General features: G+C 43.7%; 6 protein-coding genes across 17 annotated transcripts; 2 read left to right on the forward strand and 4 right to left on the reverse strand.

Moving 5' to 3' along the window:
• Positions 1-5223: 5223 nt before the first annotated feature.
• Positions 5224-77055, reverse strand: PSMD1 (proteasome 26S subunit, non-ATPase 1). The gene is made up of 25 exons (XM_051781621.1): positions 76907-77055; positions 74747-74790; positions 73656-73729; positions 73231-73400; positions 72196-72401; positions 70759-70902; positions 69713-69939; positions 68984-69047; positions 67119-67247; positions 65886-65974; positions 65198-65276; positions 64238-64411; positions 63149-63260; positions 62311-62507; positions 61686-61781; positions 61056-61120; positions 29988-30102; positions 27864-27980; positions 19366-19468; positions 14027-14196; positions 12310-12402; positions 11232-11324; positions 8247-8393; positions 6261-6415; positions 5224-5443 (listed from the first exon to the last, which is right to left on the reverse strand). The coding sequence occupies exons 1-24, from the start codon at positions 76920-76922 to the stop codon at positions 6269-6271; spliced, it is 2871 nt and encodes a 956-aa protein (XP_051637581.1). The 5' UTR covers positions 76923-77055; the 3' UTR covers positions 5224-5443; positions 6261-6268.
• On the forward strand, positions 35920-50865 carry HTR2B (5-hydroxytryptamine receptor 2B). Its single transcript, XM_051781653.1, has 3 exons — positions 35920-40228; positions 46961-47161; positions 49082-50865. The coding sequence occupies exons 1-3, from the start codon at positions 39919-39921 to the stop codon at positions 49960-49962; spliced, it is 1392 nt and encodes a 463-aa protein (XP_051637613.1). The 5' UTR covers positions 35920-39918; the 3' UTR covers positions 49963-50865.
• A 3219-nt stretch (positions 77056-80274) lies between the features above and the next one.
• CUNH2orf72 (chromosome unknown C2orf72 homolog) lies at positions 80275-85017 on the reverse strand. Its single transcript, XM_051781679.1, has 3 exons — positions 84477-85017; positions 82022-82138; positions 80275-80844 (listed from the first exon to the last, which is right to left on the reverse strand). The coding sequence occupies exons 1-3, from the start codon at positions 84997-84999 to the stop codon at positions 80753-80755; spliced, it is 732 nt and encodes a 243-aa protein (XP_051637639.1). The 5' UTR covers positions 85000-85017; the 3' UTR covers positions 80275-80752.
• Positions 85018-91005: 5988 nt separating this feature from the next.
• On the reverse strand, positions 91006-94719 carry LOC127468473 (uncharacterized). 10 transcript variants are annotated; one of them, XM_051781667.1, is made up of 4 exons: positions 94158-94719; positions 92422-93009; positions 91823-91956; positions 91006-91102 (listed from the first exon to the last, which is right to left on the reverse strand). In XM_051781667.1, the coding sequence occupies exons 2-3, from the start codon at positions 92978-92980 to the stop codon at positions 91850-91852; spliced, it is 666 nt and encodes a 221-aa protein (XP_051637627.1). In that variant the 5' UTR covers positions 92981-93009; positions 94158-94719; the 3' UTR covers positions 91006-91102; positions 91823-91849. The 10 variants fall into 10 exon arrangements, with proteins under 10 accessions (XP_051637627.1, XP_051637628.1, XP_051637621.1 ...); XM_051781668.1 differs by having other exon boundaries at positions 92422-93012; XM_051781661.1 differs by lacking the exon at positions 94158-94719 and adding an exon at positions 93927-94109 and having other exon boundaries at positions 92422-93012.
• Positions 94720-94829: 110 nt separating this feature from the next.
• RPL35A (ribosomal protein L35a) lies at positions 94830-98773 on the reverse strand. The gene is made up of 5 exons (XM_051781678.1): positions 98667-98773; positions 98339-98381; positions 96940-97092; positions 95725-95869; positions 94830-94888 (listed from the first exon to the last, which is right to left on the reverse strand). The coding sequence occupies exons 2-5, from the start codon at positions 98347-98349 to the stop codon at positions 94865-94867; spliced, it is 333 nt and encodes a 110-aa protein (XP_051637638.1). The 5' UTR covers positions 98350-98381; positions 98667-98773; the 3' UTR covers positions 94830-94864.
• A 159-nt stretch (positions 98774-98932) lies between these two features.
• IQCG (IQ motif containing G) lies at positions 98933-121118 on the forward strand. Of its 3 annotated transcripts, none has more exons than XM_051781658.1 (11): positions 98933-98996; positions 101557-101645; positions 103471-103614; positions 106991-107235; positions 108222-108350; positions 110253-110334; positions 116509-116670; positions 117268-117342; positions 118877-119008; positions 120250-120351; positions 120843-121118. In XM_051781658.1, exons 3-11 carry the CDS (start codon positions 103489-103491, stop codon positions 120963-120965), a joined length of 1176 nt encoding a protein of 391 aa, XP_051637618.1. In that variant the 5' UTR covers positions 98933-98996; positions 101557-101645; positions 103471-103488; the 3' UTR covers positions 120966-121118. The 3 variants fall into 3 exon arrangements, with proteins under 3 accessions (XP_051637618.1, XP_051637617.1, XP_051637619.1); XM_051781657.1 differs by having other exon boundaries at positions 98944-99034; XM_051781659.1 differs by lacking the exon at positions 98933-98996 and adding an exon at positions 99054-99176.
• Positions 121119-121896: the final 778 nt, after the last annotated feature.

Below are 121896 nucleotides of genomic sequence, written 5' to 3' on the forward strand. Positions count from 1 at the left end.
CAGTAATTTCCTGTAAGCAAAGTCCCAACCAGGAGAAGCACAACAGAGACTTTCATTTTGTGTCATGAGATGGGTGAAGGAGATGACAGGATGAACTCAGCTCTCCTTGAGATCTTGAAAACTCTTGGCCTGCTCAATCCACAGCAGGGAGGGAGAAAGGACTGGCTGGTGGGTCCCCGAAAAGCTCCTTTCAGCTGCATTGCAAGATGGTGAAGGAGTGTCTCAGGCACCTGGCAGTCCAGTGTTGAAGGAGCCAAAGCTTTCTTCTCCCAGCAGGACTTTACAGATGAGGACAAGAGCATCCAGGACTCAACCTATTCCTCTGCAATGTCAGCCCCTCACATCCCTCACATCTCCCACCTGGAGAGGAGGTGCTGCTTTCTCCAACCTCCACAAAACCTTCTTGCTGTTGCCACCAACCTGGTGTGGGTTGGCCAAAGCCCAGCCCAGGCTGGAGGAAGAAAGGAGTCCTCCAGCATTTTCTCTGCTCCTCCATCCCAATAGATCAGCCTGTAGTACCTTTCCAGCTGTGGCAGAGATCGCATTTCAGAGATCCTTACAGGAATGGAGCTGACAACTAGGAAAGATGGACTGCTTTTGTGGAGCTGGGATGTCTCCATGTGTGATGACAGCAGCTCAGTGCCCCAGCCCCACCTGGGCTTTCTGGCATGTCCTCACCAAACACGAGTCATTAAGCCCCCAGCCAAGGCAAATACCAATGTGTGAGAGGGCTGGCTTGCAGTAACAGTAAGGTTGTCCAGCCAAAAATGGCAAGGAGCTGGGAGAAGGAAAGAGCTAGAGATGCTCCATTAAAAAACAATAAGGTGGAGAAAATAGTCTGGAAACCGGGTGCACAGAAACAGCAGGACAGAGAGCTTCATCATCAGGAGAAACATCCCCATTCCCAACAAACCTCACTGTCCTCATCGCATCGACACAGTGTTGGTGCTGCCACCAACACAGGCCAATGGCCACCTGTCCCATGCCACTGACACAGCCCAACTGCCACCTGCCCAATCATGCAGGCACAAATCGAAAAACCTCAAGGCCCACAAGAACAGCAAGCAGCAAGTTTCATCTGCGAACAAGCCCACGAACTCTGCTGTCCAGTGCAGATGCTTCCAGCTAATTATTTTCAGCACCAGGTTTCAGGCTTAAGCTAAAAATAAAAAAGATTTCAGTGTGAAGTTAAAGTAAACAGAGAATTTGTCCAGCCCTGCAGGAGCTATCTCAGCTCCTCCTTTAGGAGGACATAGTGGGGAAACAAAAAGTTAATCCATCTTAGTTCTCATTGACACGGAATGGAGAAAAACAATTAAATGGGAAAGCCAGCCTAAAGCTGAGAACAAAGACAAGGCACCAATATTTCAGGTCTTTTTCCTCCACTCTGAAGGGGAAAAATTTGCTCCACACTTCATCCCTTGCAGGTTATCTTGGGAGGAACAATGTCTCCATAATTTCTGCTGACAATTAACCTCACCCATGCAGCTATTCTTCCCTGGGTCACCAGAGCTGCTATTTATACCCTTGGACGGGGATGCTGTTGCCACCAAACAACTGCCCTTCCCCTTGGCTAGGCCTGCACCAAGGCAGTGAGCCCCAGGGTGCCCCTCCAAGCATCCTGCCCTGCTCACCAGGACCTGCTTCGCTTGGACCCTTAAAGTACAGACCCTCCACTGTCCATTTTCTGCTCGTGCTTTGCAAACACAAAGAAAAACCCCAGACACACATGTTGCTTAACCATGCACTTGGACATGGTATCAGGCAGCAGGGCCCACCAGACCAAGTGCACAGGGTTGGGATGTCTGGAGTTATGGTCTGCAGGACCTTTGATTAGCTGATCTCCAAAGGGCTTGGGCAGAAAGAAAATCTGCCTTGAGTCACTTCTCTGCAATACATAGGTAACACTGATTTCCCCCATTGCTGGCAGAGACACCAGTGACTCACCTGAGTATCTGCACAGTATTTTTTCTGAGCAAAACCCAGAGTTTTACCTGTGTAGCCAATGCCAGGAACTGGAGTACAGACCTCAAAACAAAACTCCAGACCTGGGCTGCTGCCAGCTGGAACATTTGCCCACACAGAGCAGGATTTCAGAGGCCAAGTCAAGCCAGTCCCAGCAGCTGGAGCAGCATCTCCTCCAAAAGCACAGAGCATGGGCCAGCCTAATCCCACCAGCTGGAGAAATGCAGTGAACCAGGTCTGCCAAACCAGTTATCTTCACTGAGGGAGCAAGAGCAAAGACTCTTACTTCTATGTGAAACCATCCTGGGGAAAGATTGGCACTCTTGGGCGCCCACTGATCCCATCAGAGGTTGCAAGCAAATACCACAAGCCTTGCACAGTCCTGCAACGTCTGCACTCCTCAAATCTCCCATCCTGCCACTCCTGCAGGGTCAAGGGGGGCCTGGAGCTGGGCTGAAAACCCAACCCCTCATCAACACTGAGGGCAGCAAGCAAGGGAAGAGCTTGGGGTGGGTTGGCACATGGCAGGGGTGAGGGTGGAGGAGGCTCCAGCCGCCAGGATGCAGGGAGATAAATGGCCAATGTCATCAGCATTATCAGTGGCGCCCAAATTTCGTGCTGAATGGTGAGGAGGAAGAGCTTTGCATGGCCCTGGAAGGGAGGGGAGAGATAGGGAGGGCAGCACTGCTGTCATGGGGAGAGGTGAGAGGACAAGACCTACTGAGTGCCTGCCAGGGTTGAGTAGCAATGCCAGGGGGTTTTTGGCCACCTCCTTGAAGACCCCTTGCCTTGGGAGCTTTACTTCCAGTATCTCCACCCCCACTTTGGTGCCCAGCATGGTGCCAAGCAGGGGGCTTGCACCGAGTTAACCAGTAGAAAGGAGAGGCTAAGGATACCCATGACCTCCTGGAGGGACTCTGGGATCTGTCAGAAGCAGCGTGCTTTAGAACTGATTTATTTCTCACCAGGGTTAAGGGGGTTGAAGCCCATTAGTCAGGAGGGACAGAAGCATGCTTCCTGTCATCCGGGCCTCTCCCTCTGACAAACCCACGAGCATCAGGGCCCAATTAGCCCCTGGCAAACAACCAGGGTGGGTCCCTCAGCAGCATCCCCAGACAGGCCCAGGAGAGCAGCACTTCCTCAGAAATCAGTGCTAATGAGTCACAAATGAAGGTATTTAAAGCACTGAGTACTTTCTCCAGGGAAACTGGTCACTGCCTTAGCATGGGGGCAGGATCCCACAGCTTTCCAGAGCCTTCTCAGAGGTTTTCAAGCACCTTTCCAGAAGATTTCTGGAAGTTTCCTTGATGTTTTTCTAATCATTCTAGCAGTTTCCTGCTGTATCTCCAGAACATTTCCAGGCTTTGCCTACAGGTTTATTTGAACTCTCCTGGGGCTATATTGCCTCTTCACATGTTTTTTTTGCAACATCACAGGTTGGCCATTTCCAAATTTCCCTAGTGATACTCTGGCAATTGAGCAAAGCTCAGCACCTCATTCAGGTGCCACATGACACCTCAAGTGGTCACACAGCAGCATCCTCAGCAGCCTGATTAGTAAACTGAAGAACTATGTAGAGATTAGGAAAAAAAAAATCACATGTATGAGATCATTCTGCAGTCAAGACATGTTGTTTCATAGCACAAGCTCTCAAAAGCACCCCATAGGAGGATTTCTTGTCCTTGAGCTGTCTGGAGTTTCTTAAGCAGTGCCCCTGAACAAAACCAGCCTGAGCTAGACATGTTTCACTGAGGCACAGGACCAGCATCTTCCTTAGCTGTGGTGTGGGTGGAAGAGGTTTATCTTTTACGTACTTACAGGGAGCATAAGCACACATAGGTGAGGGGCTGCTCGCTGTGGGGGAAGCTGGGAAGGACCTGGGTGCTCTGCAGTCCACAGCCTCGACAACATGGCCTTTTTCTTCCACACTCACTAAAATCTCCTCTAAAAATCTGTCTGTGTTTAACCTCACCACGTGGCCCCAGAGCAGCAGCTCAGCAATCAGTTTGGGGCTATCTGAGGTTTTTACATTTGCTTGTGCCAAGGGAGCTCCAGGGACACATCGGTGCCAGTGGCAGGAGGGATTTTACAGGCACAAGAGAATCATTTAGCACAAGAATCAAGAGTCCTCCATGGTGCCCCAGGCAGTACATGGCTCAGTGGGAACTGTTCTGCACTTACAGAGTTCCACAGACACACTGACAATCTGTAGCAAGTGCCAGGAATATATTGGTTACCTTGAAACATCTGTTACAATAAGAAAAACTCAGGAAAAAGTCCTGTGAAAAGCAGAAGACTGTTCACAGCTTAGCCAAGGCACCAGTACAGGACTTTAGGTCTTTCTGAGCTGGCTATTCCCAGCATTTCTACTTGGACTCTAAAAATCTCCCAGCAGTATCTGGCCAATCTGGCAGGTTGCTGAATGACCGGAGTTTTTTCTCCTCCCAGTGTCCTTCCCTCTCTACAGTATTTTATGACATGAGGCATTACTAACAAATTACCTGAAAAGCACCACACTGGTTGGCATCAGCAGAACATGTAAGGGATACAGGTGTCCATTCAAAGGGAAGGGATTACAGCACCAGAAGAGCTGGATGATGTACATTTGTCCAGCTTCTGTTTCTTGCACCACAACAGCAGGTCTTGCTTTGAAATACCGTGGAATTGGAGCAGCAATTCCCTCTTTGTTTCCAGTTTTACTGACAGGAACACTGTCTGTAGCCATTTCAGGTTCATTCTTGGCTCTGCTCCATGGGAAAACAGATCTGGATCACTCTGAGAACTACAAGCTATGACCACCCCCTTACAGAGACATTTCAACTAGAGGGACTTCTGGCTGCAGCCTAGGACTCAAAATTGGCTTTCAGTCCCATACCTCTGCTCTATTCCTTAGGTTTGCAGAGAACCAAGGCAGACTGTCCTATTGCTATAGTAACATTCACCAAAATAAACCATCTGCTGGAAAACCTCCCAGGCCCTATATGCAAGATTTGTCTTCCATTATTACCAATGCACATGAGATTGTGGTATGTTCACGTGGAGCAAAATAGTCCCCACACACATACAGTAAAAATCTCATTCCAGGAGGAATGGGGAGTGGGGAGAACAATGGAGCTTTGTCCAGTGTCTGGCTGAGAGCAGACCAGGACTGCAATCTCTTGTGTGGTGTTCTCATACCCTTTGAAGTGTTACAGCCCAACAGGTGAAGGGCCAGTTGGCTTCCTTTTTTTTTTCCTTTTTTTTTTTTTAAGTAGCAAGTTTTCTGTCAAGAGTTTTTAATATATTTATTTGAAAACAAGGTTTTGTGAAAGAGTACACTAAATAGCATATATCTGTTCTTCAGCCATAAAACACGGACTATCAGCTTTAGCTCAGCACAGATTGGGGTTGCATGCACTGAACAGCAGATCTTGATAGGAAGGTCTTCATGTCTGTCTTTCTGATATCAAGTATAGTGTCTTCTTTAGAGGACATGACCCTGGAGGAGGGAGAGAGATAAACCAGAAAATTAAATGTATTTAACTAAAGCTTCTTGTGGTTGGCTCCACACACTCATCCAAGCCTGTCACTGATGTGACATTTATAGTTTTTAGCAAGCAGTTTGTTTTCCTGCCCTTCCACCAATTCAAGTGGATAATCTTTGCTCGTGGGAGCCCTTGGACATGCCAGCCCATATTTGGAAATAAAGCCTCTCAGTGAGAAACTTGTACATCAGTTCAGGCACTTTAACCAAGGAACCTGAGAACTCATTGCCTGGAGCAGATCTATCAGTATTGTTATGTTGGGCTCAGACAGCACCACGGAGCCCATGACTGGAGTGTCTTCAAATTCTGCTAAGAACTGCTGGGAAGACAAGACAACCCCAGAAAGCAGAGCAGTAGTTCTCTTTTGACCAATCCTGAGGTCAAGTAGATGACAGCTTTGTTACATAATCTACTTGCTTCTCTAGGGCCATCTTTCAGGACCTGACTAGTCCCAGCTCAGCTGTTGCCTGTGACTCCATGAGCTGCTCTAAGTCTGCCCAGCCAGACTCCACTCAAGAGTAGCCAAGCCTGCCAGATTAGAGACCATATCCAGTACAACTGGGTCAGGCCTGACCCAGAAGATGGACTTGTGGACTTCTCTTTAATTGCTGCCAAACTCTTGGGACTGGGACAGAGAGTGTTTCAGAATCTGACACAGAAGCTGTCAAAGAGCTAAAACAAGAGTGCTGGGTGCTGATAACTGCTTCAGTTGATCCAAAGAGGCTTTTTCTTCCTTGGGATTAATAAAGGTGACTGCACACTACACTGTACCTCATGTCTTAATCATCAATGTACTCAAAGGGCTCTGGTGGTTCAGGTTCCTGCTCCTCTTCCTCGATCTTCGGACCATGAGCTGCCACAGGTTCAACCAGCTCCTCCATATCCTCACTGGTGTCCTTCAGAATTATGATACCTCCAATGGAAAGCTGCAAGACAAGTGCAATGAGCATTTAGAGCTGCTTGTTTCTGCTTCATGGTGGAGTGTTTCTGGCCACAGAGTCTATCCTAGGCCATATGAGATGCCTCAGCAGGAATGAGTTTCAGAGAGTGAAGCATCTGACACTCACCTGGATCTCTGCCTGATAAGGAGATGGAACAGAGAGAGTCTATCCAGGCTACCTTCCACCATCTAGGTCTTGGTTTGATAGAAAGTGGCACCTGGATTCACACCTTTACCCCAGTCCCAGTCTGGGGCTTTCCACATGAAAACTAATTGAACTGCAATTGCTTTAAAAGGCTCCTCTTTTCAGGTTAACAGAGCTTAGTGAAGCCTCTGTGTGCCTGCCTCCCAGGAGGCTCTGTGAAACAGAGACTAATCTGATCACCAGCTTCCACCAAACGAGGAATCCTATTAGCAGAACCTTGCAAAACCAAAGAGGAATTAATTACAAAGATCACAACCAAACACCTTGGCAGGCTGAAGCAAATCTGTGTGCCTCCAGGACTGGAACACAAGGTGCGAAAAGGCAGTGCTGTGTCACGCCTGGCTGGGATCAGGGCTTTGGCCACACAGGCCACAAACAGCATTTCAAAGAGGCCTTTTACTCTGGCATTCCCCAAAGCAGATCAAAGGTCCAGAACAGCTCCATTCCAAGAGCCTCCTTGGTTACACACCCTAATCCCAGCAAAAACTGCACTGTTCTGTTCTCTTCAAAACCTGTTTATGGGACTTTAAGGCAGGAAACTGCACCCCCCCACTGAGGACTCTGCTTCTTTTGAAACTGAAGCCAACAACTGTGTACGTCCACATTTCAGTGAGTGGACACTTACTGGAATGCACAGCAGATCCTTCCAATCCAAACAGCAATTGGGTCACCTCCACATTTTAAAGGGTAGAGACTAAAAAACCCCTCCACAGCTTTCCTAAAGGAGACATTTCGGAAGGGGATGGCGCACAGAGAATTCCAATGTGCTGATGGAATTCCAGGAAATCAATTTATTAAAAATATCACTGTTTTCCTGGGAAAAAATATTACTTCTTCAGAACACCATTTCCCCATGCATAATCCTGCAAAAGGGCTAAGTCAAGGGTGGGTGTTATTTCTTGAACAAAAATAAAGGGCAGAAGAATTTGACTGAGGAGATTTAGAGTTCATGAGCGAGCTTATCAGCTTTGCAATGTATCTGAGCATCTCACAGAAAAGTTAGTTACCCCTTGGGCTTAGGGCTAAAAGACCTTTTTCATTTTCCATCTTACATGCTCTCTCTTCTCTATGTTAACATGAGCTGAAGGCACTTCTCTAAGGCCAGATGTAACTGAATAGGAAATCTGTTCAATGAAAACAACCCTCCATTTAGGTATAAATCACACTGCAGGATAATAAAGCTCCAGTACAAGTCCTAATATATTTCACTGTTTTGATAAGGAACCTGTACAACTTCTCAATCTAGTTGTAAAGATCATGGCTCAGTCTTTATGTTTCCAGCAATGTCATTAATACACAAAGTTTCCATGTTGACTGGTTTCCACGTTGCAGCATTTGACAAGATGAAAGAAAAATAAAGCAGCACTAGCATGGTGAAAAGGTTTGCAGCAGCTCTGGCTTTCCCCCAGCTAGAACTGCACGTGATCATTTGGAGAGAGGGACATTAAAAAGCAAATGACAACAGCAAAGCTGCAAATCTCTGCAACACATTCCAGTGCTAACCAGCTGTGAGTGGTGTTCTCCTGTACGCAGAGAACCTCTGGGTCCTCATGCACAAGCCCAGCACTGGGAGTGCTCTGTCAAGCACACGGACTGGGAAGGTGACACTTACTGGTTTGAAAGGTTGATACCGGCAGCTCTCTGTCATAGTGAGAACTTTGAGCTGAGCAGGCATGACTCTGGCTGGGTTGTCCAAAAGCTGAAAGTTGGGTTCAGGCTCTTTTTTCTTTTCTTTTTCATCCTTCTTTTCAGTCTCATCCTGGGGAAGGGGAGGAGAACATCAGCATGATTTTGGCAGTAACCTCTAACCCTTTCATAGCTCAGGAGGGTAAGGAACAACCAGGCAGCTATTCCAAAGTGTGGTGAGAAACCATTCTTCTGCTGAGGAACATACTAACACTTATTATATGCTGGCACAGGCAATGCCAGAGTGGGTCTAAGTGCTCTCAACAAGGCAATGCTTCACTCCCAACTGCAGACAAAAGCAAGGTCAGTGAGAGGTTGGCAGAGGAACTGTTTACCACTGCCTTCCTTTTCTCAGACTTTTTCTGTAAACTCACTCACCACTTTCTGACACAACTGAAGAGTCCTTCATATCATTACTGAGCACATAAAAATTGCCAAAGCTACCCTTGTATTTTCCCAGCTATAGAGCTGTCACTTACATTTCATAGCAGCTCACCCAAAATGACTTGACCTCAGTGACTCCCTAGGGAACTGCAGTGCAGCCCTCCTTTACCAATGACTCAGCAGCTAGAGGCAAAAGCTCAGAAGGAAAAAAACCAGCATCCTTTACATACTTAAGAACGTGGGTCATGTTTTCCCTCTTGCTCAGGAACATCTGAGTTGCAAACAAAAAAGACCACAGAAAAGATGGGAACAACCAATAAGGAATGATCAGGAACATCACTGAATGCATGGCACGCCCTGTAATAGCAGACAGGACTTTCTTGGGCACAGTGGCTGCTCGTTGCTGTGCAGATCCCCTGGAAGCTATGGATTACTAGTCATGTAACAGGTATAAGAGAAAAACAGGAAAGCAATGACACCTCTAAAACATTAGGACAATGGCAAAACATTCAAACACAGCAGGTGGCAGCAAGCTCCCTTTTTACTATCCTTGTTTTTCTGCTTGATTCAGCCAAGAAAATTTTTCACACATCTGGACACGTACACAGACACAATATGTGAATCCCTTCTAATATATTACTTCCTCTTCACACCTGCACTTAACTGTAGGTTGTAGAAATTTTAGAAGAAACATGCATTTGTTCAGCAAGTTTTACTTAGTACATAGAATTCTAAGAATAATTCAAAGAAAAGATAATGTTTGGTGACAAGGAAACTTAAAAAAGAGCAAAAAGCCCAGAGATTCTACCTTGCACGCATTAGATGATTAATTTTCTGGGCCAACTGAATAGGGTTTGGTGCCTACAACATGGCCACATTTATGTAGGTCTAGGAAGGTTATTTTATACATACACCTTTGTTCTTATGCCACATGAGTGGGTTTTCTTAAGCTAAAGAGGCCAAAAATTTTATGACCACGCTGCTTTTCTCACACAAATGTTAAAGTGGAATCAGAAAGATTTGTACTGAGCTTGTCAGCTTTAGTAAAGGTTTCCCACAGCATTCTCCATGAAAAACTGTCTGCTCATGGCTTGGCCAGGTCCAATGTTCACTGGGTAGAAAACTGGTTGCATGGTTGGGCCCAGAGAGTGCTGGGGAATGGAGCTACACCCAGTTGTCAGCTGGTCACAGTGGTGTTCTCCAGGGCTCAGTACTGGGGCCAGTCCTGTTTAATATCTTTATCTATTATCTGGATGAGGGGATCAAGTGCATCCCCAACAAGTTTGCAGGCAACACCAAGTTAAGTGGGCGTGTTCATGTGCTGGAGGGTAGGAGGGCTCTGCAGAAAGATCTGGACAAGAGGAAATGGCCTTAAGTTGTGCCAGGGGAGGGCTGGATTGGATATTAGAAAAAACTTCTTCACCAAAAAGGTTGTCAAGCACTTGAACAGGCTGCCTGGTGGAGTGCTGGAGTCACCATCCCTGGAGGTATTTAAAAGATGCAGATGTGGCACTTGGGGACATGGTTTAGTGGTGAGCTTGGCATTGCTGGGGTAACAGTTAGACTCAATGATCTTAGAAGTCTTTCCAACCTAAACAATTCTATGAGTCTATAATGCATTTTCAACTTATAGTTGTTCCTGGAATATTTGCATCTGTTACCAGAACACAAAAGAAAGGGTCTTTTGTCAGTACAGCAAGAATTTTAGCTGCCATATGTTTTCCAAACTACAGCAACCACCATGCATTCATTTGTCCATTATTCATCTTGCTCCAGGATGACACATTACTCACAGATGAGAATGACAAGTTCCAGTGTCAGGTCTATGAGCTGAAAGAAATCATCAGAGGACTAAAGGAATCACCATAACTACTGAGCAACATATGGATCCTGTACTCAAACCTCAGCTGGTTCTGAGCTGTGTGTGGATAAATGTTTGGCATTTTGATAGATGGGCAAAGCACATAAGAGACTGCTGAACATTTCAGAATAAGAGGTTAAGCATGTAGAAACCCAGAAAGCTTAAACTCTTCAGTGTTCTCAACTGAATTAGACACCACAAAGCAACTGTTGCAACACTGACCTCTTTTTAAAAGGTCAGAGCTACCAAGGCATGAAATTACTAAGACTATTCTACATTAATAAGAAAAGTATACAGATAAGAGATAAAATTTCCGTGGGTCTAGAAACAGTAAGCAATGAAATAATACTCATAAGGTTCATGCTGTTAAAGGCACATAAATTCGTCAAAACAAGCTTCTGCCTTTAAGGAAGTCAGTTACTTAATACTGAGGAAGATTTATTTCTCAGAAGTAATGGATTCACAAGCAATAGCACCTCTTGCTTTTAACAGTGCACACACACACATACACAGAGTAAAGGTGCTGACCAGTGTCTGCAGAACACTGCAATGTGTGTCAGTGCTTTGCTCAGAACTAGCACAGGTGATGGGGTGCCAGCTTTCCTGACACACCTTCCACGTTTATGGGGGGGAAGAAGACATTTAAGTTTCAATGTTTCCACCCACCACTTCCATCTTTTCCTCTTCCTTCTTCTCTTTCTCCTTTTCCTTTTCCTTCTTCTTGGCTTTTGCAGTGATGGACAGCACAGCAGTGGAAACCTGGATATGGCAACAGAGGAGGCATTCAGTGTGACCACAGCACTGTACACTGAGCTTCAGCTCCCCAGGCCAGGGAACAAATGGCAGTAACTTTCTGAGAGGGACAAGGAGCAACAGTGTTTGTCATGTTGCTAGCGAGGCTAAATGTGGGCTCTTGGCACATGTTACCTTTTGACCAGGGAAGAGCCAAAAGAGAAAGGCAAGAAAGCAGCTGTGACCAGTGAGCTTTGCCTTTCAACAGACTTAGTTTCTGGGTTCTTTGGTGGCTTGGAATTCTGTCCTGCCCAGCATTCAATTCTGCTAAAATGTTTTACAGTTTTCACACCGTGTCATTCATCAGCATGATGTGCCTGAGGTCTCCACTGCTGCCATTGCTCCCTAAGGGTTGCTCTGTCTGCTGCCATGGTTTGTTCAACAGCTTTTACCATCCTGCACCAGCACACAAATTGCTTCCACTATTGTCCCGCTTGTCATCCCACAGGTTTCATCTCTTCCTCGATATTCTCAGTTCCACACTTAACCTTTTTGCAGTCCATGGACCTGACAGCTATTATTCTAGCACATGGGCCCACCACCCCTTTGATAACAGACTATTTGAGAAGTGTCCCACCCAATATTCTCAACAGCTGTACTGCAGCAGCACTTTGGAGCCCAAGTCACAGACAAGGGCCCTGCTGTGCCAGATGCTGCACAACACTGACACACACATACAAACCAGTAGGGCATGGAAAGCAGTTTTTTTAGTCAATGCTTCTGGCTTGACCACTTCAGAAAAGGGAGGTTCCAGCAATTTAGTAGCACAGCATTTGTATGCCACAATCAGCAACAGTCCCAGGCACAGCAGGAAAAATTACCTAGAATTCTCCTTCAGAGACTACAGCGCCTGCCAATTTTTCCTTTGCCCTGTTAGTACCACCAAAGTCAATGTTTATACTAGGAGGGAGAAGGGGTTAGTCTTTGCAACACAGAAAGCCAGCCCAAATACCTTTTCTTTCTCCTTTTCCTTTGGTACCTCAAGAGGTGGGGGGTAGGCAAATGTGGACGGCTTACAGTTGGACTTGTACTGGACTTTTGGCATCTAAGACAAAGAGTTTAAAAACATGTTAGAAGCAAGGAAGACAGGGAAAAAAATCCACAGCAGAATAATTACTTTAGCTTCATTTTCCTTCCAGCAGAGACAAACACAGATTCTCTAAAGAATACAAGCTTCCCCTTTTCCCCCTCCGGAAGCTGAGAAACTGTTATCAGTGGCAACAGTTCAACTAGAACAATGTTATTTAATTATTCTATAATTCGACTCTGGCAAGCTCTCCTAGCCCTCTCCATACCCTCCATGCTATTCACACCATGCTTTGTTTTCATTGTTTCGAAGGTTTTGTGGTTTTGATGTTGTTGCTGGGTCTGTGTGTATTAACACAAAATTGGTTTAAGATTTTAGTGAAGATCTGCTCTGTCAGTGCACGCAAGGGCAAACCAAGCACTGCCTGACATTCCCCTCTTGCCAAAGCACATTTAGGGGTGAGCTACCAGTGTCACATATTCTTACTCTTGGCTACTGAAGCAAGGGCAGAAAGCATCTTTTGACAGCCAATCTAAATTCTTAAATTGATTTAATTTCTGCAGTATCTCAACTCTCGTCTCTCATGACATATCATGGAGCAACAATAGAACCAGGACTGTTCTGAGGAAGCAAGGTGGGTGTGGTGCAGCCCATAACATACAGCCAGCTCCTTGCTAGCTTTGGTATGCTGCCTGGGAACTAAGGGATGAGGAGAGGGAGTCAAAATGGCAGTACAGCCAAGCAGGCAAAAAGGTGCTGAGCCAATCACCACTGGGAAGGCACAGAGACAAGCAGCAATGCAACCCCCGTAAAGTTTTCAGGGCAGAGGGGAAAAAAAAATTAATGCAAACCTCTGTCTTCAAACAGAGTGAGAATTCTGTGCTGTGTGTACATGGACTTGATGCTCAGTCCGAGACAGGTGAAGAAAAGCAACTTAGAGCCCTAAGGCTTTGGTCCAGGGGCTGCAATCCAGCCAGCTGGCTGAGGCCAAGAGGGACTCTGGGAGCAGCCAGCCCTATGCATGCTCTGTGCATCCCAGAATAAGGCAATGATGGGAGGGATCTGCACACCCCTGCAGTGCCACATCCAGAAGCTTTTTGTGGAAGTTATGACCTCAGTTCTCCAGCACAGGAGACCCAGCATGGTACACAGCTTACAGGGGCCATACCACAGCTGATCGGCTGGAAGAACAGATGCATAAGTAAAGCGCAGTACTGACTGCTCGGTTTAATGTTTACTCCCCAAGGAATCCAAACAAATCCTCTTTTCCCACTGCTAGCTTTCCTAGGGGAGAACATCACATCATTTATTTGGGAGGCCAGGGGGGCAACACGCTTTTTTAAAAAATAACCCTGACCTTCAAGAGTGATAATGGGGCGGTCTCTCCCCACATGTACTCAATAAAGTTCCTTTCTTTTTAAGCTATTTTGAAGTAAAGTGTTCCAAGTCTGCTTTCCACATTTTTCTTGTCCCTATCTCCACCACCAGCTCTGCAATTTAAGCCTGCTTTTCAGATTTCTCCCAGTTAGAAACTTTTTTGGCACAAACAAGCTGGAAACAGGCAAAGAAAACCAATAAATCCATGCACAAGCCTTGCAGACCACTCAAGCCTTCCAAGCAGCTATCACTGCTCGTTACGTACCTTAAGATCCTTGTTAAGGCCAATGACACATGTTGGGGTGAAAGCCAGTGACAAGAAGTGTGACAGGGGAAACCAGAACCAAAACTGGGTGAAGACCAGAACCCCCACCACAGAAGGCATGTGAGTATGTCCTGTCCTCGACTGCAGTGAGATAGTTACGTTATGGCCCCCTGTAAGGAATCAAAAATGGAGGAAGTTAATGAATGCACTCCTGGGTACTCCAGAGACACCTGAGCAATGCATCTCAAACAGCTGCTGTGAAGGGGCTGCACAGCACAGTCCAGGCCACAGTGCTGCCAGTTTTCTCCCCTGGAACACACCTCCCTCCCTTACTGCGAGCTCAGCTTACTCAGTGAAACAGATGTGCAGTGTAAGGACCAAACTGCTCTACAGTACCCAAATATCATCAGTGAATATAGCCCTTCCACACTCATTTTACCAGGATACAGGTTAAACAGAAGTACAATGCAGAAGGCAAAGAGAGGGGGAGAAAAAGGCAAACCTTTGCCATATGCAGTTCTAAAACACAGCATACAGATGATCCCCAAGACAATGCTCACGAGGACACTGCATATAAAGCAGTGCACACAGAAACTTTTCTTTCTGTGGCTGCCTCTTTGAACTATCAGTTATTCAGAAGAAATATGCCGAGGTTTTTATCCTACACCATCTCAGTAGAAAAAAATGTAAACAGCAGCAACTTCAGAAGTTGCTTCTAGAGGTTATCAATCTAAGCTGCACAGAGACAAGCTCCTGCAGTCTTTGCAGCAAAATTACATCTCTGCCAGACAACCAAGTCTTAGATTTGTACTTGCAAAGCAGAGACCAAAACAACTCCATATGTTGATGTAGTGCAGAAACATCCAGCTAGAAACCAAATTGAAAGATTGGGCTTGCAGACAGAGTGAGAAAGTGTTAATCTGATCTTCTGTCCTCTGATGAACACAGTGAATTGAGTTGAAGAGGGCACCAGGCAAGTCCATTACCGCTGACAAGACCAGGTGCAGGGAGGTTAACTTCGTTAAAATACAAACACCCACTCATCGCAAACTCAGGGCACTTTGTAGCTGAAAATCCCAAACTGGAGTAGCATTCTCCTGTCTCACACAAACAGCCACCTCAGTAGGGCCAGGCAGCAATGGAACTGCCTGAGTTTTAAAGAAAAACAAAATTATTTTCTTGCTGCCAAAACTAATGAAAGCCCTGACTGAAGCAGTAATCTCATCTTGAGTATCTGTCAGTGTTAGTCCCAGGAGAAGCACTGGAAGATGGAGGATTTTGATGCCCTACTGTAGGATGCTCTGCATACATCCTATTTCCTTGCTTAGCAATAGATCTCCTGCTGTTTGACATGAGAACTTCCCGCTGCCTCTTTGGAGAAAGACAATTACATGGTCTTTTACTACTGCTAAGTCTGCTCTGCTTCTTATTATTTTCTCTGACACCAATCTCTTGCCCTTTCACCTGAATTTGCCACAGAACCATGGAAGGACTGCCTGAGGTCTTGTGCTACTCTTAAATATATCAAGCACTGCACACTCAAATTTCTGGTCTTCTCCCCCATCTTCACATTGAACTTTTCTTTACTGCACCACTGTATACAGGCCAGGCCCTGAATATCTGCAGATATTCTGGATCAAGCAGCCCAGTGAACGTTGCACAAGGAGCTTAACTGGACTTTATCAAACTTTTGCACTTTAATCTTCAGAATTCTAACCTTTATCCAATCTCTGGAATTTCCTGAATGAGTAACAGATTTCATATTCAAAAGATGCTGTCATGCTACTTCTTTCTGCTGTCTTATACCCACAAACAGCCCACCCTCATTCCTGGAGTTTTGCAGGGAGCAGGAAAGGTGGGGAGACATAATACTGCAACAATTGTGATTTATCTTCATGATTAAACAGCAGCCCTGACAGCCTGGAAGGGAACACGTTCCAGATATTCAGCTGACTGAAAGCTGTGACATGACGTCTGGAAAAAAATTTTCAAAAAACACAAAAGAAAAAAATTCAGGGATCCCGGGGTAGTACTGTAAGGTCCATCTCCCAGAATTCACACTGCCAATGTGGCAAGGTTTCCTGGAATTCAAGTGGCTGTTCTGAAGGCTCTGAGGGTTTGCTGGCCCAAGCTGAAAGTCAGTTAACCGGAGGGGGAGTGCAGCAAACAGACACTGGTGGTTTATATACTTTGGTATATAAACTCTATATAGTCATGGTGGCACTTGCTCATACTAGGGCAGTGTAGCCCAGGATGACACACCAGCAAAACAGTCATTAAATAAAGATGCTTTGTAGACTTTGGAAACTAGTTTCCAACCCTGGCCTAGGCAGCATCCCATTTTCAAGCAGCATCATACTGTTTCTTTCTCTATCAGCAAAGCCTTATAATCCACTTCATCTATGTAATGAGTGAAGACAGCCTGGACTGGGAACAGCAGCACTGGAATGTCAAAATCTCACAGGACAAACCATCAAAACCCCAGCAGAGTTGATTTCAGCATGTGCCAGTGACCTGATTCACATGGGCACTGAAACACAAAGTAGCTCTAATATAATGGACAAAAACATGAGCACAGGATAATGTCTTTTTTCTTAACTACCACAGAGTTAGTCCCAACTTTACATGGAGAGTTCATGAACAGGGACAGGCAGGAGAAAGGCGGGAAACAGTAACACCAAATTCAAGACATGGGAGAGCAGACTGCATGTTTATTTTTTGTACTAAAGTCTTTAACCTCCAAAATAGAAAACATCATGTGAGATGCTTCTTTGAAGAGATGGCAATGAAGAGATAAGCAACTCTTTGTTCTGTAATTTGAATGACACTTTCTTTTTCATCACTAATTAAAAATATCTCCAAACTGTGAGGAATCCATTACATTCACCACCAGGCTGTCAACAGCTTTTTTGTCTTCAGTCTGTACTGCCCAGTGCTGCTTTCTGTCCTCAAACCACTGTACTGACCACCCAAACCTTCCCTAAATATAAAGAAAAGGATTTTTCTGATAGGATAGGACTGGTTTTTTCCACACAGGACCGCTGCTCCTTCATTCTTCTCACTGATTGAGAAATGTGGCATTAAGAACCAAAGATGCCAAGACTCCAGAGGGTAAAATAGTTTTCAAGCAAGTAAAATGTTGACATCTGATTAGATCAGTACATCCCCTTTACAACTCACACTTCAGAATATAAAGCATAATGATTTTGCAAAGAACAGAAAACCTGGAACAAGAGAACATGTTTGTACCATGAAGGGGAGCATTATAAAAGTTCAGAGGGTTTTGGGGAAAAAAAACCCCAAACCCTAAGTTAAATTTAAAGCGTCTATATTTTCTTATTTTATTAAAGTAAAAATGCAGCTGCTGTGGCCTATCAATTAGACAATTGCCAAATTCTTCATTTCCACTTCAGTGTTTCCAAGGTACCCTGCTCCTTCCATTAAACCACCAGTCTAATGGCTGCCTCATTGCCAGAGCAAAAATCCCACCTGCAGTGCATCATTTCCCAGTTATGCACTGGAAATCTTGCACTTCTAATCAAAGCCTGTTGTTGGAAGAGAATTACGCTTTTCTCCTCCCCTCACAAAAAAAGACCCAACAAAAACCCTAAACTCAATTGCCCCAACTATGGCAGATAACACAAAGAACCTTTTCTTCCTGGCAGTGATAATTAAATTCTATAACTCATTGTTCCAGATAAGCACTTGCAGTTCTATGGGAAAGATAAAAAGAATTTGTTCTTTCAGGAGGCTCTAATGAAAGTGGCAATAGGTTAAGAAAGGGAGTTTACAGCCTTCCCCCAGCCACTCAGCAAGAAATAAAGAGGGTAAAGTTGGCATAAATTCACATGTAGTTTATTAGTATTGGATGTTTCTGGTTTCTAAGTCATTATACAATACATGAATGCCACAGGAAGCAAATCAGGTTTTAGTTGCATTTTTATGATTTTATGAATTCTTAGAGGTCAGAATTCAAAGCAGGTCTGTACTGCTGAGAGAAAAATCTCAGAGCCAGCTGGGCTCTGGCTTCCCAGCAACGGACTATGAGTATGGGAATGACCAAAATTATTCTAACAGTGTTGTGCCAAGAATGTTGCTCAGTCTGAGCTCCAGAAGGGGTACTCAGGAGGCAAAAAAAGATCAAGAAGGTGGTTCCTATTACTTTCCTCCCTAAGCAGCCCTAGTCACCCGTGATGACTAGGCCTGACTGCCACATGCCCACCAGGAACACTTTTTAACCATGCCTCCATGCAGACAGGTGCAGGCAGCCCCAAGTCTTTCTCCCCCCACCACCCAGCCTGGAGATGCAGCAATTTCATACACACACCACAGGGTGCTGTGCCCAAGCCACACCACAGACAAATTCTAAGATTCTCTTGGTTATGTGACTTCAGTACTAACCCTGATCTCAGAGTACAGGAAAAACCAGCTTGTTTCTGCCTATCACAGGGGATAAGGAGGCAAGAGAAGGCCACAGCACAAGGGACCAGGTGGGAGAAACTGCATTTGGAAACCTGGAAAAGGGGTGCCGTTGACAGACACAGCACTGTACAAGTCTTAACTCCATCAGAAGGAAAAATTCAAAAAATTGCCTGTCCTTGTTCCTTACAGAAACCTTCCTTAATTGGCCCTGCAACTCAGCTCTTGTGAAATGCTGATGCCTTTAGAGAATCCTATTCCTGACTCACCATTTAGTCATTAACATAATGTTTTCTTCGCTAGAAAATGATGTTTCCTTCACTAGAAAATTATGTTCCCTTCGCTAGAAGAAGGTAGTAGGATGCTGTGAAATAACTGGGTCTTCTGACGTAACACTGACGCAGTTAACTGTGCTGCCTTTGTACAACACCTCTTTAGCATTCGTGAAAGTAGCAAAACTTAGTTATTAAAAACATATACATAAAAAACTTTTATATATATTTTAAACTGGTTATGTAAAATTTAACAGAAAAGGCGAAATACAAGGGCTGGATACCACATGATTTCCAAATTTCTGGAGTAGGTGCTTAATGAGAAAAATAAAGAAGTAATCTATCATGCTATAATAAATTAACATACGGGGTGACAAAACACACTTAGACAAAAAATATTGTATTTTTCCAGATTTCTGGACGTGAATTCTGCCCCAATGACTGGGCTGAGTCTCTCCTGACAGAAACTACAAAACAGAGTTTATTTCTTCAGCTAGCTAAAATAACTTGAAATTTGAGATTTCTTGCTACTATTACATAACAGGCATAAACCCAACACCTCATCTCCCAAATGAAATTTGCTATTACAGCAATCGCAGCTAAACAAGTTTAAGAAATGTTGACAGCTTTAAATGTTTGGGGAATTACCTGCATCCAAAATGCCTTGTGCCAGGATTGCTCCAAACTTTGCCATAACGTCATCATGCTTATCATTGATCACTTTGGAATAGAGTTGTCTGAACTGGCTGACCTGGATAAAAATGATAAAAAGGAAAAAAAAGAGAGATTATAAAACTGACTGCACAAGTCAAATATTCCATCTTTAATGGAAGCATCCTGCATTTCTGCATCCTACGATGATTTTTATGTTTTCAATAGCTTTAGTCACTGGTATTACCAGTCATTCCACTAATAATTAATGACAGAGATTTTCCCCAGAAATCCTGGATTTCTGCATCCTACGATGACATTTATGTTTTCAACAGCTTTAGTCACTGGTAGTACAAGTCATCCCACTAATAATTAATGACAGAGATTTTCCCCACTTGAAGATACCCATATAGTGATTTTAAAATAGTCAGAATGGACATTCATTTCCAAACCACATTCTGCAGGCCTTACAGGAACACCCTGAGAATCCCTGAAGTGACACTGGAATAAAAGACCAATCGATGAGTTTGTAGCAAGAACTACTGTATGTTCTTAGGTGAGTGACACTGCACTTTAATAAATTGCCTCCAATTCCTACTGCTGAAAACCCCAAACTTATTCAAATTTTCCTTTACAATATTTCTGCTGTATCGATAATGCCCCTATGGTGCATCATCAGCAATTTGTTGCTGCACTCCTACCTTTTAAGTGAAAACCATTAATGAAAACATATAATAAAGTAACAGTTTATGCCATGATTAGGTTCACCACAGTATCTTAAGTGCACATTAGTAAGGGAAACTGCTAAACCTTCGCTTATATTATCATCATTGCCTTGAACAGCTTCACCTGTCACTGGTTCACTAAGGGTTGAAGAGAGAGAACAGTATCATATTCAGCAATGTCTAAAGTTTTACTGTAAATTAATAACTTGTCTTTTATTATATGCAGTGGAGCAGCAATATAGCTCAAGTATAATTTATATAGCTGAAAAAGCAGACCTGAAAATCCCAATCTGCAATCCAGCCAAAGCCTGGGAAGCTGCATTCCATTCACAGTATGTCTGGAAGAATTTTTTATACCTCTTCCTTAAATTAATTTTAATCCAGATACTCATGTGATGTTTCTTTTTCATTTTTTTCTGTTTATGTACTAAGCCTTCACTTGACATACTCAAAAGCAAAGGAGGTATTTTCAAAAGGTGCCCTTCCAAGATATCTTGAACAAGCTTCTCCTCACTACTGGTCCACTCTGTTGTGCTATTCAAAGTCCTCTACCTACATCTGCAGCCGCAGAGGAGAGGATAAACTCATACCTCATGGCAGTAGAGAGAGACTGACCAGTTCCTTGTATTGCAAATGTAGTTAAAGTTTCCAAATATAAAACCCTAATACCAGACAACCTGCAGACACTTTTCACATCCAAAGAGCTTGTGCTCTCCAGGGACACCAGTGACCTTTGCTCAGTGACGAACGCCTGAAGAAAGGTCCTTCCTTCCAGCTGTGAAACACATTGTCTGCTGCAGGCAAAGAGGCCAGGCTGCAACACCACCACTAAGAAGGTGCTTTTGCACAGCCTCTGATGCTCCCAGTGCCTAATTGTACCTGTAAAAGAGGCTTTAACACTGACTACGACACTCAGGACAGCACCCAGCAAACTGCCAGTCCCCATCCTTGCAGGACACTGCGAGTTCCAGAGCTGTGCCAAGGGTGGGCAGCACAGAGAACCAGGAGCAGTGTCCAAGCATCCCTCCTACCACACATGGCCTGTCTTAGGGTGCACTGGGGAATCTCAAAGCACTTTACAGAAAGTTTCCACACCTGTGAAAAAACATCCATTCATACAACTGAGTCAGTGACATGAGAACTGTGCTGGGAATAACATTTTATTAAACCAAAATTCCTCGAGGTAAAAAAAAAATAAAATATTAAAAGTGAATGAAGAGCTGTCTGAGGGGACAAATCAAACTGCCAGGGTTTCTCAGCATGGCACAAGATCAGATTCCCAGTAAAAGCACATCAGAGCCATGAGGTAATCCTGCAGCTGAGGTAATGATAGCAATGAATGTCACCACATTTCACGTGTGAATTTTTGACCAGAGGCAGCAAGAAGTTGAGACCAGACTTTTAAGAGATTATGCTCAATATTTGGGATGGAAAGAAGACAGAGGCAGATTAAGACTGCGTGTTTTCTGCATTTCTCAATGCAGGTTAACTCATCACACCACTTAAAACACAGGTATCCTAAAGGAACAGACACGCTCAGGTTGACATTTTTCCTGACTTCACTCTTTCAGGCACTAATCCAGTTGTACGACTTGTCACCTCAACTCCTTCCGCACTGATGGCATCTAACCTTAGATTTAAGCCACTTTGTGACAGCAGAAGACACTGATACTCATACAAGCAAGTCATAGCCTGCTAAATATGACTGCATTAAAATTACTTTATTTGTTTCATACCAATGGACAACCTCACCACCATGAAGCTCCAGAGTAACCAGCCACTTTCAAACAGGAGCAGTGAAGCTGAACAAAACAACACTTCTCTGGTGGAGCAGGATGCATTTATTAGAACTGGCAGGGAAAAAAAGCAGCTATTTCCATTTTTCAGTATAAGTAAATCCAACAATTTGTGTGCTAATATTAGTTCTCTATTCATTAATTCCCTTTTGCTTTAAAAAGTTTTTAGTTACTACTTCCTGTCCCCAAAAGGAGGTGACTTAAATTTCCTTGAAATTATTAAAACTAAAAAAAGGAGCAACGTACATTTTCAGGGCAGGCACACGGACAGATGTGTGGCAGAGAGATATTTCACACACAATGCAGGATTTATTCTGGATATGCAGACCAAACTCTGCTCTTGCTTCACTCCATTTATGCATTTTCACGCTCTCCTGATTTTTGTTTATAAAAGTTTACACTGAGGTTTACATGTTCAATATAAATGGTTTGGTTCCTACGCCTGACCTCTTGTACACTGTAAAAATATCTTAGTTTGCATTTGCAGCCTGGAATGGAGGCTCATGCAGTGTCAAAGACAGCCACATGCACACCAGGTGATCCAAAGCCTTCAGGTGTTATTTGGGACTGATTACACTGAAACACAGAAAGCAATGTGTGAAACTATTCCTGAGCTGAGCTGAGCTGAGCAGTAGATTCCAGTGCCTCTGTTTAGAGCACATCATTCCTGTGACTCTGGGCTCAGCTTCTGGGTTTGGAATATTTATAAAAGCAGGATGTTACAAAGCTCATTCGTTGGACTGTAATCCAGAATTTACACCGTAATCAAATCTTCACAGAGAGAAACCCTGGGTAGAGTGAGAAGATGTTCAGCAGAACTGCTGATGTTCATGCTGGCATCTGAAGTCTGATGGGGCAGCACCTCAGAACAGAGGGATGGAATGCCTCACTCAGGAAAGGCGAGGCAGGGCTAGCAGGGGAAGTCATCCACCTCCCTGGTCATGGTGCACTGCCCCTATGAGCACCCTTTCCCTCTATGCCTTCCACAGCTCCTACTCACATGGACATTAGTCCAGAGCACACAAACCCACCAGGAACCCACCTGCTTTGGCACCAGGACCTCGTGCAGGGCAGTGAGGTGACCGGGACACAGACAACTGCAAGGGACCAAGGAACTGAAATCTGGCTGCCAAACCTGAACAGATCAATTGCCATATCTCGAGGTGACAGGGACAGGTCACAGCAGGGGATCAGCTGCGAGCAGGCGTTCAGTGAACAAGCACTGAACAGCTACAGTAAGAAATAGTCCTTATACCATCTACTTACAAAAATACAAAATGTGTAGTGCCGTATCAAGAGCATTCTGTGTTCAGATAAATTCTGCATACCTGTGCATTGTGAGTTGTGGATCACTGCCAATCCTGCAAAATGCATTCAGCAACCATGCCCTTTCCACAGTTAAACATCAGTGGAAGCAAAATTGTTCTGTGAAAGGGTGGAAGACTACCCCACCCAGCCTAAAGGGCCAGGCAAACCCAGATCAAGGGATTGTCTCAACACTCAAATGCACAGTATGCCTGCATGCTTGTTCAGGCTATTTCTATAAAGCAAATGCTTCACAGGAATGGGATTTTTGACTGGGTCAGGTCCCAGCTGAAAACCTTCCTTGCTGTTGGGGAAAGTCTGGTTTGGCAGTTCTGGCTGTAGTGCTTCAGGAAGGTATTATCCTCATGTGGAGCCACTGCTCCACCTCCTTGGAAAAAGTGCTGGGGCACCAAAATCCTACAGAATGGAGTAAGATGTCAACAGACAGTTGTTGCTTAAGCTGTTGAAACAAAACTTGCCAGAGTTTGTCTAGCATAGCCCTTTAATCTGCTACTATTTTTCCTTCAAAGCACAGCAACAAGCACAACCCAAACTACTGCATAAGTTTATTTATATGCTATGAAACCCACAAGCTGTGTTTCTCCCTTGAAATCTTCAAGCACTTCAAAAATTTTATTGCATTTGGAAATGCTACCAAGAAATTTATTTGGGCAACTTCCAGGAGGAACACTAAAATGAAGGCAGTGACTCATTTCATCTTTACTAACAATACACAACCCCATTCTGCTGGCCAAAATGACATGGCAGTGAGTTCAAATGAAACCAAACACAGAACCTTGGAAACACCGAGGAAACAACACAGACTTTAAGATATAAGAATGATACAGCACCATTTGCTACAAACACGAAGAGCTGTCATTTATCAGGCTGATTACCACTTCTCCCTCTACCAGTCAACTTTCATGCACATCAAGCCCATGAGATTGTTAAAAACAAGACTTTATAAACAGTTAATTACAGGAAACAGTGGCAGGTGATGTGCAAAATGCTTTTGGTAAATGCAAGCTCTTAAGAACAAGAGCATTAATAAAATTTAATAAAACAGGTTTTAAACTGTTGCATGTTCTATCTTCAAAAGCTGAAGTTATTCTGCACACATTTGCTCTCTTGAAGGAGCAGACAATGTGCAGAATCATCTAACTGTAACAGGCTCACATAAAGGTTTTGCGAAGGTGCTCCTAGAATATTGCAAAAATCATTCTTGCACCCCAAAAAGACCTAGTGTTTCATCTAAATGGGCAAAAAAAATCCCAGCAGCAATATGGTCCTGGTTTCTTCATGAAATCTTAGAGATAACAGGCCAATATGATTCAAGGAGGATGGAGGAAAAAGCTTGAGCTTGTTTTTTATCTTCTCATTTTACCAAGATGACTATCCTACCACAAAACCAGGAATTGAATTTACTTTTTCAAGTTGTTAAGACATGCAGTTTGTTTCCAAAATTGCTGTCTTAATTGCCCTGCAGGTCACAAACACATAATGAAGTTGTCATTGATTTCGGTTACAATGACCTCATCACATATGTAATTTAGGATTCCATTTCACAAAATAAACTTCTTAATATTTTATATCCTACACTAATATGGTTCTTAAATGTATCAAGAGAGGTCAGGAAAAATCACGTTGGCTGCATACGGAGGAATTGTGTTTCAACTCCAAAGAGGCCAAACCAACTCTACTCAACACCTGCTACCCCTTTTGGCACTTAAGCAATCTGCAAGTTCAAGGGGCCTCCATATAATGGCAATTCTTTATTTAAACTCTTTATTTAAATATAAACTCTTTAAATTATTCATTTAAACAAAGAGTGAGCACAACAAAGAGGAGAATGAACACAAAGGAAAGGTTATAGCAAAGTTGATTCAAAGGCATACATCTACTTTCTCTCACAATAAAAATGGCTTCTTTTAAACCAAAATACTTTGCTTCTTAAATCTCTGTTTATTCCTGGCATTTCAGCATTGCAATGCTTAGCTCTCAAAACTCTGACAGTATTTTACATCTGGAAATATCTAAATAATAATATTTATATCTAAATCTATTCAAAGAAGATTGTTTGCTACCCTCTTCACCCCAAATTATCAACAGAGAATTTAAAGTATTTCTAACCCAAAGCTCACAGATAAGTTTACAAAAAAAAGTATAAAATCTCAGAACAGAAAAAACTGAACGGTAATGATGGGAAGCTGGTCAGAGCATATTCCACAATCTTTCTTAAAATCACCATTTCTCACATGCAAAGCACCATGAAGTATTTAGGAGCAGTGAGATGGTGATACATAAAATTTATCTTCTCTGTAACCCCATCAAGACCACTTGTACAGCTTCTGGGATATGAAAATCATCCCACTCCTCTTCCCAGCTGGTTTTTCAACACTGCAAATACCCACATCCATCAAGTTAGACCCTTTGGCACACAGTGCTTCAGAGTGTCACTTAGGAATCTAATCGGATCAAAATATGTCCCTGTAATCCAAAAATGGCTCCTTTTCTGAACTCCACCCTTTCACACTGGAGTAAAATAATTTTTTTTTTTCAGACTGGCAGAGAGCTCCAAAAAAGTTTCCCATGGATAATAAATAACTTAATTGGCAGCATGATCCTCAAAATATTCCTTTTACTTTTGGGCAAGAAACTACAATGGTTATAACTAACTTTTGGGGTATTTAAAACAAGTAAAATTTGTATATTCTGTACTTAGTTCCTAAATTGGCAGCATATTTCAGGGATAATTTATTATTTTATAATCTGTAATTTTTGGGTTTGTTTTTGTTTGGTTTTTAATACCTGCAGTGCTTCTATGACTGGGCAATGAATTGCCTTCTGTATCTATATCAGGTAACAACACACAAATTTTGGCACAAACAAGGCCCAGGCATAAAGCTGTTTCAGTTTTCTGTCCATTTTTAAACAAGCCACTGAGCCCTACACGATACATCTCATCCTGTATTGGCTGTCCAGCTATTTTAACCACCCATTTATCAAGTCCAGGTATCATGTACCTTGGAAGTCAAGGTTACCAGGCCTCTTTGGGGGAAGAGATCTGCCTTACTACACATCTCAAGTAATCTGTATTTTTCCTAGCCCTTTTTCTATCTACATTTTTCTTTAGGACAAACAGGCTCTTTCACCTATCATCTCAAAAAGCCTGAAACTCCAATAGTCAGACTCAGCCAGTGACCCACAGCAGTTTAAAAGTCTGACTGACTGAGAGCAGTCTGCAATTCCGACCCCAAGAGGATCAAGGTGCTTTGCAAATTAAAATTAATCTGTTCTCATAATGCCCTTTCATAGATGAACGAATCATCCTTAATTCTTTCAGGTGGGAAACTGAGGCACAGGAGAGCTATACAATTTGTGCAGCATTAGAGGAATACAGAATAATTAAACCTGATCTCCTATACTGAGGCCTGGCATTCCAATCACCTGAGCAAGGAAGAAAAAAATAAAACCAACAATTAATTTCTTTTTATAGAGAGATAATTCAACTTCACATTACAGATACTGTGTATCTTGGAAGATGAGGGAATCCAACAGAAGTCTAGTGTTTTCCACTGCCTCATTCAATGGAACTGCTCTTCTTGGCTTATTCAGTTGAACTACAATTCTGATAATATAAACAATGTTCCCAGATTCTGCTCAGTGAAAACTTTTTTCTTTCCTTTTTTTTTTTGGTAATAATTTAAAAAAAACAAACTGTCTGCCAGCAAATTTTCATGTTCCGTGACTTAGAAATACCCAAACACCTGTATTTGTAGATTTCCTTCATGGACTTTCCCAAGTAAAATTTTCCACTGGACAAAGAGGTTTTTTTCTTTCTCCTCATTCGAATGTAGTAAAAAAGGTGGCTGTTTTTATCACAGTTCAATTTCTAAAATGACATCAATAAAAGCAACCCATATAAAATAGACGAGTAGTGAAGCACCAGCTACTGCTCTGCCTCAGCACTCACCAGAGCAGGTGAAACGTGGAACCTTAGAGCTTCTCTTAATGTGGACTTTTAGTCTGTACAAATGTTTGCATATCATCATCTGTCACACATTCACAGGGCAACCTACTTTTAAAAGCTTAACACAGCATACACAATCCTTTTTGCTTTCTGAGCAGAAAACTCCATTAAAAAATATATTTGCTATAAAGCCACTAAGCCAGTTCTGACTGCACAAATTATTTTACCTGAAAAGTGTAAGACTAACTACAAAAAACCCAGTTATAACAAGACTTTCCTGCAGGGTGACTACATCCAAAACTAAGTTTACTATCATGAGAACCAATGTCTTTACTAAATAACAGTGATCACATAAATCATGAGCATACAGGCCTCAGTGCACGCTAATGGAAGACAGTCACTTTCACAGCATTGCAGGATGCTTTGAGACCTTTTAAGAAAGAGCATTTATTCTTGCAGTGTCCAGAGTTAAAATGCAGTCATCCATCAGGCATGTTTCCATCAGCAGGCATGGCTCCCCCATTCAGAGCACGTGCTCTGATCCATGCAGGAGCTTCCTGCTGCACATCCAGCTCTGGCTCTTTACAAGGCACGTGCACTCTCTTGCCAGTGCTTATGTGCAGTGCCAAGCACCAAAGTTTTGGCACCCAAGACCATTTTCCCACCTGATAAGCTGGTATGTAAGGTATGACATCCTACCTTTGGGCAGGTAATCTCAGTCTGCTGGATCATGATAAGAGCAGATGCAATCAGAGCTCCCTGACGCACATAGTTCACAGGATCATTTGTCATTGGCTCAAGCAAATTAATTGCTTCCTAAAACAAGTCAAGAAATAAGGAGTCACAAAGTTAATATTTTTATTTTTAGTACTGCAGTGGAAGGTTATCAGATTGACACTATCAGATATTCTTTTAAAATACTCTGCCTGTCCTTGGTAAGTGAAACAGAAATCTGTATTTCTCTAGATTTTAATCTAAAAACCAGGAAGAAAGAAACCCAAACACTAAAAAACAAGTGATGGATGGATGGAACAAGATCTACCTGCAGAAGATGGGCAACAGCTAAACAACAGGTATAAGCAACAAATGCATTCATCACATTAGAATCCAAATTCTTGGCCTCACACTTTGTTGTTAGAATCTGTAACATTTAGCATCACATGACAGCACACATTTCAAACCTACAACAAGTAAGGCTATCTCTGAGCACCCATATAGTAAATCTAGGTTTTTAGCACAGTTCAAAATGCTCTTCTGCTTCTTCAAATTCAGTAACTTCCCAGCTAAGTGCAACAGGAACATGATCCACAATGACCTATTAGTAACTATTCTTTTCAATGAAGTCACTGATTATGAAAATCTCTCCTGTCCATACAGTGCTCTTACTTACACTGAAGACACCAGCAAATGCAGTTGAGTGCATGAGACTCCCAGCAAAGACCCCTCTTGTTGTTACTTCTGTGAGGGTGAGGCTTTTAAAAAGAAGCTCATTTTATACAGAACCACTTCTAGAATAATATCAAGCCTTTGCTTTGACTGCTTTTGCCATCTGAGCTATGTTAGAGGCTGTGCTTCTCCACCTGAAGGTGACTCATTCACTCTTTGGCAAGCATTCAGTACCATGGATGGAACATCCACTATAACAAAGAGCTGAACTTTCCGATCTCCAAAGTTGAATATATTTGGGCCTTCAAAACCTAGTGATATAAGCTCTGGAAGACATGTAATCAAATGGTTTAGGTCATCACACAATGCATCTGGAAATAAAAAGACTTATTTTTGCGATTAAAAGCATTTCCACCTAAATTATCTTGTCAGATGCAGTGGGTTAAAAATAACTAGCTCCTTGATTCCACCTTCCACTCGAGAATAAAGCGACCTGGATAAAAATAGGACTTTCAGTTTGCTTTCAAGCCTGCATGCTTTAGATGCTGAAGCTGGCAGGCAGTGCACGTCAGCATTCTGTGCTTTTGGCAGCACCAGTGACACACTGGGGAGCGCTCACGCAAGAGCCACAGAGCAAGAGTTTAATGCAGGATGAGGAAGGGATGAGACACATAAGCAACAGATTTATCGAAGACTCTGAAGCATAAAATATCAATTTCATTTGGACAGTCTGTGCACCTGTTCTGAAGTGTGATTCTGTACCACTACAGATTACATACACATGTGGGTGAAGCAGAGGGAGCTTATTCCCAAGTTTACTTCCTGCTTGTTCCAATGAGTGCTCACTTCCCACAGCAGAAGTGGGAATCCTTCTACCATAAAAAGTCCCTGTTACCATCTGTGAGAATGAACCTCCACTGACACTTATAAAGTGAGAATAAAATTACTGGTTTTTAATTACACATGTGAAACAACAATACATTTAATTAAATTTCACCTGCACTTGTCTTTTCTACATGGATCTTCCATGAATGGTGTATCATAGGAAAGAAGAAAGGAGCTAGAAGTTATGCAAAACACCTGCTGTTTTCCTGTCACTGGCACTCCAAAGGCAAAAGAGTATTGATTTTGGAGTACTGAACACTCATTTAAAGTTCAGTGGCAACTTGACAGTAAGAAAACTCTAAGAAAAGTTTTGAAGACAAAATTCCAAGAATGTGGCAATAATGCATGAAAACTTGCTTCTACTTTTATCTATACTGAACAAGCAGGAAAAGAATGTCTATGCCCAGAATAGTTAAAGTACTGCTGTACTCTAGCTGGCTAGCAGTGTACATGTGTAGGAAATCTATCTGTGTGTGCAATGGTAACATACAAATGTGCCTGTGGCAGGAGAGAGCAGGAACAGTCTTGGCCATGGATGCTTCTGGCCCTCACCTTGTTTCCAGTGCCTGCACAGCAGATCCCCAAAGCCATGGCAGCCCCATAACGCACATGGGGATTGTAGCTCTCTGACAGCAAAGAAACCACGCTCGGACACTGCTCAGGAGTCCTAAAGAAAGGCAAAAAAAGAGTGTTGTTTATTATTATTGTTCTTCAAAATATGGTATGGTGCTTCAAAATACAGAGACTTCACTCTGTTCATACTGGAAAATTTCATATTGTCCTTTCATACATATCCTTTTGCATTTTTCAAAATGTAACCAGAGGGGAGGAACAAATGGGCTAAGAGAAGAACAGGGATGTGCACAGATTAATAAACTTCCCTATCACTGCAGATATCACACACAGTTCCCACTACTGAGGTCTTCCTTTTTATTGCTTATTTTACGCCTTTGAGAGATCACCAAGTAGAATGATATATTTATTGAGATTGAGGTCTTTATCTCTAGAAATCATGATGTTGTGACAGACTTTCCACTAGCAGAAGTTTACTCTTCATGAGAGACAGCACTTAATCTTCCATCAGGAGATACAAAACCCAACTCCAGTATTCAATCAGCCTTCAAGGTTAGTGGGTCTCAAACTCCCTTTTGCAATCACGGCTTCTGACGACTCCTCCTCACCCCCCCACTGCTGTAAATCAAACCACGAGAGGAGATGCTGACACAACACACACTTCCAATCAGTTTATGAGCAATGTCCCCCGTTGCCTCCTTCATGCTGTGATGTTGCTGCCTTTTAAGAGATCTGAAATGGGTGTATGTGCTCCATGGCTCACCAGATGGGAACAGTGTCCTCCTGGTCATTACAGGAACAGAACTTCCAGCCACACGCTGGGGGAGACGAGAGGGAATCTTAATTTCCTACAGCAAGAAGCACATGTTGCTAATGCAAACAGTTTTGTAAATATTGAGTATTTCAGAAGTAGGGCAGAACTCACAGGCGTGGATATACTAATTTCCTTCCTGTCTTCACAGTCATTTTAATCACTCCACTAAAATTGATGCCACACAAACCACTTGAAAATATCATACACTGCCAATTTCAGCATTTCCAGTTCCATGACACCATTAACACAAGAGCAATGTGGGAATGTGGTTGGCAAGTGCATGCTCATGAAAAAGAAAGATGGGAAACTATACACTGTGATTTAATTATATCTGTTTTCAAAGTGAATATCATCTGGCTATTCACTCCATTGTGTCTTGCAGCCCAGACTAGCATTTTAATTGTCACATTCACGATCCTAGAAGCAGTCTTGCAAGCCATTTATTTCAACTATAAACTGATTTCAGACTGAAATGTACACAGGAAGAAGCCAAGAGCACCTTAGTTTTAGCTTCCCTTCTTACATTTGCTACACTGAAAGATGGAAGCTGGAGGGTGGCAGCAGCACCTGTTTTACATAGGAATTATAGTGTCATGTAGGGCCATCAAGCGTCTATCAAAGCACTCAACAACTCAAGAGAGAGAAAAACCATTATAAAGTACATTTCAGCATGGGTTTTATTTAAATGAATAGCTGAATCATAGAAAACAGAAATAAAAAAGACTTTAAGCAACAATCTAGTTAATTTCTTCTTTTATTGTGACTGGGGACAGAAGACATGCCCATATAATGACACACTCATACTTCAGTTATACTCTACACACACAGTCAATTAATTTTTACTCTAGTTATTCCCATTTCAACACTGGGAAAGTGTCTCCTCTGATAACTAGTCCTAAACTCCTCTTACATTCCTCTCTCCTACTCCAGCTGATCACAGACAGGCAGCACCATCAACCACACAGGCTCCAGTCTTCTTCCAGAACTGCTGAATAGACCCAAAGGCACCCAGGCTTCAGAGGCTACTCAACCCCTCAACAGTAATGGCAGCAAGTGCCCAGATCTACCTCACCCCTGCTTCCAACAGTCTGGTTTTTTATGTTTTCCCAAAACATTCACCTGGGGAAAGAATCCCACCTACTGCCATCATCTTAAACACACCTCCCTCATTCCAAACAGCAGAAAAAAAATCCATATAAAAGAAGGAGGAGCAAACACAAAGTTGCAGGAAACTCTGCTCCCTCTAAGATGCAGCCAGGATGACAAATGTTAAGAAAGGGGGATGAGCTGAGCAACAGAACAACACTGTCCTGCAATCAAGCAGTATAAGTGAAGACTATAAACTAAAAGACACATTTAAAACTACCTGTCAGCCTCTTGCTCAAATAACAGCCTGGATGCTGACAATGTTTTTTTAAAAATGAGCTGATGCGGAGACCAGAAGACACAAATCCTATAATAAATGAGCCCAAGCATTCAGCTGCACAGACAACTTTGGCTCTTGCACAAAGACTCTTAACACCTTTGTGTTTACTTTACTACAGCAAATGTTAAACAGGCAGATTGTAAGTCAAAGAAGAGAAAAACAGTTTCTGGCAAAGATGTGATTATGCACTCTGAGGCATTAATCATTAAATTCTTGTTCAGAAAGCTGGATTTCATAGAATCATCAACTTGGACACATATTTGTGTCTGCAGGCTCAGTTTCAACACAGATTTTATTATAAAATCAGGATTAATGTACACTAGTTGATTTTAGAATTCTTAGTCAGATTTAAATTATTTGTTGCCATTATTTTAAATGACAGGGGGCCTTATGTAAATCCACTTTAGGAGTTATAGCTACTTAACGGGTCCCACCACTTTCCCCAGTAACACACCTTTTTAGAACCTTCAGCCTTCAAAAAGTGTCTTCCCAAATAACAGAGATCTAGAAGGCAGGTCCACAAGTGGGTCAAGGAAGCTAAAGAGTTTGCAAAAGTGCCTATCAGAGGAATAGGACTTTAGTGCACAAAAGCACTGTTGGCATCAATGTCTAAGCAGTAACATTTGCTCTTTTATTGCTGAGATGCTTTACAAAGTCTTACACACTGTTGCCAAAGGTCAGCCCATATAAACCCAAACCCATGCTTCATAAAATTCTATAAAATCCAAAACAATTCTGTGAAGTGATCAAAAGAAAAGCTGAATGCCCTCATAAGCAGTCACAGGCTGCAATTGTGCTCCTGTGGCATTACTTCCAACCGGTAAGCTAGTTGGGGAATACTTTTAAAACACGACCACATTATCCTTCCCCTGCCCCATCTTTCACCCTTCACTGAGAGCACAGCCCTCCAGCTGCTGACTTGACATTCAGTGCAATCCAGAGACACAGGTCCTCCTGCTGATGGAGAAAGTTTCCACTTCACTGGAACCAACCCCCTTGCAAGTTCCCAAACCAAGTCCACCCCTCTGGCTCCCTCCTGGAAACCTCCGCCTCTCTGCTGATGGCTCAGTCAATGTGGTTAAAGAGTAGAAACCTCTGATATGGGAGAGGGAGAGAGATAACAAAGGGTGTGAGAAAACTTAAAAACAGTTCTAAAAAACATAAATGGTTTGTCACAACCAACACTCAGTAACCCAACTATTCTTACTCACTCCTAATACGGGCATCTGTCATTACTGCGAGCTAAACACAGAAAGTAACATCACATGAAATACCAGGATAACATCTGGAGATTTTGTGGGCATAAGTTTTATCTCCAGAGCCAAACTTTTCCTCCCCTCTTAAAAGTAACAGTAAAAATTCTAAGCCTGGAGTATATTTAATATATTTTGAGGACAGAAGCAACGTATCATAGTCCTCTAGTCTGATCTTCCCATAACACAGTCCAGTAATTTCATCTAAAAATTCCTACATTAAACCCTAAGGCATGTCTCTAAACTGGGCTCTGCATCTAAGAAAGATAGGCCATGTCTATTTTTAAAAACCAAATTATCTTTAATGTACTGGTTCCTTCCTTTTTTCCTAACACTGGTTTTGCTCAAGCAGTTTGCTTTTGCAATTACATTTTACTACAACAGCAAAATGATGACAAAAGAATGGCCTGATTATTTCCTTCATTCTCATGTGAAAATTGCTCAGCTGCTCCTACCTAAGCCAGGAAACCACAGACGTCAGTGAACCCAGACCTGTCTACAAAAAAAAAAACCCTACCTCACAACCAGCTTTGACTTCGTTCTGTTACCAGGAAACTAAAGGAATCAAGAAGCCAAAAATGTCTAAAAGTTTATTCTATGGAACTTTAACACAGTAGTCAGCTACAGCTTTGTTTCCACCCTACACCAGGGTAAGTTTTACCATTGTGACAAATGGACTGCAGATGAAGGACTTCCTCCAAGATCCAGTTTGGTTTGTTTCAGAAGTCAAACAAAGCCATAAAAAAAAGATGCACCAAGACAGCAATAAGAGATTCTCAGCAAAACATAATCACTGGCATTTTATTAGTTTTATTCATCAACTGGTTGCTCTCGAAAGCTCCACAAGAAACAAACACCCTACGCTGCTAAGGATTTCAAATCTTCCTAGAAACCAGAACTAGAGAGAGAACATAAAGAAGCTGCCTAACTCCTGCCCAATTACCTTAACCTTAGCCTAAACTTTGAACTCATTCCTGTCAATGTTCATTCCTTGGATGTAATTAAATATAAGTGACATTTATATACATACAAATGTCATATTCTCTCTATGAAAGCTGATAGGGCACTTGTAAGTGCCCTAGAATTTCTGAGAAACTAAAGAGAGTTTTGAGATCTTCATTACTTCTAAAGAGAGAGGAAAGAAAATTTTTCTTAAGCCTCTAATGCAAAACTTAACAAAATGAAAACCAGGATGTTGATTCTTACTAAGAACAAACTCACCCAGGTCAGCAGGACACAGAAGACAGTTTCCCTTTCAATCCATGGTGTTGACCACAGAAGGTTCTCCATACTTTGCATAGAATTGTGAAATTGTATTTCCTTTTCACCAAGATACATTTCTTACTGTAGCATTATTAGGAGTCTATAATACTGTTTTGTTTTGTTTTTTAAAAAGTCATTACAACTGCAACATCTGCAGATATCAGAGTTCTTAGTAAGATTTGCCTACAAGAGCCTTATTGGGCTGCTGAAAGTTGAGGAACACTGTTGGGTGCGTCAACTCTGTTTAACAATCCACTTTAATCTTTTTTTCCCAAGAGGCATGCAACAGGACAAACTAAAAACTCAGACTCCCATATCCTGGAGCATATTCCACTGGGAAGTTTCTTATATCACAGCCCAGTCAGAATCACATCCAAATACCTTTGTGCAGTTTATCTCCAATTCTGTACATCTTGAAGGTTAAGGCATTATTGCATTTTTTCTTTATATTTCAGCAATATTTAAACATGAAACCCTGCATATATATAAGGTAGCATCAATAAGTAAATAAACAGAATACTGCAAAAATGTTATTACATCGGTCTTGTTACTGAGACTGAAAATTGAAGCATCATTAACACACATTTATTTTTTAGTCTAAATATTTAAGGACTATACAACTTATTGAAAAATGAAATGTCAGAGAATTGAAGAACAATGTCAAATATATCGTCTAAATTCCTCATTAAGTGTCCCCAGTTATAATTCAAAAGATTCTAAATATTTATGACTTTCTAAACTATTGGTCATGAATTAATTATTTTATACAGAACTATTTCCACAAGTTGCTTTATTAGTGTAGTGATAATTTAGAAAAAAAAAAAAGCTCAACAAAAGTATAATTTCATCCATGAATGAGTTAATAAAGGAGGAATGCAGATATCTAACTGCAGCCATTTCTGAAGGGGGTGTGCGTAGCAGAAGGGGGGATACAGAGAAGATTAAAACCCTGCAGATTAAAACACAACAAACCAATATATTTCAGTGTAGACTAAACACCCCATCTCCCTCTCTGGACAAAAATGACCCCAGTTATTCCCAAGCCAGGAATTTCCTACAGCTATCTCACGTGCAGCATAGCCTCCTTCTTCACAATGTTCTTCTCTGAAATGCCTCCTAGCTGTCTAAGCAAGAACTTCTAGGAGCCTCCCACTGCCAGGAGGCTGAAGCTGAGCACTGCCCACAGCTGGTGAACTGGAGGGATATGCACTGCCTGAACAACACTCACCAGGGACAGCTCACATCTAATGGAGAGATGGCTCCACTCCAATAAAATAGCACCGGCAATTTGAAAACAGAAGGAGCAGAAAGGAGTGGGAAACAAAAATAGTATCTATGCATGGTTCAATTATTCTGGTTACAGTGGACCAGGAGTGGGTCTAAGGTTTATCACCATTAAGACAGGAGAAGAGTTGGATATGGGGGTAGAGCAGCAGCCTGCACAAAAGCTTGGCCAGAAGCATGCAGTGAAAGACCTGCTGCAGATCTGTAATAGGTATAGAGGAGGATGTGTCTCTCAAAAATTATTCAAACCTAGGAAACCCCCAAAAACATCACGAAAGGCAGATAAGTTTTCTAGCTCTCTGAAATTAAACAATACACCAAGCAGGTATACGTGATATGCAAGCCTACATGCCACTAAAATGATATCATCTTCCTCTGCAAGGATAACTGATATCTTCCTAAGAGAACTGTTTTATTATCTGTATTTAAAGAAATCATTTCCTTTTCAATTAGATATGAATGCATTCAACAGCTTTCATCAGAACAATCTGCAAGCAATAGTGCAGCTGGTGCTTTGTCAAGATGCCTCCCTCTTCCCAATCTAATTTAGTCATTCTAGTGGCTAAAAGACGATTTTGCTATATAGGTGACATTATAACATCCACTGAGGCATTCCAGAGAAGCAGAAACACTTGATTTTCACTTAGACCAAAACAACCCTTTCCTGCTGTAGCCAACAGTGCTGTTCCTTGGATGGTAAGATCTGCGAAGAAAATTTATTAAGAGGTAATACAGAACTCAAGTTGACAAAATTACACTTCTATAACTCTGGTACTTCCTCCACTCTGAAGTGATGGAGGGATAGAGTCTGCTGCATTGTGAAAATGTTAAAATAAAAAACCATAAAACTCTTTCAATATAATGGTTCAGCTCTGACACAGATCTGCAGCAGTAACTGATGCTGATGATTAGCAGATAGTCCCGAGAGATGCATTATCTAATTTTTTTCTACAGAATTCTTGTGTTCTTTAAATTCAGAGATGTGACATGAAGATCTGCATGTGGCATACACCTACTGAAGATAAACAATTAATCTGTCTTTTACTATATTTTAGTGGTTTTACTCTGGAACATTGCTTTCCGTTTATGATGCAGATACACTGCCAATAGCTCCAGCTCCACAAACTGGCAATAATTCCAGCCACCTTTCAACAATGTAAAAAAACAGTTCAAGTGACAATGATGACTGAAACCAAGCTTCATCTGTACAATCAGAAAGAGTGAACATTGGCTGTGTTTAATCCAATGGAAATCTTGGTGAAGACTTCAAGTACAGTTAGATTAACATCAGGAGAGCCTTCAAGATTTATAAAATATAAACCAGAAGTTGATTAGACATAGTGGAGCTTAAGAAAAACTGAATCCAAATACTCATTAGCCAAATAAGGTATTTTCCTGTCTCAATTTTCACTTTTTACATGTTTTCATGTGCTCTACTCCCTCAGTACTGTCAGGGTGACAACAGGGAGGTGGCCAGATAAGAAAACAGAACTACCACAGCTGGATGAATCTTTATTTTTCTAATATATACTTTTCTGAAGAATAAAGATATCAACAGTCAATTGTAAATAAATACAGTATGTAATCTTATTGAAGGTTTCCTTTAAACACGAAAAATAAAGAAGTAAAAACTACTGAAAATTCTCTTGTATTATCTGAACACACTTCAAGTAAAGTATTTCTATTAATTTCTGGTAGCAGCTTTCTTTCTTTGGCCCCCCAGTAGCTGCATCCTAAAGATATGAATTTTTTGATTCACAGTTCACTGAGGAGCTGATTTCCAGCTCAAGGCTGCTGAGCACTAGCAATTCATGGAATGTAATGGCTGGTGTCATACAGGGGGGCAGACCATGATCTCATGGTCTCTTCTGGCCTTAAACTCAAGGAATTATTATCCAATTTTGCAGTTAATGTCCTTGGAAGTGAACTCTATTTCCATTTTAATGCAGAACTATAAGATGACGATAGAGACAATACACAGATCTGCCTGAAAGTTGAAAGGTAACAAAAGAGAACACTCCGGATAATAAAAAGCAGTTGCATGAAGGAAGTTTTAAAGTAACAGTGTACATGCTTAAAACAGTGTGCTAGACAATGCTTTTACAAAATTAGGCAAGAAAAAGCTTAGAGTGTTTACAGGGCAGCAGAACTTTTTAGGGTTAACTGTGCTTCTGTCCAAAAAGCAAGTGAGCAAGAGAGCCCAGAGAGCGAGCAGCACACACACAGACAGACACAGACACCCAGTGCGGTGCACAGAGATACAACACAGCCACAAGGAGCACACATTATAGCACTGGAGCACTGACTCAATCAACCCGCTCTGGCTTTTTTCCAGACAAACCCCCCACTCACTCACTTCCCTGCCTTTCAAGCTGGATATGCTGGAATGAGTCAATCAACAAACAAGGGCAGCAGCAAACTGCGAGCTTTGCTTATGAACAAAGATAAAACTGCACACAGACTCTGCTCATCACTTCAATAAAGTCAACAAAGGATGGAAGAGAAAGGACAGCAAAAAAGAACACAACCTTATTTCTATCTTTTTTAAAATGTGGTAAGAAAGATTCCTCTCGATTTCAGAGTTGGAGAAAATATCTTGGTGAGAAATATTATTTTCCCAAAATACAAATTCTTAATCTTGGTGATAGAAGAAATATAAGTGCTAAACAAAAACACATGAAGAAACAAGCTTCAGAAATATTATAACAGCAAAAAGCAAACGATCAATTTGTTTTCTAGAAAGTAGTAAAAAATCTCGAAATTCACCGTGTGATGAAAAAGAAAATTACAAAGGATCTTCCTGGATGCAAAGTGAACTCTACTAAAATGCAGAGAAAGAGGTAAGGCTTTCTTCACCTGAATATTGCAACACATCAAATCTTCTCAGTAACTGAGAATTTGCTCAGTTTAAAGCTGGAACAGCTGTTTGAGTCTCTGCTTGAAGGGGGAAATGCAAGTCTTAAGTCGTTAGCAGAGTCGAGAGAGACACAGAAGAGACAGAGAAAGAAAGAAAGAGAAAGGAAGAGAACAGGCTGTGCTTAATAAAAGCCCTGCTCAGATTACAAAAACAAGCGTTTTACTCACCCCCACCCCTTCAAGTAATGGGTAAATTTAGATGTCTCAGTTCGATAAATCTTTACGGTCCCCTTGAGACTGTCACCAGTGTTTTATTGTCTGCAGCTTCCTGACCCTCACCTGATAAATTAGGAACTGTAGAGATTAAAACGGAAATCTCATACATAATTTCTGAAGGTATTTTTGGGTTACCCTCTGTGGAGAAATAGGATTCTTAATAAGGGGAAATATGGGAACTGCTGCCTGCCTACGCACACGCTGCTGGAGACAAGACACTCGGGAGAGGAGGAGTTGCAAACACACAACTCGAGCATCTGCCTTTGCATCAGTTTGTACTCACAAAGAGCAAATCTACATACGCTGTATCTAAACGGAACTGTCTGGCATTGAGATTCATCTATCACTTTTTTACTGCTGTAGAAAGAAAGAAAAAGAAAAGGAAGCTAATGCACTGCTTACTTTTCACAGCTACTGAATTTTCCCCTGTAATCTTCTGAAACCTGAACCTCGCTACAAAGGGGAGACCAGACCACTGAACCCTACCAGAGATGGACACGAGACAGGACTTTCATTTTTAAGTCTATTTTGCACTCAGCAAGGCACAGGATAATAAAACTGGATACCAGCTTGGACATGGTCACAGTATCTCAAAATAGCAGATGACCAGCTCACTATACTGACCATGCTGGCCTTTCTTCAGGACCATCCTGGACCAGAGAGGAACAGTGAACTCTTGCACCGTACACGATTCCTGCGCAAAACAGAGCTCCTGAACACATTCTGCTGGACACAAAAATGTCCCATCCTTTACATTTCTTGAACGGGTTTGGAGCTGGCAATGGATCTTTGTCGGCTCTCTCAGTAACAGGAGCACCCAAGCAGGACGACCCAAGTGACGAACAAGGAAACAGAGTGCGCTGGGCAGCGCTGCTGATCCTCCTGCTGATAATCCCCACCATTGGGGGGAACATACTTGTCATACTGGCCGTGTCCCTGGAGAAAAAGTTGCAATATGCTACCAACTACTTTTTGACGTCCTTGGCAGTGGCAGATTTGCTCGTAGGTCTGTTTGTGATGCCCATTGCCCTCCTCATAATATTATTTGGTAAGTAGAGCATGTTTGTTTCATCAAGTTTGCCTATGGGGTACAATTTGGGGAGGTCTAATTTAAACAGAAAAACTGTTTGCTTTCCATCATTACAATTTTAAAAATCACTTGCATAACAGCTGCTAAATCTTTTCTCCCTCTCACCTTAACAGAGCTTAATGCTTTTATGAGAAGTATAACTACTGTGCATATTCCTTCCTTTGAAACAAACCATTCCAAAATCACCCGAGACTTAGAACTGATTTAAAGAGGAGCTGGACACAGGCAATTACATTCTGTACAGTGTAATATAATTTTTAACAACATCAACACAATGCTGGTATTTTTATATTGGATATCATACTAATTGTAGGCAGTCTTCTCTTAAAAAACTTGAAATTAAGACTAAGTATCTGTTCAGGACACTGAACAGGTTTTGAACTTTCTAGGAGTCAGGCACCTGATTTTACTTGGGTATTGACTCCAAGCTCCATGAGCAGAGATGGTCCCTGGCACCATCAGTGACAACAAACTTTACCAGTACCAGTTTCAGAGAAATCTATTTTCTCCCACCCTTGAGGCAGCGGGTCTGTAAAGCATCACAAAGAATTAACTCATCTGTCAAGCCAAGGAAGTCTCAATCCATGTACCTAATGTTTGTAATTCAGGTTTGTCATTTAGTCTGTTTCATATGAAATAAAACAGGGGTTTTTTTCTACCTGAATGCACACTGGGTGTGACATTTTCTTTCCCACTAGTCCTTACAGAATAAGTATGATTTTTCCAAAGTCTCTCATGCCCAGCTTTACTTCAGATATTGCTTCTGACAATTAATCAGAGGCAGCTCCATGGGAAAGTCTCTCTCTTTTACTCCTAAGGTTTCTTTTAGAATACATTTTAAATGGTTTATTTTCATATCATAAATGGAAAAAAACCCAATAAGGCAGGTTTTCCAATAAACTTACAGATTTACATAATTATCTTTAAGGTATAGACAAATACCACTGGGCCCTAGATAACGAACGGCTGCAGGAGTTCATTTTTCCTAGGCTAGGCTCTAAGAGTTGTCAGAGCAACAAGTAAACACATCATAAACTTTATTTCAGAAAGGCTGTCAGTAGCTTTTGTTTGCTGCAGAAAACTGGTATCACTTTATTAACAAATGTGTTTATTCACTAAATGCCTTGAGAATGAATTTCTGTATAATACAGACTGCTTCTCCCTAAACAGAAATGTAAATTGGAGCTCAGAATTCAGTGTTGAGATAATAAAATGGTTTTTTCAAGCAACAGTTTCTAAAAAGAAAACTGAATGTACATAACTAAGACAGTAACTTTTAACTCAAAAAACCCAGCTACTCATAGAAAACCTTGATATGTTAAGTATGTGTAAGGAGGCAAAGAGCAGATATGCATTTACATATATACACACAGATACTGTAACTGTTTAATTCCTGCTAAAGGTCTCGTTAATAATAAAACTACTAATCACAACCAGTATTAGTATGGACTTGCAATCAACATAAAGGGAAGGCAAATTCTGGATTTTGTGGAGTTCTTTTTTTGGTGGTGGAGGAGTTTTTATGATTTGGATTTTTTTTTAATTATTTTCTTCTGCTAGACTAACCAATCTTTTCTTTATAACTTTATAAAGAGACTATTGCTCCTTAATCTCTCAATTAATCCAGTGCTATGCCCTGGTTACAACAGTTTAAAGCATGCTAGGAATCTTAATTCAGAAGTCAAACAAAAACATCTTTCATGATGCAGGAAATTTACCAGAAGGTAGTAAAATCAGTTCTAATTAATGAAGACTGCAACCCACCTTCCACATAACAGTGGTTAAAACTCAAATTTCTCACACACAAGTCTCTCCTTGGCAGCCAACCAGAAAACTGCTTTGCCTCTTCACCGACTGGGAGAAGATGCTGAGGTGTTTATAGGAGTTCAAAGTGTGAGCAAAACACGAGGAGTTACTGGAATGAAGCTAGAACAGACATTTAAATACATGACAAGCCTAAATCTTGAAGGTACATTAACCAGATAACTACTTGAACAAAGAATAGTCATTGATAGCCAGACAGCAAACTAAATCCTGGCACTTCCACACAGGAATGTTTCCATAATAATGAAAGAGCCGGGTGCAGCTTCTAGATACCGAGTACAAATATTATGCTTCCGATTTGGGATTGATATCTAATTATGGGGAGAATATCTGAGGGAAAAGGTGTGAAATAAAGTGCAGTCACACTAAGATCCCGACTGCACAAATTAATGTGTCACAGGGTGTTCAAAACCTGCTACAGATATCGGTACACTTACAGAAAAATCATCAGAAATAGACTGTCTCTGTAACAAAGAGCTGACTCTCTTAAAAATAAGTAAATAAATGAACCTGTAACTCACTCCCAGGTGTAATGCCATGCTCAGCACATTATTTATTCTCAGCAGAGCAACCAAAATGTACTCTGGTACAAGCACACACAGCAATTTTAATTTAGGAGCGCAAGTGTCAGAATACATAAACATTTCATAGCTTTTATTCCTTTCTAAATTCTTCTCATTTCTTAAAAAAAAAAAAGGCGGGCCCACTAGGAGATAATTTCATTCTCTGAAATCCAGCTTTCAAAACAGTTACCCAAATTTCTAACACTCAGAACTACAGAAGGAAAGCAAAAATGTTGCTATTCACTGGATAGAGAAATTAGCAAATAAACTTGAGAGATCCTCCCATTTGCAAAGCCTGCACCAGGAAGAAGTCTGGCTTGATGGGCAATGGATTGATTGGAGATAGTACATGTACCATATTTTAAAATATATTCTGTACTCTTGATAGTCATCCATTTAAAATCAGAAGGTAATGCTGCTTGTCCTAGGCTGCAAACCATTATTTTAATCTATCACAAGCAATCATCTTCCCCCATTACTGATGATGAACCACAACAACAAATCTTCCCTTCTCGCTTGTGCAAACTACCAGAGGAAACTATTTAATCAAGGGCTACTTTCCGAAATCTCAAATCTAAAGATAAGTGACAGTAAGTAGGAAAACAAAGGTTTATTTCTCACAAAGCAAATATAATTAAAAAACCCAAACCATTACTTTACTTAAATAAAAAAAACTAGAGACCAGCCTGGAGACACAAAGCCTTGGCAGCCCACAGAGCCCAGTAGTGACATGACTGTGAACGCCACACACAGCTACAGACACACACCCCCCGATGTGAATGCTGAAGTTTACGATTAAAGGAGCTGGTGGCTGAAAGTATCCATTTCCGTCTCAGCAAAAGCATTATTATCTAACAGCAACACAGCCCCTTCTTTACAGGTAACACATTTCTGCAGCCCTTATAGCAGAAGAACAAACAGTATCTAAGTCTATTTAAAGAGCTCTCTTAATCATGCTTATACATGTACACAAGTAGTGCTTTCCCTCAAGCTTTCCGAAAACCTTTTGGCTTACAGCAAGAACAGCTCTTCTACACTGTACTTTGTTTTAAGGATTACACATTTCTAAGGTATTTCCTATAAATAAAGCTTTTCTTAAATAAAGATTAATCAAGGGTAGACAGTTGCAGTAAAAACTAATCTTATTTCTCTTAAGGTGCAAGACAAATCTTAGAGCATGTATTCTATCTTGTTTTGACTCAAAATAAGGAAAATCTGCAACAGCAGCACTGTTGAAGTACTTTGAGGATATGAGGCAAAGTTTATAGGAAAAAGGAATTTCTTTTTAACTTATACCACCTGACAGTTGGAGAAATCAGACAAGTTTTCAGGCAGGCACATATGTTGGGTAACCATGGCATTTAAAAGTAAATTTTAAAAAATCCAATCATACATCAGCATTTCAATTCCCAAGAGAATCTCAGGGACGGAGAATCCCAGTCAGCCCAGTAAATGCTCTGGTCTGCTCCGACAATGTGGATCTCTACCAGGAGAATCAGAACTCGTAACAGTCCAAACTAAGCATGACCTGCTAATGGCTTTGCATCACCTCTTGCAGGACATACTCATTTTACCTTCTGAGTTATAAAGCAGGACAACAACCAAGCACATCACTATCACATTCAAGGGTCAGAGATGCTTTCTGAGTCCTAAAGGGAAATTAATATTCCATCTTTTACCCATTCCTAAGCCAACTGTGATAGACACTGCCACTAGCACCAGGAAAGCACAATAACTCAACGCAGAGCAGTCCCTCAAACACCAGGCACAGAGTTTCTAACACAGGTGTAACCAACAAATCAAAGTAAGCTATAGCAAAATACACCACAGATTGAATCCTAGACAACTATGTGACTCTTCTGGACTTTGATGTATCAGTTTCATGATATTTGTTTCATTTAAATAATAACCATCATCTTCAGTCCTTATCAGAACTTATCAGTTCTTATCATTTAAAGTCTACTTTGATTTTGTTTGGAAAAGAAACATCATCTCATACATGCAAATATAGTAGGACATAATGCCATAATCATGAACATGATAACTTACTGCTTTGAGCACCCAGATCAAAACTAGACAAAAATAAAGAAAATATAAGGTCACTCTGTTTAGTTGCACTTGTCAACTCACAAAAGGTCTTACAACTTAAAAACATACAACGTTGCTTGCATCAGATCAGTGTTTATATGTAACTAGTTTAAATAAAGGAAAAGGGCCTTTTGTTGCAAGGCAATCAAGGGTTTTCTTCTTTAAACAGTAAATTAATTAAAAAATGAAAGAATTTATCACACTGTGATTCTCCAGAACACAAAGGAGTTATAATCAAGGGAGTGGCACCCAAGTACTCTTTAAAAGAAGTATCAGCTGCTCACTTGGAAGTCCAGCTGTGTTATCTGCCATCCTTCAAGTTGTAGACCACACTTCCCATTGTTCATGTTTTATCTGAACTAATCCTTCATCACAAACTCAGAAGAAGTTGTCTTAATTTTCTGGAGTGAGCAAAAACATTTCAAGCCCATCAAATCAGTTATTTCTTTTAACTGTTTTTTTATTATTATTATTAGAGCTGGTTACATGAGCCAGAATACTTTTGGCTTTCCTTTTTAAAGGAAATCCATTTCAGAAATGCACCACACCTTACTGCCAGCTAAAAGTGCAGACAGCAAAATTAAAGATGAGTAAGTGTTTCCTAATATACTAATTACCACTTTCTCATACCTGCCTGACAAGAAATTTTTCTGAAGCAGAATTTCAACAATGAAATTTATTTTTAGGAAATAGGTATGGTAGATACTAAAATCTACCTGGTTAATAAACTGAAAACAGACTGCCTCTTTACCTTCTGCCTCACTGCCTACATCATCCTCAGCTGAAGTCCTCTGCTTTGGGATGGCTGAGGATCAGTTCAGGGCTCCATCTGTCCATTCCCTTCTGTTTAACACAGAAGGTTTCCCAGCGTAGGTAACAGTGTAGACAAATACTTGTTATGTGTGTCTTTATAAAATTTTCAGTACTCTGGAGCTTATAATTCAAGCCAAGGCAACACCATTATAATTTCTATCAGTCATATTGTGAAAAATTGTTTTGTCTCAAACTACTGCAACGTTACCACATTGGTAAGGCTGGACATTACAAAAGTCCAGCTCATTTGGCACTCTCAGCACACAGATCTATTTATTCCAAGCAAGGAAATTAAAACCAATCTGATTTATTAGAAATGTCTTCTTTTTTTCTCCCTTTATGATCATTCAACAAAGAACTGATTTCTCTGGCAATATTATTAATGTGCCTACTGATTGAGCATGGCTGAATTTTATGAGGGAGGAGAATATATTTAGTAGATCAACTTCTACCATTAAAAACAGAAAAATCTTCCTTGTTCACACATTCTTCCTGAGGACTACAGAACATCCTCATAGACACACAGCACTGAAGTGCACATCAAAATGAACACTCCTAGCATTGGATTGCAATACTAACGAGTGAAAATAAACCAATTAAGGAAAAAATAATCAGAGTTTCATTTGGTATTGTAGATATTGATAGGGGAGACACAGCTCTCAAAAATATGAGCCTTTTGGAAAGCTGAACACTATGAAACCTTTACCTCGGGCACCATGCAGTTGACAGACCCTATGTTTGCTATAAAGATTAACATTAAAGATGGATAACTACTGTAAGAAACAGAATGTCAGACTTAAAATCCAAGCCATTGCTCTTGGGAGAAGAAAAAAAAAAAAAAGGACACTCATGAAAGCATTCAATTTTTATAAAATCATTACTGAAGCAGAACAGGCCTGCTTTGCCACTGTAGTGCTCAACTGTATCTGCTCAAGTGACACAGCAAATTCATTTTAAAACTGTGTGAACTAGACTCTTCAAAATCACCACTAAGGTTCAACCGTGATTTTACAATGACTGACTAATACACTGGTTATGACCCATTATCTTCTCCATTTAATAAAATCTTGAATCATAGGACTATCAAGAAGAAACAGCTGAATATAATCATTTAGCAGCAGGCTTGCAAGAACTCATTTTTCATAAACTTTTTAATCCAGAGTCCTTGCCACAAAGAACTTCTGATCTAAAAGGGACAGAAAGGCAGGGAAAGGCAATATGATGATCAATACGATGGCGGCAACCCTGGCAGTTAAGAGCTAACTAAAATCTAAGACAGAATCCAGCTGAGGCAGTGGCAAAGCTCAGTTCCTGTAGTACTATGAACTTCTCAAAGGCACTGATGCCACACTGAAAATTCTCAAAAAGCTCAGATTCTAATGAGTTTTCTGTTCTCTTTCAGACAATACCTGGCCTTTACCAACTGCCTTGTGTCCTATCTGGCTGTTCCTCGATGTCCTCTTTTCCACAGCTTCCATCATGCACCTCTGTGCCATCTCACTAGACCGTTATATTGCGATAAAAAAGCCAATCCAGGCTAGTCAGTACAATTCATGGGCTACAACAATCATCAAAATCATCGTGGTTTGGCTCATTTCAATAGGTATGTGAGACATGGAGACTGGAAAAGGAACACAGAAGCTTTTCATGTCTAAAACAATAGGTGAAAGCTGGGCAAAATGGAAAATTTAGTCAAGTATTATTGATTAGCAGACCCCAACACCCAGGCTGGCCTAAGTCCACCTCTTGGATCACATATAGATACATCACAGAAATCTGCCTGAACTGCTGCTCCTTATCAGGCTCACCAGAAAGGCCAAGGATTGAGTCAGGATAATCATCACTTTTCTTCATAGTCCTGAAAGTTCCAAAATCAGAAGACTATATCCATGTGCATAACAGGTCTCCCAGGAAAGCAAGATTCATGTTCCTGTGGTGGTATATTCTGTCCCAAACACAGTTTTAAGCCTTGATTAGATGCTGGTAAAATCTGTGCCTTACAATTGCCCCATGAAGCAAGTACAGAAAGGTTTTAGTTACTTATACCAAACACTGAAATCTAAATGAGTGGCTGGGAACATCCACACTGAAGACTAAGATGCACTGCCAATACAGCATATAGAAAGGTTATTATCTAACAAAAAAAACCCCCAAAACAACAAACCCTGAACAGGTTATATAAAGGATAACAATGTACAAACCTTTATGATATTAGCATCTCTGTGATGTGCATGCAACACTTCACCTGTCTTTGAAACAATAAATCTGCCAAATGTGGAAACATTTAATTCAAATAACTTAAGGCACACTGCAGGCAGCCATAGTGCTGTATGGTCTGTGCAAGAGAAAACAAAATTATTCTCTTTATTAAGGCATACGACACATAGGAGAATGGGTACATCCACCTTTGTGGATGAGGTAAATGTGCCTAAACCCAAAATTTCTGACTTTAAAAAAAAAGGAAAACTTAGTATGACAAGACACTTACAAGTTGACCTTTTAATGTCTGATTTATTGCCATTAACCACTGCTGTACTTTTCAATTTCTTTTTATCTAACACAAACCTACTCTGCAGCTGAGCCAGATTCTCCAAATCAAAGGTTAATTTGGTTCAATCCTTATATTAAATGTTTGCTGTATCTGAAGGTGCCTCTAATTGAGAAAGGGATCAAGTTGCTAGAGGGTAACCCATTTTTCTCACTGCCTTCAACCAACTTCAGTAAGCAGAGCAGCAGAGGAATACAGTAAATCCCTAGATCTCATTAAGTGGTATCAGAAAACAGCACAAATAACCTTCACCAGACAGCAAGGAACCTGTTGTTTTTGTTGTAATGTCAGACTGCTGGCAAATGAAGTGCTGACTGTAATTTAGTGGTTATAAAAAATTCATTTAAAAGACAAGACTGCTAACATTTTTTTAAACGAGTGGTGAATTACAGAGCTAGCCATCCTCATTTAAACACTCCTAAATATGCAGGAGACTTTAAACAACAAATCCATCTCAAACACATACTGCATAATTCTGGCAACTATTTAACTACTTGTATATATGAAAGAGTCAAGCAGAGTGAAAAAAATCAGCTGTCTGTGTCCAGTCACTTGGTTAATTTAAGAAGGAAAGACAAGATTTATGTATTTACAAAACTGCCCTTCAAAGTACAAAGGTTACTCTGGAGAAAAAAAAAGATGGCATTATGGAAATACATTTCACTGGAGGAGAAAGCCATACTAATTCCAACAACTAGAGTCAAAGCAATTCATGTGTTTTACACTTGAAAAGTTGGCCACTTTATACCACTTCCTCAATCACTAAGGGTTAGGCCCAATCTCCTTAGAAAGGGCACTCTTAAAGCTCAGCTTGCCAAGTCTTACAAGTACTGTTTGACTCACGTGGTGTCTGTCACCCTGTGCCTGCTCCAGAGCTCAGGAATTACCTTTCTTTAGAAACCCCAAGGCTTCAGACCCAATGAAGAGATCGCAAGCAATTACCATATGCTGAAGTACTTGTTTTTTCTCCTGTAGGCATTGCAATCCCGATCCCTATCAGAGGCATCGAAGACGGAAACGGCAACTCCACAAACATCACGTGTGTCCTGATGCCTGATCGTTTCCATGACTTCATTCTGTTCGGCTCAGTGGCTGCGTTCTTCATTCCCCTCGCTATCATGATTGTCACCTATTTTCTGACAATCCAAGTGCTGCGCAAGAAGGCCTATTTGATCCACAAACCGCCCCAGCGCTTCACTTGGTCAACAGTGTCCACAGTATTCCAGCGGGACACAACACCCGCCTCCTCACCGGAGAAGGTGGCCATGCTAAATGGCTCCAGGAAGGACCAGACTCTGTCCAGTGACATGCCTCTCTGCAGGACATCTACAATTGGGAGGAAGTCCATGCAAACCATAACCAATGAGCAAAGGGCATCAAAAGTTCTGGGGATTGTATTTTTTCTTTTCCTGCTGATGTGGTGCCCATTTTTCATAACAAACATAAGTTCAGTTCTGTGCAACTCCTGCAACAAGGAGGTTTTCCAAAAGCTTTTGGAGATATTTGTTTGGATAGGATATCTATCCTCAGGAGTGAACCCTCTTGTATATACACTCTTCAACAAAACATTTAGGGAGGCTTTCAGCAGGTATATCACTTGCAACTACCAGACCATAAAGCCTATCAAGGCCCTGCGGAAGCGCTCCAGCAGGATCTCTTTCAGAAGCTCTGTGGCAGAAAATTCCAAGCTCTTTGTCATGAACGGGATGAGAAACGGGATTAACCCCATTATGTACCAGAGCCCAATGAGGCTGAGGAGCTCACCCATGCAGGCATCATCAGCCATTCTGCTGGACACCTTGCTGCTCACTGAGAATGAAGCTGATAAAACAGAAGAACAAGTCAGCTATGTATAGTGGAACTGCAGCTGTGTCTGTATATAGCATTGCTGTATGTATTATTCTAGATAACTGTGCTATAAGAGGGTATAAATACTATTGTTTTCTGTTATTTATGCAAGCAATATCTTATAAATTTATATTAATTCCTCTCTTCCAAAGACTCCTCTACTTTAACCCCAACCCCATGGTTGCCATGGTGGCAACCACAACTTCATTCCATGAAAAATGACTCATGCAGAACTGTAGCCTAAGGAAGAGGGAAATAAATAAAACCTAAATCAGTTTGAGTATGTGACTTCAGTTCTCATCATCTTCAGTCTCTTCAAAGCACGTCTTTGTAAGAAAAGCATTTCTGTACAAACACTACTATAACACTCACTCTTGCAAGAAGACAAAACTCTGTAGGTTGATGGTCTACAATGCAAGTAGCAGGAGGATGCAAGATCGTTGGTTTTAATTTAAATCTCTGTCCACAGACCAGCCCACAAGCTCACTGCATTCCCTCCTACAGATACATTCCTCTGCTGAGACTGAGTATCCACATACAAGCTTTTCTTGTTCTCTCAGGGTATGTAAGCCACAGGAAGAATCACTTGCTCCCAGAGACCGTGACATGTGCTCCCAGACATGCACATTCCACAAGGCATGACTAAACATTCCGTGTGCAGAAATCATCTCTTTACTGTAGGGGCAGGCAGAATCTCTCACCCACCTGGATTCCATCTCCATTATACTCACACATGCCCAGTATTGTCAGATTTGTTGCAGAAAACTGCCCTTTTATCTTTTCATGCTAAGAAAATGAAATATTTAATAAAATCAGAATGATAGATGATCAATGATCATGAGTAAAACAGGACAGGCAGTGCCTGGAATATCCCTATAACTTATATGAACAAACTTCTTTTTTTATGACTACAGAAACTTCAGCAAAAGCTTTCCCTCATCCCATGTAGCTCACAGAAAGTACAAAAATCACAGACAGAATAGCTATTTCAAATGAAAATAAGAGCAAGTGTTTTAAGAGGCAGCAGAGACAAAAGTTCATTGTGGTTTATCTTAGCTCAAAAATATTTAATTGGACTAATTGGCATAAGATTGGAGCCATAGAATCATAGAATAAAATCACAGAATTACAGTTCCCAATCTGCATGCTCTCCAACGTGCTCTAGACTTCTATATGAGCACAAAATTCAAAGAAAGAATCGGTCCTTACAACCTATAAGGGCTACTGAAGTCTGTCATTTGGGAAATCAGAAGCTTCTGACAGTTCCAGACCATCCCTCTTTGGGAAAAGAAACCAGATTTCCCCAAAGTACTGGAGTTCTTACAGCAAACACCTAGATCACCGTTTTTTCAATAGTTTCCATTTCTAGTAAGATTTTCAGCTTGGGCTTTGTTTTCATTTTTCATGTTTTCAGCATTCTTTAGTTACACACTAAAATTATGTAGAGCAAAAGGCTTAGGTTTTCTTCATCTGCAGAACAGAAAGTGCTAAAGATAACATGTCCTTCTAACATCTATTTTTATATATTTAATTTAAAACATATGCAAGCTGAAAACAGAGCAACTGCCAGAGAGTTCCAGGAGAAAGCATTAAAAATACATTTGTGGTACTTACTGTAAAAGTTATCTTCTTCCTCTCCTTTTTGGTGATAGTCAGTAGCCATTTAAGTCAGAAAAAGCTCTAACTGCTCTCACTCCTCTTTAAGCAACCAAAATTTGTTTAGGAGGATTCTGTATTTAAAAACCAGAATTGATGGACTGCTATAGCTATGAAAGATACCTACTCTTAAAAATGTTTGAGAATCAAAAGCTTTTGATAAGACCTAGATTACTTTGAAGCTCAAACAGGGAGGGAGTAGCATCAAAAAATCACCAAACCCTCCAAAACTTCCAGCTACATAGCTGAAAATATCACAGACCAGTGCCTTATTTAACTTAGAGCAGGTGCTCTGAGACCAGGTAAAGGTGGGACCACATCCATGCACAGAGTGATCACAGCAAAAAAACTTAAAAGCATCATTTGCAATGCAGGAACCAGTCTTCCTGAGGAATAACACCAAGAGGCAAACAGGTACAGTACAGTTCTTGAGGGGTTATTGCCCAGCAGTCAGAGAGCAAGAAGTCATCTTTGAAAACTTCCTTGATACTTAAAAAAATCCACATTAATTAAACAAAAAATGTTCATATAGCAGGCAACAAACATCTAATTTCAGCAAAAACTTAATTTTTCCCTTTCCAGAAGAAACATGACAGCTGCCTCACAGCATCTGGAAAAAAGAAAGTGGTAACTTAGTTCTCTTCTGTTTGACCCTGTTCTTGTACAGCTGTCAGTCTGCAATCTGTCTTACATGAGGAGCAATTTGCCCTTAATGTCCCACAGAGAACAATTTCAAGGACCCTCTGTAATCAGTGCTTAGACTCCACAAACAGGAAATAAACCTTGAAGAAGTCTCACCCAACAAAGATGTATCTCCTCAAGCCATTATACTGACTTCTCAATTCTAGTAACTGTAAATAGAAGCTCAACATGTTCCAGTTACTGAATTTAGTCAGCAACAATAAACCTCAAGCAAAAGGACAAGTGACTAATCAAAAACCCAGTCTTCCTACAGAGAAAGGAAATTTCTCCATAGACAGAAACACATCAGCAAGAATGCAAGAACATTCCAATTAACACACTAAGTGTAAGAAGACATTGTCCACGGACAGAAGACATTGTCCACGGACAAAGCAAACAAGCTGAGACTTCAGGTAACAGCCTTAGAAAGCAGAAGGACAGAGCAAAAAGAAAGAGGAAGAGAGATGCACAACTATGAAACAAGAAAATAACGCATGGCAGAGATCTTGTTTTAGCAACTGTTTCTACAAGAACAGATCTGAACAGAGACGTCACCTTCATTAGCAAGACAAAATCAGAGTCACTGCAAGCTACTGTAAGAAAGCACAAGTTTGTTGTATGGTAACTAAGGACAACACTTTGTGTGGTATCGACAAGCGAGGCAAGAGGCTCAGGACTAAAGCACCATCTTTAGGTAACACAAATTTGTAAAATATATTTTTACATACTGGCTGTGAAGTGAGAGTATTCTTATAACTTCTAGCTTCTTTCATAAAGATAGCAGCCTAAATAATAACAGAAATAAGCTTTGCAGTCACTTGGTAGTAGAACACAAGGACATTTTTACAGGAGAAATTCCCATTTAACACAAAAGAAACAAAAAGGGATTCCTTTTCTGGGAGTAAAATGCTCCCAATTCTTTCAGAATCTGGCCCATGCCAAGTCAACCACTTAGCCAGCTCTGTGGCCTCTATACACTCCATAACTTACACAGTTACCTTGTTCAACTTTTCTCATTATCACAAAAACTTTTATCTGGCATATTTAATTTCTTTTTAAACTACAGAAAAGCCAGACAAACAAAAGTCAAAGCTGATCTGCAACATCCAAGCACTACGGGAAGGAACACAATTTAGAAGAACGGTGGACAAGTACTCTGTTTTTGTTGTTGTTTAATTATTTAAAATACATTAGGAGATACTTAGTCAATGTTCTGGCTGTCTATGTAATTAAAAATTACAGCACAGTCATGGACATAAGGACTCAGCAGTCTTGCAGAGAGGAAAATAATGGAGTTCAAAGACTAATAGAATAAGTGCCTTGAAATGCAAATGAAAGGATTATCTTAAAAAAACTAAACAAAACCAAAAATCAACAAAAAACCAAACACAAAACTCTCACCAAAGCAACCAATCAAAAAAAACCAAGCAAAGGCAACCAAACAAAATCCCAGCCTTTAAGTTACCCTGAGAAAGAGAGAAGCAAGAAATTCAGCTAATCTCAAAAGTGGTAGAAAATGCATTTCACGAAGCCAGTACTAAACCATCTTGGGTTCTGTACGCTGCAAGCCTTTAGTTCAGATTCTATCAGAAAACTTACAGGCATCTAGAAAAATGTATTAATCACTTATCTTATATCCTCCAAGGGTAAAACTCTTCCTAACCATATCACATTAGGCCATACTACTATCAATTTTCAAATGCAAACACAGTTAAAAAACCCCAGTGTCAAGCAGAAGTCAAGGCACTGAGAAGAGAGGCTGATGCCATAAAGCTGTTCACCAGCACACAAGAGGCACGTCTGATTTTTTTATAGTGCTTCACAGAAAGTGTTGTTTTTCTACACTGTTTTCCTATTGCGGAAAAATCCGTATCGGTGCAAGCTGGTATAAGAAAGCAAAGGTATTACTCTCCTAAATCTTTTTCTAGGCTGCTGTATGTAACATCAGACTTAAAAGCAAAGTAATGTAAGGACCATAAACCTCATAAAGGCACAACTAAACAACCTGGGGCACTGAAGCCCAAGGAACAGAACACTTGCCAGAGCTCTTCCGGCTTTCTGTCTTCCAAGCTGGAGCCAGGAGTCCCAGAGTTCTGGCCAATTCTCAGCACTGACTTAATATTACCATGGAGCATTAGATTTCTTTCTTCATATTGATAAAGATGCCTACATACAACTGCTAAGAAGCCTGCCTTTGTTTCACTACCCCTTTGCCTCTCTAGGCAACCATCAACATGGCAAAAACAATAGTCAGGAGAGAAGCAACTCCCATAATTTTGCTTGGGCATGACACCATGGTGTTTACTATCAGTGTCCATTCCCAGGAGATATGCTGTTTTCTCCAACGGAAAAAGAAGAGTTTTGCCCTGCAGAGAAGAAGAGGAAGCCTTTTCATTTTAAAATGGGAAGCTAGGTACAAAAATAGGAAAGACAGCTTGCTAAAGTGTCCGTTTTTACTCTTATTTTTCATCATTCATGTCAACACATGCCACAGCTCAGATTCCTTGCATCCAGGTATCAAGGTCCTTTCCAATCTCTGAAAAACAACGTCATGCTCTTAAAAATTAGGAGCTTCTTCCTCTTTACAAATGCCCTACACAGGTACTGACAACTCATTTTCAAATTCATTAAACCCCACACAACAAATGAGCCCTTTATTCTGCAAGACACATATCAGTATTCCCTAAAAATCCAACAGGAAGTTTTTGCCATAAAAAAATAATTAGTCAGCTTCATTTAAAGGCTCAAAGAATCTCAGCATTTTTGATTACTTAATTTGAAAGTTCAGTTACTGAACGGTAGTTTTAAAGCAAATTCAAGGACTTGGTCGAACAACCAAATTAGTTATAATTCTCACTGCTTAATATGTCCAGTTAGCCAGTTAGAAAACCTTTGTGTGTACAGTCCTAGAGAAGGAAAATATTTTTCTGCAATTAGAGTGGGAGAACATAGTAGATTGGTTTCTCTCTCTCTTCTCATGCACATTGTGATTCAGTGATCTGAAATCTTTATATAGAAGCTTATAGGTTTATTATAGGCACTATTTTAGGCCTTATGGAGCAAGCAACTTCCTGAAGGATTAACTTTGGAGTTTTCAGTAGGGTACGAGTTGAGCTGAAGGAACTATGTCAGGTTTGCACCAATCATTAATTTACTTATCTGTGTAGACATTCCAGTTTATAGGAGGAAGTTGAAACACTTCTAAGATTTTCAAAAGCTCTCAAGTGATAAAAGGCTCTGAGCCCTACATTCCAAAGTAAATAAAATCTCATGCATATAAGTAGTCTAGAACAAAGAGAAAACAATGACAGGGAAAGAACCAATGCAAGATGTCATACTGTATTCCTTGAAACAATGAATGTATTTGTGCAATCTGAATGTACAGTTATAATTCTCATTAGAAGTTGATTAATTTTGCCAGATGCCAAGAGACTTCTCCAAGATGTTCCAGTTTGGTCAGTAAAGACACACAGCTTTGTTTCCAGTTTCAGACCTGCAGCTAAAGGCTTTTTCAAACCAAAAAGACTTAATTGAAAGTCTGTGGCTTCTTCTGATTATAATAAGATTTCTGTTACTTCCCTTTCACTGAAAGGGACTCTCATTCTCCTCTCCCAGGAAGACTGAATAAGACAAAGATAAAATGGGTTGAAGAGTAAACAAAACCCTTTTAAGCTTTCCTATGCAAGAATTAACAAGCAGGTATGTTTCACTAAATTCCTCTTCTTCACAATTAAAACACTGAAGAAGTCACTGGTAGAGATCACATTAGAGTGACTGTCAGCCTCATACTCAGTTACCCAGATCATCTGCCTTCTGGATAAAGGCAGGTCAGAGGAGTTAAAGAAAACAAACTGTCCAAGTCTTCCTGGAATAAAATCCAAGTGTATCTGATCTGTTTGTCTTAAAACAAATATATAGTGTTAAAATACCAAAGGCTATGTAAACACAAAGAATACAAAAGCAGGAAACATTATTATTTCACTTGCATCATCCTAAAATGACAAACTGAACACGAGCCATGCAGAGTTCTCCATGTTTGGATAGTCTACACTTATCAGTTGAGACTACACCTTCCTTTTGGGAATCTCTAGGGGCTGCATTGTTCCCTCTCCTGCCCTTAGGCTTTTCCCAACAATACTGCACCATGGCAAAAGCAGCATCCTACAACTTAAGTCCTACTTCCCCATGACTCTCACTCCCCTGGACTTCACAACTCCTATGAGAGCATTAAACTTTTATAGTTCGTGCTTTGAAGCACTGGTGCATCCCACACTGAGGCTTTCTCGCAAATCAGATTTGTTCTATCCATAAAACATTTACCTCCTCATTTTGTATACAAACTAAAGTGTTTAGATACACTGCAGGACTGCTCTAACAACATAAAAATAAAGCTGACTACATGAACTAATCACATCTCACTCTGCCATATCAACAAAGATCAACTCATGATATAAAGTGGTAAAAATTAAGATAAAAATAATTGTTTCCATTTCTAAAAAGCAAAACACTTAAATTTATCATGTTTTCCATCTCATCATAATAGTCTTTAAAAAAAAGCTGACCACAAATCACGAGCACCTTAAATGCTGTTTTCCAATAGCCACAAATATTTTAAAACCACTTCAGCAGAAAAAAGGAACAATATATAAATATCAACAATAAGGTAAGTTTGCCATCTATGATCACTGGTAAAAGGATCAGGACTGGGAAAACTGAAACACATTACAGTAGCCAAGTCAACACATCACTTTTCTGCTTGCTGTTTCACAATACAGCTTCTTGTCCAGCCCTGCATCCACCCTGCAAGCTCCAAACATCTCAAGCTTTACTCATGCCTCTCTACCATTTTACAATAACATTTTACTTCGAAGTGTTTCCTGTAAGAAGTGGCTGTTTTTAAAAGAGGGAAGATGTAAAGTCAGAGGTCTTTATGCTGTACTATTTTGACTGTCTTGTTAGTTGGGAAGAGGAAGAAAGGAGGAGGAGACTTCGAAACAATTCCCTTGCACCAGAGTATTTTCTGATAATTTAATACAGCGGCATGAAAATGATCTGTTGCAAAATATATAACTAGTGCCTAATTTTTGTTTGGCACTAAGCCAAGGGGGGAAAAAGCCACACCAAATCCTATAGCCAGCAAGCTGTGCTTTCCATCCTCAGTCTGAACCCACAGACTGCTTCTAAACAATTAACACCAAGAATTGGCAGCAACACCACCGCTGGTCAAGGTTCATTTCTACCTACAGGGTCCCCTGGAAAGCTTTGGGGAGCCCAGGAAAAGGCCAAGGAAGGTAACTTTTGTACTATATGAACAGGACCCTGCAATGTATTCTGAAACTCAAGCAGTATGATTAATACTGCTCTGCTGTCTTGGGTGACCTGCCTGCAGACATTCCCACAGCCAGGCAAGTGTGCAGCCAACATCCCAGAGTGTAACTGGTACAGTAGCACTAACCCCTGCTTTCCTAAACTTTTCTTAAGTCTTGCAGCATAGTTCATGTTCTGAGCAATGCCCAGAGCACATCAAGTGTTCCTTACATGGCTGACCCTCAAAGTACCAGAGGAACTGCTGAGCAAACACAGCCACTGATGCTGTTGCAGAAGCAAGAATTTCACCAACTTTTCATGTTTACACCAAGCTGTAACTGGGTAATTTGGTATCTTTCATAACACACTAGAAAATTTAAGCTTGTAGTTTTTATGTAAAATTTAAGAACCTGGACTAGAACATCCAACCTAAACCTTGATTCATGAATTTTGAATAATGAAGAAGACACACATATTCTTTTGGGGATTTTTCCAGTAATTCAAAGTACGAGAAAAAAAAATTTCCATGCTTAAAAAATATCAAAAAGTTGGTCTTCAAGTTCAAGCAAAACCTTGTTGCTCCAAAAATTAAATGCCATGTTTTATTGTGTTATGTTCTACCACGTTTTACTCTGATATTGTGCTGTTTTCATTAACTGTAGCCATAAAAGTCAAGATGTGCTCTTGAATGTACACAGGGTTGTATGTATGTGCTAGCAAGGAAGACTCACAGAAGTAAACAAGGACAGCAAAGCCTTACAGAATGTTCTGCTATGCAAATGTATTACCTAAAAATAGCGGGTTTGTCATGCTTACAACACTTTTAGTTCAAATCCAAGAGGAAGAACATTTATTCACAGATAGTTGTAACTGCGGGAGAAAAAAACAACTAGGTACTTATTCCACAAAGTGAGTTTGTGGGCTGTAGTTCTGTCATGTTCAATCAATGGTGCTTTTAAGGAAATTACCACTCTCTGACTGGGTAACCTCCACCCTTACATGGATTTTATTATTCCTATAGGAGGAACAGACAGAAGGACAAGTCTGAGCTACTCCTGCTGCTGTAGTGTACAACCCAGCAGATGAACTCACAGCTCCAGCATGTTCAACCCTGCACTAATGCCATGAATTCCCAAAGAAAAACTTAGAATGCATTAAACAAATTTATTCTCTTATTTCAATCCTGACTTCACAGTTCCCTTTCTGTAACCACATACAAGGAATTCAATGAGAACTCTTCTCACAGGAGCTCCAGTCATGTTTCTTCATCTACAAGAAGATTAATTTCTGGGGCTTAGCCCACTGCGTCACAGACCTGCTCACCTCCCATCACAAACCACTTCATTCAAAAGCTTTGTATACCCAGCAGCTGACAAATAACTGACTGCTGACAGTATTCAATGCTGTATTAGTGGCCTTTAAGACAAGCAAATGCAGTTAGACTTCAACAAACAACAGTACTAAGAAAGAAGTGTCACTTCAGTAATGAAATCTGACTCACAATCACTTTATGTCTCTGCACACCTGCAGTGTTGAGCTGGACCAGAGCACAGTTAGTACCAACTTGCAGTTTCAGCAAACAGGAAAGGTGACTGTAAAACCAGCACCCAGATCCCTACGCAGACAGACACTTCTTTCCAGGAACTGAAATACAGTTTTTGGTTTACAACTAGAGAGAGTAATGCCAGGGGTGCTCTGAGTAGAAAATCCCTTCCATCATTGCATGGGAATGCAGGGGTCTGAGCTAGACAAGCCAAGGGCTCCCTCCAGAGCAGTGTCTTAAAGCAAACAACTCATCATGTATGCTGTGAAAGTCATCGAGTGAAAAGTGTTGGCAACTACAACAGCCTGACCCAAACCTTTTGCCAGTAATAATCAGCTAAAAAGTTTTAGTCCTTGGCTACCAAGTAAGGTGGGCACTGGAATTCACAAGGAAATGCTCCTCCCTACTGTACAGGTAGGTGTTGGACTGCACCTCTCCAGAAAGGGAAGGGAAGAGGTAGGATAATATCTTAACCACTGCAGAGCAGGTGAAAGAGTCAAAGATGATGGCACTCATTTTCCTCATTTTCTCATTGCTGGATATGGAGAGAATATGTCCTGAACTATGTTGCTCCAACCAGATGCCAGCACACGGTAAATGGTTTAGCTCAGAGCCTTGAAACCTTCTCATTTTGGTAGGAGTTACTGATGTCCAACTATGGTTTTCATTTGTTGAAAAGAAAAATTATACTGAAATCTGAGATCAAAAGGGCTTTGTCACAACCTGTTTGGAAAAAAGATGCCTGAAACTATGGAAGGCCTGCATGGAATTTTCATTCTGTACACAGATGCAGAAGTCAGTTAAACAGACCCCTTGGCTTCAGGAGAGGCAGAGGTTGCTGTGTAGCCCAGAACAAGCTGTGCTCATCGGAAACAACAGAGCAGAAGCGCTGGGGAGACGCCTGCTGCCCACAGAGAGAATCCATCCTGTTTGTAAACCACATCCCATTGCTGCCAGATTATCCTTCAGATAAAATGGGATGATACAGAGTCACTTCTACATGAGGAACAAATGGTAAATGACAAATTGACCTCTCACATCAGTAGCCCAGATTTTTAATCCCATCTTTAAGAACCTCTCATCCTGCTTTTAAGGACAGCCACTAACACAGAGATGTGAACACAGATTCTTAAATTACAAGTGTGGACCCAAGGATGCACCACCTCTTCTCAGACACCCTCAAAGGCTGCAGTTTGGCTCAGTGCTCGGATTACACAGATTACTGTATTAACAGATGAAGGTGTAGTCCTTGGGGAGCCTTCCAATTCCCCAACCTAATTAAAAAACCCAAAAAATCCACCTCAAATGCCCCTTAGCTAGGGAACTGTACAGCAGTACAAAATACTACTTCAGCAACAGATTTCACTTTAGAGAACCAAAGCAAACATTGTGACTGATTCATGATGGGCTCACATTCCAATGTAATCCCAGTAACCTGTCAGGGTTTACCAGTGGAAACTTAAAAACCAAAATCTATTTCAATGTCCTTCTTCAGGTTTTTTTACCTGAAGTCACAACCTCCAGGAACATTTTAGATGGCCATCAGGCAGATATATTTGTCTGAGTACTGCTGCCTTCAAGAGGCCTGGCACAAGCATGATATATTTAATTCTTCATTAACTCTCAATCCTATAAATATTAATTTTTCATTCTATTTGTCAGCTTCATCTAACTCTGTTCAGACAATTAAGCCATAAATCTGGAAACCAACAGAAAGACTCATTAAGCATCTGCTGAACATTAAGGAAGGCTTCTAATTCTGAACCAAGTTTTATTCTCTCTCAGTTTTTTAACTTTTCAACACTCAATCAGTTAGCAATTGAGTCATTTTATGAAAGCAGTAGCACACATTTCCTGAAGAAGTAACAGACACCAAACTGAAGGCTGTAGAAGTGACCAAGGAAGATACTGTACCTGAACAGAATGAAACCAAGTGACTCCACAGCTGCCCGCCTCACGTCATCATTCACATCACTCACCTACAAAAGGGAAAACAGGACATTCACAATATAGTTATAACACTTGAGGACTCTGCAACATTTCAGGTCAGGTGGCAGTTATTCGAGAAAAAAGGATTACAGAGAAAGTTAGTTAACAATCATGTACAGCCTTAGCTGCAACAGCCTCATTCTTGTTCACACACTGACTGTAAGCTGATCAAAGAGCAGACAGACCTCATCTTTTACAGATTAAATTGTATTTTTCTCCAGCCCATCATTACACAGACTATTCACCGCAAGCCTGTTACCAACTGCTTTAGGTTCATGTTTTATTATTTTAATAGGTTCCTTTTCTGTGATACTAGGCTGAATATTCTCTTGCTGAAAGTCTACTTGCCCTAATGTTGGAAGGCCCTGTTAGGTCTACTCATAGTACTATGAAAAGCTTTCTTTTAGTCATTGTACTATGAAAAGTTTTCATCACTTCCCAATCTCTGATCTAGACCAGAATATTAACACTGCAGACACAAAGCCTGTCAAAGTGACGTGCTTACTTTCTCACCACAAATTTCTCCCTATGTGCTCCTAAGCCCTCAGTACTTACAGCCACATGCAGTAGGCGTCTGATGGCCTTGTTGTTCCCCGAGCCACAGTATGCCATAGCTACAGTGTACATGCCAGAACGACGGAGAATCGGATCCTGGAAGAGAAAGCATCGATATTTAACATCCATCCAAACGGTGACAGTAATTCTGACCTTAAATCTGTTCTACTCTTGGGCCTGGAATCTGCAAACAGGTAGCATCACTGCTTAATTGTTTATCTGGGATGAGTAAAGGGACAGTCATCAAAGCAGAGTTGTCATCAGTTTCAGGGGTACTGTGCCACAGGCTGCCAAGGAGTATATGGCAGTTGTGTCATTCTGCTTTTTACTTGCTATCTGCTGTTGACCACTCCTAGAGCCACCCACAGCAACCCTCATCTGTTTTTAACCATTATGTCTCCTTGCTGCTGCTCACAGCACGATGAAGACCAAGCATGAGGCTAAAGAAATACACAAATAGGCTCCGTTGTTCTTGTATTTTTCATCAAAGTGAAGCAACTTGTGAAACAGCCCCACTTCAGACTTACGTATGAACTTCTAAAGCTCAAAACAGCCAACTCACTGTAGCTGGAGATTTCACAAATGGAGAGAAAGATGTAACAAAGATTCAGTGATTGAGTCCCACCTTATCTCTGCAGAGACTCTCAATGAGAGCATCTGCCTCCTCCATCCTCCCGTACATGACCAGAGCAATCCCAACGGCGAGGCCTCGCAGGATCTTTTCATGCTGGGTTTCCTGTGCATAGCCGACCATGTCCTCAATAGCCTGGGCATTTTTAGATCCCAACATAACCAACCCGAGTGCCAGGCCAGCTGCCTCACCTGCAAAGCACAGAAAAGCAAAAAAATCAAACCAACTCTGTTCCCAAAAGTAGCAAATTTTGGATCTAGAGAACCACAAGATGTAGGTCAACCAATTGCTTCTGGACACCACCTTGCCCAGTAACTCCATTATTCACAGCCAAATGTGCTTGTAATGACCTGCCAGCCACAATTTAGTGCTCTTCCCTACCGAGTTCAATTATCTCTTACTTGGGCCAAGAGATGCTGAGATCATTTTCCTGTGAGTCCCTACCAGTGCAATACTAGCTGCCACAAGCTTCTCCAAGCCTGTCTCTCAGCCCAAAAAAAGCACATGGCTCTGGAGATCAGGCACACTAAATAAAAAGCATGTGACAAAGGAAAGAATAGAGCAAAGTAATGGACCGCTTAAAGACCTAGCATGTCTTATCAATACTGGGCGTAGTGCCACAGACCAGTCCTGACAGGACCTCTGAACATGACTGACACATAACTAAAGAACCATGCTGATCAGGAAAAGGTTAGTAAATAAAACACAGCTAGAAACAATCTATGTTGCTAGCAGAAAACCAGGGTGGGGGGAGGAAAAAACCACCACCAAAAAGACCCAGATGCCTGATAAGGCCTCAGATGGTTATTTGCTTTGAAAGCAGAACATTTACCTGTCACTGCATCATCCTGGTATAGATTTGTTTTCAGCAAATCATACACATCTTGACGTGCTGTCCCCATGGCAGCCAGACCCAGACCCAGGCTGCCACCGTGTCGCACAATCTAGAGAAGCATATGCAAGTTCAGTCATCACACAACAGGGAGCAATATGGCTTCAGCTGAAGTAGACATCTTTCCATTTACTGCTGCAAACTTTCATCCCCACGCCACCCAAACTGATCTCTTGACCTGCTATAAATACCACTTTCACTGTTTTAAGCAGTAGGTCCCATGAAAGAGGCAGAAAATAGAATAGAAACAGAGGTTCAAAAGCCCATAAACGAGTATCACAAACTTTACACATAGCACTGGAGACCTTCTAGTAACTTCAAGGTCTTTTTTCCCACTGAGTGATTTATGTAAAGCCATAAATCTGTGCCATGTGTAAAAACAGCTGGCTAGTTATAGCTTTTAAGTAGAAAGGTAAATCAGCACCCACTTAAACAGTCTATAACCTCTTTTGTTCCAACAACGGATACAGGAAAGGCAGTACATTTGCAATAAGACAAGAGGGATTTGTTCACAGAATTTAAAAAAAAGTAATTCGAAATTCCACAAAGAGAAGAAGGGAACATGCTGGGACAATGATCTATTCCCAACTTAAAAAGATATTTTTTGCAGAAGTCTACAAACAGTCAAGTGGTGAAGTAAAACACTTATTGTACAAGATGCATTAAAACTGCAGGGCAGCAGAAACATTTTGTGGCTTATTTCCTGGACAGCTAAGCCTTAAGCAGTAAAAGCGCCCGAATACTGCAGGTCCACTAGCAAAACAAAGTACATATAATAAGTAGTAAATATGATGAAGTTACAGTCACTGTCAAATATATAAGAATTTCCTAGAAATCTTTCCTAAACATCAAGTAATAGGTTGTGAAAACCATCCTTTAATCCAATCCAATCTTTAAGGCTCAGAGAAGGTCTAAGTACCACATTACTAACACGGTCTTAATTACCTCTACTCCCCATTTCTAAACCAGCCAGCACCCTTGTGCACGTTCCCAACAAAACAAAGGCTCATTACTGAACCTGGTACATACATCATTACTGGCATTCTTCAGCTGGTTCAGCAAGTAGTCAATGATGTCCCCACCATGGTTAGCATGGATGAGACCCAAGGCATAGAGACCTCCACCTTCCTGGTAGGCTGACCCTGGAGAGGTGTCCTTGGGCAGGTAAGTTGCCATTAGCTGTAATGCTTCTTTCTCATGACCCTGTATGTCCAGTAGGAAGGAAAGACAATGGGAAGTGAAAGGTGAAAAAAACAGCTGAGGCAAACACTTCACGATAATATCTAAACACATCAGGAGAAAACGTGTTGTAGCCATTACTTTCTCCACAAGAATCAGTGTTTCAGTGCTGAACAATCAGCAAAGAATCCCTCTGTACTGGACTGCCAGTAACCACAGTACACGAGTATTCACCAATCACTTGGTCACTGGTCTAAACCAGGACACACTGGGCCTGAAGCTACACCAATTCATTCACTAGGGCACTTTAATGAGGGCTGAGGCACACAAAACAATTACAAAGACTTCTTATTATTTCAAAAATGCTTTAAATATACCCTCTCTGTGAATCATTTTGAAGCAAATGACCACTACTTGGGTCACCATTCAACCTTAGTGAAGCTTACTGCAGTAAAGACTTTGGTATGTCCCAAAATCCCCCAAAAAACTTAAGAAATACATAAATGCAATTTTAATAGCAAGAAACTACTGAATCTTTCAACTCACAAAAGAAGAGAAGAGCTAGGAATAAGACTCTCTCCTTGAGCCATGTTATCCTACACCTTTTTGATTCTCGACAAAACAAGCCATAAATTATATTTGGATATCAGATGAAATAATATAAGCACAGATTTTTAGTGCAAAGACTCAAAACATGTTATTGCTGTGCCACGTACACTGAAGGCACCGTTCAGAATCCCCATTTCCACATTTTCAGTGTTCACAAGTCAAGTATTTATACTGAGCAGAGAGAACTGAATGCAGGGTTACCTTGTGTATAACACCCAAGCTGGCAGTAGCAGTAAACTTAGCCCAGTTAGTGGCCCTGGCCAGCCACTCCAAATTGTCTCTAGAAGGTGAAAAGAGAAAGGTTATACAGAGTTTTTCACACAGCCTGTTCCTCATCCTGTAAGCAGGGTTTCAGAGCACTGATGCCTGCTTTCAAATCAGAAAGTAGCTCCAGAAGGAAAGTGGGTTAATCACATCCCCACTTTATACCTCTCTCCCCTTCATCAGCTCTGATTTTTGCCTGGTTTTAGTCAAGCTTCTAGATATGAGTGATATTGATGGCATGGAGAACAACTGCTCAATAGGCAGCCCAACTCTCTGAGAGAAACTGTAGCAGTTTCTGGAGCTTTCCTCAAGTCCCTTGTAAGGTCAGCCCCGATATTTCCCTTCCAAGAGTCATTCAGCACTGTCAGTCTCTACCAAAAAAAGACACATGATCTCAGAAATTCTCCAGTTGGTAAACAGAAAGAAGTTCCAGATCTCCACCCTCCAACTGTTCATATGGTTAGCAGTCCAATAAAGTCAGTTTGTGAGTACAGAGAAAAAGAAACAATTCTCTAAGAACATTAGACTTCTGCAGTCCCAGCTTTGGAAGCATCAAATTAAGCAGGGCAACAATGTTGTCCAAACACCTCTAAATGACACTGGAGCTTCCTTGCCATAGATTTACCTAAGGAACTGGTCACTGGTTGTCCCACAATGCATAAAGGAGTTTGCTATAACAGTTGCTGTATGACACACGGAATTCCGCACTGCATCCTGAAAGAACAAGAACAATCAGTATTACCAGTCAGCAAAAGATATGCTCCAGGTCGCTTAACATGCCTGCCAGTACACCAGAAAAATGGATTGCAATGACCCTCAATTTAACCAGCAATTTCCCTTTAATCAGTTAATAGATTGTTAATGCACTTTAATATATCCTCAACCCATCCTTCCCATGCAAAACAATCCTTTCTATGAGTTTCTGTCAGAGATGTGATTATTTCAATTGCAACTTAACCGGAGAACCCCCCCTTTCTGTTTCCCAGAACTGAGCACTGCAGAGTGTGCTGCTGATGTTTTCAAGCCATTCCCAGAACACTGTGTATGATCACTCCTGAGCACTTAACCAGTAGATGGAAAAGATTTTCCAATACGTTTGAAGTGCCTCCCGAAATAGATGAACACACTAACAAGCAACCCCCAACACTGTTACCGATGATGTGCATCTTATTTCACATATAAAAAACTTCTCCTATGGTTTCTAATAATCATTTAGATTAAGAGAATCTAATTTACCTGTAAGTTTTCATTATCCCACCCTTGAGTAACATCTTCCAAAACTAAATCAGTTACTCAATTCACTAGCACTGCCTACATTACAGTATCTGACCGGTTTTGTCTCCAACATGGAAAAATTGGTCTCTTAGCCCATACCAGAATTCTTTTAGCCAAGCTGTAGGTTTAAGCCCACGTAACACCTCAACCAAGATACCTGTAACTTACAGTCCTGGCTGACTCCCTCCCTTTCCTCCCAACCAGCAGCATTTGCAATGGATCAGACACGGAGTTGGAAAGTGAGTTTTGCCCATCTTACTGAACGGATGAAAAATGAACCCACCAAAAAAAGTGGTGAGGAAAAGATTAGTTTCTATCAGAAAAATAAATTTTAAAAAATCAACATGCTAATAGCAGCCTGTCATTAGGTCATACTAGCTGTAAGCTGAAACAATCTGATTATATGGCTTTCTTTGGGTGCAACCAGCTCTTCAGCCTCACAAATTCAAGTTTAAAATGACTAAAACACATATTTGTATCCACAAAACCCAAGGAGGTCGTGCTAAAACATAAGACAATGTTGTAAAATAACAGTAACATGGTCAAAACAAACACAGGATGAATGCAAGACAAAGCCTCTTACCTTTGTGTTTTTGAGGATCATGAGGTCTGTATTGTTGTTTCGTATTAAAAACTGCAGATGTAACTCAATGGCCATTTCCCCACTTAAAATTTTAATCATTTTTGAGATCTGGTCCTTAGGCTCTGGATTCTTCACATACAAGCAAAAAGAAGAAAAAAAAAATCCATGAGACCCAACTACAGGTCTTTTAAAAAACAATTCATGAGAGGTCAGTCTGGTATGTTCTCATCACCGTGTTCCAAAATCTGTCAGGTTTTAGGTCTAAAAAGATGTTTCTGTCCTTGAGGCATTAGCCCAAACCTCGTAGATAATCAAGTCCCTCTGTACACAACAGTGCAGGTGGGAAAAGAGACTCTCCAAAAAGAAATGTGTTCTGTCATTGGAAGCAAAAGGATATGAGTGACATCTGACATTCTCCAAGCTGCTGTTTGGCCTTACAGACACAATGAGTCTCCTGCAAAAGGCAACCTCTTTCACAAATGTGAACCTATATTTCCATGGAAGCTTTAGTGGAGAGGGCCACAAAGCTACAACACTTTGCATGACCCTTTAGTCAGGGTCTGCAAGGAGCTGCAGCATCATTCTTGTGAGCTACAGGCTTCATTTAGAACAATAGCTACTAGAATTAGGAGGAATCTCTAATACATCAATCTTCAACAGCTCTTAGAGAAAGTCTCCTCCTTCCTCATGATGGAACAGTTGGAAATTAATCTGTGGAAACTGAAGTTCCTGAGCAGGGTGAAAAGTACACCACAGCTCTTTGTACTGACATTAGCTGGTCAGAGACCAGCCAAGCATAAGTAGTTCAGCCCTTAAACTAATTCCCTCAATTATTTCTTTGTAGTCAGCATTCTGAATTATGGAAGATTAAGCTCAAGAATATTTCTGACCACACAGATCGTTTTTGTGTCCTTGTCCTTTGGCACAGTCAGCAAAGCCAATGCAGCAGAAATTGATCCTGCCTGAAAGCACTGTTTTACGGGTTCCTTGATGAGGCAAGAAATTCAACCCCTTTTATTCTCCTTGGGAAATATAATTTGAAGAAAACACTTCTGTTTGCCCTTAATTAATTTTTAGGTGATCTGCAAGAATCTCTCAAAGATTCCCAAGTCTCGTTTGCAAACATGCACCACAGGGAAAAAGAAGGAAAAAACCCCTTGTCTTGAGTTCTACTTTCCTCTCTAGTAGCATTTATTTTCCTCAGCATTGGAAGTGTCAGAACTGCATTAGCTATTCTACATGCTGAAATGCAACCACATGTGCATGTTAAAAGTGAACTCACTTTCTCCAATACTTTGAGTTTCTCCAAAGAAACTCAACAAAAATACTGCAACCAAATGGCCCAGCACCACAGAGGCCAGAGGCAACTTTACCACTTCATGGACAAGAAACTATGTTACATCAGCATCCCCTCCTGCCATTCCTGCAGAACAGCATCAGTTGTATCCAGCCAGAACTACAGCTGGATTTCTGAAGGCGAAGGAAAAAAACTCATCGAGCTAATTCACTTCCTAAAGTTCTCAGCAGCAGTTAAATTTCAGGCCTTTTCTTTTGGAATGAATGAATTTTGGAATGAAATATCAGCAGAAAGCAAACACATGAGCCAGATCCTTCTGTCCCCTTTTTCAGATCTCAGTAATTCCCACTGAACTCTGCCCATTTCCCACTCTTGCCCAGCTTTCAGTATCTGAACTGCTGGACTGTCAGATATTGGGTTCTCAGAGATTATCTGTCACCTTGTCTCCAAGCAAGACAGAAAAGGAAGTCCACTCTTTATTAGCCAAACCAATTCAGCAACCCTTGGGATTCAAAGAGAACACATAAGAAAAATTAAGCAAGGAATGTACTTTGGAAATGGCACTTACAATTTCCGCACACTTCCCTGCTGCACAAGTGCTTCCTGGCTTCTCTTCTGCTTCCATAGTATCACTGAAATAAAACAAAAATGAGAAATGCAACCCAGTTCATCACTTGTAACTCATCAGGAACTATAATTACAGCTGAACACTGTCCTGAAAGAGTAGCCTGGGATTTGGAGATCATGGCTGGAAACAGGACTCTGACAGGACAAGGGTTGACTGTCTGGAGGTCGCTGCTGAACAGAAAACTCCTCCCAGTTCAATTTTTGGGGAACTTGAAGACAAAGGCCTGGAAAATCCTACTCTATTATTCCATACATAGAGATAACAAAAATAGAGATGCTTGTAGGGAACGAAGAAGCAGAGACAGGTGAGAAAACAAGGTCAACAAAGGAGGCAGCAAGGATAATTACAGCCTCGTCCAGAAGCTCTGAGCTCGTCACTATTAACATGGATCCTACAGTGCTGGCAGGGAAATGAAGCATACTAAGCTGTCGTTAGCAACTTGTTCTAATGCTTCACAGGCTGACATAAATTACTCTGTGCCTTTATTTCACTGGAAAAGGGAGGAAAATGCTTGCTATGCCCGTGTCAGTGATTCAAAAGCATTTATATCCACTTCCTCACAGCTGCATAAAACCTTTTATTTAACCAGCCTTGATCCAGGCAGGATTCTCCATCACACACTATCAAAGACAGTGCAGGGATCAGGTTGGATACAGACAATCTCCCCACCTGTCTTTCTCCGACCCAGGGATGGTGCCGGTGTTGGTGGATCCAGGCACGGAGGCAATGGGAGTGCCAACTGTGCGGAGATTCTGGATGACAGAGGACAGGAACTGCTGGCTAGCACTTTCATACAGATCAAAGCAAATCTGGTAGGCCATGAGAAGGTTGTCATCCTTCACCAGCTTTTCCAAGATGTCGCTCACAGCCTGTGGGTCATCCAGGAATATCAGGCACTGAGTAGGAGAAAGGGAAGAGCAACAAAAAAAAAATAAAATTCAGGAGACATTAGATATTTCAGAATGAAAAAGCAACAGCACCCAAGGCCACACTCCAAATCCCTCATCTGCTGCTTCCACAGAACACCCCTTCAAAGAAAGAAAACTTCTCTCTTATAGGAGACAATAGAAAATTTTGAAGAGTTTTCATAGGTCAGTTGAAAAACAAGACCAAATACTACAAATTCAAGACACATCATTCAAACCTTCCTATTTCTGCAGTTTTATCTTTGAAAACTGACCAGTGTTGTTCTACTAAATGCAAATTTCAAAATCACATTGAAGAAGCATCAGTCATTTTGTAGGGATGTCTCCAATAAAATGAAACAGGTTGAGTGTGGCTGAGTCACATGCACATAGCAAGATTGGCAAAGACCTGAGAACACCTGAGAAACTTCATAACTGTTTGTCTAAACACTCTCAGACAATGGTTTACCAAAAAAACAAAGTACTGGAAATGTTCTTGGGAGGAATAAATAAAATTCCAAGCTGTGAACCTACCATCTGATACTCTGTACATCGGCTTAAAATATTCTGTCAGAGTTGTCTATGTCCTCAAACTGCCTTTGAACACATTCCCCATAAATTGACCAAATGTGCAATATTTACATCTCTTTTTCACCTTGGTCTCCCTTTGATATATGTTGGAAGCACAAAACCACTACATGATATTTAATTTAACTGAACAAAAAACAGAGAGCAAGTAAATTCCAAGTCAAATACATCTACAGAAGAGTTACTTTCTATTATCTTTAAACACAAGTCTGAGAAGTTTACCTGGCACACATTGATGAAGTCTGGTTTCTCCAGGTTCATGTAGATTTTAACCAGAACCCTCAAGACTTTATTACGGAACTGTTTATTCTGCATCAGGGACATGCAGAGCTTCAAGCTGTAGGCCAGCATCCCAGGAACATCATTCTGAAATAAAATTCAGGGATATCAAGTCTGGGTTTGGACTGACAAGCAGGATTTAGAAACTAAAACAAAGCTACCCCTTTTTCTATTTTATAAAGCAGAGACAACACATATGCATATAAATCTTCACAGTTTCTTCTCCCATTTTCAGAAAACATTATATGCAGGTGTATTGCAGTTTAAAGAAAAAACACTGCTAAAAACATACAGGACCAATATTTAATTCAGCAGCCAAAACATGCAAAAGATTAATTTAAAAGTTTAACATCTACTTCCCCTTCTTCACCCTTCTTGTTCTAACACTCAGTTTTGAATGCAGTGAGATTCACTGCACTAACATAAAACACCAGCAAAACAAACCACGCACCAAGAAAAGATCCCCAACACACTTATTTCTTGCTGGAGCCTGAAACGGATTTGGTTACTGGACTCCAGAAAGGTAATTCAAAATGAGGGATTTATAATGGGCAGTTAAGTTAGTAAATGCATAGGACAATGAAGAGAATAGAGAAAGCAAGATGAATGCCTTGTGATTATCATTCTCATATATGGAAATGGCAGACACCCAAACATATGGGAAAGCTGTAAACTGAAAAATGGTAAAATTTAAAGGATTTAAACTCAGTGTCTGGTATATGACCAAGACACTGCAGCATAACAAGACAGTACACAACTGCTAAGCTGCTGCAAATGACTACAGGTGTGCTTCTCTTACTGCCACTGACAGTAGCATGACTTACCTTAAAACCTCAGTGGAAGACGTTAAAGTCAGGCTGTTCTTCCTTGGAGTCAGGGAAAGCCAAAACTGCACACAGCCACTTACTGAAGATTAGAGCAGCTCATCCAACTACTTGAAATTTTTTGTTTTGCTTGCCATTAATCAATCACTTACCCAGCCCTAAGGATCCCTTCCCACAGTGAATTACAGCAGATGACAGGTACAACTAAATAAAAGAGCTGTTCTTACATTATGCCAGGTCTGCCTAGTCCAGTATCATATCTCTGCCAGTAGCTGACAAGGAATACCTTAAGAAGAGGGTATACAACCAAGCTTCCTGGGAATATTCTCTCAGCAACTTGTAGCTCAAGGATTTCTTAAAGGTAAGGAGTCTCTCTCTACTTGACAGCCCTGAGTGGCTCTGCCTTCCATGACCATGCTGAACTGAACATCTCTGAGTTTTATCTTTTATTCTGTTCATACAAAACAGGGCAAGTTCCACAGCAACATGGATCTTGCACTTCACTTCCAGATCCATACCTGGCCTAGCCACAGGCGCCTCTGTCCCTGGTACGTACCGACTCGAGGATGGTTTTCTCGAAGACGTCCAGCCTGCGGGTCTCCAGGGCAATGCCAATGGCCTGCTTGTACTTGTGGTCATCCAGGCACCGCTGGAACATTTTGTTCACTATCCCTTCCAGCCTCTCATCCACGGGTTTCTTCTCCCCTTCCGGCAGCTCTGCATTCTCCACACACTGCTTGGTGTAATGGTCAATACATTTTGCTGAAGAGGTAATGAACAAATATGGGGGGAAAAGTCAACTTCTCAGAGTTTTGCAGTTTTTTACAGGTGAAGTTATTTACCCGTTCTACCAGCAAATAGAGCATATGGGAAACTTCACAAAGGTGAGGCACAAGAACTACCTGTGTAGTCATATACAGATAGTAGTGTAAGGTATTCTTTTTATCTCCTAACAAACTCTCATTTAAAAATGAAAACAAGGATATGACCATTGTTCAAGTGTCACGATATCTTAAATGAGGAAACAGCAGTAGGAGACTTCCTAGCTCCACTGTAGGCATTGGCTGGGGAGACTGAGAGCTAGCCCTAGTCCATCAAATCCTATATAAGACAAGTGACACCAGCAGACTAGACTTTTAACAGGCATTCAAATTATACATGCATTCAAAAGCTGACTTGCTATCTGGTTAAAGGTGGATAAAAACAACTGTCCTGCTCAGTTAGGTGTGCAGCTACGCCTACTAGTCAATTCTTTCCAAAGTTATGCTGAAATTGATAATAACATCAGCACACAAATGACAGAAAGGACAATAAACAACCAAAGCAATTTTTCTACTAGGAATTCGCTATAAAACACAGGTTAAGAATAGGGAAAAAATGCCATAACTCCTAAGTCAGTTCCATTACAGAATTGCAAAGCAGGAGAAAGAAAGTACAAATAAAATGGGTAAAATCAGCTGCAGCATCAGTTTAAATGAACACAAGGACAGCAAGAGGGATATAGAGAAAAGCAGCTAAATCAAATAAGCCCTCAAAGTTACAGTAGCTTTGGAAATGTAACAGCTTTTCTTTCACAGCAACAGTTGCTTACCAATGATGGTCTCCACATATTCCGAGTTGTCGTTGACATTGAAGAGGTCACCTGCTCCCAGGGCATAGTTCAGAGACTCCTCAAAAGCTCCCAGGTGGTAAAACACTTTAGAAGCCACAAGAGCAGCAAACTGCCGGCTCCGAAAGCCCTCGTCTTCATAGAGAACTTCACTGCAGAGACGAGAGAGAAGAACATCAGCTCTGTGTACTCAGATCTCTTTAAGGCAACATCACACAAGTACAAGCTTGACCAAACTTCCATCTTTGGAAGCTCCAACCTCACATCCACACACCTTAGTGCTTTCCAGGAAATATGGAGCTAGATGCTGTACTAGCCAGTGTCAAGCAAACAGAACTACACCCACTTTTTATCTCTCATGTTCTTTTTAAGCAGCACACCCCAAAGTATTAAGTGTTTTCTCTTACATTTTGTCCACTGACTCAGAGATTTCTGCCCAGAAGTCATTGACAACAGCATTCAACTTGTGAAGAGCAAACTCCTACCAAAAAAAAAAAAAGTTTTATTACATTAAAAATGCATTTACCACCTTTCCCCAGTAAAAATTAAGTACCCCCTAAGATGGATATCATAAACACTGACCTATTTCAACAGCAAATTCTATTTTAAAAGATCTTTGCAAGTCCTTTCCAAATAAAGGGCTGTTCATTTAACAGGTAAGGCAGCCCTGGCATTCCTTCCCACGGTCCCTCTGTGATGAATGACTGGCTAAAGCAACTGACAGGTGAAATTTCTTGAAATGCAAAGTTTTCAAAGTCTTTGTGACAATCTTTGTGTGCTTCATGCCAGCCAACTCTATTTATTTATAGGGACACAGTACTTTAGCAGGCAAACAGTATCCAGACTGGAATCAACCCACTTGTAAAAGCAGGGCTCATTTGGACCCAGCACCACCTCTGTCTTATCCAAAAAAATCATTTAGTCGATTACCAACTTACAGGGTACATCTTCCCCTCCTAAAACAGGCCACCTTAACTGTTCAAGTAACTGGTAACCATTAACACAACACCCTTCTGAGGGTTTGCTGTTCTGTGGATTCATATGCTTTAGACACTGTAAAGTTTCTGCTGCTGTTTTCTTTTCATACTAGTACTGTGATTTTTTTTTTCCAAGTGAAAACTTTAACTGTGATTTTGTTCTACATTGCTAAAACTACACTAAAAACTCTAGATGTTCTTCAGCTTTGAATTTTACAGAGTCTAAATGCAATCTCTGGAACAATTTTAAGTAACAAAGCACCGTCACCATCAGAGAGCTGGGAGCTTTGATGAACAGAGATTTTACATTTGAAGTTCTGTTTTGATCCATGTTCAAAACAAGGAAGTTTGCCATCTGTTATCCTGCTACTTAAGCCCTTTCTTTCAGCTTGCAGGCTGGATACAATTTGATGCCCACCTGTTGCTGTCCAACCATTAATTATCAAGATCCACTCCTTTTTGATTTTAAGCTCTCAACATAATGCATTTGCTGCTGTTTGCTCTCAGATGTAAGAGCTTACCTTGAGCTGTGGCTCTTCTTCATCCAGAAGAGAGATAATTCCAGCTGCAAAGCAAGATCATAGTCAGTTTTGGACTCTATCAAAAGTGAGCTTCTTATTTAGTTCAAAACCAACAGAAGAGAAAACAAGGCTGTTTCTGGACTGTTGGTTTCAAATCTTCAGTATCAAATTTCAAAAATCAGATTCAAGTTTGTATAAACATGATGTAAAATAGTTCAGAATTTATAACTGAAAAGTCACATTATTTATAAAAGATGATCCTTCTTAGAGGAAAACATATTAGACAAGAACTCAGAGAATGTTTTCATGCCAAGGCAGCAGGCCTCATGGATAAGAGATGTCACACCTCATAACTTTTACAAGACTCCTGATGCTGTCCCAGAACATTTGTACAAACATCTAAAGAAATATTGTTTAACTGACATGACTGAGAGGTTCACAGATATTGGGGGAGCTTAATCTGAAGAACGGTTCTGGGTGGTTTCACTGTCAGACTGCAAGGATGCAACAGAAAGGGTCAGAAGAGGATTTGATCAAAGTCCAACCCAGTTCAGTGCTTTAAATCTTTCATCTGTTGTACAGCTTGAGGACCTTCTAAATCTAAGACGTGAAACTGGGAAGGCTGGAGGGCCATGGGTTGAACTGGGCTTTCAAAAGATCTTGACAAATCTAAAATGATCATGTGCAGGTCCAAACTAAAATGTACAAAGAGAGAATACAAACAGCAGAGAGGGTTAAGATGAAACACGATCAATGATATCACTTGGTTGCAGTGGGAGAAGGAGAAGACAACTCTCACACAGATGTGTGAGAGCAGTTCTTGGCAGATCCCTGAGGCACCTTCCCTCCCCTTGGCACCACATCCCAGCCCAGCCCCATGTCCAGAGCTGGGCACGATCTCGTGAGAGTCACAAGCAAACCCAGGAGTTCAGAGCTGGGCAGGAAGAACAGGGAGCTCTGGGAATCAGCTCCTGAAGGGTGGCTGGAGGCTTGGAACTGGTTGGTCTATGGAAATCTGGGAAAGGTGCAGAGTCCAGGTACAGGGTAGCTGGGGGAAGGGAATAATCTGACCTTTGTGTCAGATATGAACAGGAGGAGTAAGACCAAGCTTTAGTGAAGCTTCACAGAATGAGGTTTGATGGTATGAAAAGTCTTCTCACAGTAACACAGTTATGCACTTTGCCTATCAAGGTCACAGAGACTCCATTATCTTTTAAAAAAAGAGATCTTTCAAAAACCAGGTGAGACACAGGTCCATCAGTAACAGCAACTGAAGGAGCACCAATGGGGCTTCTGGGTAGGGAAGGCAGGTTCAGCAGCCCAGCCCACAGTGCTCCTTCCAGCTGCTTTCTGAAACTCTACTCCAAACGTTTGCTTTGAGGGTTTTTGTGATTTTTTAAAAATTTTTTATTTTAAATAAGCTCCTGCGTTCCTGATCTTTCAGCAGGAAACAATCTCTCTCACACACTGCCTACACATCTCACTTCAATATGTCATTTTTACATTTTTTAAAGCCCCTCCAAAATGAATTCCTACTTCCCATTACTTAAAAGTAGGAGTTAAACAAAGCAAAGGGCTCAGAAAGAGAAAGGCACTTGGGGACTGTTGTCCTCTGCACTGTTCCTGCGGCAGAGCCACAACCACACAGGTGTTAATTCCTGGCCTGAGTATTTTTGGAAATACTTCCCGTATTTTCTCACACTCTCGAGCTCTCAGCAGACCCACGGTGGGTAACATCTCCTTCCTCACTCGCCTCATTATCCCGGCCTCTCCGGACTGACATTTATTCCGCGAGGCATTTGCGTTCCCGAACTCCTCCGAAGTCCTTCCCATTCCCTCTCTCAGTCCCTGCCGCACCTCCCGTGGACCCTGAGAGCCCCCCGGTTTCACACCCCCCACGCGGTGTCCCCTGGAAGCACCGAGCCCTCCCCTCACATCCCCTGCTCACCCCCCCGCACCGCCCGGACCCGCACGGGCACCGGAGCCCTCGTGAGGCACCGGCAGGTCACGGCCGTGCCGCACCGCAGAGCGGCTCCCGTGGGTGCCCGGGCCGGGGGAGCCCCGTGAGGGGCGGCCCCGCCGAACCGCGGCGGTGCCCAGTCACGGCCCTGACTCAGCGAAACCCCGGCGAGCAAACGCGGCCGCGCGCCGCCGCCTCACCGGCCGAGGTGATCATGGTGGCGCCGGGCTGTCCGTCGGGGTGCGGCACGGGGGGCGCGGGGGGTCCAAGGAGTCGCTCCGGTCCGGCCCAGCCGCGGTGCCGCCACCGCCCGGCCCGGAAGTGCCGCCCAGGGCCGCTTCCGGCGGCTCCGCGCTGCAACCGGGAAAGGTGCCCGTGGCGATCGCCTGCGCGGGACGGCGGGGAAACCTGCAGGCGGAAGTGGGGCAGCCCTGCCGCGGGGGTCCTCGCGCCTCCCTCTGCCCTTCACTGACAGCGCGGGGTCTGCACGAAGCGTCGGAGACCCTGCACAGCCCACAGAGCGCACACGGCACCCGCACAGCCCACAGAGCCCACACGGCACCCGCACAGCCCACAGAGCCCACACGGCACCCGCACAGCCCACAGAGCCCACACGGCACCCGCACAGCCCACAGAGCCCACACGGCACCCGCACAGCCCACAGAGCCCACACGGCACCCGCACAGCCCACAGAGCCCACACGGCACCCGCACAGCCCACTCCTGATACTTGGCATGGGAGGGCGCTCAGCCCTCCCAGCCCACACCCCACAGCCCGGGAAGGGGGCCGGAGCTGTGGGGTCCCCACAGGGGACCCCATCAGTGCCCGTGTTCGCGCCGTGCCCAGAGAAGCGGCTGTGCCCCCCTGCCAGGACAGGCCACCCGCAATGAGGAGGCATCTCTGGGGGCACAGCGTGTGCCTTGGCGTCACAGGGATCAGGGATTTTACCTCATGGATTTACCACCTCTTGCCGGCCGCCTCTGACTCTTCTTAAATGTGTTTCCATGGGGAAAGGCCTTACCCAACCCCATCTCTCCCTTGAAAAGGGAAGCACAAGGACAGAGGAGTCTGACAGCCCCCTACTAAATCCCTTTCCCCTTCCATCAGTTGACAGCACAGGGCAGTGACCAGATCTGCACAGACACAGACCTGAAGTTGCCCCAGTTGTGGAGGAACGTGGAGTTATTTTGGCTCCTGCCTTGGTTCTGGTACAGACAGATGGGACATGCAGGCTGGTGGATTTGTAAAGGGAAAGTCCAGCTCAACAGCAATGGTGCTGCCTTCTGGAGGGCTTGAATTCCCTGATGGCATCAGTGAATGAAAGTTCTTAATGAAAGTTCTTAATGAAAGTTCTTGATGAAGGTTACCAGAGACCTACCCAAGACACCAAGACGGGCAGCTCCACCTTAAAGACAACTGGGAAGATTTCCTGCCTTCCCCACTGCCCCACTTGAGCTGCTCACAGACCAGTTCTGTGACCACCAGTTCTGCTGGTCTTCCAGATATCATACAATGGGGTCACTTTCATTCCCTACCCATATCCCTTTTATTCAAACCAAGATAAATATGAGTTAAGCCATGGATAATGCTACTTCAAGGATAACACCATGGCAAACAAACAAACAAACAAACAAAACCCCAGAAGCACATTCCAATTCAGAAATTAAATGTCTTTATTTTTTACAACAAGCACATAACAGTGCCCTTACCTTATTAAATAAATGAAACTTGTAAAACTATCTGCTTACAGCTCCATGTGTCCAGGTGGTGAAAAAAGACGAGCAAAAAAAAGTAAAAAGGATTCCAGTCACTTTTATTCATCAGTCAAAGGTAAACAACACTTTTGATCAAAAGTATTCCCACTCACATCTCCTAAAGCCCCAGGCAGTTCATCTGCTTCCACAGAAGTCTTCCTGAAAGGGTAAACCTGCATGATTTACCTAAAAATTAGCAGTAAATAAATCCATTGGATTTTCAGCACCAAGGTAAGTTTAACTGCAAATCTGTGCTCTTGGGCCACCTCTGCATTGCTGAATTCCTGGCAGCAAAGGCCAAATGCTGCAAGAAAATAAAGATTTCCCCCACCACAGTGTCAAGTCCTACTGGACTCACCGAACCAAGGGCTTTACTGGGAGATACAGACCTGCCCAGTGACCTGGGCTCTGCTGTGCAGACAAGCAGAAGGACTTCCCTGCACAGCAGAGCCATGGGCTCATGCAAGGGATGGAGTAGGAAGGAACCTTCATCCCACCAAGATGCACTTAGTGCTCAGTGCTGAAACCTGGAGTCATGCATAGAGCCACTCACACCAAGTGTCTTCATTGAGTCACTTAGTTACATTTGTATTTTCCACCTGGTCATTAGCACAGAAATCCTGCAGAAATCCTGCAGGCTTGAAGGAGAGCGGGTCGGTGCCCTCTCTGTAGAGCAACATGCTCTGTCAATGCCAGCTGCTCTCCACAGCCACATCCACACAGGAAAGTGTTTCTGCTGTGAAGAGACGTGACATGCACTTCCCCAAAGGCTGCTCACATGGACTTGGCATCCTGGCAACACTCCCCCTCTTGCCCACTCCAGCATGCCCCAGACACCCTCAGCCACACTCCTCCAGCCCAAAGGGCAAAGCAACACCATCACTAAAGGGACCAGTTCCAAACCTGAGAGCTGCTGCTCTCTGCTCCAGTGTTACCATCATAACCCCGGCGGGGTAGGCAGGTGTTGGTGTCCCCATCCCACTGGTAGGGAAACTGAGGCACAGAAAAATGATGTGGTGAAAAATATTGATGATCATGGTCATGAGTGGAGCTGGGTAAAAAAAAACATCCCTTGCTCCAGATAAGAGCTAGAGAGATGCTGAAGGCACAGTGCTGGGAGAGAGTGCTGGCCAGAGCTGGCAGGACTGCAGGCACTTCAGGTGCCACTGGGAAAAAGGAGCCGGAGAGGGGACTGACATGCACAGAGGATGTACTGACACAAATCAGCTGAATTTGCTGATCTGAACTGGATCAAACTCCTAAAGAACCCAGCAGCTTGTGCTAAAAATAAGACATGTTTTACATTGCATAAAGTAAGAATGGAAAAGGTAGTAATATTCCTCATAAACCAAGGATTTATAATTATTTGTGTTGCCACACAGACTACAGGCAGCCCTTTGGAACTACTTAAATAGATCATTTTTATATATTTATTCATGAAGCAGCCACATCTTGTGTTACCTGTCACCTCCAAGCTCTGCCATCATATAGCTGTGGAGATGTCCCAGGTAAGATGGGCCTCTCCCATAGCCCCATCTAACACCAGCCACACCTTACTGTCCATCTGCCACCCCTCCAACCCAGGCAGTCCATCAGCCAGTCTGTGAGCACTAGGACAAGCCAGAGGGATCCTGCTCCCAAATCACACTCTGCTCAAGCTGCCATTACTATCAGTATCTTTTATGTTATTCCTGCTACCCACAGTGGGCTGTTACTCCATTCTTCACTTTACACAGTTACACTCAAGCCTTTTCAGTAGCTGGTAGATCCAGGACCTCATTTAGTCCCATGCAGTCTCTCCACACCACTGTCACTTGTCTTTTTTTTTTTTTTGGCTCGATCACAAAGAGAGTGGGAACTTCAAAGCACCAATAAAGAAGGAAAACAAGGCAGCAGAATTGGTCTTCCAGGGAGGCCAGCCCTGGCAGCCTCAACAGGGAACTTTGCTCAGAATTAGAAAATGCTCCTCATTCTTCAAACAGGTGGCTGCATTTCATGCTCAAATTCCCAACGTTATCTTGCCCAGGATATGGGATACATCCCCAAAGGCCTTCTCAGAAGCCCAGTGTCCAGCAGCAGCTCCAGGCACAGCAGGGAATGGCTCTCTGGCACAGACCCCAGAGGCTGTCGGCAGCTCCAGAAGACCCTGAGGAGTTCAGCTGAGCAGCTTCTCCATGGAGTGGTGGGTCCTTGGAGGAGAGGGTGAGTGAGCATTGCACCAGCTCCTCCTCCCACTGCTCCAAATCCAGCGGGCAGATCTGGGATGTGGACTGTGCTGGGTGCCCAGCAGCTCTAGGTGCCTGTGCCTCCAGCAGCTTCTTCGCAGTTTCCATTGGGGGACAGGCTGGTCAGAGCCACTTCTTCCTCAGGGTCCTGCAGGCCACCTACAAAGAGCAGAGAGAGGTCAGGGGAGATCTGAATGAAAAACCCTTCCTCATACAAAATATAAAAGATGAAAAGAAAGCATGGAATGAAGCAGTTGATGTATACTCATAGTCTAAGCACAACTGATTTTTTTCGTAACTGAATTTCATTTTGTTTTATGAACTCAACATTGCTTCAGCAAATAGAGCAAAGGAGCACAGGGTCCAGCTCCTGGCCTCCTGAAGTCTCAGCAAGCTCAGAACAAGTTGCATGGCCATAAGGCATCATTTGCCTGACACTGACAGCAAGATCAGGCACTCTTCTGACCCTGAAAGACCTGTCTCAAAGCTACACGAAGTGGACATTTCAGTTGTTTTCTCCAAACTCCTATGCACTTTAAGCATTTTATGTGTTTAAGAGGCATTTGGACAATATCCTTAGTAAAATCTTTTAATGTTTTGCAAGCCCCAAAGTGGTCAGGCAGTTGGACTAGATGATCATCATAGGTCCCTTTCAACTGAAGATATAATATATTCTATTCTTTTTACAGCAAAGGAGCTTTCCCTCCTCTTTGTGCTTCATAGAACAATCTAGATCTCCACACTACACACCTTGTAGGCACCTGCATGAGTTTCTTTCTGCAGAAAGAAAATCACTGCTGGGAAAGGCAAGCAGAAGTGCCAACTGTGCACAAAGGCTGAACACAAGACTATTTGTTATCTGAACAATTTCCTTTAGAATCAGGGAGCCCAAGGCTGATTGCCCTTCCCTTCTCTCTGCCAGCCCCAAAGGCAAGTGGTTTGAACACTCCTTCCAGCTGTGTTTGCAGGAAAACACCATGTAACATCAGAGTGATACTTCTAATTCATTGTTTAGCCAGACAGGAGTTCTGCTGCCAGAAACTCCAGCAAAAGGCAGCTGAGTTCAGCAGTGCTTCCAGGGGTATTTTTGGGCACTGGACCCAGCATGGCTTTGTTTAGGCAAGCGAAAGATCAGAAAACAGGGAGACAGCAACACAAAAGACAGATGTGTGCTGGTTGTCTTCAGGTTTGGGCCAAACCACAGCCAGGGAAGAGAGGCCAACTGCAGAGCTGGAAATAGCTGAAGGAGGCCACCAGCAAGGGGCTTGGGCACCAGGGAGTCAGTGAGGAACCTCTGATGGTCACAGTAGAGTACAAGGGAGGGAGCAGGGCATACCTTCATGAATGTTGTTTGCAGCTTTTGCTTTGTGATCTTTTCTCCAGCTCCTCTGTTTCCAAGAAATGCACCGCAGGAAGGATGGTAGCCTCCACCTCTCCCTGTCTTTCCCCTCTTCTGAATAAATGAGAGAAGGTGAGTTTAGACTGGTAGCAGGTCAGCCCTGCTGCTGCCCCACTTCCATTCCACAAGCCCAATTTCTCACAGCAAAACCAGGTCCACACCACAGAGCCACCCATGGAAAGCACAGAGCAGTTCCTGACAATACTTTTTTCTGGCTGAAACCTCTCTTCTATCCTGGAAATTTGTCTCCAGTGTTAGTTTCTACTTTGCTACCTCACTGCCAAAACCATTCTGGAGGCAGCAGCCCAGAGCGAGCAAGAAACCTGGCAGGAGCTCAGCCAGCACAGGTGGCCAGGCTGGGAATTGAAACATGGTGAGGGAATTCCCACAGAAGGAGGATTTTCTTTTGCATTATCACACAGCTTCTGCACCGTCAACCTATTTACTGTTCCCTGCTTTATTAAGCAATTCCCTGAACACACACAGGCTTGCAGCACACTGAAAACTGCACCAAATTGCAGAGAGCCTGTGGTCGATGTATTTATTCTGGAAGGCAACAAAGTTACTACAGATTTTCAAGCCATTATAGTAAAACACTACAGCAGCTTGTAAAATACTACAGCAATGTAATTTTTATGGTCTCCAACAGCAGCAGTTCAGCATCTCCATTGAGCCTTTCACCTCCTAATCAGATAACAAATGATAACAAATTCAGTGTCCTTCAGCTTATCAAACCATTGCGACACTAAAGGGTTCACAGTGACAATCCTTCCTGCCAGTCAACAAAACAAAAGCTCTAGTGAACTGCCGGCATGGCTCTTTAGAGGCATGGCTATGCTTGGGATCCCTCTGTCCACATGGAGATTTTGGAAGGCAGGACTCACAGGAGCATGGAAAGAAGCTGTCCCTGCCTAAGGCTGAACCCTAGAGCTGATGAGTGTCCTCATTACACATGCAGGTCCTGGGACACTTACATGACTCAGAGTACCAGGCAGAGCACCAGAGCTGAATTAAAGCTGAGTCCTCCTACCCACCACAGTTATAAAGCACACACAAACAGGCTGCAACACCCAATCCAGCTCCTCCTGCTCCTCGTTCTCCACAGCTACATATACTAAGCCAAGCACTAGCAGTGTGCCAAGGTAGAAAAAGGTCATGTATGCAGGTATGCTTTTCTGCATCTGATGCCCCACCAGGCTGCTGTGACCAGAACTGGAGGACTCACTGGTGTCTGAGAGCACACCAGAAATTCTTGCAGCAGCAACAATGTGAGGAAGACAAAAACTTGCAAAAGGAGAGAAGTTGGAAAGTAGATTGTGCATGCCTCAGTTACAGAGTTGGCAGAAGACAGCCCTGTGCTGTCACAATGGGTCCTCGCCATCTCAAAGCTTCTCGATGTTCAGATCCAAGATTCTGGGCTGAGCTGATGGAAAAAAGCACCTGAACTGCAGCCAACTATCCCGATGTCCCAGGGATCCCAGAGGACCCTGTCAATGTGATGCTGAAGGCAAGTGCCAGGACCCATTACGGTAATGGCAGCAAGATAGCAGAACACTCGAGCCCCTGGAAATGCTGGGGAGCAAGGGAAAAGTGGGAAAAAACGTAAGAAGGGACGATGAAAGGGAAACAGCCCAAGACAATCAGTGCCAAAGATTAAGGTGTTTTGCGTGGCATCTGTGACAGCAGAGCCTGCCCAGCTGCCCATCACCCTGCAGTGGCACACAAACATGACTCACCTTTCGCCTCAGAACAAGTGCTGTTCCTCAGGCCTGACTGACACCCAGCTTTCATCCTGCCGTCCTCACCTTGACATATGGTTTTACACCCAAACGGTGACTTGCTGTTCTCACTTATTCATATTGTAAAATCAGCATAAGCATCTTCCTCCTGCAGGAAGGTCAGGTCCTGCCTGTACCCTACAGCATGGGCCACACCCAATCCTGCATCCCTCAAGAACACATGTGGAACAAGCATGGAAGGCCACCATGTCATGGATGGCCAGAATGTCACAACTGTCACCTGCCACATCCCTGTTATCCGTGAGCTGCTCCAGTACTTCCCAAACTGCTGGGATATTTGTCCAGCCGCTAGAACTGGGAACCTCACCAAAAAGCGACAGATCCCACTGGGAAGGCTCAGATCCTGCTAACATGAAAGAGGTCTCATTGGAGAAAGACCCCATCAGGAATGGTCAGATCCCGATGGGAAAAGCCAGATCCCATTGAGGGGGAGATCCCATCAGGACATCAGACCCCATTAGGATGGGGTAGATCCCACCAAGGAGGGGAAGATTCCGCAGGAAAACGGAGGAAATCCCGCTATAAAATCCCCAGGGTGAGAAGAAGGAAGGGTCGGCCCGGCCCTCCGGTGTTCCCCCCGCCCCGGTCGGTACCTGCGGGGTGCTGCAGGGCGGCCCGCAGGGCGCGGCAGGCGGCGGCGCGGCACTCGCCGGGGCAGCCGGGGCTGTACCGGGCCGCCTGCACCGTGCCGGGCACCGGGAAGTGCCGCCGCAGCGCCGCGTCCAGCACGGCCGCGTCCTCGCCGTCCCCGCCGGGCAGCAGGACGCCCACGACGGCGGGCGGCGGCGCCGCGGGCAGGCGGCCCCGCACGTCCCGCACCACCTCCCGCAGGCGGGCCCGGGCCCCGCGGCCCCGCACCGCCCCGCTCAGCACCAGCAGCAGCCGCGCTTCCAGCGCTCTCCGCCGCCCGCCGCCCGCCCGCCGCCGCCGCGACCGGCACCCCGGCACCGGGCACGGTGCGGGCGGCGCCTCGTCGCCCAGGAGGTCGCGGGCAAAGGCGGCCATCGCGGGCGCCGCCGGGGCTCCCTCGGCCACCTCGGCCACCAGTAGCACCGCCCGCCGCCCGCCCGCCCGCTCCACCAGCGCCCGCAGCTCCTGCAGCTCCGCCGCCGCCATCCCCCGCCGTGCGCCCTGCCCGGCCCCGCACCCGAACCCGAACCCGCACCGCCCCCAGCCCCGGCTCCGCACCGCCCACTGCCCCGCACCCGCCACCAGCCCCGGCCCCCGCGCAGAGCAACACCCCCTGCGCACACCCCGGGCAGCGGGGCGGGGGCGGAATGTTATGGATTGCCCCCCTCCAGCCCCGTCCCGTACCCGCACACACCCCCGGGGAACAGCCCCCGCCTGCTGCAGGGTGGGCACAGAGGAGATGGTATTAGTGGGGGGCATGGGACCCCCCGATCGGCCACACAACCAGACTCGGAGCTCTTGCACGGGCTGGTCTTGTTTCACATGAAGAGGTGATAAAATTCAGGCAAAAACCGTGCTGTGGAGGGGCTAGGAGTGTGAGAGAGGGATGAGCAGAGACTGTGGTGACTGCAAAGTGGGACACACACGGGACCACAATAGAGGAGCAGCTGATCATACACTTCAAAGGGTATAAGGTGTGCCTTAGGGTGTAACATCCCATACCCCAGGGCAGTGATGGAGTGAACTCCCTGGCATCGTGTGCCATTGGCACTACAGAGCTGCACAGACTGGCCGAGCTATAGCCACACCTGGAAACAATTCCATTTGGAAATAATTATGCCTTCAAAGGACATACCCACCCCACTGGTCACAAGTTTCCCAATTCGTACCTGGCTGAGCTGCAGTCCCCAAACCACACACTGCATCTCTGAATCCCTCCCCAGATCAGTGCCCTTTGGCTTTCCTTCTGCAAACATCACATCCACCCCCTCCACACAAAACACAGCCCACAGTCACAGCCCCACCAGCATCATCAGCGCTCTACAGTGATACACACGTCCCATCAAAGCACAAATGTCTGCAGGGGTAAATCTGGAGTGTTAGTCAGGGCTTTGCTTTAGTCAGGGCTTCAGTGCTGGCGCTTGTTACACGTATCCCACGAGCTGGCTCTGCCGTCTGACGGTGAATGAAAGCCTCTGTGCCCAGCCCTGGCACTTGCACGGGGACGCTCCAAACCATGCCATGTGCTAAATACTTCCCCTCTGCCATATCAGAACTGGCTCCTCCAAACCAGTAACAGTAATATCTTATCATAACCTGGGAAGGGATAAACAGCTCAAAGGTGCAAACGGCCAGAATCACCTTGGCTAGTCCCTCTCTGAGGCCATTTGAAGCCAAACCATCTCTGAGTGCCCTGGGGGGAGTGAAAGCAGAGCCGAAATCCATGTGCCTGCCCTGGATCAGTGATTCCCAACATATGCATAGGGGCACACTTGTGGCAGGAAGGTGTCTGAGCCAGATGCCTGCTCCCTGCCCTTACTTGTGGCCATCTGTCCCCAGAGCCCAGCAGATCAGCAGCCACAGCACCGTGAGGGATGTGCCACAGGCTGGTCCTCAGACTGGTGACAGCTTGGGAGGGTCACTGTGCATCACCAGTTTTAATCCTGGAAAACATTTGCCCCAGGTATGACAGTCTGAGCAAATGCTACCCTAGGCCAGCATTGTGGGGCTGGACAGCCCAGGCAAGGGCTTCAGAGAGACTTTCTGCCCTGGGTCCTAGCAAAAGTAACTTACTCATTACATGTGCTGATAAGCAAATGGGGAGGGAAGAGGGGAGATAAAACAGAAGGATTAGGCTCCTCTTCCAAAGATCAGGGTCTATTGTTGCAAGAGCCTACGCTTCCATGCCAACATGATAGCCCTCACAGCAGCTGTCAACATGGCAGGGCTAAAGTCAGACATAACTCAACAGCCAGGTCTGGCCTTAGTATTGCCCAGATTTTGTACTAACAAGGATTTTTTTCTCATCTGTTCAGAATCCTGCTCATGGCCCTCATGGGCCAGTGGAGAAATGCCCAGGTGTAATCAGCACCATGAGCTCTGCCAGCAGCAGCAGGAGGGGCCAAGAGGGTGTGATAGTCCCAGAAACCCTCATCTCCCTGCAGACTGCCACAAGAAGACCCACAGAGTGTTTAAATTCCTTATGAGCTGCCAGCACAGCCTGTCCTGTGCCCATTACACCCTCCCTGATGTGCAGCCCATTTACAGTACAGGTCTCACAGGGTTTTCAAGCAGTGCCGTGCCAGTGACTAGCCTGGAGATGCCAAGATGCCTCAGGCATTGGGAAGTTGGCTTTCAGGCAGGCAGTTCCCAAGATTTATGAAGATAAATCTTGCAGAGAAAGTATAGAAAAAATTGAAGTTATCCTCCTAACTCAGCTCAGAAAGCACACCATTGGCTACTTTTCTGCACCAGCCACAGTGTTTGAACTGCCAGGACAGCCACTAAAAAGTAATATTTGGGACTACATAGAACTGTTCTCCATGGCCACTGCAATTCTTTAGTTAATTTTGGGTACACACCAGCAAAGGCTGGTTGGAAAGGTGAATGTCACCCACAATACCCAAACAACCTTGTTTACATTTCTTTACTCATTAACAGAGGTAAGATTTAATAGCACATACAACTTTATCTCCTTTCGTGTTACTTAAAGAGGTACCACTCAAACAGATCAGAGGCACTCATGAGCTCAGCAGCGTTTGTAGTCCCCCACAAAGTGTCTTCAGAGCACTGTCAGGAATCTGAGCAAAAACACAGATATATTTAGAAGGCCTGACACTCCTTCAAGTATCCATCTGACAGTCACAATTGTAGAGAATCTCTACAGACAGCCCTAAATGAAAGTAATCACATCTCTTACATATGCCCATAGCTGTTCAGAGCAGACACAACAGCTGCTCATTTTGGACTTCAAAGGAGGAGAGAAGATGCTTTGTTCAGAGAAATAAATTTGGCATGTGTATTAGTAGTGTCTTGAAGTCTAAACAAAATCAAAGGTCTGGATTAGAGCCCTTAAGAAGTGCATTTACCAAGATTAACCTTGCTTCTAAAGAGAGTAGAAAGAGGACAGAAAAAGGATTCTCATGCTAATTTTGACGCAGAGGTGCTCACAGGAGCACATGGAAAAGCCTCTGAGCCAGCCAGGAATGGGAACTGGCTGCTGACAAGCTAAGCCTTAGCAAATCTTTGCACAAGTGCTCTGTCACAGACCTGCTCTCCAAGACTGCTTCAATTTACTGCTTTGGAAAAACACGCCCTTATGAGTTGCTGTGAAGTATCTGCTTTACTTGTGCAGCACTACCAGGAGCATTGCTGCAGGGCACCAGCACTTCACTGAGCTCTTCATCCAGGGAGATCTGCTAGGGTCCTCCAAAGAAGTAGCAGAGGAGGTAATAGTGAGAGAAGAAAATACCCGAAACCTCATCTATCCCGTTGCCCTGAACATCCCAGTCCCACTGATACCCTTCTAGCCCGTCTCCTGTTCACTCCTCCATGGCTCTTCCAATCTCCTCCAGTGACCTTCCCCAAAACTCCTCTCAATCTTTCTGGCCCCTGAACACAAACCTCTTCCTATTTTTCACCCACTGAAGTCTGAACTTTGTATCAAACCAGACAGAACCCTTTCTGTTACAAATTCAGTCACAACGAAATCCAAGCTGGGTCATCACTTTGTTCTGCCCAGGTCCCCTTGCCCCAGACCTCCAGGGACAGCTGGGTCAGCTCCAGTTTTGGTCCCGTGGCAGCCTGTACCAACTCAGCCCTGGCCTGGATCCATGCAAGTCATCACACTTCTCTGAGCTCCACTCAGGGGAGGTTACACACCATAAGCAAATAAAGTTGGGAACTTCCAGGTTGCCCTATGCCAGGGACACACCCTTGCTTCCTGATGGGGAACCTCAAAGATTTCCCTGCCTCTCTTCTCCCAAATCCTGTTCCCTTTGAAAGTTATGCCTCTTCCTGCCCATCTCTGGAGTTGTCCTAATTTTCCTCCTGTTTCCTTAAGTCATCATCCCTTTCTGGATGGCAAAGGGGCATTGGAAGGTATGTCTGAAGAGGAGGATGGGAACCTGGCACAGGGCCATGTGCAGGGAGCCCAAACTGTTGTGTCAGTCGTGATCACACAATAGGAGGGATGCCTTTGCCTGTCACCTTAGAGATGAATGGAGGTTGCCCCTCAGGCTGCTTTGCTCTTTGATCCTCCACTGGAAGATGTTGAAAAACTGGCAATAAATATGAAATCAGACCCAAGGATCAAGCTGCCTCTTTTGGCCTTTTTTCTGGCTGTCCTGCCAGACCCTCATCTGGACCTTGCTTTTGGTTTGACACCAGGACCCATGACTAGCTGTTCACAGCCACCAGTCTCCATTCTTTCCCAGTACACATGTGCCTTTGACACCAGCAGCCCAGCTTTTCTGTGCTTACCTTTTGCAGCACGTCTTAAAAAATCACCCCAAATGTCACCAAGATGGAAACCAGTAGCTGGGGACCACTGCAAGGAGATGCAGCCCCTCCTGCCTCCCTCATGCTCCCTCTTGCCTCCTCCATCCTCCTCCACAAAGCCTCTTCTTGCCACAGGCCAAGCTCTCAGGTTCTCAGAACTGCTCTCTTTAAAAAGGCAAAGAAAGGGCATATCATCAGCTTCCCAGGCTGGAGTTGCTCTGATGGGTAGAGCAGGTGGGTTTGGTTCTACCTGTGCTGACACTGTTGAGCCCTGAAAGAGGCCACAGAGTGGCCCTTTTGGTACACTACATGGCACCAAAGGGCAACTGAGCTTTGCCCAGGCATGTAGTGCCAGATCAGTGAGGAGCAGGGCTAGGCAAGGGTGTTTCAGAAATGTACAAGCTTGGTCTGGATGGCAAAGCTTGGCTTAGGTGCTGTCTTGAGCAAGATCATCTTCCAGAGGTTACACACTGATCCTCAGGTATCAAGAGCCCACAGGACAGCTGCTCTCTGCTGCTCACAATGTGTGATGCCAGCTGAGCAGAGCAGGTTATTCTCTTCTGTTCTGGAGTAGAGCTGTTGCCCTTGGCAGACTTCTGGGCCATGCAGCAGTGCTCCTTATGCCTGCTGGTGTGCCTCCTCCTTGGGCTGCAGCTGAGCTGGGTGAAGAGGGTTCAGGCCACAGCTCTTTGTTCCCACTTTGCTCCTGGTCAGCCTGGCAGCAGAGCTGTCATGTGAGAACCCACCAACCTTGCATTAGTCAAAGTGAGAAAGGTATTCAGCATTTAAAGAGCAGATGTCCCATGACTTGCCTTTGTTGGACTACAGCAAGTTGGGGGCGAAGTCCCAGCAGCAGAGCAGGGAGCTCTAAGACTCCTGTATATCCACCCAGGATTAGATGGAGAATGAAGCAAGGCTGCAGATTGAGAGCATCCATGGCATTCTGCCTCCTCTCCTCCTCATCCCAGCCACACTTCCCTGTGCCTTGCAGGGCATTCCTGTGCTCCCAGGCCCTGGTCAGAATTTCAGCCTCAAAGTTTCTTTCCCCTTTCACCAGCAGTGCTTGGCAGTGCTGCACATCACCCTGCACAAAAGTGCCCGAACACAGCGCAAACATGCTGCCAAAGGAGAAACTTGATTGCTGCATGGCCTATGCCTGGATTTTGGTGGTTATCCATGAATTTCAGATGCCACAGGAAATAACAGAAACACAGGACCTCATCGTGGCTACTTGCTTTAAGGATGTCCTAATGTGCTGATCAGGAAGCTCTTAACACCAACCTTCCTACACTCACAAACAGCCTGAACTGTACACGTCTTGCATTGACTCAAGGGAACTATTTCTGCAATAGCTTCATCCATAAAACAAAAGTCAATGTCCTCGCTAGTGAAGGGCGTAATTCCTCTTCACATGCCCAAATGCTCGTGGACAGTCTCTTCCACAACAGAGCAATTGGGTCACCTCATCCAAAAGGCTGCCAAGCACCAGCACTACCTGAACACCCGCACCAAGGCTGGTTTGTTTTGAAAAGCCACACGGTACTTAAGGATGTGGAAAGAGCCCATATTTGAAAAATAAGCTGGAGGATCCTTTCCCTGAGAAATGTTGCTTCAGAGGCTCTGTACCACACCCAAATCCCACCCCTTCTGTACCATACTGCACAAACCTGCAGCTTCAGCAGGAGTTTCATAGTCTTAAATATAAGCTTTAAAGCTTATAGATACACACAAAGACATACAGAAATGAGATAAATATCAGGCTTTTAATCCTTCTTTTGATGATAATGAAGACCTTAGGGCAAGAAAAGATCTGTAAAAAAAAAAAAACCAGAAAAGAAATACATTTAAACTCCCAATACAAAACCAGGCAGCTACTCATAGTGCCTTGCCATACCCAGAGAGGATGGGAAATGAGTTCAGCTATTATGTGGGTAATTGGACTTAATAATAATCTACTGCTCCCACAGTTCCTTCCATCCAAAATAACCCATCCCAATAATTCAACCTGCTGGACGTCTATTGGTATCCACTTGTATGTAAGGTCAGCTCCCTGCTACAAAGAACCCTGGGGAGTTTCAGGAGCTTTGTGTTGATGGGAACTACATTCCAAAGACCCCTGCATCCAGGCTTTCTTGGGAAAACATGGTCTTAGGTCTTAGCTCTGAGTTTCTTTCATTATCTCAGTTTTGGGACAGTTTAAATCCAGAGGCCCCTGGCCTGCTCTGATTCCCTCTCTGCTGGCAGCTGGTCTCTTAGGGACAGGTTTCTCAGGGAGAAGCAAGGCATTTTATGCAAAGCAGAAACTCAGTGATTTTTGATAGAAGTTTCCTGGGGTAGATTGTTCAGCCAGTGCAGCAAAGAACTCCGAGGTTTGTGGCCAGGACAGTGTGATGCTGAGGGCACAGTGTCCCCTTCTGGCAGCAGCCACAAAATGAATTATATCCATGCAGAAGGCCTGGGCAGACAAGCAAGGCACCAGGAGGGAAGTGTTCTGCAAAAGGACATCCAGGTGAACAGTGCTAAAACAAACCTGACAGGTTCTGCTGCCCAAGGGAATTCATTCTCCATCCGTCTTTGATACCTTGTCTTGCCTACGTTCAGGCAGAACACGGCAGTATCTGAGCTCCGGGAGCGAAATAATAAATGGTTCCTGGGAGTCGACTTCTAGGGGAGGAAATACAAATGACAGAACAGTTGGCATCATCCTATTCAAAGGTTTGGCCTGTGGTTCACTCAGAGAGGTTGGCACATCCCTCCAGTGAAGAACTGTTATCATCAGAGAAAGCCCCAGCAGTGGAGTCAGAACTGTAGCTCTTACACTGAGCAACATTTCTGTAGCCATGTGTGGTTTAGGGCAAGAGCCACCACCATCTGAGTTAGAAGAGGACACAGTTGGTTCAGACACATTGTCCATCCCCATCCCTACGCTTAAGCACTCACTCTTTTTTCTGGCTCACACTGCCTGCAAGGTCCAGCTTATCTTCCCTCCTGTATCTGAATACAGCCACCAAGCACCACTTCCATCTACACTGTTTCTCAGACTCCTCCCCTGCTCCACCCTGAACATGTTTTTGTTTCCAAAAACCCTGTCAGTCCCTCAGCCACGTGTTTAGCTGTGTCACCAGTTACCTTCATGGCAGTTCAAGGCTTCTCTCAGTGCTCTACAGGCAGCTCTCTTTGCCTCCAGGACACTTCCAGGCTGGCCTGGGCTGTAGATCGCTGTCTCCACGGGCAGTTGCAGGGCCCCATCCAGCACACAGTGCATTCTCCTCAGTGCTCTCACTGCCTGGTCCAGCTGCTCCTGGCGATCTGGACGGATCATCACAAGCACCAGCACATCCGGCAGGCAAGGGAGGAGGTTCCTCACATCCCGGATGGCCTCATCCAAGTGATCCCACTGCATGAGCCTCTTCAACACACTGGCTTGCCACAGCATAAAGATCAGATGTGGTGGCATCACATCCTCCTCTTCCTTTCCCTCACTCCCTGTCTGCTGTGGCTTATGTTTGATGTCACCTGTGCCACACAGGTCCCGGGTAAAGTCCACCAGCAATGAGGGGGCTCTTGATTCGGCATCGTCCACCTCCATCACTCCCACCCGTCCATTCCGCCTTCCCAGCATGTCCAGAAGGTTGAGGAGCTCCCAGGTGGTCCGGTCCACAAAGGAGGCAGGCTCCTTTGATGCCATAGCTTCCTCCCACACGTCAGTTTGCTGTGCTGCTGGGGAAAGGAGTGGAAGGGGGTTGCTGTAGCAAAGGGGGTTGCACAGCACAGTCCTCAAAACAGGCAGCACCTGCTGCTCTGAGCAGCAAACGCTGGGTTTGGTGGGACCAAATGAACATTAAAGGAAACAGCAGAGTTTTGACACAAAGATTCAAAAATTGCAGCCTTGTGCTGTTTGACGTTGGACCTCCTAGAAACAGGCTTTGTACCTCAGCAATCTGGTACAGTAGAAAAAGATGATAGGAGAGAGAAAAGGGACCATTACGTATTTTTAGGCATCAAACTCGAGGACTTTTTACCTTCTCATCAGCAAAATCCAGCTACATGGTAGTGACTATAAGCCTACCAACCTGTTGTTACAGTCAAATTTGCTCACTGTTTCCTCCTCCTTCCCCTCTCATGGCTAAATCTGGAAATTCCACCCATCTTTCTTTGAATCCTATGTGTACAACCCACTGGTAGCTGTGGAAGACCAAAGCCCTACTTGACTTGGCCCAACATCCCCTAAGCTGCAGTTTCTCTGTGTTAAAAAAATGCAGCTTTCCACGGCAATGGCCTTCCTGCTGCCAGGGACAGCAGTGGTAGCAGGATTACATCTTGAAGCAAGTCCAGCAAAATCACTTCTATACCACAGCTGAGCAGACAGGTCCAGTTTTCTAATTCCTATTCAAAAGAAAGTTTGATTTACCCAACAATGTACTCTGCACATACAACTACTCCACCTCCTTCAGAAGGAAGAGGATTAGCTGTGAAATACCAGCCCACTGCAGGAGACATGCAAAGCCAACAGTTCAGAGGGCTTCCTGACACATACTGGCAGCAGGGCCAGGCAGGGAGAAGGAAGTTCCCATCACCTGGGAAGGAGGGACTGCACTGGAGCAGGCCCAGGGAGGGATGAGCCAAGGACTCACCTGCCTGCCTGACTAGGGATGCATTGAAAATGATGGAACTACACAGAATGTGTAGAACTGCCCACCCAGGGTATCCACAGGTCATTTTGGGACTATGACATCAGCAGCAACCATGACAACCTGCAGTTGTCTCATAACTCCTTTGCGTTTTGGGGGATGTACTAAGATACCCTGAGCCTTGCACTTCAAGACTTAAAACTCATTTTTCACCACCCTTCTTGTTCAACAAACCTTAGACAGCTGTGAAAGTGATGTGACAATCCTCGCCCCACATGAGACAGTGGGATAAGCCCAGGAATCCAGCCAGTGTTACTACTCAGGCACTACAGAGCTGTGATGAAAACAGGTTTAAATAAATTCCACAGAGCAGACACTACAGGCACGGGTGATGTCCAGGTACACTCGAACTCACTATTCAGGATGCTACTGGAACTACTATCTTCAGATGTGAGAGAGAACTTGCACCTGCTAGGACTTAGTGTCCCACCACTGTGACATACCACTCTTAAGGGTAGGATGTCACAATTACACAGTTTTGTCTCATCAACAGTTCAGCACCACGTGCAGGAAGTTCCCCTCTACCAGATCAGCAAGGAAACAATTCTAGTGTTCTATACAACAGTTGTGTGCAGTTTATGAGGTTGCAAACATTTATTGTTTAGCCCTGCAATGAGCTAAACGTGTGTGATGTTGATTCCGTGACAGGAAGCACAGAGGTGGCAGTTATTTATCTTCAGAGTGCAGCCTGCTCTACAAACACCTGTCCAGGAATGTGTCCAATCCCTGTTCCACTGTGCAGCTTTGTGTCCCAACAGCATCTCTGTGCTGTCAACTCTGACACACTACTGAGAAGGAAGTCCCTCAAAATTGGTGGAGGGGATAAAAAACAGAAATGTACAAAAGTTAAACAGATTCTCCGTTTTATTTTCAATAAAAATTTAGATCCTAGATGGATACAGCATCTGTAAAACACAAAACCAGATAGAATCATGTTAGATATCTTGTTTTTAAACACAAGTTTTGCAGTTACAATCTAGACCATCAATCTCTTCAACTGCTATAAAAGCAACCCCCCAGTTTACAGAGAAGAGGTGTGACAATGGAAAAGCCCAACAGCTGGTTCAGTGCCTTGCAGTAGCACTTTGCCAGCCCTCCTGCACACTGACAGCAACTGTTCCCACGGCTCTAGATTCAGGATTTAACTGTGCTGTTCCTACTGTGCTTTTTCTAAGGCACAGGAAAGAGGCAGAAAGCAAGGGGTGGCACCCCTCTGATACTCCTTTTGACATCATCAGTATGAAAATACTGCATCACAACTCTGTGTGAGTACTGTACCAAAAGGTACAGTCTCACTGAAGCCCTGTGGCTAAGACACTAACTGTGGAGCAGGTCCCAGCGGACCCGTTAGGACAGCACTCCCCTCAGTTATAACATTTGGGAGGTAGTAGAAAAATTAACAGGTAGGAACTGGAGTAGAAGAATGCAAAAATACATGGAAAAGATCCAGGAAAAAGAAATCAAGGTCGCTTTAGAAGGGACCTGAGTCCTGGAACTTGAAGAGCCTTTCCAGACAACTGGAGCAAGCACACAGGCCCCTGGCAATGAGGCAAATCCCCTGAGCCCAAGAAGCCAGGAATAACCTCTCCTGGCTCCAAAAGGAACACAGTCACTGAGCCACGTTGAACACGACACCAACAGAACAAAACCACAGTTCAAGTGTTCTCTCCTCCTACATGGAATAAAAAGGCACCTTGAAAACTGCCAATAAATATCTTGTTGCCAAAATAAATCCACTTACCACCCGAATTCTGTGTCCAATGGCCTTGGCAGGAAGGTTGGAGCGGAACTTGGCACGGACCATGCCACTGTTCCCATGGGCCCGTGTCACCTTCCCCCAGATCACCCGTGTCCTGTTGGGCTTCCCCCCGGGAGTTACGGTGTTGCTGGGGAAGAGAGGAAAGGAACAGCTGAGCACGGCAGTCACAGCTCTGCTGTCACCATCAGCGACAGTGTGGCCTCTTCAAGGCACCTCAATGACTTTAATCCACAGCCTTCTTTAACCAGACCAACTTCCACTTTCATTTACCTGTGAAATTTGCCAGGCCTGGAATTTTCACTGTACCTTTCAAACAGGTAGGTATTACAGCTTGTAATTTGCCAGAAGCTCCACTGGAGAAGTCTTAACAAGTTACCAGGCTCAAAAATTTGGAAAACTCTACTGCTAACGTGTTCATACTGAAAAATTTCAACTCCAAAGAAAATACAACACCTTATTTATAAGATTTCTCCATGCACAACAAAGGCAAGAGAAGAATAAGCCACTAGAATAGATGACATAAAGTGCTTCAGATGAACAGCCATGTACCATACATTAGAAATGATGGCGGTCAAGTTAACAATCTAATCAATTTTATTCAAGGCAATTCTGAATACTAACGACTACATTCAATAAAATAAAAAACAAAACAAGTGAAAGGTAATAAGATGCTGTTCTCAAAGCATCTATCTTCCAGTGGCAGCAGAGCAGAAGTGACAGAGAGTACTCTGACATGGCCACACAAAAGGCAGGATACAAATTACTCCAGGCTTCACAAAATCATTCTATTGTTTAAGTAACTCAACAGCTCATAGTGCTCAACTCCACACAAATGCACCTCATCTCAATTTACTCTATCAACCCACCTTCAGTTTTTGCCACTCAGGCAAAACTTGCTTCTCATCCCATTTGCTCTCTTAACACACCATTTATGAAGTGAATGATTATTTCACATAACATAATTCTCTAAATTAAAACATATCATCTAACTAAAGCAAAAATAACCAAGAACTTTTAAAACAAAACTAAGCCAGGAAACTGGCCCACAAAGCACTCCACGGACACTCTATTGATAAATCCAGCACAATTAATTTTTGTTTTAACAACAGCTCTGTGAACAGCCTGCTCACATCCTGGCAAGTGCAAAAGCTGACACAAGAGTTGGCTAATTCAACATAAGAATAAAAAGTGACTTACTTTTTAGCTTTGTACACATAGGCACACCTCTTGCCCAGGTAGAAGTCTGTCTCTTGGCGGGCGTAAACACCTTCAATCTTCAGAAGAGCCGTGTGCTCCCGCTGGTTTCGGAGGCCACGTTTGTAGCCAGCAAAAATGGCCTTGCACCACAGCCTGGAGACATGAAGAATGTTTGCAAGTTACAATTCATTCCAAGGTAACAAAAGTAAAAACAAATCACGTGCTATTTCAGCACAAACTGGTAGAAATTAAGCAGAGGAAAAACCCCACCTTTACAAATCACTGCTAATCCTTACGTCCAGCGAACAGAGGAAACCCAAATACCCAGTCATGAAGGATTTATGAGAACTGTGCAGCTGACACCACACTACAAGCTTTACACTAAAGCTGAAGTGTTTCAGCATTAGCAACTGATGTTTCCAAATGTCTACTGATACTATGAATAAACACGGCTTTTTGTCTACACACCACAAAACCAGCCTCCTGTCTTGCAGTAACTTCTACAAAAAGTATGAACTGCTCCTAATTTGTAGCCTCAAAGGAATTAGTTGCAGCCTCTGGAGGCAGCCAGAGACACAACTCCACATCCACTGGACACAGACATTACACAAACTCCACAGCAACTCTTGAGGACAAAGTCCTGTCTGCACTACCCAGGTAAAGCCATTATAAGGCTGCTCTACACACCGTGCACACAGCACATCTGTCCCAACTGCATCCACCACCTGTCCCGGGATACAGCAGGATCAAGCTGAGATATCCAGTTCTCCCTGCCACACATGTATAACAGGAGATGAACTCCACGAATAAACGTCAAGACAAAGCTGTGATTCACAGAATCATCGAATGGTTTGGGTTGGAAGGGACATTAGAGACCACCTAGCTTCAACCCCCTTGCCATGAGCAGGGACACCTTCCACTAGACCAGGTTGCTTACAACCCCATCCAACCTGGCCTTGAACACTTCCAGGGAGGTGTCCAAAATCACTCTGGACAACAGAGTACTCAATCCCCCCCATTTACTCAGTCCCTACATCAACAAAAAATCTCGATGGTATAGTAGCTCCCTTACTCAAGGGAGCAGGATGTCCAAGCCTCTCCTGCACACTAGAGGTCCACAAACACTGTACTAACAAAACCAACATCGATATCCCGCATTTAGTGACAGGCCAAGGAAAGCGTGGCACGGCCTTACAACAGCTGTAACAGCCCGTGACAGCGGTTTCAGAATAGGGACATACATCTGTGGGCCAAGCAGAACACCGGGCAGAGGAGTCATCCTGGAAAACTAGAGCAGCCACAGGAACATGCATCACTGCTCGCTGTTTTAACACTCCCAGAAATGCCCAGGTGAACAGCGCTGCAGCAGCGAGCCGAGGCCCCCTGGGCAGTCACTCACCTCCCGGTCATGGCGTCCTCCCGCAGACCCGGTCCCGGCAGGCCTGGAAACGACACAAAGCGATGAGTGGACACCTGGGGGCCACCCTGAGCCCCGTGACCCTCCGCTCCCCCACAGCGCGGCCGCCCCGGGCGCCTCCGGCCCAGGGCCCCGACCCGCGGCGGGCACCATCCACCGCGCATCGGCGCCATCCCGCGCTCTCCCCGGCCCGCACTGCGCCATCTGGAGAGCCCCGGGAGCCCCGCGCCCACTGCCGAGCCCCGCAGGGGGGTGACCCCGCCCGGCCCCGCTGCCCGGCCCGAGCCCCGCTGGCCCCGCTCCGCCTCACCCCGAGCGCCCCAAGATGGCGGCCAGAGAGACCCGCCCCGCGCGGCCCGCCGGGAAGAACGCCGCGAGGACCCGCCAAGGGCCGCCCGGACGCCGCCTGAGCGGGCGGCACCGAGACGGTGGTGGTGAGGGCGGTGGTGGTGGAGGGGGTACAGCGGCCCCCGCGCCGCCCTTGCCGCGCCCCTCGCCCCGTCCCCGCGTCCCTCGGGGGCGATGCCAGGCGGGAGAGACCGGGAAGGGCGGCCCTAGACCCGCCGCGCAGGCGCCCGCCGGGGCAGCCCGCGAGGCCCCCGAGCGTGGTGGTTGCCATGGAGACGGGCGGCGCGTCCCGGTGAGGAGGAGAGGGAGGAGCGGCACCGGGATCGGGGAGTGAGAGCGGGGAAAGGGGGAAATCCGGGCGGGAAGTTGAGGGGAGACCCGGCCGGGCTGGGCAGAGCGAGCGAGAACCGGCTGTGGCGGTGGAACGAGCCGACGAGCCCGCGGAGGAGAAGGGCAGCGCTTGGTGTTCGGGGTGGGCTCCGGGCCCTGCCCGTCTTCCTCTGTTCTCACCTTGAATTAGTGAATCATCTCGTATTTATTTTACTTCCGATATCGCCTCACTGGCAAAGTGACAGAAAACACGTTTCTACACTGAAATCCCTGTAATGAAGTCTTACATCCCTGTGTTTTCTAGATAAGAACAGCTGGCAGCACGTAGTCACCATTTCCTCACATCAGAGTCATTCCCTCCCGATTCCTCTCACTTCCCTGTATGACATTGCCACACATTCAGGTGCATTTTCAGACCGCTTTAGGTGATTTAGGAACTTCCTCCAATAGGAGACGTGCCCTGGCTGGCCGAGCTTTCACTGTCACTTTGTTCCCGAGTGCTTTGGAATGTGTGCTCAGAGTGCTTTTATGAAAACATGGATCTCGAGCAAAATCTACTGACATCTTGTCACCAGCTGGGCTTGGAGAGCTTGAACCTGAGGGATTAATTAACCTGAGGAGTTGGAGTGAGGAATTAAATCCCCATCCAGGAGGAGAGTTAAATCTATCTGTACTTTGCTGGGCAAGTGTAGAAGCTCTCGATGCCTTGTAAACATGTAGATGCAGAGTTTTTCCTTAGGGAGATTAAACTGTTAGAAAGTAGGAGCAGAGAAGTGATGGAATATAATGAATTTTCCAAATTGTCTGTTGACTTCTACTTTAAGGAAGAGGTAGAAAACAAAGTAACACTCAGTCATCTACGCAGTTAACAGTATAAAATATGAGCATGGAGCCTCTACACAGAGAAAGGACACAGTCCCTGCTTTGAGGAGAATACAGTGTCTGTGAAAACACTGTTTTCCAGCAGTAGAGATGCCAGAGCCAGTAAATGCTCCCTAAATCTTATATTTTCCTGTCCCAAATAGTTTTAGTCTCATTTGGGACATACGGTTGAAAGTAGCACCACATCTTTCCTTCCTGGGCTCTCCTGGGTTCTCACTGGTACAGCCTCAGAGCACAGCAGCTCTGAGGGAGTCTTTCTCCACAGTCAGGATGAAACCTAAATTGCACCACTAAGCCAAAACCAAGATTACTTCAGCTTTTCAAGGTTTCCCTTTCCCCTTCCCCTTCGCCTTTTTTTTTTTTTTTCAAATGAGCACCTTCCATTCTAACATTTGTAGCCAGAGGCAGAGTTTTTTAAGGCCATTTTTTTTTTTGTAAAAATGAAGCTATTTGTGATTTCTGGTGCATTGCTGCTGTGGTGGATGTTCAGCACCTCTCCATGCCAATCACTTGCCAAAGAGAGCAAAAGGAGATGTGACATCCTCAGCTATGCATTTTCTCACTGGAATTCACCAGAATCTCTTTAGCTGACTCAAAGGGATGCTGCACAAAATGCTGCCTTTGAAGCCATTTTCATGTATCGGGCAGCAGGGTGGGAGAAATGAACATCCAGGGCTCTCACACAGCAGGGGGAGTTGCAATCCCCAAAGGAACAGGGGGCCAAGCCTTTTTATACAGTTGTTTTAAAAATTATTTCTTGATTTGTTTTCCTTTCCCTTTATATCAGCAGGGAAAGAATGTCAACCAAAACTCCTGGGGGAAGCTGAATCCTTCACATACTTTTTTTTTTTTTAATTATTATTAATAGAGTTTAATGAGGGAGTTCAGCAAACACAGCAATGAAGGGCAGTGCCAGTGGCTGCATCGGGAGGGTCTGTGGGCACTGCATTGACACTGAAATCCAGAGCAAGCAGCTCCTGTTTGTAGTGTTTCCTAATGCCCCAGACAGTGGTTTCCCTCCTACTTCCAAGTCAGTATAAGCCCAGAGCCTACTGGCTTGGCATGTGGATCTCCTGAGTGAGGATAGGGATATAAGAGGAGATGTACAGGAGGAGCAAAGGCTTTAGAGAAACGTTCCAGTTAATTCTCTCTTGGGCAGAAGCTGCTGATGAGAAAGAGGAAAAGCTGTTGCATCCTCCTTTGTTTCCAAATAAGTCACTTTTTCCTATGAGAGCTGCATTTTTTTTCTTTCAAAAATGCTGCCATAATCATCTGTCACGGCTATCTCCCAACACATCTTTTTTCATCATATTTTTAGCATTAGGACTGCACATGTAATAGATTATTCTCATGTTGTTTAGACTCAAAACATGGATCTTAGATTTCTGAAAAAGACAAAAATGAGTAAAACATTTAAAAATATTTTATTAGTGCCTGTGAACTGGAAAAAGACACTGTCTGACTTTCTTGATGTAAAAATACTTAATTTCTGCATCTCCACTTCTATCATTGTTTCCAAGGTTGAAAAGAAAGGAAAAGTGATGGGTTTAGTTTATTATACAGATTATTTGCTATTTATTTGTTAATGCTATTATCGGATTCCTATCTCAATATGTTACTTTTCTTTTTTTTAAATTAAGATAAAGGAGAGGAAAAAAATCTCAGAAGCAAAGGGATGAAATCAGTTCCATCTTTGTCATCAAAAGCCCTCACAGTGGGATTATATTAGGTAAGTGGGTATAAATAATACAAGGAGGACATTGAATACAATGTTCAGAATCACTGCTTGGCTGTTATCTTTTCCTGCCATGATTCTTTTCCTGCCATGATTTAAGCAGCTTCTTGAAATAAATCAGGGTGCCCCTACCATTACTTTGTCTGAAAGGCTGTTCCATATCTTCATCCATCCAGAAGTTAGAAACCTTATCATAATTGCTTGGCTTAGGGGAAATTACACTCCTTTGACCCTGGGCCAGTATTATCCTTTAACTTAAATACCTCTGTGTCTCCCTGGTATCTGCTCTTCCTATGTCTTTACAGAGAGCAATCCCAGTCAGTGCCCCTGGCACACTTTCCAGCTGTAATCTTTTCCACAAGGAGAGCTGTGTCCTGTTACAAAGGACAGCACATTTCAACACATGTTGCATTAAACAACTTACTGCAACAGAGGGACACCAGGAAACAAATATGTAAAATCGAAGTTATTTTTGTTTCACCTATTCTGTACTAACAGACATCAAATAAACCTGAACTGAGAAATGGCCCTTTTTTCCTGAACACATGAAATTAACTTCATGTTCCAACTGGAAATTGATATATTTTCTTCAACAAAAACAACAAAAAAGTATCAGGACAAATGATAACAGCTTCAGAGAGGTTATAGCAAGTATGCATTTTTTTAAACACTTGCTTATGAAATATCACTGACTTCCAGTGATCCAGAGCACAACTGCATCCAAACCTCTAATTTTCATAGAATTGTGGCCATGTCTTATGCTAACAGGCACTGTCTGATGTATTTCCTTGGCACACTTACAGATTGGACTGTAATATTCTGCAGGCCTAGAATATGTTTATTCAAGGGTTTTACAGATGGCACAAACCCACTTGTAGGTACAGCAGCCAAATGAAGGTTTTGTTAGTGGATGTTGATGCTTCCAATTGCAATGCCACTCAGGATCTCAGCCACCACAGACTCCAGTTGTGCTACACGTTATACAATAAATATCTGGTTTGTACGTGCAGGCTTTGGAGGTATTGTCCAATGGCTTATTAAAACATTGTAATTCTCAGATAATTTCTCCATTATTGTGCATGTGTTTTCTTAGGTATTTTTTAATAGCAAATTTCCACCTTTCCCTCAATGTGCTTTCACAATATTCCATCTGTAAGCAAGGCAAAGGGGTGCTTAAGTGTATGTCAGAGTAGTTCCATGTTTGAAGAGCAATTTAAAGTGAAATAACACAGAATGTTAAAGATAGTTTATTTAGTCCAAGAACTGCTTCTTGTTTGACTTTCAGCATCTTAAGGTGGTAACACTTCCTGCTGAGGGGACTGGGATCATAGAATTGTGAAGGCTACACAGTAAGTAACGAGGAATGATTAAGCCGTGAAGGTTCACTGTCTGTGATTTTATAAGACGTCAGTTAATTTTTTCCTTTCAAAAAAGGCACCTTCATTCTGTTGTTTCCCAAAGTCCACTATGAAACACTGCTCCCTCTTGAAGTGAAGGATGAAGCACCCCACTCACTTTGTGCCCCCTATATCCATTCCCTCCCCAGCCTGTCCACCCAGATCTGCCGTAGGAGGGACCAGGACCTCTTTGTTTTGTGAAAGCTAAACATTCCCACTGTCCCTGAATGCAGCCATTAGCAGAGCACAGCTCCTCTTATAAACAGTGTATGCAAGGCTATAAACAAAGCCAGGGAAGTATATGTAAGGCTGCAAATAAAGCTATTTCGTGTCTACCTTTAGTTTAAACTACTGTTACCAACATTACTAACACCATAGTGTTTTTCTGATTGCTATCTTTTATCTTTGTTCCTCCTGGCAAGGACACAGAGACTAAACAAATGGAAAAAGTCACTCATCTGGAAGCTCTGCTGTTTGCTGCTGTGCTGGAGAACTGTGTGGATCAGCTTGAAATTCTTGGGTATATCATGCCAATTTCAGATGAGGACAAGACAGACCTCAGCCATGTATGTGCCTATATCCACACTGCTTAAAAAAATATATATCTTTTTTTTTTCTTGGCCTTTACCAGCATTTTTTAAAAATCAGTTCAAGTATTTTTTCTGTGAAAGATCCATGACCCCTGGGTGGAGAAACACAATAAAAGTGCACAGATGACCAATTTTAATGCTTATACCGCAGCACCACTGAGAAGCCTTTGTCAAGACTTTGCAGAGGACCCTACTGACCTGTAATGGATTTCCTGGGCTAATAATTTTAAAATCTTGGTGGTTAGATGACTAGCAAAGGATTAGGGAAAAGGAAGCAAAACATATGTAGGTTCTTATGGAGATGCACAGCTATTTTAAAAGTAGAAATGAATAGAAGGTTTGAAAGTACTCAAACCCAGGGTAATTCTGTTCCTAAGTCCATGATAAAGTTCCTTTTGTTCCCACAGACAATGCATTAAGAAAGATGCACTTCAAAATATATTAGTAACTACCCTTTCTCAGTGATCACTAATTATTAGTTGATTTCTAATAGGTATTGCAACTAAGAGGGTTTGGGCAGAGATATGAAGAGAGAAGGCCTAATGCTCAGGCAGAGGTTTGTTGCTGTGGGGGAAGGTGTTGTGATGTTTCTGGTGGCTGTTAGACATAGGAAACAGGATGGGACCATCCTGAGGGGTAACTGGTTCTAAGTTCTGCAGTCATATATTTTAAGTGATATAGCAGGCTGTTTCCAGTTTTAGCAGGTTTGAAAATTTTTTAAGATGAACTCAAGAAAAAAGTGTGAGACCAGGATGGAAATAAAAACTGGGATCTGAGTTTTCACATCTAACGATGTTCACTCTGTCTAATGTACCAGTTAAGGATGCCAGAGGAACGCAAATAAACATGTTTTTCACGTGTTTCCTTGCCATACTACCTTTTCGAAAAACCCATCGCAGAGCAGCAGCAGCCGGAGTTACAGGAATTTCAGGGCGGGAACGATGCTCAGACTGTGCCATAGAGGGCACTCCTCCCCTTAAAGACTCCTATGAGCCGGCGTCATCTGTTCGCAGAGGATGCTTCTCCCTCTCTGAGCTAGTGGGAAACCTCTTCTGTGCCAGCAGCAAAACACAGAAAAAGAGCGTTTCTCTGGGACAGTAGGAGTTCTTCAGACACACAGATTCAGGCTGATAGACCTACTGAAGGTACACTTAAATTATAGAGAAAATACCTTCACTTTTCAATCACAGATGCTCATTTTTACCAAGTCACTGCTTAGTACACAACTTTATCCCAGATAATAAGCCTTACTTCTGCTCTTAAAGATGCCAAAACAAATCGAGAAGGAAACAATTTAGAAACAAGAAAATGGCTTAGGGAAGCGACTTGCTAACTTTGGTGCTCTGTAATTTGTTATTCCTCCCTGTTTCTCAGTTTCCACTTGCCTGTTTTCATTGTATTTGTAGAAGACCTGTATTTCCAAAGCACCCTGGAGCTCTGTCAGTCAAACAAATCAATGGCATTTTTAAAGACTGACATCTAAATGTCAGTTGATGACATTTCTAAGAGGATTAATCACAGTGTTGGCCAGCACCTCACTGATTTTACCAAATTAGATGCTCTTGTACACTGCTTCACACAGTGCATCCCCCAGAGGGAGGCAGCCTTTCTATTTGCTGAATTTTGGGCAACTGACAAAATTCTGTTAGGAGATGGTAACACAGGCAGTTTACAAACTTCTTGCTCTTACATAGTTATTTGGTCATGTGTAAGTCCCTACTGTTTACAGACAATCCAGTTATTGCCTGTCTTGAATTTTCCCAGACATTAAAAAGCATCTGTCAGAATACTCATAAAATCTACATGATATTAAAGCAGTTTGTTTGCCAAAATTAGTTCTTTCTGAAGTACAGCCATCACCAGCCAGCTATTTAACCTTTTTTTACTAATTAGCTACATAATTTTCATTGCTCTGAGTATATTTTGCATGTGATTCATTTAATGTAAATTTAACTGTCCAAAAATTAAGCATGTAGTCACTTAGCCTCCTTCTGTAGTCAGTGAGGAGTCAGGTGCTGACAGAGGCTGATCCATCCCATCCAGAGTTGTCCAAGACATTGATAAGGAAGCAGCCCTTTGCAGTACCCTCACAGACCACTAATGGAGCCTCACTTGACAAGTAACTTTTTGGAAGTACTCCTGGCATCCACAGCTGCTGCCCTGACCACTTGTTTTTACTCTGCCCTCTCTGCACTCTATTGGCACAAATGTGTGTGTGTGGTTGTTGAAGAATCTGGACTGAGAACTGGTGCTGCCAAAAATAACCTTTTTTTTTTTCTCCTTTTTGCTGGAAAATGTTTCATCACAGTGAGCTCTTTATCCATTTCCCAATGCATCCAGGGTGGGGAGCAGGCAGCTGTGGACGGGGATGGGGTTGGCAGTGACTGTGTTAGCTGGTGTCAGCACTGCTGCTAGGAAGTATTCAGCCACAGAGATGTCAGTAGGCAGGCAAGAAAAATTTCTCTTTTAGTGTCCCAGAGTACACACCTGCTTTCTCACCCATAGCACATAAAGCAGAGAAATTCCTGGAAGCAAAAGCTTAGCTGATTTTATAATTTTTCATTTTGCTTTTTCTGGGCCTTTGCCTTTTATTAATAAAAGTGTACACGTCCACAAGATAACTTTCCATGCAGAAAGAGCTGCCAATATTTTGAATTTCATTTTTGAATTCATGCTACACTTCCTCTGCTGTCACTCTCTCAAAAAACCTGCTAAGCAGATAGCTGATGTCTGTCGCTTTTATTTCCACATGGCTCTAGTTATAACACTGATACTGTAGGCAAAGGTCGTGGTGACAGGCAGTGGGAAATGTCTAAGATGGAAAGAAGGCAGAGGGGAAACAGGCTAACAGTCTTCCAGTGCATAAAAGCTGCTGCAAAAAAAGGAGGCAATGATTTGTTCTCTGTGCCTACAGAGACCAGGACGACAAGCCAGGGGCTCAGCTGCTGCTGAGGAGAAAAAACTTTCTTACGGTAAAGATTGTTGAGAGGTGCTGGCACTGGGAGGAGGGTGTGTAGTCCATTGCTGGAGGCCATTAAGGACATGTCAGGAATGACATAGTCTGAACCAGCATCTCTTGGAGCAGATGAATTCACCTCTTGAGGCTTCCTCTAGTCCTGTCACTTTAGGGCTTTTGGGCCCATAAACATCAATAAGCTACACTGTGTGCTCAAAGCTAAGCAACATAAATGTTTCTGCTCTTCCACTCTTTGCAGATTCTAACAGGCACTATCAACTGCTCTTAGTAAAGCTTTATTCTAGTTTATTATTAATCTTTCTTCTTCTCACATAATGTTGCAGAGGGTTTATTTCTACTGCTCAGTGTGCAAGCAGGTCTCTTCTTCCCTTTTAGACTGGCATCCAGGAAATGAAAGAAATTATAGAGACCCAGAAGGAGCCGGACATTAATGACCCAGAGCTTATGTCAGCAAGGCAAGAGAGTGAGGAAACAGTTACCTCCATGGCCCTGAAAAACACTGAACCCAAGCAGCAGATGGGGAAAACTGAAGATGGGAAAAGCACCCATCAGCCTCCCAAAAGGGACAGGAAACACAGCACTGTGACTGCAGAGAAGCTCAGAAAAATTGAGGCTGACAGGTGAGTGAGGCACCTGTGGAGGATGCTCAGGTGTTAAGTTCTCAGTCTATTTCTTGAAAGCAAAAATACATGCACCCCACTCTCCCACTGTCAGAGTGCTTCAGTCTTGGTCCAGAAGTTCCTCTAAGGATAACACTGGGATTGAGGTTCATAGGCCATTTGGTTCTGGCCATTGCTTGTCTCTGGATGCCCCATAATGACCAGTAGTTTATTTTGAATGGAGCTGCAAAACATTACCCAGTTGATAATGGTTGCTTGGGTGGAATTCATGCCAGACACTAATCAGTGCTGATGTTCTGGTACCTGGAGTCAGGTTCCCTTAGCAGATCCCACAGGCAAAGTGGGATCTGAGCTTTCTTCTGAACTCATTCTGCAGGGCACACAGAGTTTCTGTGGCAGTTAGAGCCATTCTCCTTTATAGAGCAGATAAGACTAAATATTTTCTTTCTTTTTTAAAACAAACTTTATTCCTGCACCTAATCCAGTGTCTTGATTTACAGAAATACCAGCAGCCTTTGGTTTAAAAGACAGACGGGGGAGCTGCCAAAATATAAATGCCATATGCACCATAACCTTCAATAAACTGGACAAGCCCATGTTATTTGTTAAGATCAGTTTAGGGCTGTACTGGAATATTTTGGCATCCAGATATCCCCCCACAGACACACTTACTTGCATCCCCAGGTCTCATTTTCCAGGATCCACCTATCTGTCACCACAACTGCAGGCCAGCAGCCTCCTTCCTTATGGCAGCACAGCCAGCATTTTTAAATGATAAACTTCAACCAACTCCTAATACAGAGTTTTTCAGATGTACAAGAAGCAGATACCATGGGAGAAGCACTCCTGGGTTTGGTAGGATGTAAGAACAGAAAAGGGATCTTTTATTTCCTCACCTTTATCTATAAACAGTAATGGATAAAGGTGCCAGACACTGTAGTACCAACACCTGTAAAGTACTGTTGTGTTCCTTTTGTTCCTGGCAGGCAGTATGCAAGTGATGTAATTGCTGTCACTATGAAAAAGATGCAGGAATCGGGAATATTTAACAGCCTAACAGAAGCTAATGAGAGAGAGAAGGAAGAAAAGAGCAAGTATTATGATGTCCTCATCAGGTCAGTGTTGTGTTCAGTTCTTCTCTGCTTAACTGCTGAAAGCCAAACCCATTCCCACTCGGTACATGCTGAAAAGGAAGAAGACCCAATAAAACCAAAATACAGAAGAGATTCTACTTTTTCAACTTGAATTGTTCTGCTTGCTTTACAAACTGCAATTCTTTTCCCTTCAGAAACAATTAGTGAATGGTTCTGATACTGATCTGAGCTAGGAATCGCCTGAGCTTTAACCACAGTGGACACATCAGTGTCTGCATTAATGCAAATGCTGTCTCATTTCAATTAAAACATAATGTGATGTAGGAGCTCCCTGATCTTTAACTCCTGTCCCCAGTGAAAGCCAGAGCAGCAGAGAATCTGTTCAAACCAGGGCCAGCAACATATGGCCTTTAGGTTGTCTGATGCCCAGGAGAATCCGCTCTGACCCATATGCTAATTGGCTCCCCTTTCCCAGCAGCAGTGAGGGTTCAGCACAGATGGTGACAGAGGAATTGTCTTATTCAAGGCTAATCCACCAGCCACTGCACTGTAGATCCTCTTCTGTCCCAAATCTTTCAGGGTACAGGTTTGTTATCATCTCAGCACTGGTGGTTCCTTACCTCAAATTTCTTGGAGTTTTTTTAGCATGCAGAACTCTGGTTCAACCCCAAGACTGTCAGAGAGAATCACAGTCATCAGACAAGCATTTGACCACTTTAAAGCTACTTTGCTCTGTGTAGCAGCTCAGGCCCATCATTTAGGGTGCACAGCAAAGCTGCTCTAAGTCATGATTTGTCATGAGTCCAACCTACTGGAACGGCTCCTGCGGTGGCTCAGGGGTCTGCCTCCAGGGCAAATCCCCAGCTTCCAGTGGAATGTGTGATTTCAAGCACGAAACCCAACTCTTCCACTGTCTAAAACCAAAGGATTTATTGTTTATCCATGGAAGGGACAAAAAGCAAAAATGAGAGTAGCAATTGGTTGTGGAATAACTATCCACTACTGGAGGGCAGAAAGGAGCAGACAGATTATAATGAGAAAGTACATAATGCTTTTTATTCCATTCTGTCAATCATGTCTAGCCACTCTGTTCTTCTGTACATTCTTTTCATGGAACGAACTTGATCTGTCTTTCAAGATAATAAATACTTGCCTGGTTTTGTGTGAATACACTATGAAAGGCGTCTTCAGTGACACTGGGACTCCTTATCAGGAGCTTTTGTTCATCACAGTCAAACTAGCTAAGGACTCAGAAAATTAAATGCATGTGTGATTGTAAGGTTGGGATAGGATACAAAGTCTCAGGTGCCAACTGTAGTATTTACTGGTTTTAAATCAAATCAGGAGCATAAAAGCTTAGATAAGTGCTCTGACTGAAATAAGATAATACCACCTAAAACATTACTGCATCTGCTTTGTTTTAGACAGATGGACCTCTCCAGCTTTTGGCCTTCACTTAGATCCCTTCACAGATCTCAGAACCTAAGACAGTGTTTTTCGGAAGATTTTAAGTCTAATATGAAAAAAACATTCTCCATACATATAATGACACACAAGCTGGCACTCTGCTGCTCAGACACACTTCTGCACAGAATCAGAATCTACTGAAATGTAGAAACTGTGACTCAATGACAGGCATCTTCCCTTTCTGCTATAGGAATTGCATCATCCTTAAGTCCACTCCAGGCTTTTAACAAGAGCATCCCCTGTTTTTTTGGCTCATTCTCCCTTTCATCCCCATCCGCCTTGCTCCCTTTGTGCACCTCTTCTTTCAGGATTTACTGAACAAGTCAGTAGTTTTGGTGAGAAGTTTCTGTTTATCTTTCCACAATGTATCAGGAGACAGGAAGTTCCCTTTCTAGGTAAACAGCTCTTGTCTTTTTTGATACATTGAAGTGATTGTATTTTCCCACTTTTCTTCAGGGAGGAGGAAGGAAAGAAGGAGATAAAGTCACTCCAGAAACAGCTGCAAGATGTCAAGAGACAAACTGCAAAAGACCTTCAGGTGAGAGCACTTAGCACTGGGCATTGTGCCAGGGGGGAAGCCTGTTAGCAAGCTCGACTCTACTGCCCAGGATCTAGTACTCAGGGAGGACCTGTGGCATCCAGAATGATCCATCATTTAGGAATACAGAAGTAGAATAACTGCAATAAGGACTTGTATTTGGAATTAGCCCACTAATGACTTTGAGAGCAGTGTCCAGAGGTTTTCAAATGGGAGCTCAAAATGCTCATAATCATCACGATCAAACTGGAATATCCTAAGAACACAGCTGGGAGTGGCAAAGCACAGATACCTGTAATCAGTGAGAAAAAGGTTATCTGCAGATAGCAGTATCTAAGGTTCTCTCATACTCATGCAGATCATCTGGCACAGAAGAAAATGTGACAAAGAGGGAATGAGAAAGAGAGACACTTTGTATAGGGGCAGGTCATTTTTCTACCTACATTTTTGTCTGGGAAAAATGCCATTATAGTATTTTTCTAGGCTTCCAGACATTAGAAAATCCCAAACATGCCTACACAAGGGCAGATCAATGTTATTGCACATATGCTGTCAACTTGATCTTTCTGGAAAGCTTCAGCCCTTCTGTCTGCATCACGCAAATAGTGTGTGCATGAGCAGTAAATCTGGGGCATTCTGGAAACGTCAGACTTGCTACACAAGTGCAGATCAATTCAGTGGCTTATCACTGGTCACTGTAATGCTCACCAGACAGCTCAGACTTGATGCTCATGCAACATGGCCCTGCTAGGGCAGGAGACAGTGTGTGATAGCAAATGAGCGAAAGGGTCAGGGCTGTACAGGGGCTGGAGGAAGGAACAAGAATCTGACACTTTGTTCAGTAGTGAGCAAGAGGACAGCAAGGGCATCTGAGGAAAGAACTGGTATCACTGAATTTTGTCTTTGGACAATAGCATAGACAGTAATCAAGCCAGGATATAGTTGACTACACAGAGGAATTTTAAGCCACTGACATGCTGGTGAAGTTTGGTTTGTAGAACATGAAGGTTTTGTGTTGGTAGCCTGGATGCATATGCAGTGGAAAGTTTAATTGTAAATACAGGATGGTTGTAAAAAAATGATGGATCTTTTTGCTTCTGCACATTGTCCCTTCTTAGTCAGGCTCTGATGGCTCCTGAGAAGTTTCTGTTCTCCCACTCCCCAAGCTAGTGAATGCGATAAGGGAGTTCTCCTTCTGTGTAGAGCTCCTCAAACCTCACCACGTCTGTGCATACAGTATATGTACCCAGTTCTGGTTTAATGCCTTCCCAAGGTCTGGTACGTGGGGGGCTGTAACCATCCCACCTCGCACCAGCAGCAATGTCCTGGCACTGTGCAGACAAGGGGCACTTCTCTGTGTCCTGACCTGCACCTCTTCTACCTCTTGCAGTCATAAGAATGTACGTAGCTCCTGTGCCGAGAGGAGGCTCTTCTCCTTGTCCCTTCAGTGCTAATCAGTTCTTGGGTTTTGCCTCATCAAGTGGGATCTGCACTCATCTGGTATTTAATATTTTAATCTTAGAAGTCCTTTTCTGGGCTTCCTTATAGTTTCGGCTTTGGTAACAAATCAAAGACAAGACTACTTTCAAGTACTGCTTTCCTCCCGTGCCAAAAATAATGGTGTCTCACTGCGTCTCCCAAGGGAGAGTAATTTCTATTTGCTTCATATGGGATTTTCCCGTAGGCAGTTTTACAGACACTTGCATGATTTGTCACCTTGCCAACAAATTAAAAACAAAAATACAGCTTGCTGATTTTGGAGTACTTTGAACAACAATAATAATGCATAGACCTGTAGACAAAAGCCTAACATGGTTGTCTCCAGCCTAGTGGATGAGAAAACAAAAGCAAGCAAATCTAATCTTGGAACCAGAAAAACACGGCCTTTGCTTCACTCGTTTCCTGTGTATATGTATTCTCATTCTTGCTACTTCTTAATGAGATGCTAATTAATACTTTATTAGCCTGCTCAGCTCATTTTTCTTTCTAATGGAACACAAATCAAACGCTAAATGTTCTTGTTTTGTTTTCTTTCCTCTTGGAAAGCACTGATGTCTGTAAAGGAGCTGAAATGATCTGTCTGGTTTTGCTCTTACCCCTCCGTGCAGGAGCAGCACTGGTAGCTCAGGTTTGGCTGCAGGGCTCAGTTTGCTGCTGCAGTGTTCATTTTCTAGGTTGTATAAAAATACTCACTTTCTTGGGTTTCCTGGACAAGTGATGGCAGTCTGTACAGGTTTTGAAACAAATTAATACATAGAATTATACACCTTAACATAAAAATTTAGGAATGTAAACTTTAGCATTCCTGCACTGTTCTTTGCCCAAAGACTTTTTATGTCCTGCAGGCTTTGTGTACACTCGTGCCATACATGTGTGCAAGTGTGGCGTAACAGGCAGTAAATATTGCAGCTACCAACCAGACAGGAATCCAAGCCATCGCACCACGGTACCAGTGAAAACAGGTCCATAACTTCAATTCTGTGTGGGCTGTCATAACACATCCAGCTCCACTGTATCAGTGCCCCACCTGGTCGTGCTTTTAGTAGTGTGACTAAAATCCATCATGTTTCTTCCCTTTTCCTCTCCCAGGAAATGCATCAATGGAGTGTTCTAGGGAATGTATTAAACATATATACACAGCCACTGGTGCATGTTTCTACTGGAGAAATGCACCAGGTGATTACAGTAGAAGGCACAAGGTTTGTGATGGTCCTGAGCTTCTGCATGACTTCATTCCACTGCTGGCAGAGTCCCAGGGAGTGCAGCAGGACCCAGAGCTGGTGCACCAGATCCAAACCTGGCTCCAGAGGGGCACGACTTTCCACAGGAGTGCTGCTGCCAAGAGGTCCCGCTCTCTCTGCAGCTGCCTCTCACCAGCTCTCTCCTACAGTTGCTGGGATGGTACGTGAGCTGGCAGAGGGCTGCAGAAGCTGTTCTGTTGAAGCTGGGTGACCTGCCGGCCCCTCTGTCCTTTGGGCCCTGACATTCCTTGGAGGTGTGCAGCATGGGGATGTTCTGGAGCTGGGACAGAGATGCAGGCTGTGGCCTCACTGAAGCGTCTGTAGGGCCACACGTTGTGGTTTCAGGGGGAGCGGGTCCAGGCTGCAGCAGGTGTGCAGATCTAAGCATATCTCCAGGCTCTGCAAGCTGAGATGCTGCAGCTGCCAGTGAGAGGCTTGAGCTCCGAGGCACTGGGTGTGGGAGCAAGGCAGAGGCAGCAGGGCTCCCCACCGGGGCTGCCGGCACGGAGCACAGCACCCCTTCCCCTGCCAAATGGCAGCACGGGGAGTGCTGCTGGCGGCAGGAGGTTCATCTGACTGCTGGGGAATTCCTCAGACTGTTTACTCCTATTGGCTACTTTTGTAACCAGATGTATTTCAAATGACTGTAAACACTAATTGCTGTGGAAGAGCTGGGAGATCTTCGTGGCACTTACAAGAGAGATAAATCAAAGTAAATGAAAACACAGGAGTGCAGATAATGTCTCCAGCTAAGTGCAGTTGTTTTTGCAGCCAAACAGCATCTGTGGGGCAGACTCCTGGGGCACTGGGTGACAACAGACAGGCCTCTGAGCTGATGTCTGTGACTGAGAGATCAGAGAAAATCAGCTTGTTTACCTGCTTGTGAAGCAGACTGGCTCCTGACAACTATTTCCTTGGTTTTGATCTTGGTCTCTGACAGTTTTCTGATAGTTTTGGACACAAGGAATGATTTTGCATCTTTGGTTTGGCAGATTCAACACTGAAGTCATCCCAAATAAGCAGCCCAGAGATTTACTGCATCAGCTATGAAAGCGTTCCGTGTCCTGGCGGGGACCTTTGCTATGATAAACCAGAACGAATAAATATTAACTCATTTTCCCAGTGCCTGTCCCTGAAGTTCAGGGAACAGCACCCTCTGCAGATGGTGCCCACAGCTTGTGGGCATTCACTGCAGCATTTACTCCCTGCAGCCGAACACCGAAAGTGCCCAGATCTGCAGCGCCAGGCCCAGCAGCAGGAGCTGCCCTCATCCCTGCAGATGACTCTCCCTCTCCAGGCAGACGCTGCTGTAAACCACCAGAGGGGTTTTGCATTTCACTTCCAGAGGGGTTTTGCATTTCACTTCCCATCTGCTTTGGGTTGTGTAACTAAGCCCCCAGACTCCCCCACCTCTAACCAGGACGTTTTACAACACCGCAGACCAAATCCAAACCACAAACATGCCATACAACAGGGAAAACAAACAGAGCAGATGGGCCCCCATCCCGGCTGAGGCCTGGGGTGCTGGGATCAAAAGCACTTTTTGCTTTACTCAAATATGAAATGAGAAAGAAAATAACCTGGTGAAATGTTCATGCTCTTCTCATATCTCTGAGTGCTTTGTAACCTAGGCTGAACCCTTCTTTTCTAGCCTGTTTGCAGATCTTTGGCAGATAGGATTAACACACTGACATCAGCAGCACTTGACTTCCCAGAGGCTCAGCACCACAAAACATTGTTTTTTTTCCATTAGCATCTCCCCATTCTCTCTGCCAACCCCTCAGTGTAGACACGATTACACCATGACCCAGGAAGACAACCTCAAAATAGAGTGTTACACTCACCTCCCATGTCTACAGACTGGGAACACAACCCCTCCCAATAGCCACCAAAATTCCATGCCAGGGAAAATAAAGGCCATTACCAGAAGCCTTAATAGGGCACAAACAGCTCATGTCTGTAGCTGTCTGCAGTCATATGATGATATGTCTGTAAAATAGTATCTGATGTTGGAAACCTTCAAAAGCATGAGAACGCCTGACCTTTGAACCCCCAAAACACCATCAGCCAAGGGCCCCAGTTGTCATGAGCCTCATAAATGTACTTTACTCTTCCTAACTATGTCAGACAAGGAGTGCAGAAGTAAGGACTTTCCTTTTAGCTGCTCCAAACTCTTCTTATAAGGAAACCTTTTCCAAATGAGTCATGCTGCAGAGGCTTTCAAAGGCAGCACTGTTGAGCTGGCTTCTTCCTGTGGCATTTTTCCATGTTTACACAGCTAAGGAATGTGAGGTACTTCACAGACAAGATATGTGGGCTTCAAAAGGTTTAAATGCCGGCACTTTGGCATTTCATCTTTATCTTCAGCTGTGAGGTTTGGCTGATGAATATCAAACCCATCACAGCATGGCACGAAAGCAAAGAGAAAGTCTATGACAGAGCAATTGGGTGCCAAACCAGAGGTGTTCACATTGATCCTGCATAATTGCACAGGAGGCTTTGCTTTGATGACCTTCTTAACTCTCAATACAAAAGTCTAGAGTTTTTCATTTTACAGGCGGTTCTTCCAAGTTCCAGCCCTGAAATGATGAACTTTTATCTATTACTGAAAGAAATTAATTAAAAAGGAGTAAACAAAACAGCAATCCCAAATCAAGCAAGTGTGCTTTGCTTCCGGAGCACACTCCAAAAGCTGGACAAACCACTCAGGATTCTTGCCTGTGGGGGAGCTCTGGAGAGCAGAAATAGAAAGGGAAAGCTCAGCTCCATCACAAAACAAGGAATGGGGAGAGGCTGGGAGCTCATAGTCAGCTTTTCCTTGACACTTCTTCCTTGCCCTGGGTGTATGTTTTTGTAACAAAGTGGGCACCATCTACCTGTTAAGATTTCAAGAAATAACTGTTTAAACATATAAGCAAGACAGGATTAATTTGCACCTGTTCCTAAATTTGAGTTTATATAGTTGCTGCATAACTAGAAAAAATGAATCCAAGGAATAAAGTTTACTTTAGGATAACAGACTTTGGCTTATGTGGGGCTGAGCCATTATCTTCCTCTTACAGATGCTCACTCACTGAGATGGTCTAATCCAAGAAGTTAGTATAAGGAAAGCCTAGCTTTAAGTGGCTAAAATTATTTGGCTTCTTTCACGTTTATACTAAACATGTCTGAATCCATATCTGCACGAGGGACCAGAAGGCCTGGCTTCTCATCCCACTCTGTTCATCACTCCACCGTATCCAGAGGTAATCACTCCTTGCTGATGGGTTTATTGCCATCTATATGAGTTACAAATCAAATTAACCTTTGAAGCAGAGGTTGAAATAGAGCAACATTCAGGGAAAGTGTGAAGCCTATAGCCTTGTCTCTTCTGAGTTTAGCATTCTGACTTCAGTCTCCAGGCTTGCTTTTGTGCTGCTTTTGTCTCCACTAGAACCGAGACAAGATCATTGATCGCCTCAAAGACAAACTCCAAGAGAAGACGGCCAAACTGGACACAGAAAGCTCCTACATGAAGAAAGACACAGACCTCCAGATCCACCAAACCCAGAGGAAATGCAGCAAGGAAGAGAATGCCCTGAACAACGAAATCCAGGTAAGCCCTTCCCCATGGCCCATACTGGAAGGGCCAGTCAGTAAAGGGCAGAGCCCTCCCTTGCTCCCCAGATGCCCTTCCTGTTCTCCATTATAGTCACCACCACAGCTGTTTGAACTGGATCTGGAAACTCATCGAGGTTAGAAAGCTTTATATTTTCCATTGCTTCTCTGTATGGTCCTGCAAACAGCAACAGCACAGATGGTGTAGCTGCAGGAGACAGTGAATGCTTAACATAATGCCACTGTCAGAAAACCAGACCCATAAGTATGTCCAAAGGTGTAGTTATAAGGGTATTTAGCACACAGGCAGCCTGAGCTCCCAGCATTGCCCCCATCAGACTGTGCTGTGGACCTAAAGTGAACTGGACTAGAAAACTGTTTTGGTTTTGCAAGCATCTTTTTTTGACTGATCAAAATCTGATCTAATTGTCCCTATTTCATGGATGGCCCAGGGGCAAGGACTGCCTCAGTAATTTTGTCACTGGAAAAAATGTCCGTGGACTACACAGAGCTCCAGCACTCTATCTTGGCTTTCAGCAGCAGTGTGTTACACACTAACACTGCCTCTCACATTTTCTGTCTGCACTGATCACAGAACTTGAAGAACAAAACTGATGAGGAGATTCAGCTCCACACAGAGACAGAAAATTTCCTCAGGCAACAGTATCAGGTATGTGTGACTGCCAGCTAATGCTTAAAATAGCAACCTATAAACATTGTATCAATTAATACCTAAAGAAAAACAGTTACTGCTCCACAAATGTACCAGGTTCATGGCTGCTGCAGTTAGAATGATTACTTATCCTCATGTCTTAATTAACCCAGCTCTCCCAGAAGTGAGATCTGCTACACATCGGTACATTTCCTTAAAATTAGTGTTCATGTAATAATTGGCATCGTTTATTCGGGTGTCGCAGATTTTTCCTCCCTCAGGTAGTTGTATTTGGCTGATTGGAATGTTATTTAGACCTTCCTTGGCAGTATCTGGGGCTCCCAGCACCTCGGGGAAGAGCACCCACTGCCCAAGGGCTGCACAGAGGGGACACTGAGGAGGGAACCACACAAACTGCCAGACCAGTTTTGCCTTATCTTTATCTGAGGAAGAATCAGGGCTGGAGAGTTGCTAACCCACAGCTATTGTGCACATTCTCAGCAGTAACCAACCATGAATGTCCCTGTGGTGTTAACATTGCAAAGCCTCTCATAAATGATAGAACTGGAAGAAAACCTGTACTTCTGCAGGGTACCTGATGTCACTGCCAGTACAAAATTTAATAGGAGATAATATATTTTTTAAAATGTAATTTGAGTGCAAACCAGTGCTGTATCTTGTGAGCAATTAAACACTGCTCTGTACCCCAGAGCCTTGCTCTGATCAATGCTCACAGCAAGGGGACTGTCCAAGCCCAAGCTGCAGCCTGTCTGACCTCAAGCACACAGCCAGGCACAGCCCCTCAGTGCTCACACAGCAGCTGGTGGCTTTGCAGGGGCCCGCAGAGAGGAGGATGACCGTGCCCTCCATCTCCCTTGTGTGTCCAGCTGTGATGCCGTAATAAGATTGATGCTTTTCCTCAGATTATTTTTCCATGGAAGCAATCACAGTTGTTGCTATGGAGAAGTCATTGGTGAATGGCAGGAAGTCATCTGTGTGACTGTTTCAGAAACACCTGCCCTATTCACGAGTGAGACAAAGCCAAGTTCACAACCTGAAACAGCGTGAAGTGCTGTCCCCTGGGACCTTATTCCTGGTGCTTAATCCAGAAAGCAGATAAGGAGTCAGGCAGAGGATAAAACCTTTCCCACTGACAAATTGTTTTTTAAACACCCCCCCCCCATATACACACGAAGAATGGCTTCTGCTTGTCTCTTGCTTCACCAGGACTGACTGTGTACAAAACTAACCCCCAGTGCTTCTCCATCCCTCATGCACCCCTGAAAGCCCAACCCAGTCTCCTCATCTCCAGTCCAGTGCCGTGGCTGCCGTGGTGAACTCCAGTGAGGGGCCTGCAGGCCAGCAGCAATTTATCCTGTATCCAGTAATTTTGTCCTAGGGGCTTGATCCTTCCAAGATGAGCCAGAAACACTGACCGTGCACCATTTACAGGACTCTCACCACCCTCCTGAGAGCAGGCCATGTAATAGCAGCAAACCTCTCACCTGTGCACTCTTTGCACCATGCTGAGCACCAATTCCTCCCCATGCAGAAGGTGGAAGAGAAGCTGGAATACTGGATGCAGAAGTATGAAAATGACACTGACGCGAAAGAAGTAGAACTGGATGACCTAAGAGCGTTGAAGGCAGAGAACTTGGAAACAATGCAGAAATTTGCCAAGGAGGTAAGACATCAGCAGCATCTCAGTACTCAGCCACGCAAAACTGCACTGGGCTTTTTCCTACCCTCATTCAGATAAGGAACCAGGACCATGGGAAAAAAAATAAATCAGTAACTTTGAGGCACAGGGTCCAATTATAAACACTGGTCGTGGGAAGGCAGCGACTGAGATGTCATCTTCCATTTGCCACCTGTGACATCAAGGAGGGATGATAATATTTCCCCTACAGCTATTTTCAAATACCGGCAAGTACTGAGAGAGCTACTGACAGCACTTGTGAGGGGCAAAGACACTGTCCCATCCCATCAGTACACCTCACCTTAGTTTGCTGCCTTAGTCTGAACAAATCTGCTTCTTCCAGCTCCTTCTAGCAACATCAGGGTAAGACAGGCTGGAACTGAAAAAGGCAGCTCATCCCTTCCCGCAGACACACACATTCCCAGCTGCACAATGCTGTTATCAGGGAGCTGATTCCAGTTAGAACCATTCCTGCCCCACACTGGGTTCTTGGTTAACTACTGGGCTCTGATCACAGTGGAACAGCAGCACAGGGCAGAGGGAAGTGTCTAGAAAAACGTGTGTTTTAAAGCCAGAAGGAATTAACTTGTAATCATTCCTTACCGTCACTGGGTCTGAGATGATGGGAGTGGGTTTGATGTTTTCCTCCTTGTGGGCTCATTTTTCACTCTGTGCACTGTCATCTCAGAGTCCCAAGTGTGTTTGTACATCCTCTGCTGCTTAGCCTGAGGGACCACACGTCCTCCCCACCACCAGCTGTTGCCTGGGACACCATCAGACAGCCATTTTAGAGCACGGGATCAGGGGTTAATTACACTCAGGCCTTGAGAGGTTCCACTTTGGCAGCAGCTCGAAGTGCCTGAGGACTGACAGTGGTAATGAGCAACATTTGCCATCTGCATTCAGGAAAGATCAAACAAAGGAGGTGGGGGAGGAAGGTCCACAGTCACACATTACCCCTGCGCTGCCCTGGAGCTCCCTGGTGCACAGGGAGGGGACCCACCCCATGACCCACAGGCCTGAGCAGTTCTGGCAGGGCTGTGGGAAGTGAGTAGCAAGGATGAGACACGTAGGCAGCCAGAGGAGAAGAATCCTTGCACCAGGATACAGGTGAGCCCTGCCCTGCCCTGGCAAGTGGCTGGGCACAGTGAGCCTCAAAGGCTGGCCCTGCAGTTTAGGGGATGTGTTTGTCATGTGGCTTTTGCCACCCCTGTGCTCTCTTGAAGTGCCTGATGTTCGAGGAAAACATCATCACTGACCGGACAGAAAAGAAGGATAGAAAAAAACAACGAGAGCAGGACGCCCTGGAGCTGAAGAGCGCCCTGAAGGTAAAGGGGAGCAACACTGAGGTGATGCTGCTCCATCAGCAGCTGGGAGCTAATAATCTGTGCCACAGGCTTTGTCCAGGTAGAAAACGGCCCCATAAAGTTGGCTGGTGTGGGGTGGCACAAGCAAAGGACAAAGCCTGTCCCTTTCTGACTCAGAGCCAGCAGTTGGCTCCAGGTTTGAGATGGGAGCCAAAGGGGAGAAGCCAGTCTCCTGGAATGATCTGGGGCTGTGCCCATTGCATCAGCTCCACTGCATGGGTGACACAAGGAGGGCCATGGGGCAGTGCCTCTGCTTGTCCCTTGCCACCAGCCACAGATGCCCTGCCCTAGCTGTGGGTGCTTCCAGTGCAACCAGGAAGGCCTGATGGCTGCTGTGTGGGCTGGAGGTTCCCTCCTGTGTCTGGGGAGCACAGGAAAGACTCTCTGGCATTGAGCTGTACCAGGTACCCCAGCAAGAAATTTCCCCTGAGGCCTCTCTTTCTCACTTCCAGGTGCAGGCCTGGTGGAAAGGCACGATGGTCCGCAGATTCCTTGGCCCTTACCAGGCCCTTGAGAAGCTTCTGAAGGAACAGGCAGCAGTGCAGACAGAAACAGGGAAGGAAAAGAAAAAGTAAAGAAGGTAAAGAAAGTGCCCACAGATGTGCTCCAGGTCTGTTGCTGGGCAGAGCACTGCAGTCTGTCTGACAGGACAAAATAAACCATATAACAGAGTTTGGGCAATTCTGGAGAACACAGTTCATGACAGACACAGTTAAGGTGCAGCTGCAGTCAAGATCTTGAAGCTGCCCTTGTACAGCCTTTGTACAGCAGAAAGGCAGTTTCTCCAACACAAAGGGGATTTGCATCAAAGCAGTGAGAAACACAAAATCCCCCCAAACTGCTTGATGGGAATAAGACAGATAGTGGGAGGTAATCCTGTTACCAGCCCAGTAGCTCGCTGGCATGGGATGCTTTGCACCCGGAACCTCCTGTGCAGCCCTCAAAGCACTGGCCATGGCTGGAGTGCTGGTGTTTGCTGTGGGTCAGGCAGGGAGGTCAACACACCCACATCTGGGCTCCAGCTGTGCTCTCCCTGCTGCCAGCGCCCGTGTCAGGTCAGTAGGGGAGAACGTGGGCAGTTTGCAGTGCAAACACAAGTACAGTCAGAGCACACAGGTTTCCACTCCCACAGCCCTGCACAATGTCAGCACGCAGACAGAGCAGCTCCTTCTGACTGAGGGGAGGAACAATGGGAAAAGACAGCTGTACGTGCTGCCTACAGGAGCTGGTCTGTCACACCATCCCCACCACCCCGGCCACTGTCCCTGCTCAGTGAGATGGGGCTGTAGGCAGGGAGTGGATCTGCTGGGGAGCAGAACTGCTAAGAGGGCAAGAAGGGAACCCCTTCTCCTGACACCACTGTCAGTCAATCATGTGCAGGTCTGAGCAAAAAGCCCTGCAGCTGAACTGGCTCGTTTCTGACTCTCCCAAGGCAGGAGATGAGCTCAAACCAGTCTGCTCTGCTCTTTGTGACCAGCCCGTGCTGGCCCCATCCAAACATCCTCA

This window comes from Manacus candei, unplaced genomic scaffold, assembly GCF_025592945.1.
Source record: "Manacus candei isolate 608988 ecotype Guabito, Panama unplaced genomic scaffold, ASM2559294v1 h1tg000015l, whole genome shotgun sequence".
Lineage (NCBI taxonomy): Eukaryota > Metazoa > Chordata > Aves > Passeriformes > Pipridae > Manacus > Manacus candei.

Bases quoted from the DNA above. Each gene is read 5' to 3' on its own strand.
- HTR2B (XM_051781653.1), top strand. From the start codon at position 39,919: ATGTCCCATCCTTTACATTTCTTGAACGGGTTTGGAGCTGGCAATGGA. The intron at 40,229-46,960 runs GTAAGTAGAGCA...GTTCTCTTTCAG, and splicing joins CCTCCTCATAATATTATTTG to ACAATACCTGGCCTTTACCA. The intron at 47,162-49,081 runs GTATGTGAGACA...TTTCTCCTGTAG, and splicing joins GGTTTGGCTCATTTCAATAG to GCATTGCAATCCCGATCCCT.
- PSMD1 (XM_051781621.1), bottom strand. The intron at 65,975-67,118 runs GTAAGAGGCTTT...TTGTTCTTTCAG, and splicing joins TGATCCTCAAAAACACAAAG to GATGCAGTGCGGAATTCCGT. The intron at 19,469-27,863 runs GTAGGATGTCAT...ATTTTTATCCAG, and splicing joins CTGAGATTACCTGCCCAAAG to GTCAGCCAGTTCAGACAACT.
- CUNH2orf72 (XM_051781679.1), bottom strand. From the start codon at position 84,999: ATGGCGGCGGCGGAGCTGCAGGAGCTGCGGGCGCTGGTGGAGCGGGCG. The intron at 82,139-84,476 runs GTACCGACCGGG...TCATTTATTCAG, and splicing joins CGCCCTGCAGCACCCCGCAG to AAGAGGGGAAAGACAGGGAG. The intron at 80,845-82,021 runs GTATGCCCTGCT...TGCTCTTTGTAG, and splicing joins TGCAAACAACATTCATGAAG to GTGGCCTGCAGGACCCTGAG.
- LOC127468473 (XM_051781661.1), bottom strand. From the start codon at position 94,011: ATGACCTGTGGATACCCTGGGTGGGCAGTTCTACACATTCTGTGTAGT. The intron at 93,013-93,926 runs GTGAGTCCTTGG...TCCTTTCCCCAG, and splicing joins ATCCCTAGTCAGGCAGGCAG to CAGCACAGCAAACTGACGTG. The intron at 91,957-92,421 runs GTAACTGGTGAC...TTCCTCCCCTAG, and splicing joins AGCCTTGAACTGCCATGAAG to AAGTCGACTCCCAGGAACCA.
- RPL35A (XM_051781678.1), bottom strand. The intron at 95,870-96,939 runs GTAAGTCACTTT...TCTCTTCCCCAG, and splicing joins TATGTGTACAAAGCTAAAAA to CAACACCGTAACTCCCGGGG. The intron at 94,889-95,724 runs GTAAGTGGATTT...TGTGTTTTACAG, and splicing joins TTGGACACAGAATTCGGGTG to ATGCTGTATCCATCTAGGAT.
- IQCG (XM_051781658.1), top strand. From the start codon at position 103,489: ATGGAAAAAGTCACTCATCTGGAAGCTCTGCTGTTTGCTGCTGTGCTG. The intron at 103,615-106,990 runs GTATGTGCCTAT...CTTCCCTTTTAG, and splicing joins ACAAGACAGACCTCAGCCAT to ACTGGCATCCAGGAAATGAA. The intron at 116,671-117,267 runs GTAAGCCCTTCC...CACTGATCACAG, and splicing joins CCCTGAACAACGAAATCCAG to AACTTGAAGAACAAAACTGA.